The sequence below is a fragment of the Mobula hypostoma genome, chromosome 6 (genome assembly GCF_963921235.1).
Source record: "Mobula hypostoma chromosome 6, sMobHyp1.1, whole genome shotgun sequence".
NCBI classification, from domain to species: Eukaryota; Metazoa; Chordata; class Chondrichthyes; order Myliobatiformes; family Myliobatidae; genus Mobula; species Mobula hypostoma.
Genome location: NC_086102.1, coordinates 52,978,472 through 53,122,650, shown reverse-complemented (window position 1 = coordinate 53,122,650; position 144,179 = coordinate 52,978,472). Strand labels below are relative to the sequence as shown.

At 42.3% G+C, this 144,179-nt stretch overlaps 1 pseudogene; it reads right to left on the bottom strand.

Annotated features, from left to right (window-relative positions):
• Positions 1-55,839: 55,839 nt before the first annotated feature.
• Positions 55,840-132,375, bottom strand: LOC134348712 (eukaryotic translation initiation factor 4E transporter-like; annotated as a pseudogene).
• Positions 132,376-144,179: the final 11,804 nt, after the last annotated feature.

Genomic DNA, 144,179 nt, shown 5'->3' with positions numbered 1-144,179 from the left:
CACAAGACAGACCAAGACTAAAATTGACGAAAACCACATAATTATAACGTATAGTTACAACAGTGCAAAGCAATACTGTAATTTGATAAGAGCAGACCATGGGCACAGTAAAAAAAAAAGAATCGAAGTCCCAATAGCCCCATCATCTCACGCAGACTGTAGAAGGAAGAAACTCTCCCTGCCATGAACCTCCAGCGCTGCAAACTTGCCGATGCAGCACCCTGGAAGCACCCAACCACAGCCAACTCTGAGTCCGTCTGAAAACTTCGAGCCTCCGACCAGCCCCCCGGCACCGAGCACCACCTCTGCCGAGCGCTTCGCCCCTGGCCCTGGCCGCCAGTAACAGGCAAAGCCGAGGATTCGGGGCCTTCCCTTCTGGTGATTCTGGATCACACAGTAGCAGCGGCAGCGAAACAGGCATTTCAGAAGTTTCACCAGATATTCCTCCATGCTTCTCACGTCCGTTTCCATAAAATCAGGATTGTGCACGGCATCCTACTTAACAAATAACAGATATTCATTCCGGAGTGGCCGCTGCGCGCTGCGTCGTGCCGCCATCTTCCCTTGTGTATTATATTATATATATAAATTGCTTTTCTCTTCAGCAACTTTTTCTGTGACAAATGTTTAAACAGTCTTCATTATTTGATGATATAATAACTTTAGCATCAAATTTCTAACCTGCTGTATTGCTTGTGTTGGAGTAACAAAACTTAGCGAATCTGAGTTGGATTCTCTGCCACTCAGATTTACTGCCCAGGGATCACACCACTCCCCCCACCACCTATAATTAACTGCACTTGTCACAGTTAACAGATCAAGCTGGTCTGGGAGGTGGTCACTGAAGCAGAACACAGGCTCCATACAGAGACTTTGGACACTGTACTCCCAAGGTCCCTTAACTGGCACAACCTGACAGTGTTTGACAAGAGGCAAAACTGGATCAGAAGCTTCCCATTCTGTCAAAAGTGACAGACCTTCTTCAGAGTTTAAGTTTTGCAGCTATTCAAAGATAGTCACATCCCATTGAAATTGTTATAAATAATTTAAAATCTAAAAATCTTATTAAAAATGTACAAAGGTAATTAGGAAATAATTAAAATTAAAAAATGTTAAAAAACAGAATTGCTCAGCTTACCTATGTCCCCTAATTTCTAGGTTGGTATTCCCATTCAAATGAATTAGGTGCTGATCTTATACTTGAGACTGATGTTGAAGAATACCTCAACATAAAGGATAAAGCACCAGTTGCATTCTGAGACCAAGATCTGTTTTTATATTGTTCATGTTGTGATACCAACCCAATGGTGTAAACTTCATTTAGTCTGGATCATTGAGAGACAGAATAGATAACTTAATGGAGATAATAGTGGCTTAAAGGTAATACTGTGAATAAGGGATATGGAGATACATGTACAAACACATGCAGAAAAAATGTGCTCAAGTGTCTTTATTGAGCTGGAGGTATAGCTTGCTGTGAATTTTGAATCTCTACTGCCTGTAGTCATCATATAACACAACTTCTACCATCTTCGACAGGTTCCTACCACAAAACACATCTTCACCTCTCCCTTACACTCCAATTTCCACAGGGATCGTTCCTTCCGTGATTCCCTTGTCCACTCGACCATCCCTACTAACCTCCCTCCTGGCACATAGCCCTGCAAGCAATAAAAGTGCTACACCTGCCCTTTCAGAATGAGATTTATTATCACCGGCATGTGTCAGGAAATTTGTTAGCTCAGCAGCAGCAGGTCAATGCCAATGCATGATGATATAGAAGGAAAAGTAAATAAATAAATAACATTAATTATATATTATAGATTAAAAAATAGTGCAAAAACAGAAATAATATACGTATTAAAAAAGTGATGTAGTGTTCTTGGGTTCAATGTCCAATTAGGAATCGTATGGCAGAGGGCAAGAAGGTGTTCCTGAATCGCTGAGTGTGCCTTCGGGCTTCTGTACCTTCTTCACCACCCACCTTACCTCCATTCAGGGCCCCAAACAGTTCTTCCAGGTGAGGCAACCACTTCACCTATGAATCTGTTGGGGGTATCTATTATATCCAGTGCTCCCAAAGGTGTGTCAGTTTTGACAGAATGGGAAGCTTCTGAACCAGTTTTGCCTCTTGTCAAACACTGTCAGGTTGTTCCAGTTAAGGGACCTTAGGAGTACAATGTCCAAAGTCTCTGTATGGAGCCTGTGTTCTGCTTCAGTGACCACCTCCCAGACCAGCTTCTCTTTCACATCAATGAGATCCAATGTAACCTATGAGACTGCTTTGAGTAATTCCACTCCATACTACAAAGGGGAACTTACTGCTGGCCAACTATTTTAATTCAATCCCCATTAAGTAGGAGCCGTGCACAATTCTGATTTGATGGAGACAGATGTGAGAAGCACGGAGGAACATCTGGAGAATCTTCTGAAATGCCTGCTTTGCTGCCGCTGCTACTGTGCGATTGAGAATCTCCAGACGGGAAGACTCCAAATCCTCGGCTTTGCCTGTTGCGGGGGCTAGGGTCGAAGCGTTTGGCAGAGGTGGTGCTCGATGCTCGGTGTCGGAGGACTGGTCAGAGGCTCAAAGTTTTCGGAAGGACTCAAGAGTCGGCTGTGGTCGGGTGCTTCCAGGATGCTGCATCAGCAAGTTTGCAGTGCTGGAGGTTCATGGCAGGGAGAGTTTTCTTCCTTCTACTGTCTGCATGAGATGATGGGACTTTCGAGAGACTTTGAGACTTTTTTACCGTGCCCATGGTCTGTTCTTTATCAAATTACAGTATTGCTTTGCACTGTTGTAACTATATGTTATAATTATGTGTTTTTTGTCAGTTTTTCAGGCTTGGTCTGTCTTGTGTTTCTGTGATATCATACTGGAGGAACATTGTATCATTTCTTAATGCATGCATTACTAAATGACAATAAAAAAGGACTGCATGTCCTCATAATCTAATCTAATTTCCGTTCCGACATGTCTGTCCATGGCCTCCTCTTTTGCCATAATGAAGCCACCCTCAGGGAGGAGGAGCAATACCTCAGCTTCTGTCTGGGTAGCCTCTAACCTGATGACATGAACATCAATTTCTTCTTCTGATGATTTTTCTCCCTCCTCCTTCCTTTTTCCTCTACTTTCCACTATGGCTTCTTACCTCTTCTCCTCACTTGCCTCTCACCTTCCCCCAGTGCCTATCCTTCTTCCCTTTATCCCATGGTCCACTTCCATCTCCTATCAGATTCCTTCTTCTGCAGCCCATTACCTTTCCCACCCACCTGGCTTCACCTATCATCTTCTAGCTAACCTCCTTCCCCTCCCCCAACCTTCTTACTCTGGTATCTTCCCCCTTCCTTCCCAGTTCTGAAGAGGGGTCTCTGCCCAAAACATTAACATAATGCTGCCTGTCCTCTTGAGTCCTTCCAGCATTTTTTTGTGTGTTGCACTGGTTTTCCAGCATCTACAGAATCTCTTGTGTTTATATAATGTGATGAGAATACACATAAATTAAGATGTTTGCTGGCCTGGGCTTGCACCAGTGGCATCAGCAGTTGGTCTGCCACCTGTCCTCAGGGGAGGGAGAGATAAGGAACAATGAAGCAGCATTTGGAGATGTTAATGAAGGAGCCATCAGTCTGGGTATTGTCAAGATCGGCTCCCCCTTTGAGCCCTGAACTGTTTGAAGTGATGGACAGGCGATCTGGAGATGTGTAATGAAGGGACGGGAGAGAGAGCTGTCTAGAGCGGCTCCCCCTTTGAACCCTGAACTGTTTGAAGTGATGGACAGGCGATACCCCAGCAGGGGGATAAAAAGGGACAGGTTCGCTAAGGCAGGACACACACGGCACTTGAGGTAACGAGACCCTGGAAGCGGTGCGGCTCTCACGAGTCGGTGGGAAGTACTGGGCCACAAACGCACAGGGTGGAAAGATATGATCAGCGGGAACCCGGTGTGTGTCCGCCCTTGCTTGGGTGCCAGGTTCACTGCAGAGGATCGACCGCATCTGGAGGAGGGGTCACAGTCGGTGACCCCAGGTGACATCACCAAGGACTCGCCCGAAAGCTGCTTGTGAGCAATATCGCAGGTCTGTGAGTGGAAGCCGTTTTGAATGATCAGTCGTTCTCGTTCTCTCTCTCCCTCCCCCCACATTGTCCATCGCCATGGCAAGGATTACTGCGAACTGAACTAAATTGAACTGGACTTTGGGTCACTTTGAAATTGGTCATTTACCCCTAGACAACGATAGAGCTTGATTGGTCCTGTTATCTTAATTCTGTGCACATGTGTGTTTATCATTGCTGAACTGTTGCATTTATTATCCTTTTGATTACTGTGTTGCTTGTTTCTTGAATAAAACTTTCTTAGATCTAGTAATCCAGACTCCAACTGAGTGATCCATTTCTGCTGGTTTGGCAACCCAGTTACGGGGTACGTAAAAATAACACAAACTGATAGTCATTTAAGATTGAGTAATATTGGGCCCGTTCTTAATTCTAACAGCACAAGTTCTCCTAGCTGCTTGATAATAGCTGAAAATGAGATGCAATGGATGGGAGACCAAAGGACATTAATAATATTCTATTTTCTCTGTTGTTTAAATATCAGAGGTATAGTGCACTATTTATAATTTAATCTATTCATTAATAGTTTGAATCACTCAATAGTTTGAATTATGTAATGTGAGTGAAGCAAAAGGTGAGATTTTAATGCCAGAAAGTAATTTCAATTTGAATAATTTAAATTTGAAGTAAGCCACTATGAATTGTGACATGGATTGCGGTGTGCTGTTTAAAATCTTCTCATTGGCAAATAGCTTTCCATTGGGAGTAATGTGAAATACAACATCAGGACTTCATTGCTCCAGTGACCTTCTGAAATCACCTAATTTCACACCAAGGTTTATCTCACCGAGTTCACTTTTCCAATGAAGTTATTAAGTGATAATCATGACCACTGTGGATATTTATTTGAACAAATTTTGTAACTGCCCACCAGACACGTGACAAGGTTTGTTACTAAACAATTGCCATTTTTAATCATAAGAAGAATATATTCATTTAATTTAAGATGGAGTAATTAAGTGAGTGTTGATTTTTGTTCGGGTGATCATTAATACTGCTCCAGGAATCTGAGAATATAAATATTTCTGATAATCATGACTAATTCCCATACACTAAATGCAATTTCAAAGACTATTTACCAAATTTCTGAAGAAGCAGAGAAAAATGAAAGATTGTGATGAGTTAACAATAAAAAAAGGGAGATGAGATGTAATGGTAGAGGGAAACCCTAGACAAAACGTTTGCCGCTGATGGGCATTTTAAGGTGATCTAAAATAATGTTTAATGAACTACAGTTGACTCTGTTTAATTGGAACACATTGGGGTCAGTATATTTTGGCCCAATTCAGCTGTTGTCCCAAATAGCCCAAGTTTCATGGAAATAGTTTAACTGAGTAACCAATTATGTATTTTAATGAAATACAGGAACAAATTAGCTCACCATCAATACTACTGGCAGTTGTCTGTTGAATCTGACAATGACGTGAAACCTGTGCGGGAGAGTTTTTAAAATGGAAAAGCCATTGCACTGGTCAGGTCCACTCCCACGATTTCAGAAGCCCAGGTCTCGTGGATAAGTAGATGTCACAACTGGGGTCTTCCCTGATTGCAGTGGATGACCATGACTACTTCTGTGCCTTGTCTTGCCCTTTGCTCTCCACATACTGATGCAGAGCCACCTTCCTGGACATTGGATCTCACAGTAGATCCCTTCTGCCCAGTCTTCCGGAGTTGGTTTTACATGCTAGACAAGCATATCCCCATCTCTCCAGGGTATAAGATCTGCCTGCTACCCTCACCTGGCTTAGCGGTGTACTGGGGTGTGGCTGCTGTCACACGCAAACAACTACTTGGAGCCACAAATGAGAGCTGAGTGTCCGGTGGGGACCAAAAGTAACATTCAAGATGATTGTTAATAGTTTCAAGTTGTTCATAGTTTATAACTTGTTGAAGTAGTGAAGTAGTTTCATTTTCACTCCCCGCTGTTTCTGGCATCTCCAAGTCTAAATGTTTGAAATCCAAGTTTACCAAAACTGTTCTGAATTGTTTTACCTCTTATTTCTCACCAACAACCAGTGACAAAAATCACTTTTTTAACACAAACACGCAAATGATGCTATTTATAAACTGTTCATTCTAAACATGATGTGTCTAACGGCCACATGACTTGCACATAACTGACGCTAGTTAGAAAATATTCAGCAGGTCTCCTGCCCCAATTAAACCGCGTATTGTCCTAAATAAACAAAGGGAACCCTGGCTATTTTGTCAATTAGTTTCCGTTCTTAAGAGTTGTCCCAAATTAGCAGTGGCTCCGGTGAACGAATTGCCCCAGGAATCCACTGAAAATAAAAAAGAATTATCAATGCAATGAACTGAATCGATAGAGGGTAAATCTGTGATATGATAGAAAATTTAATTATTAGTAGTATAGGAAAAACTGTACGTAATTTATTGCACAAAAGTGCTTCTGCTCTGATAATCCCATTTGAAATGACATGGCTGTTTGAGGATATGATGGGAACCTGTAACCTGGCTGCTCTTGAGGGAGTATTAAATGTATTAAATATAAACCACTGGTGTGCAAAGTCCAGATGGTATCAATTTCAGATTGAATAACTGAGCCAGAGTAACCCTTCACCCATATCACAGAAGCAAACTGTGTGTGAAGCAGCTGCAAAGGTCAAGACTATTTTCCAGGCACTTTTCAATTGGCACTGACGAGAGAAATAGTATCACGCACCCTGACCACTGCCCAGAACACAGGTAGCTTCCAGTCTCATACCTTTAAATTAATGGCTTTGAAAGTCAATTGTGAAGCACATACTTTTTAATTTCTATGGAATTGAATTGTAGCATTCAACTGATCATAGATCACGGTTGTCAACTTAGTGTGCTTCAGTTTTTTCGTGAGAGTAGGAGTTCAGCACGGACTAGAAGGACCGAGATGGCCTGTTTCCGTGCTGTAATTGTTATATGGTTATATGTCATATGGTTAACCTTTACACATTGACACAAACATTCCCCAAGAATATGTAGTGTGCACGTGCGAGGCCAACACACACTTATTTGAGGATTCTTTGTGGAATTGACTGACTTGAACTAAACCAACATCTGATTCTGGCCATACAAAGGGAATTAGGTCCAGGGAGTAGAGACCTGAGGTTTTTGAAGCAATCACCAATTTCTGGTGAGCTTGTCGGAGAATCATTTCGAGCTGCAATAATTTTGGAATATACAATACAATGTATTTCGAATTCTGCTTGTTTGTAATTGTTATGGTCCCATTCCATCAGTGGCAGGAGGAGATGAGCCAAGGATTATTTAAGGGAACAATGGGTGGTTACAACTCATATTGTTGCATAGACATTTCCATAGAGGCTTGTTATTCAAAGAAAGAGAAAATAATCTGTCATCCTAGGGATCAGTGTCAAGCTGAAAGGGTGTCATTTCCTGAGTAGGCAGGGAGTGTGTGAGAGCACCACTGAAGGGATTTACATGATGCCACTAGGAACTTGTTAGGAGATGCTCTCAACCTCACCAGCTTCTGGGATTTAGACGCTCCCGCTTCCCGGAGTACGGATAGCTAGCACGGCCCCTTTCAGGGTTCTGGACTGTCCTGTTAATTGGTAATCATGTTTTGGGGACAAGAATTGAGTACTGTTCTCAATCACAAGCTCTACCAGTAATTTCGTCTAGGGTTTGTTTTGTGCTCAGGTCCAGTTTGACTCTGTGTTTTGATCCTTGCTTCGAATATGCCAGCATTTGAGTTCAAGCCATTCTCATCAAGGACTGTCATCACACTTGTTCCTTCCATTTCAAAAGCAGTTTACTGCGATTGAATCATTTCAGTACGGTGGCCAATCACTAGATGTCTTGGGGCAACAGCCATATCCCCTCTATCAACTGACACAAAATGCTGGGAGAACTCGGGCCTTCATCGTGCTGAAGGATATTGACTCGAAATGTCGACTGTACTCATTTCCATAGATGCTGCCGGGCCTGCCAAGTTCCTCCAGTATTTTGTGTGAGTTGCTTGGATTTCCAGCATCTGCAGAATTTCTCTTGTTTGTGATATCCCCTCTATCTCTGGCTCTATACTTCAGTCCTGGATCTTGGTACTGCTACAGAGCAGATTTACAGTTGCCACTGGGAGGATAAGAAGAGATTGCCCTCCAAAGGCATAATCAGACTTGCGAGACCAGTTTTCCACAGTTCCAAAGAATCTGAAGAGATTTGCCATCCCACTGCAGTCACAATATATGTATCATGGTGGAAATAAATGTTCAAGGAGACAATGGTGCCAGTTGATTGAACTGCTTTCCCTTTAAAACATTGAGCTTCTTGTGTGCTGGAGAGGCACTGATACAGTTTAGTAGAGAGTAATCCAACATAATCCAGACTTTTGCATTATAATGGTGAAAGGTTTTCAGAAATCAAAAGATGTGTTATCTACTTCTGAATGCTGTTGTAACCATAGTTCTTGGAACAGTTTCTTGATTGGACATGACATCAAAGGTTATGGAGAGAAGGCCAGGAACTGGGGTTGAGGTGGAGGGAAAAAAAGGATCAGCCATGATTGAATGGTGGAGCAGACTCGATGGGACAGATGGCCTAATTTTGCTCCTATATCTTATCGTCTTATGGGCAAAACAACTAGAATGTTGCATTTTCTTCCAAGTGGTTTGTTGATATTTTAGTAAATTTTATTTAAAAAAATCAGAGGCCCAAGTTGTCACCTCTGAGCTTTGCTGGCCATTTAAATCCATAGTTTTCATTGGTTACGGAAATAGAATATTGATCTCCTCATTCATCAATTTCCCAAGTGCCCCGTGGCCTCATTATCAATTCAATGTTCTTGGCAATTTGTGGTTCAAAAGTAATTAGAACTGAAGGAAAATAAAAAATATCCAGTTCAAATTCCTCACAGCAAGATGTCCAACTGCAGCAAAGTACCGCTCCTTTATAACTTCCCTCTTTCTTTCTGCTATAAAAGTAAAATTTGTCACAGTACCTCAAGACCAATATTACATCCATCCCAGTTATCTTTTCCACTAATGTCAAAACATATAATAAATTACTTTCGAACAGAACAAAACTCACGCATTCACTGTTTCTCACCAGTTCTCAATCTTCTCCCTGAAACTGTATTTTCATGTTTATCAGCCTTGAGTGATAAATGTCAACTGTTTGGATGGCACAGTGGTACAGCTGCTAGAGCTACTGCCTCACAACTCCACAAACTCAGGTTTGATCCTGATCTCTAAGGTTGGAATTAATTAATATATCAGTTCTGTGCAGAATTAACATATTCTCCCTATCTGGGTTTCTTCAGGGTGATCCAGTCTCCTCTCACATTTCAAAGATATACAAGTTGGTGGAGTAACTGATCACAGAAAATTATCCTTATTGCTGGTGATTGATAAAATCTAGAAGTTTGGGAAGAATAGTTTTGTTGGAGAACTTTTAGGGAACAGCATAGACTCAAAGGGTCGAAGTAGTCTTCTACCATCTCATTACTAAACATATCCATTACAGAAAACAGAGTCAAGATGAGTGAATCATTTTCAAATTAGGCAATCTGTGACTTTTGAAGTATGGCATAAATCAGTATCAGGTCAACCATTATTCATAATCTACAACAGAGCTGGGTCAATTGATCAAGACGACTACAACATAATGTTAGCTGACAATACAGTTTGGTAGGATAGGATATTCTGAGGAATATATAATTAGACTCACCAGTGTTGTTAATTAAGAGGGCAAAAAGATGGTAGGAGTATAATGCGGGAAAATAGTCATAGTCATACTTTATTGATCCCGGGGGAAATTGGTTTTCGTTACAGTTGCACCATAAATAATAGTAATAGAACCATAAATAGTTAAATAGTAATATGTAAATTATGCCAGTAAATTATGAAATAAGTCCAGGACCAGCCTATTGGCTCAGGGTGTCTGACCCTCCAAGGGAGGAGTTGTAAAGTTTGATGGCCACAGGCAGGAATGACTTCCTATGACGCTCTGTGTTGCATCTCGGTGGAATGAGTCTCTGGCTGAATGTACTCCTGTGCCCAACCAGTACATTAGGTAGTGGATGGGAGACATTGTCCTAGATGGCATGCAACTTCGACAGCATCCTCTTTTCAGACAGCACCGCCAGAGAGTCCAGTTAGTCCAGAGAGTCCATGTAAAGTTAGCCACTTTGGAAGGAAGAACGACCGGTAACAGATTCAATGGAGTGAAGCCATAAAACACTGTGATGAAAGGGTTCTTGTTCATGAAAGGCAAAAATATAACATGCAGTCACAGCAGGTAATTAGGAAGGCTAAAGGAATGAATCAGAATCAGGTTTAATATCACTGGTACATGTCATGAAATTTGTTGTTTTACAGCAGCAATACAGCACAATACATAATAAAAACATATATATATACACACACAAATATACATTTAAATAAATAGTGCAAAAAAAGAACAATGAACAGTGAGGTAGTGTTCACTATTTCATTGCCCATTCAGAAATCTGATGATGGAGGGGGAGAAGCTGTCCCTGAAACATTCATTGTATGTCTTCAGGCTCTTGGCTCTTGTTCCTTCTCCTCAGTGGTCATGTCCTGGATCATGGGGGTCATTAATGATGGGTGCCACCTTTTGAGCATCGCCTTTTGAAAGAGTCCTCGATACTTGGGAGGCTGGTACCACTGATGGAGCTTGCTGAGTTTACAAATTTCTGCAGCTTTTTCAGGAGGCCCCTGCATATCAGTTGGTGATGCAACCAGTTAGAATGCTCTCCATGGTACATCTATATACATTTGCAAGAGTCCTTGTTGACATACTCCTCAAGACTCCTCAAACTCCTAATGAAATATAGCTGCTGTCGTGCCTTTTTTGTAATTGCATCAATGTGTTGGGCCCAGGCTTACAGTGTCCTTCCAGGTACACCATCAGGACCTAATGACTTGTGCGGATTCAAGTTCTTGAAGGATGATCTGACGCTGTATTGCAGTGGGTACAGAGTATAAAAGTAGAGAAGTTTAGATGCAGCATTACAAGAAACTTGTGAAGTAGCCCTGGAATATGGTATATTATTTAAGTCTCAATAATTATACATAAAGGATGATATACAGTGGTTTCTGGTTAATTGAGATATCAGTTAGTTAGGTCAGCCACTTATTTGGGACAACTCTTAAAGAACACAAACTATTCAAAACAATATTTGGGACTCCGTGCCACTTAATTGGGACATGAAAGCGTTACCAAACAATTTCTCACTGGAGTTAGTCGCGTACCCTTGCGTGACCATTAGACACTATTCTGTGCTTAGAGTGAACAGTTTTAAGATAGCATTAGTTGCATGCGTTTGTGTTCAAAATGCATTGTTTTTTTTGTCACTGATAATTGACCTGAAATAAGCAACAAGACAATTCGGAATTGCTTTGCTCACTGTGGTTGCAAACGTTCAGGCACGGAGATGCCAAAACATCCAGGAGTGAAAGTAAAATTATTTCACTACTTCAAGAAGTTAGGAACTATGAAGAATTTGAAGTTATCAACAATCATCTTGAATGTTACAATAAAAATGAAGAAATGGAATATGCAATTGTCAAAAGGATCGTATGAAGGAATTCCATTATCTGCACTATGTGTCTGCATTGATTTTGTCATTTACAATATAGCCCAATTGCTCCATGCCATATTCACCACAGTGTACACTGGATGAATTCCTCCATCGATAACTATTAGGAATTAATGCACAGTGTCATAGTACTGTAGTGGTATTACAGTGTAGTGTTCCAATTTCATTTAAATACATTTTTTTTTACTCAATTTGTCTTTTTTATACCTTTTTAACTATTTCCATGAAACTTTAGCCAATTGGGGCAGCCACTTAATTAGGTCAAAGTGTACTGGTCCCAATGCGTCCCGAATAACCAGAATCCACAGTAATTAACATTGGTGGCAGTACAGAGTAATTCACTCGGGTGATTCTTGGACAACATAAGAGAAAGGGTTGAACAGATTGGGTCTATACTCATCAGTGAAGGGGTGACCTTACTGAAACATATTACAATCTGAGAGGGATTGATAAGGTAGCTACTGACAAGGCGTTTCCTCTGGAGGAATTATCTAAAATAGGGGGCAGTATTTTAGAATCAGGGGAAGCCCAATTCAGATGGAGGCAGGGAGGTATTCCTCCTCTCAGAATGTTGCAATTATTTGCAGGTCTGTACTCCAGCGAGTTTTGGATGGGGAATCATTGAACGTATTCTTGGCAGAGACTGACAAAGGGAGTCAAGGTGTATAGGAAGAGAACAGTAAAGTGGCATTGAAGTCAAGTTTGGATCAGCCATGATCTTAGTGAATGGAGGAGAGCTGCAGGGGATCAATTGGCCAGCTCTATCCCTATTCATTATATTCTTATTACTCCCATTATTAACTACATACAGCAAATATGGCAATGCTTGCATCTGAGATCTGAATTTGTTTTCTGATATTAAGAATTCTGTGTTTTTGATTTAAAAATCATCACCTTAATGACAGAGAAGTATATCACAGATCACAATTAATGCTACTTGTATGCATACCTTGACAGCGAGCTATTCAACAATGAACAATGAACAAGCCCATTCTATCTTCCAAGTACTACACACCTATAAAAAAGAAACTTGTCTGAACACCCAGAGGTCAAACATTAAGCATATTTGTTTTGCATGGCATGGTCTAGAAATTGCCCTATGCCACATTTTTTTGCATTAAACAGCATTGTGGAACAGGAATATCATTACCGTTACAGCTATCTAGGACCCTAGTCAGACCCCACTTGGAGTACTGTGCTCAGTTCTGGTCGCCACACTACAGGAAGGATGTGGAAACCATAGAAAGGGTGCAGAGGATATTTACAAGGATGTTTCCTGGATTGGGGAGTAGGCTTTCAGAGAATAGGTTGAGTGAACTCGGTCTTTTCTCCGTGGAGTGACGGAGGATGAGAGGTGACCTGATAGAGTTGTACAAGATAATGAGAGGCATTGATCGTGTGGATAGTCAGAGGCTTTTTCCCAGGGCTGAAATGGTTAGCACAAAAGAGCATATTTTAAGGTGCTTGGAAGTAGGTACAGAGGGGATGTCAGGGGTAAGTTTTTTTTTAACGCAGAGAGTGCTGTGTGTGTGGAATGGGCTGCTGGAGGCAGTGGTGGAGGTGGAAACAATAGGGTCTTTTAAGAGTCTACTGGATAGGTACATGGAGCTTAAAAAAATAGAGGGCTATGGGTAAGCCTAGGTAGTTCTAAGGCAAGGACGTGTTTGGTACAGCTTTGTGGGCCAAAGGACCTGTATTGTGCTGTAGGTTTTCTATGTTTGTAACAACCGCAACATCAATAGAGGAGCTCACAGAGCAGTACCATTGAGATCCCTTTGTAGCATTATGCTGAAGCTGACAGTTTAGGATTATATGAGTTGCTTCCTATTGATATTTTGGAGGTTCTCATGTGTAACATGTTCTCATGATTGAAAGGTTGAGTGAGCTAGGACTTTGCTCTTTGGAGTGAAGGAGGATGAGATCTGGCTTGACAGAGGCGTATAAGATAAGAGGCATAGATAGAGTGGACAGAGAACTCCATTTTACCAGGGTAGAAATGACTAGTACAAGAGGGCATAACTTAAGGTGACTAGAGGGAAGTATAGGGGTGATGTCAGGGGCAGTTTTTTGTGGTTGGTATGTGAAACGTGCTGCTGGGGAGGTGGTAGGGGACAGATACATTAGGGATACTTAAGAGACTCTTAGATAGACTCATGGAAGAAAGAGAAGTGTTGGGTTATGAGAGAGGGAAGGGTTAGATTGATCTTGGAATAAGTTAAAAAGTTGGCACAACATCATGAGCATCATGAATGGTATGAGTTATACAAAATTATGAGGGGTTTGGATCGTGTAAATGCAAGCAGCTTTTTCCACTGAGATTTGGTGGGACTACAACTAGATGTCATGGGTTAAGGGTGAAAGGTGAAAAGTTTTTTGTAGCGTGGCAAAAATACACACAGACAACAAATACTTCTTCGCATCTTTAATTCCTTGATCTGTTTTGGATGTTTTAATGCAGAAAGAGGGTATCAAAATAAAAACAAAATGAATTATAAAAAACACAGTTCCTGTTGTTACAATATCAGCTTAACTTTGGTCCATACACTTGTGTATCAGCTAGTTACATATCCAGTATGAAAATAAATAAAACAAAACATACAAAACCAATACAGTAGTGGCAATTGTTTAAAAAAAACAACATTAGAGTCCCACCAACCCTGTACCTTTTACACATCAAAAATATGAATAAGTACATCTCACCTTCACTAAGAGATATACTCACTTTGGCACACATCTGCTTAGCTTCCAAGTATGTATAGGCTAGACCTTGAAACAAATTCTCTTTGCTCACACTATGTGAACAGAGATTAACACATTCACGTTACATCTTGAAACAATAAAGTAAAACAAAAATAAACCTTTACAAAAACGTTTACAATATATTGCTTGTAGCTAAATTACTAGAAAGACTAGGTTGATAAGGAACTTTGTACAACCACGCTATTCAGTGTCAACACCTTACTTGTGAAAATCTAAAGCATCCACATGTAAAATATGTAAAATTACTAATAGTCTAGATTTATAAACAAGTATAAATGGAATTACATGGGTGTTATCAAATATTATTCACCTTTCCTCACCATACTTGGGAAGAGCAGCTCCCAATCTTTATTTATGTTCTTTCCAGAACATTGTAACTCTTCTTTCTGTTCCGCACATTCATAATGATGTCACTGTTTTCTTGTAAAGGCACAGGCAGCTATTTTAGCATTACCAGCATGAATATGCAAGTGCACTTTAGCAATAACAAATAATATTCAACGGTCACCTGGTTACAAGTTTAAGGGGAACATGAGGGGAACCTTCTTCACTCAGTGAGTGTGAAATGAACTGCCAAGTGGTGCATGCAAGCTCAATTTCAACATTAAGAGAAGTTTGGATAGTAGGGGTATGGAGGCCTATTGTCCCTGTGCAGATCAATGGGAGGAAGCAGTTTAAGTGGTTTGGCATGGACTAGATGGGCTAAAGAGGCTGTTTCTGTTTTGTATTTCTCTATGACTCTTTCAAGGGCTGAACAGCCTATAATGTGCTGTACTGTTTTATGTAACACAACTTAAAAGGACACAACTTAATGTATGTACCTTTCTTACAGCTACTGAACAAAAAAGGTTCTGTAACAATAAGAGATGTGAGAGAAAATGTTTCCAGGGGGTTGGGTCAGAGAAACTACAGCTGGCTGGGAAAGAACAGTGCCTGCAGGAGACATGTTCTTTGCACATGGAGAAACAGAAATCCTCTATAGTTATAGCCATTTGTTGCTGGCAGGTCACTGCTGCAGAAGCCCTAGTGAAGGCACAAATGCAAGCTCCGAATGCTGAGTTATTTAATACCGATGCCTATTTCAGCCAGCTGCAGTAGGTAAAAGGGAAATTACAGTAAATAAAGTTTCCCCTTTGAGTACTAAGTTTGAATAACCCCTGTAATGAAACAGTGATCAGTTACAGCTGGTATCAGGAGTGGTAGCCTGGAATGATCCTGAGATTGACTGCGACATTGACCTCTGTGGATAAAGTAGTACAAGTACGAGTGTGTATTTGAAATTGCAGAGTGCTATAAATGTCAGTGAGGATGAAGAATTCATTTTAAGCATCAGGTATTAGACAGCATGGTTTCAGAGGTAATAGGGATAGTGTGAACAGAGCAAATAAAAACTATGATTTGAAAGCCAATGAGGTTGAAAATCTCACAGGAGTTGAATGTTATTTGTTGTGCTGTTATTCATGTTATTGAGAAAGTGCTTCAGTGGAATGAGATTACAATAAATATCCTTCCAAAAAGTCAGGAGTCAAGCTTTCAGATTGTGTTCAGATGTTTGAAGATGAACACAGAATTGTACTACTCCAATTTGGCAAAGTTTAATTCTTTGTTTTGAGTTGTGTGGTCTAGGCTACAATGCTAGCTGCATCACTAAGCTGCACTGGGGAATCTTGTCCTCATATCATCTGTCAAAATACAATTTCCAATATGGACTCTACTTAGTTTCTATATTCAAACCCATTTGCCACTTGTGAAGCCCAAACAACAGTTAGCACACATACAGATTCTGCAGCCATTACCACAGGGCAAATGTAATTCTGGAACAATGGGTTCCTGTTAATCTTAACAAGAAGAATTATCTACTTTCCTGTTTTATTACCCTACCTTATTTCTCAAGAAAATTACATCAACAACACATAAACAAAGAAAGATCATAAGTAGTAAGATCAAGTTCAAGTTTAATTGTCATTTAACCATATTACTGCATGAATCACTTGTTTAAATTTGAACAAAGTAATGTAATGCACAGATTATAGGAACATAACTATAATTAGTTTTCTGGAATCATTTGATAAAATACTCCATTAAAATTTCATCCACGTTCTTGGACAATTTATTTTCCATCTTCACTTCTCTCTTTTTCTACAAATGATGTAAATTAAATGTTCATTTGTAACACAAGACAAAGACTGTTTTGCACCTGCTGTTTGAGGTGTGAGATGTGATAATTATCTCAGCGATCAGCAACTCAAGGAAGGAGAATTGAGATTCTGATATGTAGGATTGTATTTGTTCTCCTGAACAGAGGCAGTCAGCGTGTTCACTCCAAGCTCTTTAAGCAGGGCGGACAGTTGATGGGAACCACTTTGTGAACTCTGTGTCACTTAGGGCGGATGCCACATCATGGAATTAATGGTGTAGTGCTTGACCCCTTTAACGCTCCAGGACAAAGTACATCTTCGATGATCTCCCCTGGAGAACTAGACATGTGAGGTGAGTGCTGTGTTCCTGAAGCAGCTCTCACAAAAACAGCAGTCTCTAGCAAGCCTTCCTGTTGCAATGGTGAGAAGCCTCAGCCCTGCAATTAAAGATATTGTGACCCCATCAGAGAAGCCTTCCAGACAGTTGATTCAATGGACGGGTGACATAGAACACAGGACTCAGAACGTAGAACATACAACTGAATAGGGCAAGATCAGGCACTTTGGTGCACCCTGTCTGCAGTTGTCATGATGATCCTCTAAACTAATCCCATTTGCCTCCACATGGTCCATTCATATTCTGCTTATTCGTCTGCCTGCCTAAATACCACTTAATCATTTTTCTGCTTCTACTCATTCTCTAGCAGCACTTTCCAAGCATCTACCATTCTCTGTGTAAAAATATTGTCTCACAAATCTCCTTTAAACTCATGCCATCTCTCCTTGAAACCAATCTCTCTACCCTGGGATAAAGACTCAAAAAATACTCTTATGTCTCTCATAATTTAAACTACTTCTATCAATTTACCCCTCAGCTTCTGATATTCCAGAGCAAACAATCTATCTCTGTCCAACCTGTCCTTATAGTTAATACACCCCATGCCAGGCAACATCCTGATGAACATCTTCTGCACTTTTCCAAATCCTCCACATCTTACCACTATTATGGTGAATAGAATTGCACGTAACACCCCAAATGAGGCCTAACCAAATTATTATACAGCAGAAATATAACTTGCCAACTATTTTATTCAATAGCAGACTGATGAAGGCAAGCATGCCTTTGCCTTCTTTACCATCCTATCAATTTGAGTTGACACTTACAGGGATCTATAGACACACCCCAAGATCCTGCTGTATGTCAATTGTCCTTAGGGTCTTGCTATTTACTGTATACTTTTGTCTTGCATTTGGTCTCCCAAAATGCAATAACTCACTGTTGTCCGTATTAAACTCTATTTGCCATTGCTCTGCCCAGATTCCAATCGGTCTATTTCTTGTGACAACCTTTCTCATTATCCGCAGCTCCACCAAATTTCATGTCATCTGGAAACTTACTAATAAGACATCTAAGTATGTGAATTCCCAGTGCCAATCCAGCACTGACCAGCACTGGTCACAGACTTCAACCCTCAGAGAAACACCCCTCCACCACTTTGCTTTTCTCTTCCATGATCAAGCTGATTTTGTATCCAGTTTACCAGTTTATTATGATGTTAGGATCATAGTTGTTTCTGGAATGAAGGCAATACATCTTGAACAGTTTTTATGTGTTCATTGGGAAGCTAATTGAGGCCAAGATGTGGCATTACTGTGAGGAAGGAGGAGGAAAGGTGTCAAGCAATGATACAATCTGAGTTGATGCTAGTTTGAAAAGAGAATAGATATGTTCTTTAGGATTACAGATTGCATGCCTTCAGTAAAGAAATATTAGATGGAGGTCAAATTTGATATGGATGTTGCACTGTCCCTCTCAATTCTAAGGCTTAGTTTAGACAGACCGATACGGGTGCTGCTTGCTACTTCCATTTTTCCTGGAGCTAATGTTTGCTGAAGACTGTGTTCATTGTGCATATGGAAAGAATCCACATTACAATTCAGGGAGAGATTCTCTGTGTAATGGGATGAGGTGGGAGAGGAGCAGACCAGCAATGATTTTTGGTGTGTCAGACTGGTGAGTGACTCCTCTATAGCTGCTGCAGCTGGCTTTGTCTCCCTTCTTATTGTAGATGGATCTGCGAGGCAAGACAACCCTAGCATCATTCATGTTTCTTATGCAAGATGCATAAACAAGTTTAATTTATGTAACACTGAACCATGCATCAGTGGACAGTGTTGGCATGACATACCACTGATAAAAGATAGCTCATCTTTTTCTCACTGATTTGGAGCATATGTGCTGACATAATTTTAGATAAATTGTAATCAATTAACTTTAAATAAAATCATACTTTAGAACCAGCCACTGAGTGAAGCATGAGATTTATGTGCAATTTAAAACTTAGGAACAATCGCAGGATAAATAAAACTGCCTACTATTTTTTCCATTTGAGAAGCAATACCTTCAATGCTTACTCTGAAGTTTGTTATAATACTACTGATTCAATTTGTTGAAATTACTGAGAATTTCCATCTTTCTTTAGTACTTGTGTGGCATTTTAAGCTGTGTATAATTGCATTTATATAAGTGGTTTATTAGATCCAAACATATCAGTGCTTGGATATTATTCAGACAAATTATATTGTGTGTTTTTATCTGCTAATAATAAGCATGTAGACTATTATTTTGGCATGGCCCAATTAAGCTCCTTAAATAAACTCCTACAAAAGGTCTTTCTTCAAGGTTGCAAGCAGCATGAAAGGACACATACAGAATAGGTTCAGTTCACTAACAACCAATGGAACTAAGGATATGTATTTTTTTTACTTATTAAGATAACTGGTTGATTCCCTGTGGTGTTGATCAGGAATCAAAATTTGCATAGCATTTGCCTCTTGACAAATGAAGCTCTCCCTCATTTATTCTTATTTTTGGACCTTGCAGAGTGAAATTGCTAATTTAGTTCCAATTAGTATTGGATTGGAGGTAATTTTGGGATTTCATGCTATTCAGTTGAGCTGGATTGAAAACTAGGCACTAATCTGCCACACCATTCAATCATCTGAATAGAGAGTTTAACGTTTACTCCAGGCTGTCAGGAACTCAGAGCTTTATGACTTGAAACACAGATCAAACATCGACCTGAAAGCTATGTCTCTTTGTAACTTTTCGGATTCTGCTGCAGTTAATCCAAATTAATTTTGCATGTCAGAAGTCAGAACAACCATCAATAGTGTTGGCTGAAAGCGTAAGGAATCCATCAAAGAATACTCTACAGGATTCAGTGATACTTCATAGGATATTAATCACATTTGTATTGATTTTTACATTCACAGCCAGCTCTACGCTCAAGTCAGTGATTCTTGTGAGTGACCAGCTTTTTTTTAATTAAAATTTACAGTCAGAAAGGTTATGTGTGAAGAAAACATTAAGATTTTTAAAAATTCTACATGTAGATGTAACAAATATAAACATTTATATGTTCATTTTTTATAATAGATTAGATTGACATTTTCCTTGGAACTATCACACAAAGTAATTTAAAACACTGTGGCAACTTGCAAATTGGTGAAATATTTCCAAGGTAAGCTTTTTTGACAATTAATGGAAATGTAAGAGCTGTTTTGAATTGTGGAATCATACCCTTTGGGAAGTAAATGGAAATGGATAGAACTAATTTGTCTAGCATTCTTATCAGTCATCAAAGTGAAGAGCCTTTCATCCTGGATCAGAGGCCCAGAAGTAAATGAGCAGAGCACTTGCTCAGACACACTGAGGCACCCAGCCTCCATGTGGCCAGGATTTACACTGCACTTGAGCTATACAACTGCTCTGATTGTAAAAGATAGCATGCAAATCATTTCATTGATGCTGGAAATCCCAGCTGTGTCAGCAAAACATTTTTCCTTTAAGCATCAGTTATCTTGTCGAATGGCAGTTGTGATATTATTGGCCTGCTGAACATAAGTGCAAGACACCCACTGTAACAACTTAGCTTTCAAATTCTAACTTAAAGTATTCCCTTTTTTGGCTCAAGAGCTATATCTACTGTCAATATTCTTGACATTGAGAAGATCAAATATATCCCTGTAATTGGATCTCCCCCTCCCCCTCCCACTTTCAAATCTCTTACTAGCTCTTCCTTCAGTTAGTCCTGACGAAGGGTCTCGGCCCGAAATGTCGACTGTACCTCTTCCTAGAGATGCTGCCTGTCCTGCTGTGTTCACCAGCAACTTTGATGTGTGTTGCTTGAATTTCCAGCATCTGCAGAATTCCTCATGTTTACCCTGTAATTGGTTGTACACCGAAAATACTGCAGATGCTGAAAATCTGAAATAAAGGCAATAAATTTTGAAAATATTGAGTGGGAAGAAAACAAGAGTTAATGTTTCAGCTCAATGAATTTTCTTTTGAAGTGGGAAATGCTAATTATGAAAGAAGATTAAGGAGGTTTAGAGCCAGGGGAAGTACAAAAGGCAAGATAAAGCAAAATGAAAGATAGGAGTGATGAAACAACAAAATAGATGATAATGCTACTGAAAAGAAAGGAGAATGGGACAAGCAGCAAAGGCATAAATGTTGATTGTAGACAAGATAAAAGATGCGGAATTCAGCTATCTGAAAAATGGTGTAGTGCAAATTAGATGATACTCTAAAACGTGATGCTGAGTCCAAAGATTTACAAAATGGCTAATATTTGATGATCCTTAAGCTTCTATTAACCTTTGACAGAACTTGTGCAAAAGACCACAGTGAGGTCAACTTGAAAACAAGTTGCAAAATTAAAAGCAAGAGATTGGAAGCTTGGGTTTGGTTTCCAAATCTGCAATTGCTCTCCTAAAAGAGGAAGAATGCATATTGTGAGGAGTGGTTTCACCTGAAATGAGTAGTGGGGGCTCAGGATAATGAACAGGAAGGTCAAAGGATTATTCAGCCCAGAAACAGGCCTTTCTGCCCATTGAATTCACACTGACTCTCAAACACTCCTAGATACATTAATCTCAATTTTTCTTCGTCCTGCACTCCCCCCCACCCCCCCCCACACCCCTTGATTTTACTACCCGTACTAGGGACAATTTAGAGCAGCCAATTACCCACCAGCTTTCATGTCTTTGTGGTGTAGAACAGCGGTCCCCAACCACCGGGCCGCAAAGCATGTGCTACCGGGCCGCGAGGAAACGATATGATTTGGCGATAGGTGCAGCTGACTCATATCCTCATTCCCTGTCAACGCACGCGAGGTCATGACCCACACCGTCATCCCTGTCAGCACGGGAAGGAGATCAACTCCTCGAGCTTTCAAATGACGGTGGGCTGAAAAGTATGTTTGACATAACATCTCTGCTGGCATTCCGGATGAAAGTCAAGGCTGAATATCCTGAGATAGCCATGAAAGCACTGAAAACATTGCTTCCATTTCCAACATATCTCTGCAATGAACGAAACGGAAACTAAATTGGGGAATAGACTGGACATAAGGAACCCCCTTCTAGTATCACTGTCTCCCATCAGCCCTTGATATTGTTGCACGGAAACAAGCCCAGGGCTCCCACTGATTCAGCGATATTGGTGTGTTGAAATGATTTTATATGTTCATATGGGGAAAATATGTGCTGTGTGTTTAATATCCAAGCGTTACTTAAAATGTTACGATGCTATTGACTTATAAGTGACTTGTATAACCATATAACAATTACAGCACGGAAACAGGTGATCTCTGCCCTTCTAGTCCGTGCCGAATGCTACTCTCCCTAATCCCACCGACCCGCACTCAGCCCATAACCCTCCATTCCTTTCCTGTCCATATACCTATCCAATTTTTCTTTAAATGATAATATCGAACCTGCCTCTACCACTTCTACTGGAAGTTCGTTCAACACTTACTTCAAGCTCCACCTGATAATTGACTTATCACTATATTCATGTGAGGAAAATATGCGCTGTGTGTTTAATATTAAATTCGTTAGATAAACCCTTTTAGAAACAGAATTGAGTGTATTAGCCACTTATCACCTATATTCCGGTCGTGATTAACACTCCCCACTGAACAAAATCGCCAAAAACCATTTGTAGAAAAAAATCGGCTCATACACGCATGTGCACTGGTGCCCATGCAAGGCTTCATGGTCATTGTAGTCTTTCTCGGGATAACACAATGTATTTGACTGCTACTCTTGTCCGTTGGCAACACTACCCGCCCCCCCCCCCACCATCGGGTCAGCCAGTCCTCAAGAATATTGTCAATATTAAACCGGTCTACAGTGCAAAAAAGGTTGGGGACCCTTGGTGTAGAAGGAAACTAGAGGGCCAGAGGAAAGCTCCCATTTGGTCACATGAAGTTGTGCAAGCTCCACACAGAACAGCACCTGAGGGCAGAATTAAACCAAGGCCTCCAACTCCTTAAGACAGCATCTCTACTAGCCTTGTCACTGTGACAGAGAAGTTGCAATCTACATTGAATATTTTGGAGCTGACAAATGAAACGTGCCTGTGGATGTGGATGGTTGCAGGTATTTGACCAAACAGATGAAAATTAAAGGTGAATAAGGTAAAAGAAACTCTTCAGTTTGAGCATTCAGACAAAAGAAACAGCAGTAAATTAAGCCAATTTAAAAGCAAAGTGATGTGCGGACAGGAAATCTGAAATCAAACGTTGCAATTCTCAGTGGACCAGGCACCAGCTACAGAGAGGGCAACAGAGTTCATGCTTCAGTTCAGCAGTCTCTTATTGGAGCAGCAGAAAGGCTAGAGATGCAATAGATTTTGAGCAGTTAACTGAAATTGGCTAATTTATCTGTGAAGCACTAGAAGTTATCACATTATTTACTGTCTGGTGAGCCTTGTTAGCATTTTGAATGTTCGTCTCAGCTGCTCTAAATGATAAACCATGAGTAGCCTTGATAGGGAAAAATTTAATTCTGAATTTATGTTCTCCCAATACTATGTGCAGAATTTAACTTGTACTATCAAAAAAAATTCCTACCTGGTGCCAGATGAGCAGATGAAATGATCCAAATTATAAACAAGCCAGGAATGCCATCCAGAGTCCATCAGTTCCTCTGATACCTCATCTCTGTCCAGCTCTACCTTTCTGTCCCCAAACCTCCCTGCTTTCCTGCCTCCTTTAAAATACTCTTCAAATTGATAACTCTGACCATCTTCCCTTTTGCAGCAGCTTGCAATACGTTTTTTTTTACTACAGTGCCAATAAAACATATTCACCTATTTAAAAACGCAAACATGAGGAATTCTGCAGATGCTGGAAATTCAAACAACACACATCAAAGTTGCTGATGAACGCAGCAGGCCAGGCAGCATCTCCAGGAAGAGGTACAGTCAATGTTTCGGGCCGAGACCCCTCGTCAGGACTAACTGAAGGAAGATCTCTTACTAGCTCTTCCTTCAGTTAGTCCTGATGAGGGGTTTCGGGCCGAAACATCGACTGTACCTCTTTGTGTCAAAGTGAAAACAGATCTCTACAAAATGATCTAAATTAATTACAAGTGTAAAACACAAAATAATTGATTGCACTAGTATTCATCCCTTTCAAGTCAGTATTTAGTAGATGCACCTCTGCAGCAATTACAGCCTTGAGTCTGTGTGGATAAGTCTCTATCAGCTTTGAACATCTGGAAGCTACAATTTTTCCCCTAGCCTTCTTTGCAAAACTGCTCAAGCTCTGTCATATTGCTTGGGGATCATGAGTGAACGGCCCTTTTCAAGTCCAGCTACAAATTCTCAGTTGGATTGAGGTCTGGACTCTAATTTGGCCAATGCAGGACATTAATTTTGTTGTTTTTAAGCCTTACAGTGTAGCTTTGGCTTTATGCTTAGGGTGATTGTCTTGCTAGAAAATGAATCTTCTCCCAAGCTGCAGTTCTCTTGCAGACTGCATCAGGTTTTCAACGAGGATTTCCCTGTATTTTGCTGTATTCACGTTACCCCCTACCTTCACAAGCCTTCCAAGGGCATGCTACAGTGAAGCATCCCTACAGCATGATGCAGCTACATGGTTCATGGTAGGGATGGTGTGTTTTCGATGATGTGTGGTGTTTAGCTTACTCCAACATCGCACTTAGTCTGATGGCCAAAAAGTTCAGTTTTGGTTTCATTAGACCATAGAACCTTCTTCCAGCTGACTTCAAAGTCTCCCACGTGTCTTCTGGAAAACTCTAGCTGATATTTCATGTGAGTTTTTTTTTTCGATGGACTCTTTTTCTTTGCCACTCTCCCATAAAGTTGTGACTGGTGAAGCACCCGGGCAACAGTTGTTGTAAGCGCAGTCTCTCCCATCTCAGCCACTGAAACTTGTAACTCCTCCAGAGTTGTCACAGATCTCTTGGTGGCCTCCCACACTAGTCCCATTCTTGCACAGTCACTCAGTTTTGAGGACAGCCTGCTCTATGTGACTGTGCCTTATTCTTTCATTTCTTGATGAATGACTTAATTGTCCTCCAAGGGATATTCAGTGACTTGGAAATTTTCTTGTATCCATCTACTGACTTGTGCTTTTCAATAATCTTTATGAGGAGTTGCTTAGAGTGTTCTTTTGTCTTCATGGTGTAGTTTTTGCCAGGATACTGACTCACCAGCAGCTGGACCTTCCAGATACAGGTGTATTTTTACTACAATCAATTGAAACATCTTGGTTGCACACAGGTCTCCAAAAATGGATATTGTTGTAATGTGAGCATTATTAAAAGTAAGTTAATACTAATTAGGATAATGGGTGGGGGTTTTCACTTCCATTCTTTTAACTTCTGGTGTGCTCTGTATGTAGTGTCCCTGCCATGCCGTACGGGTTGTGAAAGCCTCTGTATATACGTAACGGTTTTGATGTTCGAGATAAAGTTGTTTCTTTGGGCATGAAGTTGTCGAGTGTGCCTTTTTCAAAGTAGAAGTTACCACATATTTTTGGCGATGAGGTAAACTGGTTTTGTGGATGTGTTGGCACATCTCAAACGGGAGCAGCAGCATCGATAAGGGGCCTCACATTCAGATGGCTACGTTTGGGACTATTGTTGAATTTGTGGAAGTAATGGAGGACTGGCCAGAGTATGAGGAAAGGTTGGGACACTTTTTCTGTGCTAATGGAATTACTGAGGGGGCTTAAGAAGTGCTCTATTCTCCTGAGTGTATGAAAGGCAAAGACTTACAAGCTAATAAGGAATTTAGCCACACTGCGGAAACCGGGGGACATTCCATATGACGAACTGGTCAAACTCGTGGGGAACCACCACAATCCGAAACCTTCTGTGATAGTCCATCAGTGTGAGTTTCACAGCCGTTTCAGGAAGCCAGGTCAGTCTGTGGCTAATTTTGTGGCCGAGCTTCGGCAGCTGTCAGAGCATTGTGATTTCGGAGCGGTGTTGGGTGACATGCTCCGTGATCGATTGGTATGCGGCATTAATAATGACGGCATACAATGCTGCCTGTTAGGGGAAATCCCACTGTTGACTTTTAAGAAAGCCTTAGAGATTGCCCAAGGCATGGAGATGGCTGCTAATAATGCCAGGGATATCCAGAAAAGACATGGGGGGGGGGGGTTGCAGTTGGCGGCAGTGCACCAAGTCAGGAGGGAGACTGGTAAACAGGCAAAGCGGGTGGAATGTTTCCGGTGTGGAGGGACGCACTATGCAAATGATTGAAAATTCAAAGACACTGTCTGCCATGCTTGTAGCCTAAGGGACTTTTAGCTAAAAAGTGCAGGAGTTCAAAGGGTAAGATTAAGCCTGGGCAGGGGAAAGCACAACAGGCTCAGGCAGCCACACACCATCTAGAAGATGCAGATGAAGAGGCAGCGTGTGCCTACAACATGTTTGCAGTGGAAACAGATGAGGAACCACCTGAACCATATTATGCCACAGTCACTGTCAGGGGAAAGGACATTAAGTTTGAGATTGATTCAGGGGCTACTGCATCGGTCATTAGTGAGGAGACCTACAGGAGGACATGGGGTCCAACCTGCCTCCCATTAGACCGTCAAAGCTCAAACTCAGGACCTCAACGGGACAGCACATACCTCATTTAGGGGTGTTATATGTGGGCATTTCAGCTGGGGGTCAGAAGGCTGAAGCCAGGCTGGTGATAGCTAAGGGCAGGGGGCCCAGTCCTTTGGGACACAATTGGCTTCACAAAATCCGGCTAAACTGGCATGAAATTAAGTATGCACTCACGATGGAGGACATTCTGCAGTGGTACAGTGACGTTTTCAGGGACGAGCTAGGAACTGAAGGGCGTGACAGTGAAATTCCATGTTGACCCTGAGGCTACACCGTGTTTTTTTAAGCCCAGGTCGGTGCCCTATGCCATGAAAGGCAAAGTCGAGGAGGAGCTGGAACATTTACAGAGGCTGGGCATTATTGAGCCCGTCCAGTTTTCAAGGTGGGTGGCTCCATCTTTCCAGTTTTGAAAGCAGACAAAATGGTGAGAATATGTGGGGATTATAAACTTACGGTGAATCAGGTCTCTAGGCTGGAGGAGTACCCATTGCTACGGGTGGATGACCTGTTTGTGACCCTGTCAGGGGGTAAGCTGTTCACAAAGCTGGACATGAGCCACGCCTACCAATAGCTGCTGCTCACTGAGGATTCAAAGGAGTGTCACAATTAATACACACAAGGGATTATTCAAGTACAATCACCTGGTGTTTGGAGTGGCGTCCAGCCCTGCCATTTTCCAAAGGACAATGGACACTTTGCTGCAGGGGATTCCACACATAGCAGTGTACCTTGATGATATTTTGATCATGGGGGCCACGGAGGTGGAGCATCTGGCTAATTTAGAACCGGTGCTGAAGAGGCTCTCAGATGCAGGGCCGCGGTTGAAACGTGGGAAATGTGTGTTCCTGGCATCGAGTGTGACTTACCTGAGACACAGGATCACAGCTGAAGGGCTTTTCCCTGCAGAGGACAAAGTGAGAGCTGTTAAGGAGGCCCCAAGCCCCAAGACCGTCACGGAACTCAGATCATTTTTAGGCATGGTGAATTATTATGGCAGGTTTCTTCCTGACCTCTCAAGGGTTTTGACCCCACTGTATAAGCTGCTTCACAATGACACTAAGTGGCAGTGGGGTGAGGAGCAGGAGAAAGCTTTCAAGGAAGTGAAAGAACTCCACTCAGCGAAGCTGTTTGTTCACTATGACCCAGACAAGGAGATCACCCTAGCATGCGATGCCTTGCCCTATGGAGTTGGGGCAGTTCTCTCGCATGTAATGAGGACCGTTCAGAGAAGCCTATTGGTTTTGTTTCACGTACCCTGACGGCTGCTGAGAAGGAATATTCACAGCTAGACAAAGAAGGTCTGGCCATTGTTTTTGCGGTCAAACGCTTTCATCAGTACCTTTATGGATGCCTATTTACAATTTATACGGACCATAAACCACTGATGAGCCTGTTCAGTGAGACGAGATGCATCCCACCGCTAGCCTCAGCCAGGATACAGCATTGGGCTCTCACATTGTCAGCCTACCAGTACACTATAGTGTACAGAGCGGGTAGGGATAATGCACTGAGTCGACTACCTTTACCTGAGACACCTGTTACTACATATGTGCCTCCAGAGACTGTGTTTTCATTGGAGAGGCTGTCAGAGACACCTGTAAAGGTGACCTAGATCAAGCAGTGGACAGAGAGGGACCCAGTCCTGTCCCAAATCAAGACTTTTCTTTTACAAGGTTGGCCCAGAGTCATGGAAGAGGAGGAACTGAGGCCATATGCCAGTCGCAAGACAGAACTCAGTCTGCAGGATGGCTGCATTTTCTGGGGGGTGAGAGTCATCGTGCCTCCCCCTGGCCGTTCACAGATTGTGGAGGAAATTCACGAGACTTACCCAGGAGTGTCTCGAATGAAAAGCCTTGTGAGATCCTATCTTTGGTGGCCAGGAATGGATCAGGATCTGGAGAGCAAGGTAAAATCATGCACACAATGCCAGACCAATCAGAACATGACACCACCAGCTCCTTTGCACCCATGGGAGTGGCCAGACCACCCCTGGTCTAAGCTACATTTGGACTTTGCTGGCCCCTTTATCGGGTAGATGTTTCTTGCAATGGTAGATGCACATTCAAAATAGATCGAAGCTCACATCATGAGCAACATCACAGCCCCCTCAACCATAGACAAACTCAGGCAAGTGTTTGCAGTGCATCAGTTGCCTGACACTTTGGTCACTGATAATGGTTCATCAGTGAGTTGTTCAGTGAGTTCATGCAGCAGAGTGGCATTCATCACATTCGGACAGCCCCTTTCCACCCAGCCTCAAATGGTTCGGCTGAGTGGGCTGTTCAGACAGTGAAGGAAGGCCTGAAGTGGATGACAGGGGACTCTCTCAGCATTTGGTTTTCACGTTTCCTGTTTAGATACCACCTCATGCCACAGACTATGACTGCCCACACTCCAGCAGAGATGCTGATGGGGCGTAGGCCCAAGTCAAGATTGGACCTGCTGCACCCAGACATGAAGGCAAAAGTGAGACAGACTATGGTGGAAGCATGTCCACCAGTGACTTTGCCAGAGGGCGAGACACTGGCAGAGGGGTCGAGGTCCCCTGAGGAGGATGGACATTCTCACACAGACACACAGACCCCTCTCATGCCCCCAACACCAGACCCACCCAAAACACCATCACCAGCGATGCCTGCTGGGTCACCGGGGGTAGTGCACAGATCACAGCGCACTCATAAACCTTTGACAGACTGAATCTTTGACGGGACAGTTTATTTTGTGTTGTTAGATTGAATGTTGAATCTGTCATGTTTTCCAGATGACTTGTATCGGTAAGCTGTTGTTGAGATACTAGTACAAGTTTTCAGGGGTACACAAGTTAATAACACCACTGTTTTTTATTTCCTAGTTATTTACTTTTGGGGAATGTTGGATTTTAAAGGGGGAGAAGTGTTGTAATGTGAGCATTATTAAAAATAAGTTAATACTAATTAGGATAATGGGTAGGGGTTTTACTTCCGTTCTTTTTACTTCCGGTGTGCTCTGTATATGGTATCCCTGCCATGCCATATGGGTTGTGAAAGCCTCTGCATATACGTAACGGTTTTGACGTTCGAGATGAAGTCATTTGTTAGGGCATGAAGTTGTCGAGTGAACCTTTTTCAATGTAGGTTACCCCAGATATCCATTTAACTAATTATGTGACTTCTAAAAGCAATTGGCTGCACCAGTGATGATTTGTTGTGTCGTATTAAGGGGGGGATACTTATGGAATCAATTATTTTGTGTTTTACATTTGAAATTAACTTAGATCACTTCGTAGAGATCTGTTTTCACTTTGACATGAAACAGTTTTTTTCTGTTGATCAGTGTCAAAAAAGCCAAATTAAAATCCATTAATCCATTGTGATTCAATGTTGTAAAACAATAAAACATGAAAACTTCTGGGGGGGGGTGAATACATTTTACAGGCACTATACTCGAGCTACTACACAAATGGAAGTAGTTGTAGTCAACTTTTCATTTTCAGATACAGTAAAAAGAAACTAATTCAAACACTCAAACATTTCCAGGATTATTTGGATTTCTAGTCCAATAACACGCATTATATTACCCTATCTATAGGATTTTGGTGGGACTTAACTGTACCGATTACGTGTGAAATTTCATTGTCACATTTTTAATTAAACCTGATCTATTATTAAACACTAAATTTCTTGTCCTCTTAAAATGATAAAGAATATGTATTCAGTACATCACTGAAAGGACACAAGTGAAAGGCATAACAAAGGAATAGTTGTTCTAAACGGAGAGAAGGAGGATATACTACAGAATGACCAGATTGTGAGTTTATGGCCCAAGTGCAGAGGGAGAGGCACAGAATTGGATGAACAGTTCACTGACTTTTAATAAGAACTGTGCAGAAGTTAATGAAAACAAAGCAATAAATGTTAGGCCACCAGGGCCGTTAACTCACACTCTCAAACTGAAAGTGAATGGCAACACTGCAACTCAGAGTCAGTAACTTCATAGTAAATAAATACCACTCCTTACAGCTTCACTCCCCGATGAATTCAATGCCTTCTTTGCTCACTTTGACCAACAAAACATGGAAGAATCTTCACAAATTCCCACAGATACTCCTATGATTTCAGTCTCTGAGGCTGAGGTGAGAGACTGGAGGGTGAACCCAGAAAAAGCAACCAGCCCAGACAGGGCTCCTGGCCGAGTACTAAAGATCTGTGCTGATCAATTGGCTGGAGTGTTCACCAATACCTGTAACCTCTCACTTCAGCAGTTTGAGGTACCCATCTGCCTAAGAAGAACCCAGTAACTTGCCTCAATGACTGTCACCCGGTAGCGCTTACATCCACTGTGATGGAGTGTTTTGAGAGGTTGGTGAAGAAACACATCAGCTCTGCCTGAAGGGCAACTTGCGCCTGCTCCAATTTACCTACTGGAGCAACAGGTCCACAGCAGATGCCATTTCATTGGCTCTTCACTCAACCATGGAACATCTGGACAGCAAAGATGCACACATCTGAATGCTCTTTATCAACTACAGCTCGGCATCATCATCATCTCAAAGCTAATAAATAAACTTCAAGACTTTGGTCTCAATACCTCCTTGTGCAAATGGATCCTTGATTTCCTCTCTTGCAAACCCCAGTCAGTTCGGATTGACAAGAAAACCTCCTGCACAATGTTCGTGAGCACAGGTGCACCACAAATCTGAGTGCCTAGCCCCCTCCTCTATACACTTTATAATTATGACTGTGTGACTAAGCACAGCTCCAACGCCATATTTAAGTTAGCTTACGACACTACTATTGTTGACAGAATCAAACATAGGTGGTGATGAATCAGTATATAGGTGGGAGGTTGAAAATCTGGCTGAGTGGTGCCATAACAACAATCTCTCTCTCAGTGTGAGCAAGACAAAGGAGCTGATTATTCACTTCAAGAGAAAACCTCAGGCCCATGAGTCAGTCCTCATTGGGGGATCAGAGGTGGAGGGGTGGGGGACAGCAATTTTGTTGGTATTATAAATTCAAAGGACCTGTCCTGGGCCCAGCACGCAAGAACAATTATGAAGAAAGCATGGCAGCACTCTACTTCCTTGGAAGTTTGTGAAAGTTTGTCATGATATCTAAAACTTTGAGAAACTTCTATTATGGCTGGTGGAGAGTACACTGACTGGCTGCATCGCAGCCTGGTACGGAAACACTAATGACCTTGATGGAATGTCCTACAAAAAGTAGTGGATATGGCTTAGTCCATCACAGTTGAAGCTCTCCCCACCATTGAGCACATCGACACGGAGTGCTGTCTCAGGAAAGCAGAATCCGTCACAGGGGTCCTCACCACCCAGGTCATATTCTCTCCTCACTACAGACATCAGGAAGCCTCAGGACTCTCACCACCAGGATCAGGAACAGTTATTAACCCTCAACCATCAGACTCCTGAACCAGAGGGGATAATTTCACTCAGCTTCACTTACCCCATCACTGAATTGTTCCCACAACCTATGGATTCACTTTCAAGAACTCTTCATTTCATGTTCTCGATACTTATTGCTTATTTATTATTATTTATATTTCTTTTTTCTTTTATATTTGCACAGATTGTTGTCTTCTGCACATTGGTTGTTGGGTGTGGTCTTTCATTGATTCTATTATGGTTCGTGGGTTTACTACAAATGCCCGCAAGAAAATGATTTCCATATATAGTGACATATATGAACTTTGATAATAAATCTACTGTGAATTTTGAATCTGAACAATAATTTTCCTTCCTGGAAGGAGGACAAATATAAGCAGGGAGTGTTGATGTTGCCATTCTCATGGTCAAGAATTGACAAGACTGAAGGGAGAGGAAGTGAGTTAAATACAACCACAATGAAACATTAATTGGCTGAAATGTGCACCCACACAAGTGTGATTTCCAACACCATTCCTCAGCCCACCTGTGAGGTCACACAGGCCCTGCTACAAAACCCATTGTTGTGACAGGGACCCCTTCCTAGGCACAGCTCCTTAGGTACAAGAGACCTGTGCCTGTTGGAAGTTCTGGATGAGAGACTTATCCAGGATGTCATAGGCCTGCCCAACAATGTTCGTCAAGACCATACCCCTCCTAATCCGTGAGATACAGGAGCCAGCCCTGCACCCAGTGAGATGCCAGGACTGGGGGTCCATCTAAGAGATGCACCATGTTACTGTTAAAGCAGAGGACGTGGGAGGTGCTGGAAGTGGGACTGACCTGGCCGCAGACTGCTACTGCTGAATTTAGGCAGTGAGAGCAGTAATCACTGCCACTCAATCCTGGCTGGATGTGGTGAGTTGCTGAACTGTTGCTGCAAAGGCTGATACCTGTCCTTCCTGCTTGGACTGAGCTTGCTGCTCTGAAAATGGCTGTCACACTGCACGAAACACTTTGGCCAACTCAGTTCCTCTTGATTTTAACTTCTCCTCCACGGATTTCGTTTTGGGCCGGGCTTGTCATTCTGCAAGTAGCTGTTGCACTGCATGAGTCACCTCTACCAGCGCAGACTCCACTGACTATAACTTCTCTCCAATCTGACCAATTGATGTCAGGGCCATGGTCAGCTGTTCTCTCTCCATGGTTTCATTTTCTTTGGTCAAGTGTTGTTGACAAAAGTGTACAGTTATGGCCCAAGCATAGAGGGAGCGACACTACTGTGGATGAATAGTTCACTGACTTTTAATAAGAATTGTGCAGAATTAAAGGAAAAAAATACAATAAACATGAGACCAACAGGGTCATTAACTAACAATCTCAAACTGAAAACTTACACTAACACTGTGGATTGAAAGCAGTAACTTAATACTAAATAAATACCACACCTTTACAGCGTCACTCTCAACAGTTAGTCTTCCTTCCCAGAACAACAATAAAGGCAAGCAGGGAGTGTTGACATTGTTGTGCTTCTGGAAAATATTTGACAAAGGTGAAATGAGAGGAATGGAGTTAAATACAATCTCAATGAAACACTAATTGGCTGGAATGTGCATACTGACGAGTGTGATTGACAACCCTATTCTGCAGCTCACCCGCAGGGACACCAAGACCCCATGGCAGAGTCTGTGGTTGTGACCCAGAGAGGGACAAAATAATAGATATGTTAAGAGAAAATAAGTAATTTGATACCTAAGGGAAAACCAACGAAAAAAGATGACTAGTGTTAGGCATGTACTTAAATTAGCCATCGAACAATATTGTTTTTCAATAGCTAATTTAAGTACAAGCAGAGCATTGGTCTACCCTCCTGGGGAGTCAAATTATAGACAGACAGGAGAAAGATATGACCTTGTGAAGCACTCTGTATAACCTTTGAGGGAAAACCATTGTAAATCATTCCATATGTTGTCTATTGAAGGGTTCAATTAGCGAAATCTATTTACACCAAGGAAAGATATCCCGTCTTCGCCTTATTGGCTCATTTCCCTTTCGACCAAATAAAAATCTATTAGCAAATAAAGAATTAAGTACAGTCAGAACCCAGTTCAAAGCAGCATGGAGTCTTTGCTGCTGTTGACGTGGAAGAAATCCTCTCCCATTTAACTAGGCAATGTTGATTTGTACTTTGATTGTTTTGATTCCCAGGTTAAGTTTATAATTTCACTTCCACTGTGTTTGGGAAGGGAAACTGGAAATAAATTATTATTCTCATATCAATTTCTACTTGCCTTTGTAAATATGCCTTTATCAAGAAAATTGAAAAAAGTTGGGGTTATTTTGGTCTACATTAATCAGACTTAAAGTAGACATTGATTAACAATGGAAGTGTGACACACAACACAATAAGATGTGGCAAATTAATGGAATATATTAAAGGACAAAAGGGGCATGGAAGTAGAAGAACTGAAGAAGATATTCCAAACTGTGGAATACCAGAGATTTTTGAATACTTGGCTGCTAACTTTAGGGTGGAGGAATTTTGGGATGAAAAAGATTTGAGATGGAGAAATTGAGAGTACAAAATTAGGGCTTATTTTCCCCGCAAGGAGGATGACTTGAACACAGATTTTATGTGGTTCTTAAAGAGAATCTCCTCTCCATTACGTTAGATTTTGAGTCTAATTATCAGGCGGCTAAGCTGCTTATTGTGTGAGGATTAGTAATAGTTTGAAGCAAATTAAATCATTGTTGGGAGGGAGAGCAAATGTTATTAGTTGCATAATCATTACAACTGTGGGTTTTCATGGAAGAGAATCACAGACCTAAGCAGCATGACAAGAAGGTGGGGTAATGAAGGAGTGTGTGTTGATGGGTGTGGGATTGTGAGCTGGGAGTCTACAAGAGACCCTTTGTCACAACACTCTTTAGTTAACCTGACAGGGAGTCAAAGGTGCATGGGCCTGTGAGACAAGCATGAGGCTGTGCCAACTGTACAGGAACTAATGCTGACATTTAATACCATTTTAAGAACAAAGTGCAGCAAATATTCAACAAGCCAAGCAGCATCTCTGCAGAGAGAATTAATGTTGTCCTGAAACACTGACTCTGTTTCTTTCTCCACAGATGATACCTGATCTGCTGAGTATTTTCAGCTATACTTGTTTTAGTTTCTGATTTCTAGAATTCATAGTATTTTACTTCAATAGTTTATGGTTAGGATATTTTAACCAGCTTGTCAATGTCACACACAATTATGGTGAGTTAATGGGCATGTTCTATCAGTTTAGAACTATGAAACTAGTTTATGCAATAGGTATTATACCATTTGAAACATGAACGTGGATTCTGTTGAGTGACAAGAAGACTAAACCACCTGCTGAATTACACACACTTACCTTATTTGCCTCTAAGAAAGTACTTTGGCTGAGGCATTGCTGAAACTGAGTGGTGAGCCTTGAGATCAAGCATGGCTTCACACACTATAACTGATGAAGACCAATCTGTCAATAGGGAAAATAATCCTGGACACAAAACTCCTCTTTAAAACATTTTCTAATTTGCCCCAATGTCTATAAGCATTTGAAAACTACTAAAACTTAAAATCAATTAAATTATTAATATAATAAATAATTAAATTTCAGAAATAAAATAAAACACATAAAACATAACAATTTTAAATAATTAAAAACATTACCGCAAACACAACATTTTGTAGAAGAACTATAACTATTCTGTTTCTTACAACTATCCTTTACTGTTATAAATTTTACTTTGAAGTAAGTGACTTTATGGATTCTCCTTGAGATCCACATTGGTGAAGGATTGGAGAGCTGATTCTGCATTGTAAACACCGGGAATTTTCAGCAAGCTCCTTTGCTACCTCCTTGGCCAGTGATATCTAATCTTCCACACTCCACAAGAACCTTGTGCAATGGCTGACAAATCCAGCAAAACCTGGCCATTCTGTTTCTGTTCCTCAAACACTCTTAGCTTACTTTTTTCCAGAACAGGTGATTTTTCAACGGATTGGCTGATAAGTTAAAACCAGAGTAAGATTTTGACTTTTGGACCGGTTCAGCAATGATTATGTCATACCATCCAAGAATGTGGTTGGTTTATTGTTTTTTCGCCATCTCTTCTTTTTCCTAATTTTTGAATATGCACCTCTATACATGTAACACTGAATACAAGTATCCAAACTGTCTTCATAGAGTAGCTGGAAATGTAAGATTTTAAATGGTCTTGTCATGCATCAACTATGACGCACTCAAGATTAATTTTTTTCGGGTTATTGGGAAGTTTAAAGTTTTCAAATGCCTTTCATAAATATTTGCATTCCAGTTTTAGCTACTGTGAATGCACAAGGCTTGATTGGTAAACTTATGAATGGTACAATATTAGGAAGTGTTGTTGATAGTGAAGAAGGTTATTGTAGATTATAGGGGGATCTTGATTAGTTAGAGAAGTGGGCCGAGAAATGGAAAATGGATTTCAATATAGTTAAGAGTAAGGTGATGCATCGTGAAAAATCAAACCAGAGTTGAACTTATACCATGAATGGAGACAAGGAAGTGTAATGGAATAGAGGGACCGAGGAGTGAAAGTTTAGAGTTTGTTGAAAGCAGTGCTACTGGTAGACAGGTAGGTGAAAAAGTCATTTAGCCCTCTGGCCCTCATCAGTTTGAACAATGAGTATCAGAGTTGGGACATTATGTTATAGCTGTATGTGAGGCCACACTTGGAGTACCTTGCATAGTTTATGCCACTCTGTTTTAGGAAAGGCATAGTTAAACTGGAAAGAGTGTAGGAAAGATTTATGACGATGTTGCCAGGAATATAGGGCCTGGGTTGTGGATTTGGGTTGACCAGCCTAGGTCTTTATTCCTCCTAATGTGGACAATTCTGATTTGATGGAGAATGGACGTGAAAGCTCAGAGGAATATCTGGAGAAATTTCTGAAATGCCCGTTTGCTGCTGTCGTTACTGTGTGGTCGTGAATCTTTTGGAGGGTAGGCCTCAAAATCCCCGGCCTTGCCTGCTTTTGGCGACCGAGAAGGAGGTCGAATCATTCGGACAGAGATGGCGCTCAGTACTCGATGTCGGAGAGCTGATCAGAGCTCGAAGTTTTCAGATGACTCAGAGTCGGATTGTGGTCTGCATGGCAGGGAGAGTTTTTCTTCCTTCTCCCGTCTGCGTGAGATGTGGGACATTTGCGAAACTTTGAACTTTACTGTGCTCACGGACTTCTTCATCAAGTTATGGTATTGTTACACTGTTGTAACTATATGTTATAATTATGTGGTTTTGTCAGTTTTTTCAGTCTTGGTCTGTCCTGTGTTTTGTGATAGCACACCAGAGGAGATAATGTATCATTTCTTAATGCATGCATTACTAAATGACAATAAAAGGGGACTACGTGTCTTCATAATCATCATGAGGATTGCCCTTACTGATGTGTTTAAAATTATGAGCAACATAGATAAGGTGGATGGTAACAGTCTTTTCCCCAGGGCAGGAGTGTAGTGGGTTATTGACTTTGGATGAGAGGGAAAAATTAAACGGGATTTGAAGGGCAACTTTGTCACACAGAGGATGGTGAATATATGGAATGAGCTGTCAGAGGGAGTGGTTGAGGCAACTAAGACAGTATCATTTAAGAAGCACTGGGATAGGTAGGGAAAGGAGGGGCCAGGAAGGATGTGGGTTGAACAAAGAAAATTGCTAGTTGCACAACTTGGTCAATATGGTGTCGTTGGGCTGCAGGGATTATGTCTGTGCTGAATTGCTTATGACTTTATAACTCTAAATCAATTTTCTGTCTCCAAGTTTATTCAGTCTTGAAATTTGACACCCTATGCTGGATGACCTGGAAATCTTAGAAAATAAGTGTTGGACAGACTGAAGTTAACACCTTTGTTCGATCCCATGTATTATATCCTCTTGCTTCTTTTTGATCTCTCTCCCTGACATCTGATCAAAACTTATCCAGACTATCCGCAACCTTAATGTCACATTTGATCCCAAGATAAACCTTAGGCCATGTATCCCAGGCAACACTAAGGCTTCCTGGTGTTGTGTCTTCGATATCAACCGTGCAACCATGTCTTCCCTCACCTTCGAAACAGAAAAGAACTGCAGATGCTGGAGCATCTGAAGTGAAAACAGAAGATAGCCAAATCAATCAGTCAACATCTGTAGAAAGAGAAAATGAGTTAATGTTCCAAGTATCAGACCCAGCATCAGAATTTCCTCACCTTACATATTTCTACTGAAACCAACACCCATGCTTTTGCTTTATCCCCTTAAAGTTGTTACAGTAAGTAAAAATGTCATGGAGCAAGCTGATATTCAAAAATGCAAAAAAGCTTTTGCCTCTTGTAATCACAATGCATTGTCTCATCTAGACATACTGTCCTTAAGTAGTGATAGTCACTTGTAATATCAGAGCTCCGTATCATGAGCAGTCATTGAACTGTGCAGAAAGTCCTGACTGCAAGCAGCAATGGAGACCTTGTACTGCAAGCTACCATCATTGTTTAAGGGCAGTAATTTAGAGCAGACAGAAATGCAATGGATGGGAGTGTGTTAATCATGTACTCAATCCCCTCATTCACTTTCACATGTTAGCAAATTTCTCATCGTTATCTTTTAAATGAGCCTGTATCTTTAATAATTAATCATTGCTGGATCAATGAAATTTTAAATTTTATATTATATTTTAAATTACCCATCCCTAAAATAATCTATTCCAAACTCAATGAATACCCGTCTTCTCAAGTAAAATGATTCCAAGATATCTGGACAAATATGAATTATTTTGTAGAGCCTAAAAAGCAGTTAAAATGCCCAAACCTTATTCCAATAATTTCAGTATATTTTAAACTTCTGTAGACTTAAATGAGCAAACATCGATAGCTTATGCATTTGATGAAGTGTTCAATAATTTCACAGGCAAAGGAAGAGAACTATGAATCAAATGCATTGTAAGCTTGGAACATGGAACAGTTCAGACTCCCGTTTTACCAGCATTGACCTCCTCCAGGTCTCCTTTTCTCTGAGTCCTGTGTTTATTTGTAGAGGGCTTCTTCCTCTCTCCTGTAGTGCGTCTCACTCTCTTAAGGAATTAACCAAAGGCTAATTGTTGAAAATAAATTCACCACCTGTTACAGCTATAATATACCTTATTTTAAAGAGATGCCAGCACTCTTTAGGTAACTTTATCCTCCTGCAATTTCATGGCCTCTGGTGTCCTGCCGTTGATTAGCAATTGTTGCTTGCAGTAAACATTGTGCAAATAGTACAAATTTTATTCTGCTGCCTGCAACTCAATGGACAGGCATGAGTTAATCACATGGTAAGATCTCAATGCATACTTTTAATGCTAGACAATTGTGTTTTAAATGAGACCGAATCTTTAAAATTTAAACAGAGTTGGAAGAAATGAAATTTTAAATTTTATATTACATTTTAAATTACTCTTACCCAAAATAATCTATTCCTACCTCAACCAATAACAGGTTTTTCAAATGAAGTGCATCACAAGTATTTCAACCAACTCAATTCATCAGCAAACCACTGACCAGGGTACATTCTTCACAAATGATTCAAATAATATTAAGTATTTTTTTTATTTTGATAAACTCAAGTAAGTTAGAATTAATTGTTTGCGTTTATTAAACGACCTCAGAAATACAATAACTCACGAAAGTCACACAGGATGCAATTTTCACAAAATTACTGGTGAAAATTAAGCTGCAGTAGAAGGATCTGGAGTCCATAGATTACTTTCTACAAATTGCTGACTGATTTGTACATTAATAATAATTGGTGGTGTGCGTCAAAATCTAGTCCAATGTGAATTAGTACAGCTCTGTCCACCAGTTTGAGATGCAATATGGTGACAGTCCCTTCCAGTCCAATGACCCCGTGCCACCCAATTACACCTATATTACTATGAACCTACTAATTTATACATCTTTGGGAGGAAACTGGAGCTCTCCAATGAAACCCATGTGGTCATGGGGAGAATGTATAAACTCCTTAGAGACAGCAGTGGAATTGAACCCAGATCACTGGTGCTGTAATAGCATTGCACTGACCATTACATGACCTTGCAAGACCATGTATTCCAATTCAAATCTTAATTAGGGTTAAAGTTAATTAGGGTTACCGTAGAAAGCATTCTTCTAGGGTGCATCACAACCTGGTATGGAAGTTGTCTTGTCCAAGACCGAAAGAAGCTGCAGAAGATCGTGAACACAGCGCAGCACATCACACAAACCAATCTTTCGTCCGTGGACTCACTTTACACTGCACGCTGTCGGAGCAGTGCTGCCAGGATAATCAAGGACACGACCCACCCAGCCAACACAATTTTTGTCTCTCTTCCCTCCGCGGAGAAGGCTCAGGAGCTTGAAGACTCGTACGGCCAGATTTGGGAACAGCTTTTTTCCAACTGTGATAAAACTGCTGAACGGATCCTGACCCGGATCTGGGCCGTACCCTCCAAATATCCGGACCTGCCTCTTGGTTTTTTTTGCACTGCCTTACTTCCCATTTTTCTATTTTCTATTTATGATATATAATTTAAATTTTTAATACTTACTAATTTTAACTATTTTTAACATTTTCAATATTTAATATTTGTAATCCAGGGAGTGTGAAGTGCAGAATTAAATATCGCTGTGATGATTGTACGTTCTAGAACCAATTGTTTGGTGACGATAAAGTATAAAGCATAAAGTTTAAATTCAGAGTATTGAAAAATTTCAATGGATCACACCTACTTTTGATGAGGCAGAAACTAAAAATATATTGAGACCAATTACTACAAAAGGGAGCAGTGGAGAGATGCAGAGAGGATTCACTAGGATGTTGCCTGAGATGGAGCAGTTCAGTTATAAGAAGAAACTGGAGAGGCTAGCGTCCCCAGAGCAGAGGAAGTAAAGAAGGAATATAATTAAAGTGTATAAAATTACAAGAGGTATAGGTAGGATACACTACAAAAAACTTTTCTTTTATCAGAGGTAGATAAAGGTAGAGGCATTGATTTAGAATAAGGGGTAGAAAATTTAAAAGGGATATAGGTTAGAATCTTTCTTGCCCAGACAGCTAAGAGTTCCTGGGAAGCTCTGTCAGAAATAGTGATGAAAGCAGAGTCACTGACAGATGTCTAACTGAGGGGAGGAGAAGATGGTGACGCGACGCAGCGTGCGTGGCTGCTCCAAATTGATATCGTAATTGTTAAATAGGGGCCATGCACAATCCTGATTTGATGGAGACAGATGTGAGAAGCATGGAGGAACATCTGGAGAAACTTCTGAAATGCCTGCTTCGCTGCCGCTGCTACTGTGCGATCAAGAATCTCCGGAGAGGAAGGCCCCAAATCCTCGGCTTTGCCTATTGCCTGTTGCCAGGGCTGGGGTCGAAGTGCTCAGCAAAGATGGTGCTCGGTGCTTCGTGTTGGAGGGCTGGTCGGAGGCTCGAAGTTTTCGGACGGACTCAGAGTTGGACTGTGGTGGGGTGCTTCCAGGATGCTGCATCGACAAGTTTGCGGCGCCGGAAGCTCATGGCAGGAAGAGTTTCTCCCTTCAACCATCTGCATGAGATGATGGGACTTCCGAGAGACTTTGAGACTTTTTTTTACTATCCCCATGGTCTGTTCTTCATCAAATTACGGTATTGCTTTGCACTGTTGTAACTATATGTTATAATTATGTGGTTAATAATTATGATTATAATTATGTCAGTTTTTTTAAAATCTTGGTTTGTCTTGTGTTTCTGTGATATCATTCTGGAGGAACAAATTGTGTCATTTCTTAATGCATGCATTACTAAATGACAATAAAAGAGAACTGCGTGTCCTCATAATCTAATCTAATCTAATCTAAATAAGTACTTGAACCAGCTAGGCATGGAATGGTAAGGGACAAGTGCTGGAAGATGGAATTAATAAGACTAAGTGTCCACTGATAAGTCAATGGTGGGTCAAATGGCCTATTTTCATGCTCTATGTATCTATGACTCAAAGTTCAAAGTAAATTTATTATTAAAGTTCATATATATCACCATATGCAACTCTGAGATTCATTTTCTTTTGTACATACTCAATAAATCTATAGAATAATAACCATAGCAAAATCAATGAAAGACCACCCATTGGGGGTTCAACCAGAGTGCAGAAAACAACAAACTGTGCAAATACACAAAAAAAATAAGTAATAAATATCGAGAACATGAGATAAAGAGTCCTTGAAAGTGACTCCATTGGCTGTGGGAGCATTTCAATGATGGGGCCTCTCAAGCCTCTCAAAACACTTCATCACTGTGGATGATAGTCATAGTGGCAGGTTACCTTGCTTTTCTTGACCGACTGTACAATTGAAGCCTGCTTGAAGCAGGTGGGTACAACACACTGCCAAAGGGAGAGGTTAAAGGTCTCAGTGAACATTCCAGCCAGTTGATCAACACAGGACTTTAGTACTTGACCAAGTACCCCATTTGGGTTGGATGCTTTTCATCGGTTCATCCTCCTGAAAGCTGCTCGCATGTTGGCCACAGTGAATGAAATCAGAGAATCATTGGGGGAAGTGGGAGTTTGTGATTGTTCCTGCATGTTGTGTTGGTACTGCATGTGCTACAGGGTAAATGCTGATGGTAATTGGGCAGGATTTTCTTCAACAAGCCTGGTTGAAGCCCCCAACTCTGATTTGAAATGTGTCGGATGGACTGTTTCTTGTTTGGAGAGGGCATTATGCAGTATCTCAAGCATTTGATTATAGTTGGCGGCTGGTTGTATGTAAACTGCAAACTAGATTATGGAGGAATACTTCCTAGGTAAATAGAACCAATGGCATTTGACCATTAGGTGTTCCCACTCGGGAGAACACGAGTTTGACAAAACTGTCACATCAGAGTACCACTGAGAGCTTATCATGAAACACATACCTCCACCTTTTGGCTTTTTCAAATCTGCAGTTCAGTCCATTTGGTAAATTGAGAAGTCTTCCAGTTTGACCACCATGGCACATGGCTGGCACTGCCAACACTTTAGTGATTGGCATATATCAGAGCCCAACAGTGTGGATTTAATATGTAGGGCTTGGAGCCTACTGGGTAATCAGCCAGCTGTGATGCTCTGCTAATTAATGGTATTAAACCCAAAATGGAAAAACTCCTGAAGGTCATGCAAAAGTCCTCTAAGGGTAAATTTACTCTTTGATGTGATGTCTCACCATCTTTCACATTGTGAAAAATCTCCTGGATATTACCATGGCCCTGAGAGCCTGCCACCAGCTTGATGATAAAGTGATAGTCTCCAAAAGGTGGCATCCATCATTAGAGATCCCCATCACCTACCTCCATTTTCTCATTGTTACCTTCAAGCAAGGAGAATGTGCAGGAGCCTGAAGACACACACTCAGTGTTCAGGAAGAGCTTCTTCCCCTCTGCCATCAGTTTTCTGAATGGTCAATAAACCCATGAACACTACCTCAGTGTTTTTGCCCCTTTCTTTTTGCACTATATATTTAATTTAATTTTCTTTTTTATATACCCCTGTTATTGTAATTTATAGTTTTTTTCTATTATGTAACTGTTGCTGCAAAACAACAGATTTCATGACACCTGCCAATTTAAACCTGATTTTGATTCTGATTCTGATTCTGATCGCTGGTGTGGGGACATACTGTGAGCTTCTCAAATTTATCTCAGTCTGTTAATCTACTATGACTCATCCGTTTATGTGAGCAATTTGACAGCATCTTTCAAATGCTGACTGGGACACAACTTGTGGGTGGAGTCAAGAAATTGCAAGGGTGAAAAAAACATTATAGGAATCACATACAGGCCTCCAAAGAGTAGTCAAGATGTGGGGTTGAGATTGTAAAGGGAGCTGGAAAATGCCTGTAATAAGGGTAATGACACAATTGTAACGGGGGGTGTCAGTATGCAAGGGGATTGGGAAAATCAAGTTGGTGTCAAATCACAAGAGAGGGAATTTGTTGAATACCTTTGAGATGGCTTTTTAGAGTAGCTTGTTCTAGAGCCTACTCAGGGAAAGGCAATCTTAGATTGGGTGTTGGGTAATAACCCAAATCTTATTAGGGAACTTAACATAAAGGAACCCTTAGGAGGCAGTGATCATAATGTGATTGAATTCATACTGCAATTTCAGAGGGAGAAGCATAAATTACATGTATCAGTATTGCAATGGAATAAAGGGAATTACAGAGGCATGAGAAAGGTGGATTGGAAGAGGATACTGGAGGGGATGACAGCAGCGCAGAGATGGCTGAAGTTTCTGGGAATAGTTCACAAGGAGCAGGATAGATAAGTCCCACAGAAGAAGTTGTTCTCAAATGGCAGAGATAGGCAACTGTGGCTGACAAGTGAAGTTAAGGACTGCATAAAAGCCAAGGAAAGGACATAAAAGGTAGAAAAATTGAGTGGGGTTGGATGACCGGGAAACTTTTAAAATCCAACAAAAGACAGCTAAAAAAGCTCTAAAAAGGTAAAAGATAAAATATGAGGGCAGGATACCAAAAATTTTTTCAGTTATATAAGGAGTAAAAGGGAGGTGAGAGTTGATATTGGACCACTGGAAGGTGATGCTGGTGAGATAGCAATGGGGGGACAAAGAAGTGGCAGATGAACTTCAAGGGTACTTTGCATCTGTCTTCACTGTGGAAGACACTAGCAGTGTTCCAGAGGTCCGTGAGTGTCAGGGAGCAGGAGTGAGTGCCATTGCTATTACAAAGCAAGAAGTGCTAGGCAAACTTAAAGGTCTTTCAGTGGTTGGGTCACCTGGGCCAGGTGGATGAGTTACCTGGGTCAGATGGATGACATCACAGGGTAAAATAACAAGATAAAATCCTATGACGTTACATGAAAGACACTGGCATGGAGGCAGTGAGTAGGAAAAAAAGGGGGACTTTTTTGCTTGGCTGCCAGTGTCTAGTTGTGTTTCTCAGGGGTCAGTATTTGAACTGTTGCTTTTCACATTGTTTGTCAGTGATTTAGGTAATGGAATTGATGGCTTAGTGGCAAAGTTTACAGATGATACAAAGATAGGTAGAGGACTAGGTTGTGCTGAGGAAGCAATGCGATTTCAGCCTGACTTAGACAATTGGAAGAATGGGCAAAGAAGTTGCAGATGGAATACAGTGTTGGGAAATATATGATAATGCATTTTGGTAAAAGGAACAATAGGGCAGATTATTATTTAAATGTGGAGAAGTTTCAATCATCAGAGGTGCAGAGGGACTTAGGAGTCCTCGTGAAAGACTCCCAGAAGGTTGAGTCTGTGGTAAAGAAGGCAAATGCAATGTTGGCATTCATTTCAGGAGGAATGGAATATAAAAGCAAGGAGATAATGCTGAGGCTTTATAAGACACTAGTCAGGCTGCACTTGAAGTATTGTCAACTGTTTTGGTCCCCATATCTCAGAAATGATGTATTGCCATTGGAGAGAGTCCAGAGGAGAATCACGAGAATGATTCTGGGAATGAAGGGGTTAACATTTGAGGAGCATTTGGCAGCTTTGGGCCTATACTCACTGGAACGTAGAAGAAAGCAAGCCCCCTGGGTCTAATTGAATCCTACCAAATGTTGAAAGAACTAGATAGGGTGGATGTGGAGAAGATGTTTCCTACAGTGGGGGTATCCCTAACTAAAGGGCACAGCCTCAAAATTGAGGGACAACTCTGAGGACAGAGATAAGGAGGAATTTTTTTTAGCCAGAAAGTAGTAGATCTGTGGAATGTTCTGTCACAGACTGTGGTGTAGGCCAAGTCTGTGCATATATTTAAGGTGGAAATTGATCGTTTCCTGATCGGTCAGGACATCAACAATTTGGTGAGGAGGCAAGTGTTTGGAGTTGAGTGGGATCCGGGTTCAGCCATGATGGAATAGTGGAGCAGACTCAATGGGCTGAATATCCTAATTCTGCTCCTATGTCTTATGGTCTAACTTGATTACCTGTCAGCAGATATTCATTAGTTAGATGTTAACCTTGAGTCTGCCAACCTAGTTCCCATGTTGAGTGTCCTGAAAATCTTCCCAAAATCTTTTATTCAATATTTCAAATGATGTTAACTAATTGCTCTCCAAGCTAAATAATGCAGCAGCTAGAAGTCTATCTCTAGACAACCATTTATGAAAAGATAGATTTTCATTCTATTTAAAATAGCCCAAAGGTCTGCCTGTACACTTCACCAGTATTTGCTCAGGAATTGTCAGTCCCTCTAAGGATTCCATGTCAGGTAAGTTCCAACATGGAATTTCAATCTCATGGTAGGCATCTTTAAGAACATAATTATAATTATATTCTACAATATATTGTTATCTTATTATTACTCATAACAAAATATATACAAATATTTACTACTGTGAAATTTAAACAAATTTTGCTACTTTGTTACAGCTGTTAATCCATTAGAGATAATTAGGTTAACATCTGTATAACTGGGACAAGATAATGACAGTAAGCTTTTGTACATTCTTATCTCACATGATGGCCTCTTGGTTGACAAAACAAGGTTAGAAAAATTTGTAAAATAATATCCCTTTTTAAATCATATTTTATGCATAAGAGTTATGATTTTTGAAAGTAACATTCAACCATAAAAATAGCAAATTATATAGTAATATTTCTAAAGAGTAAGGCATTTATAAATTACAAACATTTATAAAAGTTGGCTAACAGTTGCAGCTGTGTGTACTATCTACAAGATGCACTGCCACAACACACCAAAGCTTCTAAAGCAGCACCTTCCAGACCTACGACCACTACTATCTAGAAGGACGAGAACAGCAGATAGCTGGGAACACCACCAGTTGGAAATCCCCCTCCAAGTCACTCAGCATCCTGACTTGGAAACATATCGCTGTCCCTTCATTAACAAGAGAAAGTCTGCAGATGCTGGAAGTTACAAGCAACACACAAAAAATGCTGGAGGAACTCAGCAGGCTAGGCAGCACCTATGTACTTTTTCCACAGATGTTTCCTGGCCTGCTGAGTTCCTTCAGCATTTTGTGTGGTTTGCTTACTGTTCCTTCATTGTGGCTGGGTCAAAATCATGGAATTCCCTCCCTCACAGCACTGTGGGTGTACCTACACCTCAGGGACTGCAACGGTTCAAGAAGGCAGTTCATCACCACCTTCTCAAGGGCAACTGGGGATGGACAATAAATGCCGGCTTAGCTGGTAATGCCCACATCCCGTAAATGAATTTAAAACAAAATTACATTTCCTTTGAAAATAAAGGGGGTTGAATTGGTTTTGGCAGTACAAGGAACACTGGATGGAATGTAAAATTGATTGTCCACTTACTAGTTTTCATTGCCACTAAAGACCAACCTCACCCCTAATCTGTAAAATTTTTATTGGGTTCAAAACAAAGGATATTATCATAGTAGTTTAAAAAACTAGCTTTAAGTGTGAAAAGAGAAACATGTGTTGAAATGAGTGAAGGTTAATTCTTCATTTACTCTAAGTCATAAAGTTTGAAAATCAACAGAATATTCCAAATAATCTGTTAGCTTCACATGCATCTAACACATTTCTCATCCTGGCTCGTATGTGGTACATCATACCGTCAAAAAGAAAGCTTCTTGCATTTTGAACCATGATGTGTTCAGCCTGCATCTCCTAGTAATGACACTCAGGACCAAGGATTATGATCTATGTTCCACAGCTCCCAGCTTTAATTCTGTTTATTGCTTGTCAAAGAATATTTAGTTAGATAATTTGCATCTCTTATGTACTCTAACCTTCATTTTAGGATCAGAGATCTTACAGGCCATACTTTTTATCCACCACTAAACCAAAGGAAACAAACTTTATTTAAAATCTTGCCTTTTATTTCTGCCTTATTTCTCCTGTGATTGGCAATGGCTGCAGTTTGCAACTTCGAATACTTAATCAGGATTTTTAAATAGATTTGATTTTAGCAGCAATTTATGGGGTGTATAATATTTAATTTTTCCAGCAAGTTGTTTCTTTATTCCGGCTTCCAAACATCTGCCGTCTTTTGTTTCTCTATGATATATGACATACTGTAAATTCTGCTTATAACACATGCAAATTCCACACATGCCTGTTAAGCTGGAGTTTTAAAGGGAACCATTCCTGGAAATAATTAGGCAGTTTTGGGCAGCCTAATGGTAAAATTGCTGGAACGGACATGGTAGGAACCTTTCTGACTCCAGAGTGGATACTGTAGTAGTGCAGGGGGACAGAGGAGCAGTAAAAGAAATGGAATGTTTTACTGACAAAATGGAGAGAAATCCAATGTATCTAAATTGAATCAGTCCTTGTCCTCTTTGGCAAACTCCCAACAATGGTGAAGGGCAGTACGAGTGTGGTGTTTCCAGTTTGAAAATGTACTGTTTCCTAGTCACAAGTTTGCTTTTTAGTTTTGCAGTAATGACACAAGCATACTGTCTTTTACTCATGGACTGACAGCATTGATACTGCCCAGTGACTTTCTTCCAATAAGTCAAGTATTCATTGCCATTCTGATATTAATTAAGCAAATTGGAAGGTTACTTCCTCTGGTATCCCCACATAAATACAATTTATAAACTTAGGCCATATACTTGAGAGTATTCTTCAAACAAACAACAAGGATAACAGGTAATGGTTTTAAAAAGCCAGTGTTGATTTCTTTAGTTAAGGAAGCAGCAGATAAGGCAGTCAGTACCACCAAAAGGTATGATAGAAAGCAATGTGATCTTAAACAGAAGAGATTCTGCAGATGCTGGAAATTCAAAGAAATGCCCACAAAATGCTGGAGGCACTCAGTAGGTGAGACTGCATCCATGGAATGAACAAACAGTCGACATTTGGGACCGAGATTCTACTTCAGAACCAGACCAGGACTGGAAAGGAAGGGAGAAGATGCCAAAATAAAAAGGTGAGTGGAGGGGAAGAAAGATAGCTAGAAGCTGATAGGTAAAACCAGGTGGGTAGGGATGAATATCAATTTCTCCTTCTGATAAAAAATCCCTCCCCCCTCCCCTTTTCCTCTATTCCCCAATCTGGCCTCTTACCTCATCTCACCTACTTATCACCTCTGCCTAGTGTCCCTCCTCCTTCCCTTTCTCCTATGGTCCACTCTGCTCTGCTATCAGATTCCTTCATCTTTAGCCCTTTACCTTTTCATACCTCTTGTTTCATTTATCACCTTCTGTCTGCCCTTCTTCCACTCCTCCCACCTTTTTATTCTGGCATCATCCCCCTTCCTTCCCAGTCCTGAAAGACGGTCTCATTCTAAAGAAGGGATCATTCAATTGATTTTGAAGATGCAACCACGAGAAAATCTGTAGATGCTGGAAATTCAAGCAACACACACAAAATTCTGGTAGAACACAGCAGGCCAGACAGCATCTATAGGAAGAGGTACAGTCGACCTTTCGGACTGAGACCCTTCGTCAGTTAAGGATAACTTCTTCCATTCCAGTTCTCTGTGTTCCATTGCTGGCGAGGCCACTGTGGGATCCATAGGTGGTAAATGTGATTGAGCTGGTCGGTGGGTGGCTGGTTAGGGGTGATGGGCTCTCCCTTCATCTGCTTTAACCTGCTGCCTGTTCCTGACCAAGCACAAATGATGACCTGCTGGAGTGCAGGAAGTCCAGACTGCATGAAAACAATAGCATGTATAGACATTCTCATCACTGCCAAGGCCACCTCGGGTTCAAGTATCCAAGGCCTACTTTGCTGGAGGGTCAAGAAGAGAACAAACATGTCAAGCACAAGAGGGCACCCATGACATAGCACACTTCAAATAACTCATCAGCTGTGGCCCTGTCCTTGACAAGTGTCCATCGTTGTCTTACTCCAAACTACAAAATCTGACTATCTCTGACAAAAAAAAAGCACGTTTTTAGGAGCAGGCAATGCTCCAGCTAAAGTTCTACGATCCAGAAAAAGGGAACTTCAAGCATAAATTTATAGCTTCATCTCTCACATCTAGGTTAGTTAGGGCAACTCAGAGAAGTCATGGGTACTGTGTTGGTGCATCAGGGCTGAAAAAAACCCACAAACTTTAGGCATGTCAAAGTTTGTTCAGTTGCTATTTTTATGCAATATAATTTGTTGAGACCATAAGACCATGAGACATAGGAGCAGAATTAGGCAGGTTAGCCCATTGAGTCAGTTCTGCCATTCAGTCATGGCTGATCCTATTTTCCCTCCTCTGCTCCAATCCGCAGCCTTCTCTCTGTAACCTTTGATGTCATGTCCAATCAAGAACCTATCAAGCTCCACATTAAATATAAGCAAAGACCTGGCCTCCACAGATGCCTGTGGTAATAAATTCCACAAATTCACCACTCTCTGGCTAAAGAAATTTCTCTGCCTCTCTGTTTTAAATGGATGCCCTTCTATCCTGAGGCTGTGCCCTCTTGTCCTAGATTCCTTCACCATGGGAAACACCCTTTCCACGTTTACTCTGTCTAGGTCTTTCAGCTTTCGAAAGGTTTCAATCAGATCCGCTTTCATCCTTCTAAATTCCAGTGAGTATAGGCCCAGAGCTTTCAAATGTTCCACATCAGATAACTCTTTCATTCCTGGAATCATCCTTGTGAACCTCCACTGAAGCCTCTCCAATGTCAGCACATCTTTTCTTAGATGAAGAGCCCAAAACAGTTCTCAATATTCAAGGTGAGGCCTTACCAGTGCCTTATAAAGCCTCAGAACCACATCCCTGCTCTTGCATTCTAGACTTCTTGAAATGAATGCTAACATTGCATTTGCCTTCCTCACCGACTCAACATACAAGTTAACCTTTAGGGTGTTCTGCACAAGGACTTCCAAATTCCTTTGCAACTCAGAATTTTGGATTTTCTCCCCACTTAGAAAATAGTCTTCACATTTATTTCTTCTACCAAAGTGCATGACCATGCATTTTCCAACATTCTATTTCATTTGTCAATTTCTTGCTCATTCTCCTTATCTGTCTAAGTCTTTCTGCAGCCTACTTGTTTCCTCAACACTAGCTACCCCTGCGCCAATCTTCCTATCATCTGAAAACCTGGCATCAAAGCCAGCTATTCCATCATCAAAGTCATTGATATACTGCATAAAAAGAAGCCGTCCCAACACGGATCCTACAGAACACCACTAGTCACTGGCAGCCAACCAGAAAAGGATCCTTTTATTCCCACTCGGTGCCTCCTATCAATCAGCCAATACTCTAACCATGCCAGTAATTTTCCTGTAATGCCATGGGCTCTTAACTTGGTAAGCAGCCTCATGCGTGGCATCTTATCAAAGGCATTCTGAAAGTCCAAATATACAACATCCACTGCATCCCCTTCATCTATCCTATTTGTAATCTCCCCAACAGGTTCGTCAGGTAAGATTTTTCTATAAGCAAACCATGCTGCCTTTGTCCTATCTTGTGCTGTGTCACCAAGTACTCCATAACCTCATCCTTAACAATTGACACCAACATCTTCTCAACCACTGAGGTCAGGCTAAATGGTCTATAATTTCCTTTCTGCTGTCTTCCTTCTTTCTTAAAGAGTGGAGTGACATTCACAATTTTCCAGTCCTCTGGCACCATGCCAGAGTCCAATGATTTTTGAAAGATCATCTCTAATGCCAACACAATCTCTAATGTTACCTCTTTCAGAACCCTAGGGTGAAGTTCATCTGCTCAGAGTGACTAATGTACCTTTAGGTCTTTCAGCTTTTTAAGCACCTTCTCCCTTGTAGTAGTAACTGCACCCACTTCTCTTCCCTCACACCCTTCAACATCTGGCACACTGCTAGTGCCTTCCACTGCAAAGACTGAGATGCAAGATACTCATTTAGTCCATCTGCCATCTCCTTGTCCCCCATTATTATTTCTCCAGCCTCATTTTCTAGCAGTTCTATATCCACTCTCATCTCTCTTTTATTTTTTATATACTTGAAAAATCTTTTGCTGGTCACTTTGCTATTGTTTGCTGGCTTGCATTCATTTTATCTGTTCCCACCTAATGATTCTTTCAGTTGCGCTCTGTAGGTTTTTAGAAACTTCCTAAATCCCTGTCTTCCCACTAATTTTTGTTTTGTTGCATGGCCTCTCTTTTGCTTTTACAATAACTTTGACTGCCCTTGTCAACTACGGTTATACTATTTTGCCATTTGAGTGTTTTTTTGTTTTTGGAATACATCTACCCTGCACCTTCCTCATTTTTCTCAGAAATGCAAGCTGTGGTTGCTCTGCTGTTATCCCTGCCAGTGTCTCCTTCCAACTTACTTTGGCCAACTCCCCTCTCATACCACTGTCATTATTTCTTTACTACACTGAAATACTGCTATGTCAGACTTTACTTTCTCTCTATCAAATTTCAAGTTGAACTCAATCACATTGTGATCACTGGCTCCTAAGGTTTCTTTTGCGTTAAGCTCCCTAATCATCTCCGTTTCATTACATAACACCCACTCAAATACAGCTGTTCCCCTAGTAGGCTCAATGGCAAACTGCTGTAAAAAGCCATCTTGCAGGCATTCAACAAACTCACTCTCTTGAGATCCATTGCCAACCTGATTTCCCCAATCGACCTGCATGTTGAAATTTCCCATGACTATCATAACATTGCCCTTTTGACACACATTTTCTATTTCCCGTTTTAATCTGTGGTCCACATCCCAGCTACAGTTGGGAGGCCTGTATATAGCTGCCATCAGGGTCCTTCTACCCTTGCAGTTTCTTAACTCAACCCACAAGGATTCAACATCTTCCAATCCTATATCACATCTTTCTACTGATTTGATGCCATTCTTTACCAGCAGAGACACACCAGCCCCTCTGCCTCCCTTCCTATCCCTCCAAAATAATGTTTAACCTTGGACATTCAGTTCCCAACTACAGCCGTCCTTCAGTCACGATTCAGTGATACAGTTTGAATTGATACATTTATATTACAATGCCTAGTTTGTACCGTGGTTTAGAAATGTATTATGGGAGAATGGGGGAAGTAGGAAAAGCAAGATAATGATTGGAACTGTTAGGCTAGGACTTGCATTTTATTTTATTACCAGAAAAATATGCCTTTTTTTATAGATAGGAGCTGTGAAGTTTGCCTCTACCTATCATCTTCCTCCATATGGCTGTCACCCTCTTGTTGTTCAGTGGGTGCTGAGTCTATTGACCTTATGGTTGTGAGTGTGCACATTCTGAAGCAGACCACCGCACTCTGATAGCTGCACTGTTACTACTGGGCTTTCCCAGGGCAGTCCAGGCAAGAGAAACATTTGGTCAGCCCACTGTTGGTCAGCGCTAGCACATCCTGTGTATCAGCACGGCTTGTACTGTGCAAATATTCTTACGAGTTGAACACTGGAGTCATCAGTCACATCATCAGCAGAGAATGGGTAGGCTGGTAGAAACGCCTCTGCCTGGTCCATCAGCATGATTCCATACGTGTGTTGAGAAGTCATGGTGATTTACTCCTTCTCGACACTCAGCACCTGAACCCTGGGGGGATGAAACCTATTCAGTTGTGGGACAGCTCAGAGTTTGTCTGCAGTGCTCACAAAACAGCATGCATACCGTCTGTGGCACCATGCATTAATGGAACCCTATACCCTAGGTCAAGTCAGGCAAGAAGGAATCAAATGTCTTCTGACTGCTTTGAACGGTAAGTCACTGTGACCTTTTCTTATGCAACAGTGAAGAGAAAACTAAGAGATTCTGTTTGAAGCAGGCCACTCAATGCAACAAGTTCCTGTCAGAATCTTGTTCTTTCTTTCTTCACTTAAATCTATCAGCATAACCTTCAATTCTCTTTGCCTTCATTTGATTTTCCAGCTTCCTCTTAAGTGCATTTGCACTTCTTCCAAACAGACAATTCACTGCAGATGAGATTTATTATTTATCATTTTAAATGCTATAAAGCTATGAGAGGTAGAAATTTATTATTAATTACCTAAATATGCCGATCTTTCTGAACTGCCAATCAGTGAAGTTGAGGTCTTCTGTAATGGGTGAAAAGTGTGTAACAGAATGAGTTGGAAAGTGGTACCTGTGAAAATTGAATAAAACAGAACCACTTCAGCTTTCAAGTAATGTAATGGTATTTAGCAATTCAAAATTACGCCTAAAATTGCTTGGTGGTTGTTTTGTTAGTAGAGGAAGCCGGGTGGCTGTGAATAATACACATGAGAGATGGAGACATGAGGAAGAAATGTGCTGCTGTTTATTTTGCTTGTAAGTCACCTACACAGAATGCCCTCTCATATTACGTTCGGCACGTAACACAAAGGGAAGAATCAAAATATACATGAATATGTAACATACCCCCTTATATTTTAAAGGTTTCTCCCCCTTCCCATATACAGACTAGATGTTGAACTATTAACATTAAATGGAATAATCATCAAATTCAACCAACAACAAAAATCTTTTTCTAAACTAAGGAAAGAGGGTAGACTGCCTCTGTTCCCAGGCATAACCCTGGGGATTATTCTGTCCCATGTGCTGAGGGTGTCATGGTCCCATCTGTGAAGTCCGCATTCCGGTTCACGGTCCGGTCCATCGATCCATATTCCAGGTTTTCTGATTTTCCCTTGTCCTGTTGTGTACCTTAATTGAAGCGCATGATTCTGAGTTTGGGCTGGCTACGTAAATAGCTCCCAGGTTCAGCTTCATTTGCTGGACTGTTCCCTTCCCTTCCTCTTCACCTTCTTCTTCACCTTCCTCTTCACCTTCCTCCTCACCTTCCTCCTGAAGCCTCTGCCTGAAGCCTTGCCTGCAACCTGGTCAAGTTCAACCACCGGAGCGAGACTGGAGCCTTGCCGTGTCAAGATAAGGAACTGTCTATTGTTGAGTTGGAACTGTCTCTATGTCCATGCCTTTGCTAGGTAGGTCCAGCTGTTTGCCGCTACCTAATGTTGGGAATCATCTCATCGTGTTCAGCATTCTGTGTATGAGTCCTGGCCCTATGTCCTGTTCCCAAGGAGGGGTCCTGGCTCTGTGTTCCATGTTCCTGTCTCTCAAGTCCAAGGCTCCGTGTTCCTGTGCTCAAGACCAAGGCTCTGTGTTCTGCGTTCCTGTCGTCCCAAATCCAAGATTCTGAGGTTCCTGTCATCCCAAGTCCAAGGCTTGGCTGTTCCTGAGTACCAAGTCAAGGCTTTGTGTTCTCATCCTGTGCTGGAGTTCCCTCATCTTGCCCAGGAGTCTCTCATTCTGTCCTGTAGCCTCGCCTAGTCCTTTCTCCCAAGACCATGTCATGTTTTCGCCTAGTTCCGGAGTCCGAGCCTGAGTCAAGACCCAGGTTCTGGGTCCTTGTCCAGCCTCTGGCTCGGAGTCCGAACCCAAGCCTCATCATGTCCTCGCCTCAAGGAACCCAAGCCTCATCATGTCCTCGCCTCGAGGAACCCAAGCCTCGTCATGTCCTCGCCTCGAAGAACCCAGGCCATGTCCAGTCCTGTAGCCACGTCATGTCCCTGCCTAGTTTCAGGGTCCGAGCCCGAGTCAAGACCCAGGTTCTGGGTGCTTGTCCAGTCTCCGGCTCAGATTCCAAGCCCAGGCTCCTAGTTCCCAGTTCCTTGTCCTGGTCCCGCTTGCCTAGCCAATGTCCTAGCCCAAGTCTGTGTTCTTGTCCCACCTCTCTAGTCAAGTCCTGTTCCTAGTACTTCAGTGTCTGTGTCTTGCATTTGGGTCTGCTCCTAACGACCCCCTTATGACAGAGGATTAGTCACTAAACTAGAGATTCAATCAGTCTGGTGGCCAACTGTTACTGTTACGGTACCAACAAACTGGGAAACAATCCAAAGTCATTTTATCTCTGGGTAGTGTATATATAGATATTGGCTTGGATACTGCATTACCAGTAGGGGCACCTCAGAAAGCATAGGTGATGGGAGACAAATGACCTTGCTGATTAAGGACTGGCACGTGATGATTCTGACTGCCAAGCAGGTCACCAAGAATATCTAGGGCTGGAGGCCTCACTGCAGGGAGTGGTAGAATTTCAGGGGGGATTGATTGCAAGGCAAGGTTCCGCTTGCCTTTATACTGTTAATGAGTTTATTGAAATCAGCCATATATCAGAGTCTTTTTTTTGGCATTTGTTTGGAACCATATCATGCAGATTGTTCCAAATGTTCTGCCATGAATGGGGTGGCAAGCTTTCTCTCAGTTCCATTTTGATTCCTTACAGTTCTGCTTCCATCTCTCAAAGAAACAAAACCATTCCAGTCTGTGAACTCTCCCTCAGTTTCTCCTTCTTGGCCATGAGACTGAATAGCAGTGATTTCACAGTCACATTTCCTTCTCACGGTATCTCTAAAATATCAACCTTTTTATTGATCTCATTATCTTCTCGTGATGGAATGAGAACAAGTTGTGAAACAGGAGATGGAACCCTCTGCTCCAGACAAGCAAGTCTCTCAAGTTCTTCATGTTGGTTAGACTGCACAGTACTGGAGTGGCTACCTGGTCGAATTAAGTTACTCGAAAACCATTGATTGAACTGATTGGATGACACTGCTCCTTTACCAGGCATCTCTGCAAACATCAAAGTTAGTCCTGAAACACTTTTCTCCATGTTGAAGAACTCATTGAAGTTAGAGTTCCCCAATGACGGTTCAAGCAGGACTGTTTCCTGGGGAAGCTCTAGCTCAGCTTCTGATGCAAAAACAGTAGGTACCTCTGCTTCGACAGCGCCATGGCATCATGCACCTTCTTTAAGGGTTTCTGATTGCTTCCTCATCCTCTTTGCCTGCCTTGGATCCTCCATTATCACTTTTACATCACAGCCTGTCCGCTCTATTGTTTCTGATTGACTGACGGGCCCACCAGATAACCATTCTGGTTCCTCTTCAGTATGGGAATCACATCGCCTCCACTCACCAAAAATGGGTTTGCCACCACCAAACTCTCTCCTAAAGAGATTTTTCTTGTAGTCTCGCTTCCTGTCTTTTCTAGTTTCTTTGTCATATGTCTTTGTCTCTGCCATGCGGATCAAAGATTCTTGATGTTATCATGTGTCCACTTTCAATTCTCCACTGGCACACTAACCCAGAAATATTCACATTCTCTTTCATTTCCAATGGGCTTGCAAATAGTTAATCATTGAAGGTTTTGGCCACATGACAGCCACCGCCAGTGCTTCAGCACTGAGTTCTGAGTACAACATTAAGATCTTCTTCCTTTAGTCTCTCTCATGGACCTGCAATTCTTTGCATCCAAGCTGCTCTCTCCAAATCTGAAGTATATTCCTTCTTAATTCTATCCAGAGGCAAACTCCTGCCGAAACTGGGATACAAGATAAGATAAGATATAGGAGCATAATTAGGCCATTTGGCCTATCAAATTGGCTCTGCGTTTCACCATGGCTGATCCAATTTTTTCCTCAGCTCCAATCTCTTATCTCCTTCCCATATCCCTTCATGCCCTGACCAATCTTGAATCTATCAGCCTCAACCTTAAATATACATAAGGACTTAGCTTCCACAAATCCTAGTGGTGAACATGGTCAGCACAACATTGTGGGCCAAAGGACCTATAGTGTGCTATAGATTTTTCTATGTTCTAATTCCACAGAGTCATCACTTTCTAACTAAAGAAGTTTCTCCTCTTCTCCATTCTGTCATACTTTTCCAAAAGACATGCTAGTTTCTGCTTTGCATATGGGTACTCTGATTTCTTTTTGTTTTGGCGTTTGCGTGTGCGTCCGTGCGTGCGTCCGTCTGTGATGATGTCTTTTTCATGGCTTTTACAAGGCGCGGAGTGAGAGAGAGACTGCATGGCGCGCCACTCCTCACACAGACATTTTCGCAGTATTTTTCCCTTTATTTTACGAAGTCGAGTTGTGATCTTGACACTCAACCTGGCACGGATGGAAAGCGTACTCAGGAACGGACTCAACTGGTTTCGAACCCGGGAACCTCCGCTCCCGGGTCCGGCACCGATGTCATTGCGCCACCAGCCGGCCCGGGTACTCTGATTTCTCGCAGCGTTTCCATGGAATATCTGTGTAGTTTCTTCATGCCACACCTTTTTATTGTGTAATTTAATTGATCTTTTATCGTCAATCCATTTTTTTTTAATCCATGCCACCACCGAGGCTCAGCAGCTGCCTCCGGTACTCTGTGTAGAACCCGGGTTTAACAGCCAGCTTAATAGTGATTCCTTTCATACTGCCCAGCTCTTCATTGAACACTACTGTGCGTTTCTTCAATACTTCTTGTAGACCAGTGCTCCCACCAATCCAGTGCACTTCATGCCAGCTGAGTTTGAGCTGCTCCAACCACAAGCAGCCAGAAGCACTGGATAACTATCTTTAACGATGTTCGGTGGAAGTTTCTTTCTCTGTTCGTTAATCTCCACTGTAACATGTATTACTCCCCTCACTGAAACAACCTCACCAGTGCAAGTCTTTAAAGTCAACTTTTCACCTTCCGATTTTGTAAACTGACTCCAATGATTCGTGTCCATCTGCAACCTCACTGTGGCCCCATCCAACCATGGGGTCACCCAATAGTCATCTTTGTGTCCTGAAACAGATAAAACACACAAAGCTTCTTCAGCCACAGAGTGAGAGTCACTCAGTCCATCCTCAGCATGCTCCATCTTCAATTAAATTTTCCTTTGAACTTTGAACTTGTTCACGCTGCCCTCAAACGCACCTCTCCCATTTCACGCACATCTGCTCTCACCACATCCTCCCGCCACCCCACTAGGAATAGGGTTCCCCTTCTCCTCACCTACCACCCCACCAGTCTCCGGGTCCAACATATAATTCTCCGTAACTTCTGCCATCTCCAAAGGAATCCCACCACCAAGCACATTTTCCCTCCCCCCCCCCTTTCTGCTTTCCGCAGGGATCGCTCTCTACGTGACTCCCTTGTCCATTTGTTTCCCTCCCCCACCCTTTCCCACCGATCTCCCTCCTGGCACTTATCCTTGTAAGCGGAACAAGTACTACACATGCCCTTACACTTCCTCCCTTACCACCATTCAGGGCCCCAGACAGTCCTTCCAGGTGAGGCGACACTTCACCTGTGAGTCGGCTGGGGTGATATACTGTGTCTGGTGCTCTCAGTCTGGCTTTCTATATATTGGCGAGACCCGACGCAGATTGGGAGACCACTTCGCTGAACACCTATGCTCCGTCTGCCAGAGGAAACAGGATCTCCGAGTGGCCACACATTTTAATTCCACGTCCCATTCCCATTCTGATATGTCAATTCATGGCCTCCTCTACTGTTGAGGTGAAGCCACAGTCAGGTTGAAGGAACAACGCCTTATATTCCGTCTGGGTAGCCTCCAACCTAATGGCATGAACATTGATTTCTCTACTTCCGCTAATGCCCCTCCTCCCCTTCTTACCCCATCCCTAATTTTTAATTTTTTTTTCTCTCTTTCCCTCTCCCAATAACTCCTTGCCTGTTCTCCATCTTCCTCTGGTGCTCCCCTCTCCGTTTCTTTCTTCTGAGGCCTTCCATCCTATGATACTCCCCCTTCTCCAGCCTTGTATCTCTTTTGCCAATCAACTTCCCAGCTCTTAGCTTCATCCCTCCCCCTCCTGTCTTCTCCTATCATTTCAGGTCTCTCCCTACCACTTTCAAATCTCTTACTATCTCTTTTTTCCGTCAGTCCTGACGAAGGGTCTCGGCCCGAAATGTCGGCTGTACTTCCTATAGATGCTGCCTGGCCTGCTGCGTTCCAACAGCATTTTGTGTGTGTTGCTTGAAATTTCCAGCATCTGCAAATTTTCTCGTGTTCACGCTTCTTTTTTGTTTCTCCAATAGAAACATAGAAACATAGAAAATAGGTGCTGGAGTAGGCCATTCGGCCCTTCGAGCCTGCACCACCATTCAGTATGATCATGGCTGATCATCCAACTCAGAACCCTGTACCAGCCTTCCCCCCATACCCCCTGATCCCTTTAGCCACAAGGGCCATATCTAACTCCCTCTTAAATATAGCCAATGAACTGGCCTCAACTGTTACCTGTGGCAGAGAATTCCACAGATTCACCACTCTCTGTGTGAAGAATCTCGGTCATCTCGGTCCTAAAAGGCTTCCCCTTTATCCTTAAACTGTGACCCCTTTTCTGGACTTCCCCAACATCGCGAACAATCTTCCTGCATCTAGCCTGTCCAATCCCTTTAGGATTTTATATGTTTCAATAAGATCCCCCCTCAATCTTCTAAATTCCAACGAGTATAAGCCTAGTCGATCCAGTCTTTCATCATATGAAAGTCCTGCCATTCCAGGAATCAATCTGGTGAACCTTCTTTGTACTCCCTCTATGGCAAGGATGTCTTCCCTCAGATTAGGGGACCAAAACTGCACACAATACTCCAGGTGTGGTCTCACCAAGGACTTGTACAACTGCAGTAGTACCTCCCTGCTCCTGTACTTGAATCCTCTTGCTATGAATGCCAGCACACCATTCACCTTTTTCATTGCCTGCTGTACCTGCATGCCCACTTTCAATGACTGGTGTATAATGACACCCAGGTCTCATTGCACCTCCCCTTTTCCTAATCGGCCACCATTCAGATAATAATCTGTTTTCCTGTTTTTGCCACCAAAGTGGATAACCTCACATTTATCCACATTAAATTGCATCTGCCATGAATTTGCCCACTCACCTAACCTATCCAAGTCACCCTGCATCCTCTTAGCATCGTCCTCACAGCTAACACTGCCGCCCAGCTTCGTGTCATCCGCAAACTTGGAGATGCTGCATTTAATTCCCTCATCCAAGTCATTAATATATATTGGAAACAACTGGGGTCCCAGCACTGAGCCTTGCGGTACCCCACTTGTCACTGCCTGCCATTCTGAAAATGTCCCGTTTATTCCCACTCTTTGCTTCCTGTCTACCAACCAATTCTCTATCCACATCAATACCTTACCCCCAATACCGTGTGCATTAAGTTTGCACACTAATCTCCTGTGTGGGACCTTGTCAAAAGCCTTTTGAAAATCCAAATAGACCACATCCACTGGTTCTCCCCTATCCACTCTACTAGTTACATCCTCAAAAAATTCTATGAGATTCGTCAGACATGATTTTCCTTTCACAAATCCATGCTGACTTTGTCTGATGATTTCACCGCTTTCCAAATGTACTGTTATCACATCTTTGATAACTGACTCTAGCATTTTCCCCACCACCGTTGTCAGGCTAACAGGTCTATAATTCCCCGGTTTCTTTCTCCCTCATTTTTTAAAAAGTGGGGTTACATTAGCCACCCTCCAATCCTCAGGAACTAATCCAGAATCTAAAGAGTTTTGGAAAATTATCACTAATGCATCCACTATTTCTTGAGCTACTTCCTTAAGCACTCTGGGATGCAGACCACCTGGCCCTGGGGATTTATCTGCCTTTAATCCCTTCAATTTACCTAACACCACTTCCCTACTAACATGTCCTTCCCTCAGTTCCTCCATCTCACTGGACCCTCTGTCCCCTACTATTTCCGGAAGATTATTTATGTCCTCCCTAGTGAAGACAGAACCAAAGTAGTTATTCAATTGGTCTGCCATGTCCTTGCTCCCCATAATCAATCACCTGTTTCTGTCTGTAGGGGACCTACATTTGTCTTAACCAATCTCTTTCTTTTCACATATCTATAAAAGCTTTTACAGTCAGTTTTTATGTTCCCTGCCAGTTTTCTCTCATAATCTTTTTTCCCCTTCCTAATTAAGCCCTTTGTCCTCCTCTACTGGACTCTGAATTTCTCCCAGTTCTCAGGTGAGCCACTTTTTCTGCCTAATTTGTATGCTTCTTCTTTGGAATTGATACTATCCCTAATTTCCCTTGTCAGCCACGGGTGCACTATCTTCCTTGATTTATTCTTTTGCCAAACTGGGATGAACAATTGTTGTAGTTCATCCATGCGATCTTTAAACGCTTGCCATTGCATATCCACCGTCAACCCTTTAAGTGTCATTTGCCAGTCTACCTTAGCTAATTCACATCTCATACCTTCAAAGTTACCCTTCTTTAAGTTCAGGACCTTTGTTTCTGTATTAACTATGTCACTCTCCATCTTAATAAAGAATTCCACCATATTATGGTCACTCTTACCCAAGGGGCCTCTCACGACAAGATTGCTAATTAACCCTTCCTCATTGCTCAATACCCAGTCTAGAATAGCCTGCTCTCTATTTGGTTCCTCGACATGTTGGTTCAAAAAACCATCCCGCATGCATTCCAAGAAATCCTCTTCCTCAGCACCCTTACCAATCTGGTTCACCCAATCTATATGTAGATTGAAGTCACCCATTACAACTGCTGTTCCTTTATTGCACACATTTCTAATTTCCTGTTTAATACCATCCCCAACCTCACTACTACTGTTAGGTGGCCTGTACACAACTCCCACCAGCATCTTCTGCCCCTTAGTGTTATGCAGCTCTACCCATATCGATTCCACATCCTCCCGGCTAATGTCCTTCCTTTCTATTGCGTTAATCTCCTTTCTAAGCAGCAATGCTACCCCACCTCCTATTCTTTCATGTCTATCCCTCCTGAATACTGAATATCCCTGAATGTTGAGCTCCCATCCCTGGACACCCTGGAGCCATGTCTCTGTGATTCCAACTATATCATATTCATGAATAACAATCTGCACTTTTAATTCATCCACCTTGTTACGAATGCTCCTTGCATTGACGCACAAAGCCTTCAGGTTCGCTTTTACAGCACTCTTAGCCCTTACACAATTATGTTGAAAAGTGGCCCTTTTTGATTTTTGCCCTGGATTTGCCAGCCTGCCACTTTTACTTTTCACCTTACTACTTTTTACTTCTACCCTCATTTTACACCCCTCTGTCACTCTGCACTTGTTCCCATCCCCCTGTTGTGAACTAACCTCCTCTTTCCTAGTCTCTTTGATTTGATTCGCACCCCCCAACCATTCTAGTTTAAAGTCACCTCAGTAGCCCTCGCAAATCTCCCTGCCAGGATATTGGTCTCCCTAGGATTCAAGTGTAACCTGTCCTTTTTGTACAGGTCACACCTGCGCCAAAAGAGGTCCCAATGATCCAAAAACTTGAATCCCTGCCCCCTGCTCCAATCCCTCAGCCACGCATTTATCCTCCACCTCATCGCATTCCTACTCTCACTGTCGCGTGGCACAGGCAGTAATCCCAAGATTACTACCTTTGCGGTCCTTTTTCTCAACTCCCTTCTTAACTCCCTATATTCTCCTTTCAGGACCTCTTCCCTTTTCCTACCTATGTTATTGGTACCTATATGTACCACGACCTCTGGCTCCTCACCCTCCCACTTCAGGATATTTTGAACACGATCAGAAATATCCTGGACCCTGGCACCAGGGAGGCAAACTACCATCCGGGTCTCTGGACTGCGTCCACAGAATCGCCTATTTGACCCCCTTACTATTGAGTCCCCTATTACAACTGCCCTCCTCTTCCTTTCCCTACCCTTCTGAGCTACAGGGCCAGACTCTGTGCCGGAGGCAAGGCCACTGTCGCTTCCCCCTGGTAAACTGTCCCCCCAAACAGTACTCAACCAGGAGTACCTATTGTCAAGGGGCACAGCCACCGGGGTACTCTCTATTACCTGACTCTTCCCCTTCCCCCTCCTAACCGTGACCTACTTGTCTGCCTTCCGTGGCCCCGGTGTGACCACCTGCCTGTAACTTCTCTCTATCAACTCCTCACTCTCGCTGACTCATCGAGCTGCAGCTCCAGTTCCCTAATGCGGTCCCTTAGGTGCTGCATCTCGGCGCACCTGGCGCAGATGTAGACGTCTGGGAGGCTTGGAGACTCCAGGGCCTCCCTCATCCGGCACTGAGAACAACAAACTGCCCTCGCACTCATACTGCCCCTCTCCTCAAATAACAACAAAAAATGAATACCAAGCCTTCCTTGCCTCGCCCGTTTCTGCCTAAACCCGTTGAGCCAAAGCCCTTAAGCTTTTACTCTGCTCCCGGCTCACTCCGCAGCCCACAAACTATGCTGCCCGCTGTATGAGGCTCTGTTCCTTTTAAATCTTCTGCGCTTCACTGCCTGACATCACACGCCTGCGCAGTCCCGCCTCTCTGAATGCCGATGGGGAAAAAAACCTGAAAAATTCAAAAATAGCTTCCTCTGCACTCCCGCTCCGATTCTCAGACTTCCTTCTTCGAATTAAATCCGAAGCAGGATTTCTGTCCTTTTAAATCTTCCACGCTTCACTGCCCGACGTCACATGCCTGCGCAGTCCTGCCTCTCTGAATGCCGATGGAAAAAAACCCGAAAAATTCAAAAATGGCTTCCTCCGCACTCCCGCTCCAATTCTCAGACTTCCTTCTTCGAATAGTATTTTTTCCTTTTTTTGTGATTTTGCTTGACTGTGTCTATTTACTTTTAGAAACATAGAAACATAGAAAATAGGTGCAGGAGTAGGCCATTCGGCCCTTCGAGCCTGCACCGCCATTTATTATGATCATGGCTGATCATCCAACACAGAACCCAGCCTTCCCTCCATACCCCCTGACCCCTGTAGCCACAAGGGCCATATCTAACTTCCTTTTAAACATAGCTAATGAACTGGCCTCAACAGTTTGCTGTGGCAGAGAATTCCACAGATTCACCACTCTCTGTGTGAAGAAGTTTTTCCTAATCTCGGTCCTAAAAGGCTTCCCCTCTATCCTCAAACTGTGACCCCTCGTTCTGGACCTCCCCAACATCAGGAACAATCTTCCCACATCTAGCCTGTCCAATCCCTTTAGGATCTTATACGTTTCAATCAGATCCCCCCTCAATCTTCTAAATTCCAATGAGTACAAGCCCAGTTCATCCAGTCTTTCTTCATATGAAAGACCTGCCATCCCAGGAATCAATCTGGTGAACCTTCTTTGTACTCCCTCTATGGCAAAGATGTCTTTCCTCAGATTAGGGGACCAAAACTGCACACAATACTCCAGGTGTGGTCTCACCAAGGCCTTGTACAACTGCAGTAGTACCTCCCTGCTCCTGTACTCGAATCCTCTCGCTATAAATGCCAGCATACCGTTCGCCTTTTTCACCGCCTGCTGTACCTGCATGCCCACTTTCAATGACTGGTGTATAATGACACCCAGGTCTCGTTGCACCTCCCCTTTTCCTAATCGGCCACCATTCAGATAATAATCTGTTTTCCTATTTTTGCCACCAAAGTGGATAACTACACATTTATCCACATTAAATTGCATCTGCCATGAGTTTGCCCACTCACCCAACCTATCCAAGTCACCCTGCATCCTCTTTGCATCCTCCTCACTGCTAACACTGCCACCCAGCTTCGTGTCATCCGCAAACTTGGAGATGCTGCATTTAATTCCCTCATCCAAGTCATTAATATATATTGTAAACAACTGGGGTCCCAGCACTGAGCCTTGCGGTACCCCACTAGTCACCGCCTGCCATTCTGAAAAGGTCCCGTTTATTCCCACTCTTTGCTTCCTGTCTGCTAACCAATTCTCCACCCACACCAATACCTTACCCCCAATACCGTGTGCTTTAAGTTTGCACACTAATCTCCTGTGTGGGACCTTGTCAAAAGCCTTTTGAAAATCCAAATATACCACATCCACTGGTTCTCCCCTATCCACTCTACTAGTTACATCCTCAAAAAATTCTATGAGATTCGTCAGACATGATTTTCCTTTCACAAATCCATGCTGACTTTGTCCGATCATTTCACCGCTTTCCAAATGTGCTGTTATCACATCCTTGATAACTGACTCCAGCAGTTTCCCCACCACCGACGTTAGGCTAACCGGCCTATAATTCCCCGGTTTCTCTCTCCCTCCTTTTTTAAAAAGTGGGGTTACATTAGCCACCCTCCAATCCTCAGGAACTAGTCCAGAATCTAACGAGTTTTGAAAAATTATCACTAATGCATCCACTATTTCTTGGGCTACTTCCTTAAGCACTCTGGGATGCAGACCATCTGGCCCTGGGGATTTATCTGCCTTCAATCCCTTCAATTTACCTAACACCACTTCCCTACTAACATGTATTTCGCTCAGTTCCTCCATCTCACTGGACCCTCTGTCCCTTACTATTTCTGGAAGATTATTTATGTCCTCCTTAGTGAAGACAGAACCAAAGTAATTATTCAATTGGTCTGCCATGTCCTTGCTCCCCATAATCAATTCACCTGTTTCTGTTTGCAGGGGACCTACATTTGTCTTTATCAGTCTTTTCCTTTTTACATATCTATAAAAGCTTTTACAGTCCGTTTTTATGTTCTCTGCCAGTTTTCTCTCATAATCTTTTTTCCCCTTCCTAATTAAGCCCTTTGTCCTCCTCTGCTGAACTCTGAATTTCTCCCAGTCCTCAGGTGAGCCACTTTCTCTGGCTAATTTGTATGCTACTTCTTTGGAATTGATACTATCCCTAATTTCTCTTGTCAGCCACGGGTGCACTACCTTCCTTGATTTATTCTTTTGCCAAACTGGGATGAACAATTGTTGTAGTTCATCCATGCAACCTTTAAATGCCTGCCATTGCATATCCACCGTCAATCCTTTAATCCTTCAATCTTTTACAGACATGTTCAATACTTCCCTTTTTGCCACGGCTTTAGCAATCTAAATACTTATACCAGCATTCTTTTGCTGAGTGACCAGCTTTGCCACAGCAGTAACACTGATTGCCAAAAGCTGACTTATTCTTAAAGTCAATAGAAACTTTATGAACTCAGGAGATGTGTTTAATAGTTGTGCTTCTTTAGCTGCCACCTCCATAGATGTACTCCTGTCAATTGCCTTCTGAGATGTTATTCTGTCTTCTGTAAGCAAATGTTTCTGAATTGCCTCATTACACAGACCACATATGAGCCTATCATGTAATATGCCATTTGGCGATTGTCCAAAATCACAGAGTTCATCCAATTGCTTCAGCACTTCAACAGACCGTGAAATAAACTCGTTATCTTCCTATACTATTTTTCCATAGATGCTGCCTGGCCTGTTGAGTTCCTCCAGCATTTTGTGTGTGCTGCTTGGGATTTCCAGCATCTGCAGATTTTCTCTTGTCTGTGATTTGATTACTACTCTGCGAAGTCTCTTCCAGGGATGCCTACCCTGAAGAAGTTTAAATCTTTCCTTCGGGTGTTCAGTGAAACGCTCTCACTGCTCCCCCTCTGTGATCCCTGCTGCTCTCCAACTCTTTGACCACGTGCATTTTTTTTGACTGCACTTTTTCCCACAGATGCTGCCTGGCCTGCTGAGTTCCTCCAACATTTTGTGTGTATTGCTTGTATTTCCAGCATCTGCAGATTTTCCCTTGTTTGTTGATTTCCTCTTGATTCCTTTTATGGAATTTAAACCTCTCAACAATAATCAAAGGTTCAGATGAATAGATATCCTTTACGACTTTAACTATGCCTTCAAAAAGCTTATCACTAGGCTTAGCAGGTGGCAGTAGACTGTGTAATAAATTGAAGGTTTTTGCGCCCATCAGTCAGAGAAGTTGGAATACAAATATCATCTGAAATTTGACTTGCCAGTGTAAAATATTCAAATCTTTCAGTATATGAATCCATTGCTCTGTCATTTCACCATCGGGCCCCTTACTCCCAAACATTGTCACCATTTTCAAAGACAAAACGTTTCAGAAAAGTTAACTAGTCTTATCCATCTCTCTTTCTCTATCTCTTATTTACTTTATTTAACCATTCTGTTCTTAGTTTTCTTCCATCGGATTTTATCCTCACCATGCTTCCAACACCCGTTACCGCACGGTGTGCACGTCTTCCTTTCACTCACCCACATTACACACCTTTTTCTTGCCAAAGGAGCAAAACTTTAAATATTGAATGAGGTCTTGTCACATTATCGTCATTTGTTATGTTTGTGGCACTGGGAAGCTGTGTGGCCATGAATAACACACACGAGGGACAGAGAGGTGAGGAACAAAGTTGCTGCTGTTTATTTTACTTGTGAGTCATCTACCCAGAATACCCTCTCACGCTATGTAACACGCAGGGAAGCTCGACAGCAACCCGTAATGTTCAAAGTATGCATGAATACATAACAGTGCTATTGCAGAGGCACATGAGTCCTGGTATACATTCTGTAAGGTACTTCATCATCTTCATTCGTTAAATGAATTCTATATTTGTCAGAGTTCCATCAGGCATCCTTTAGGACAGGTACAAAAAATGAATAAATAATCTTTTACCTTAGTTTTTGGACAAAGGCAGTTCCAAGAATATTAGCATTATTTTTACTTATTATCATTTATCTCAGTACCACACTAAATTAAGGAACAATGTTTCATTGGTAAATTCATCCGAGGAGGTAATAAGCAAACGGAAAGGTTGGAGATGTTCTTTGGTCCCTGAGAAATGCAGGCCATTTATAAGATCTTGAATTTTGCAGTAACAAATTTTAAATTGAGAGCTGGAGTAATTTATGAACAAAATATCCTTTGAGATATTATGGTAAATAAATTATTCAAATGTTAATTTTTAGATGTCATCCAGAACTAAGATATTAATACCATAAGTATACGCTGCGGTAAAGGATTAAACGAATGAGAGCACCTGGCTGTAAAAGATTAGTTCTGTTAAATTTGTCATACACTGGGATATTGTGTAATATTTATGTCTAAAGTCATGCACCAACATGTCTGTAACAGCTAATAGAGGTAATAAACACAGTAAACCGTATCTTATGTAAGTAGTCTTCAGTGCAACATTTAGCCTTAAGCCTATTTCGTATTAAATAAGATAATACCATGGGCAAGTTCTGGGCAGCATACTGGGTCTTGGCATTTCTTTTTACAAGAATTAATGTTGGATGCCTGATTGAATTATATAACCACTGGAATAAATTAATAACATTCATTAATCAAAATGTATAATGCTCAGGCAATAAAGACCTCTACTGCATTGTACTCTTCTCATCAATGAGAGCATTTAATTTAAAGATGCTGCAATCCATTTTTTAAAGTAATAGGCATTTTTAAACATTTTGCTTCCTTATAATTATACGAAGCAAAAAAGGAATATTTTAATTTTTTTAGTATAGATGTTAAATTGGAAAACAGCTTTGTATTGTCAAGATTATTCAAAGATATTTTAAATGTCAGTCATGTGATTATCTACAAATGAAATCAAATGATAACTAAAGTTTTGTAATAACTAACATTGTACTTGACAGAATTGCTAATAATGCAGCTAAAAATACATCTGAGTATTGTTGGTATATTTGTACACTAAGAGACAACATCTGCCTCATGTATACCTTAAAGCTGATTTTTAATAGATTTCTAGATCTGATGCAGATGCATTGAGTTCAGGATGAGGAAGATAATTTTGTTTAATTGGCTTATGTAAATATAAGTGGGTAACATTTGTTGGGGTTGGAGGAGGAATAGATGATGGGGATGTGAGAAGGAAAGATGGAATTAGTGCGGAATAGTTGCTGTGGGTATTGTCATCTGAAGAATCTATTTCATGCTATATGGCCCTACAATTCCATAATATATATAAAAAAAACCCTTGTCAGACGTAATCTCTGACAGGTATCCCAAAGTTCTCAACTTAGCAAACTATAAGATTTTTTCCTTGAAATTTTACTTAGCTTGTGTGAAATCCCCAGTATTAACTTTGCCAAGGTAGAGAGTGCTACCTCCATCCATGAAAACTAGGCATGCACCTTGAAAACCTTATCTCTTGTGTTTTACTTCTGCACACAGCATCTAATATTCTTTCATATCCTATTTTGAACTTTAAAACAATCAGAAGTAAGGGTGGTACGGTAGAGCGGTGATTAGCATAGTGCTATTATAGAGCCAGCGACCCGGGTTCAATTCTGCCACTGTCCATAAGGAGTTTGTTCGTTCACCCATGACTGTGTGGGATTCCTTCAGGTGCTCCAGTGCCCTCCCACATTCCAAAGATGTACAGGTTAGTTGGTTCATTAGTCATATGGTGTTATCGGGTGCTGTAGGGCTGGAAGGGACAGCTAACATGTGGTATCCATTAAAAAAAATTGTACTTTGAAACATCAACATAAACTCCTTACGTTAAAATTAACAGCTGTGAATTATCTGAAAACCAAATGGGCCATTCCACTTGACTCTCAAAGGCAAGTTCCAAAACGTAAAATGATAGGTCCCCTTGAAATTCACCTTATTAGTGAGAAGATATCAAAAAAAAGCATATACTCAAACTGATGGGGAGAAACAAAAAACTAACTGTTCACACTTTGTAAATAAATAGTAACTTGTCTATATTCCTGGTGATTCCCACAACACATCAGGGATGCACTTCAAAAGCATTGTATCAACTGTTAAATGCATTGCCATGCCCTAATCTCATAGATGCTGTTTCATAATTGCGAGCTCCTGTTTTCTTTATCAGTAAGTCAATTCCTTTCACTTCTGTACTACTTAAACAGCAATGAAAATCAAATTACAGTACAGTGGGCAAGTAAACTGGACTTTTTCCCCCAAGAAAAGCTGAATTTGTACCAGATGCAGATAAACTTAGTTTATGGATCAAAGTATGTTTAAAATAATTGAGCCAAATTAAGAGTTTGATCCTTATCTAATCTGCAAAATGTATCACACCATTGTTTTTAATCTGCACATGCATCAACATACTGATAGGTAAAATGATGACCAAAATTTTGCTATGAGCAGTTGAGGAATAGCTTTTACTGTTAACAGAATACAGAACAGTACAGTGCAGGAAGAGACCCTTTGCCCCACAATGTTGTACTGAACTAATTAAATTAGTAATCAACTGCCCAACCAAACTAATCCCTTCTGTCTATATCCTTCAACTTCCTGCACATCCATTTGTCTATCTCAAAGCCTCTTGAATACTTCTATCATGTCCTCCTCCACTACCACCCTAGGGAGTGCATTCCAGGTACCCACCAGTCTTTGTGTGCTACAGGAAGAAGCAGGCCATTCAGCCCATCTAATCTGTGTCCAACTGTTATTCTGCCTAGTCCCATTGGCCCACACCTGAACCAGAGCCCTCCATACCCCTCCTATACAAACCTCTGAAATGTTGCAATCAAACAACATCCATCACTTCCTCTGGCAGCTCACTCCACAATCACACCACACCCTGAGGAAAGTAGGCCCCCCTTAGGTTCCCCTTAAACATTTCATTTTCACCCTTAACCCATGACCTCTAGTTCTGATCTCACCCAACCTCAGTGGAAAAAGTCTATTTGCATTTACCTGATTTATACTCCTCATAAATTTGAACACCTTTATCAAATCTTCTTCATTCTCCTATGCTCCAGGGAATAAAGTCTTAATCTATTCAATCTTTCCCTATTACACAGATCATCAAACCCAGGCAACATCCTTATAAATTTCTCTATACTATTTAATTCTTATTGATATCTTTTCTGTAGGTAGGTGACCAAATCTACACACAAAACAAAAAATTTAACTGCACCAACCTCTTATACAACTTCAACAAAACATCACAGCTCCTGTACTGAGTATATTGCCTTGTGAAGGGCAATGTGCCAAAAGCTCTCTTTGTGACCTTATCTACCTTTGATACCACATTAAAGGAGTTAAGGGTAAATTCCTTGGTGAAAGGGGCGAGCCGCTTTGGATAACCCTCGAGCAAGTGCACAGACCAGGGCTTTCTTGATATCCGTAAAAGACTTTTCCTCATCTGGCTTCCATTTTACTTCCTCCAGAGGGAGGTTTCCCTCCTTTCATTAAGGCCTGTATTGGTGCTGAGAACCCTGATACAAAATTATCATCAGTAATTACATTCCTCACTCCTCTTACAATGACTAGGTGGGGCATGGAGCTAATTGCAGAATGTCTGTCATCTAAAATGTCCTTCCTCCATTGTAGAATTGTGTATCCTAGGTACTGTATCATTTGCTTCCCCATCTGAGCTTTGTGTGGGCTGATATTAAACCTCTGTCTTACAGAATTTCCAAAACATGGGCAATCACTCCTAAGTGACCTGCTTCATCCTCTGAGGCAATTAGTAAGTCATCTACAATTGTAAGATGGTCCAGTGGTTAGGGTGCTAAACTGAGCTTTTCCAAAGTCTGTACCAAGACCTTATGAAAAATTGTTGGGCTATTGAGGAGTTCCTGGAGGAGTCTGGTCCATGTACACTGCTGCCCACCATGTGTGAAGCCAAACCGGTCTAGGGGCTCAGGTGCTAATGGGAACCCTCAAAATCTATTAGCACTGTCCTAGCCTGAGAAGCTCTTATGTTCTGGAGACAGGCCATTCAAGATGGTGGCAGGGCTGGCCACAATAGGATTCTATCTCAGTGTGGTCTTACTGAGGGTGGCATAGTCTATTGTTAACCAACATGATTCATCTGTTTCAATACAGGTCATATACCGTAGGTGAGTTAGTGGTTGATAAGATCTCTATTAGCACCCCCTGGTGTATTAGTTCCTTCACTACACTCTGGACAGCCGTCAGTACATCAGCTTTTGTGGGATACTGCTTATGGAGTTTATGCAGATCCCCCTGTAGGGTAATGCAATTGGTGGAAATGTACATAATTCACAGGCACTGACACTTTAAGAAGCTGATCTGACATAATTATGTAAAGGGTTTTCAGTGCACTTTGAGTTCAGTTTTTTGGAGTTCAATAAATGAGTTGCTATGGCTTTTCTGAAACATAAAGAGCCTCTGTCATTTTATGTGTGAAAACTTACATTGGTGTCCTCAATAATCAGGATGATTCCAGAGTTATTGAACATGTCAGCTGATGCATCAACTCAAAACTGCTAGAGTCTTGGGAGCAAAATGCCGTCGCTTGGTTTCTACAAGCCGAGGTTCAATTCGCACTTCAAGAAATCTCTGCTGATGACACCAAATATTTCAAAGTAGTAGCATCGCTCAGCAACTCCATGCTGTGAGAGTGGTGAGTCTACCAGAACATTGGCCTGAGCATGATAAATACCGATCACTGAAAACTCTGGAATATTTGGAGACTGAGTGTGTCAAGCAGTTGCTCTTCTTGCCAGGCCTCGGTGAAGGTAAGCCTTCAGAACTAGTAGACTACATGCTGTCTCTCTTGGGAAATCATCATCCTTGTCTTAGTTTTAAAGAACTCTTCATGCAATAAATGCCTGATCAATAAACTCTTCTTGGGTTTGCAGCCAGGTACAGGTATCGATTATAACTGACATTTTGATGACAAACTCTGCCATCTTCATCAGGGATGATGTCTGGGCAAGTCTTGTCCAGTGGTATTTATACCCCTGTTATCATCCATCCTGATTGGTAGGTCCTCATCCAATTATTTTTCCGATCTCCCATCTTGTTTACAATCAAATTTGAGTTTTTACTTAAAGTGAGACCTTCGTCTTTGTTAAAATCCTTTTCCTCTAGTTTTATTTCAATTGTTTTCTGCACCAGCTGGTCCCAAAAGCCATTGGCGCGGCACAGTAGCCTTGTGCTGTCAAAGTCAATCCTATGGCCATTGCAAATGCGGTGTCTTGCTACAACCAAACTCTCTGGGACACACCTCCTGTGCTCCTTGATGCTGGTTTCCACCAAGCGTCTTGTCCGCCCGATATACACTGCTCCACGTTCACTGGGAATCCTGTAAACACCAGCTGATCTGAGTTTCAGGTCATCTTTGACCCGCATAAGTTGTAACTTCAGCTTCTTTATGGGTTTGTGAAAGACATCAATCCGGTATTTCTTCAGGACCCTCGTGATCCTTCCAGAAACTGTGGAAATATAGGGAAGACAGGCAGTAGTGACAGGTTTCTCCTCATTGTTAGGTTTCCTAGTTTTCCTGTCAGCCCCTTTAATTCCTTCACCTTGTAGCCATTCTGTAGGAACATTGTGCATAATTGTCTTATTTCCTCAGGGAAAATCTCCAGGTCCAAATTAGTTCTCGCATGGTTAATGCCTGATCAAGTTGCATAGTCCTCACTAATACACCTGTGATGGACTATAGGGAGCTTACTAAAATGCCGATGGTCTACATTCAGCTATGCAGCTGTGCATCATTCCTGCTCCCTTCTCTACCTCAATAAGCCTGGTCAGCAAGGCCCTCAATATAGGGGCACCCACAGCTTGAAACAGACGAATCTGGGCCTGTGCTTTTACCACACTCACTTTGGTAGGAAGTGCCGACTGCCTTGCATTGCAGCCTTGACAATGCCACCTCATCGAGACATCAGAGATCTGTGAACACCATGGGTTCCGGCTGCCAGGGTTGTCTACTGTTCATAATGGACACCTCTTCTGGGTGATGATTCTTGTGTGGCACAGGTGCTCAGGTGAGTGTGTAGCCAACATTGCCTGCTGATGAGAAGGCAAAGAGCAACAAAACCTCACTGGAGGCTGCCAAAGGCAGGATCCAGACCTATGGGACACAACAGGTGACACACTTCCTCAGTGGGTGACATTACATGTGGGACTTTGTCCTGGCTAAGATGGCTAAACCTCTGCTTGGTGCTGAATTCCTGTGTGTCCCAGAACTGTTGATCGATCTTAAGAACTGCTGGCTCATGGATGCCAAGGACTTTGGGTCGTTAACCTGCTCCCCCAGTAAGTTCCCCACAGTGACTCTGTCAAGCTCATGCACCACCTCAAACGAGTTTACTCGACTGCTAGGTGAATTCCCAAACCCACATTCTCCACGACAGTCACATAACATGGGATCGAGCACACACCAGTCCATGCCCACACACATAGAATGGACCCAGAAAAGCTGGCCAATGTGAAGGGTGAGTTTGCCAATGTGGAAAGACTTGGCATTGTATGCCAGTCGAATAGACCCTTGGCTTTGCTCCTCCATGTGGTCCCTATGTCCAATGGTGGTTGCTGCTCATGTGGCGATTACTGACACCTCAGTGAGGGCATCACCACCCTCCCTCTCCCCCACCCTGCGCCGATTGTTACCCAGTACACACATCCACTGCCTTTAGCCGGAAAGTCAATTTTTTCCAAAGGTGATTCAGTTATGGGCTACCATCAGGTCCCTGTGTGCTCAGAGGACATTCCCAAAACAGCTATGATAACCCCATTTGGCTTCTTTGAATTTCTGCCCATGCCATTTGGGCTGAAAAAAGCAGCATGGACTTTCCAATGGCTGATGGACTTGTATTAAAAGATTTAGCTTTTCTTTTTGTTTACCTGGATGACATATTTGCCACCAGTGTATCTAAATCAGAACACGTATGTCATCTCTGCACACTTTTTGAGCACTGAATCCACCATGGGTTGATTATTAACCCTATTAAATGCTAGTTTGGGTTGTCATTGACTTTCTCGACCATCGCATCACTGCAGAAAGTGTGAAACCTCTCCCATCAAAAGTAGCCACTGTCATGAGTTTCACACCACTCCACACTGCAAAAAAACTACTGGAGTTTTTTTAGGCATGGTGAATTTCTATCTCCGCTTCATTCTGCGAGATGCTGAACTTGTGCTTCCCCTGAACAGTGTGCTTAAAGGCAGTACCCCTAATCACATGCTTGACTGATCAGCGGACATGACCAGGGCATTTGATGACACTAAATGAGCTCGTTCCAATGCAACCCTACCGGCGCACCCACTCCCCAATACACCCATCGCTATTACTACTGGCGCTGCGCACGAACGGCTAGTCAGAGTGTGTGGCGGCCACTTGCTGCCTTCAGCCAGCAGTGCCGTCTTCCCAAAATGAAGTACAGCACTTTTGACAGTGAGCTTCTCAGTCTCGATCTGCTGTCCGCCATTTTCGCCTTCTTCTAAAGGGTCACCATTTCACAGCGTTCGTTGACCACAATCCCCTCCGTGCACGTGATGTCCAAAACTCAGCAGCGACATCACCTGGCCTACATATCTGAGTTCACAACTGATATACAACATGCCAAAGGGAAAAGTATTGCCGTGGCAGCTGACCAAGCTGTAGGTTCAGGCTTACCAAACAGCAGTCATGGACCTGGGGTTGCCTGATGTTAAGTTCAGGGAAGCTGGGGTTTCTCTCCTGTGGGATGTCTTAACCAGCTGCCCCCGCCCCATCATGCCCGCAAACTAGAGGTGGTCTATTTTTGTCTCCATACATGGCCTCTCTCATCCGGCCCGAACAACCTCACAGAAACTGGATGCACTAAAGTTTGTGTGGAATGGCCTTCGTAAGGATGTGCGTGATTGGACTGCAACCTCTGGGCAAAAATTAACTGTCAGGTTCAGACACCTTTGGCACCTTTTGAGGTCCATAAGCGACGGTTTGACCATGTCAATGTGGACCTTGTTGGTCCTCTTCCCCTTCAACAACCTCCCCCCCCCGCGTGGTTTCACACATCTCCTTCCCATTACCAGGTGGCTAGAGGTCATTCCCCCTAGCATCAATGATGGCCGCAGAGTGGCTCAGATGTTCATCAGCACCTAGGTTTCTTGGTTTGTCACACAATCTGATATTTTCTCTGATCGTGTTCTCAAATTTATATCAGAGCTCTCGGTTGCGATGAGCGAGAACCTCAGCATTAGGCTATGTCACACCACGGTATATTGCCCACAGTCCAATGGCCTATGCGGGTGGTTTCACTGCTCCTTAATATCTGCTCTGAGGGCTTCCCTGACTGATGAGTGTTGGCATGATCATCTCCTGTGGGTCTTGCTGGGGCTCAGAATAGCTACAAAAGAAGACCTGTAGTTGAGTTGGTATATGGACAGCTATTATGAATGCCAGCTGATTTCATGGTTGATGCTACGACTGCCTGGTTGGCCTCTCAACAGCATTCCATCCTCTTCAGTAAATTCAATTCCTTTTAGCCCATTCTTATCTCCCATTATGGCGTACAGCACTCTTTGTCCAGCATGATGCACACCAACATCTCTTGGCCCCCTTATGTTGGCCTGTTCTGCATTTTGGAAAAGGAAGAAAAGACTTTAATCATAGATAAGAAGGTAGATCGCCTTAAACTAGCCCACCCAGCATGACATGACCATGAGCATGTCAACGCACCTCTGGACGAGCCAGAGGCACCTGCTGTTCCTCCACCTCGTGGAAAATAGGATTGAGCCGGGCAGCAGGCTGACTCACAAAGCCAGTTTTAGTGAATTCTGGAGGGGGGGAGGGGAAGAACGCCTGTGTAGAGTCACTTAATTGGTGGAAATTTTACATAATTCACAACCACCGACATTGAGTTGGGGTTCACTTTAAGAGGCTGGTTTGATGTGATGATGTAATTATGTAAAGGGATTTTAGCACACTTCGTGTTCAGTATTTTGGTGTTCAAGAAATGGCTTTTCTGAAACATAAAATGCCTCCAATATTTTATTTGCGAAAACCTACACTCTCTATTTTAGGCTTAGCTTCACTCAACCACAGTCTTGCTTGTGCCGAGCTCACACCACTGGGTCTGCTGACAAAGTAACCCATAGACACCATCCTGGCTCTAATTCCTGGTGATTAAAATGGCTGCGGCTATGCTGGATTCATTGTGTACTCATTAGTTGCATGTGTTGGCTATCCCTGACTTGTCCATGTTATTCCCTTTCCAGAGTCTACAGGAGCCCCTGCCTCTCTCAGTATGCCCATTCCGTGGTTCCAAGGATAGCATCCTCATTATTTGTACAGACCCAGAAATACACTGGAAGCTTCACTCCACCAATTTTGAGTATCAGCGACTCTCTTCTTTCTGCCTTTACTGTTCTTCCCCCTGCACCTGTAATATAAGCAGCCTCTCCAGTCACCGGCCATGGTAGATCACTGATGCTCCTGTGTCCACTAACATATCACACTGTCAGCCCCCTAGCAGTGCTGTTGTGTACTTCAGTGGCTCACCAGTGCTGACGATAGGGGTTGCTGCCAGCCACTTGTCTGATCTCAAACCTGTCTTCACTAGTTCTATAATCTGGTCAACACTCAGGTTGGAGGCAGAGGGTGCTGTCATGTTTGGGGACTTAGGTTCGGTTTTGATCTCTGTCTGTCTTCGTGGGTGACTCTGATGTCTCCTTCCCCTGTTAGGACACTGTCTCTAACTATGGCCTGCGACACTACAGTTGTCTTATTTTATCTCCTCTGCCCTTTTACGGCTAGCATGGCAGACCCTCTCTAAGCACCCTGGTTGGTGGCAATCAAAGCAAGATCACTGTGCCTTCACAGCAGCTACATCAGCTACAGCCACCTTATGACCCCCTCTTCCCTCTCTTTTGATCTATTTCACCAGCCCATGAAACTATTGTGGAGAAAGCGGATCCCACTATTGCTCCCTAGTCTAAAACCTCCTGGTGGGCTGAGCTCACTCCCTCCTTGAGCATTTTCAGGAAGACTGGATCATCTTTCACTGGATTGCTCAGCCCTGAGCACTCCTCTTGGTAGGGTCAACCAAGCCAAACATGTCAAAGGGTAAAGGCCAGACCCCACCAGGCATTCAACTATCGTTAGTTGGAGCAGAGCACTGGATCACAGTCATGTTCACTTGCTTTCCTTTCAGCCTGGCTCTCATCAGCCTACGGCTGATTGGTTTCCAATCCAGGAAGCACTTTTCAATGCTTTTTTTTTCAAAATGACAGCTACACCATCATGATGCTGACTATCTTCCTTGCCTGAGTATAAAACTGTCTCACCAGTTGCTGCTTTTAGTCTGCCAGACCCTGTCCATCTGTTTTCACTGACGTCCAGTATATGAAAGTTGCATTTCTGCAGTTACTTGCACTAGCTTGCCAGTGTAGATGGTTCATACACTCCAAAAAACAATTTTGGTCTTGATCTTGGTGGTGTTCAGGGCTTCCTTCATTGTGTAGTCATCAAGGATACTGGAAGTCTTGCTAGTGTGGATCAGTGGTGGGGAGAGGGTATTGCAGAGAGCAATATTCAGGGAACCTCATCTTATCATGCATTTGCAAGTGGCAGGATTTACACTTTTACTATGTCAAAATAGCCAGTATTCCCTACATTAATACAGCAACATTCAAGTACTAAGTCAGTCATCAATAGGCCATAACCCCATTTGGTTATCCCATGCCAACAGATCTTAAGCAAGTTATTTTTTATTGAACTGCTCATACATGTCTTGTACTTTTACTTCTAAATGGAGAACCTAAATACAAAAGCAAGTTTGTGGTCTGAATTCAACTTCTAATTCCATTGAGGATAATGATCCCAGAAAGCCTGAGACTGTTCATTGCTTTCAACTAAGCAAAAATAACCTTTAAGTTTATGAGGAATATCACCAGGAAAATATTTTAAAATCTCTTTTTCAATATGTGAAATTTGCTATACTTTTCAGTGTTTTACTAAATAAAATATAGTTAGACAGGAAACAGTCAGCAAATGCTGCATTTTTAATTAACCCATGTAGGAGTTTTTCAGTTTTCTAGGAGAATGACGTGAGGTGTGAGCAAAATGAACTTTCCTGTGTTTAAAGAGCCAGATACTTATAAAATCTATTCAAAAAGCAAGCAAGTTAGAAAAGTGCAGTCTGAAGATAAAACATATTTGAGTCTGACGTCTAGAGCTTGTTTACTATTTCACAATGACATCTGTTACTTCAGCTGCTCCATGTAACCATGGTCAAGAAACAAATGGTCAGGAGAAAAATCTCTTCCCTCACCAGAACGAAAAGGTCAAGTGTGACAATCATGTTATGTACTGTATAAAAATACAATATAACATATATTCATTAAGACGCCATTGGAAAACAATATCATGATTGAAGAACTGAGAACTCAGGCAACACGTGTGAGAAGAGCAGTTCTTGTATGTCTCGTGGCACCATGCTTCTGAGGGCTGCGTAGCTGAATTTCAATGAGAAATCAAAAATAAAGAAAAACTGGGTGATAATTGCATGGAATATGCATTTTTCCTTTAGAGTTATTTATGAGTCTGCAGTACCAATAAAAAATGGAGTTTGAACATAAGTGCCAAGCCATAACTTCTGGGGTTTTGTCTAAGCACACACGAGCTGCAGATATGTGTAAAAGCAGGCCCTTGCAATTTAGTTTCTGTTTCTGGATATCATGTTGAAGTAATGTGCTTGTCCATTCTTCTTTGGGTCCCCAGGCTTGTGACACCCACTTTCACTTGCTTAAAATCATTAACTAGTTCATAAATCCAAGTCTGTCCCCGTTACCACCAACCCTTCTCAATCACTGTCTGTTGGCCTAATGACACATCTGCCAATCACACTTCATGATAAGCCACCTATTAATTTTCCATTAATGATCCACTAATCTACACACATCTGCCAATATCTCAAGCCCCACCCTCACAGTATTAACGTCTTCTGATATACCCAGCATCCAACACTCACTCCATTCATTGTTAAATCATCTCACTATAAATTGATGATAAAACTTCAAATGATAAATGTTCGAGTCACTGAAAACCTCACTATCAAACTCTGGAAAGAAAAAAAGTACCTACTTGTACCGATGTTTAACTATATAACTTAATTACAGATTGATGAACCAGAGCATAACACATTTCTGCTCAGCTTTATGTTTAATCATTTTGTACCATCATATAATGTCACAGCACAGAATTAACGTTAAATTTGGTAGAATTATTCAACTTATCTCAGCTTCCATAGCTCTTCAGTTTGTATCTTTGAAAAATTACTTGTAGATCTGCTTTGACCACCTTCCCCGGCAGTATTTTTCTGATCTGTCAGTTCACTGTATGAATGAAGGTTTCTCCACAACAGCTTTTGCCAGACACTTCAAATGTTTGTTCTGTGGTTACAACTAGAAACATTTCCTTCATATTTACACTTTTGAAACTATACATAATTCTGACAACTTTTCTTAGCTTTCTATGATAGAAGAAGAATGTCTAGAGGTTCTCCATTTTTCCCATATAATCTACTTTTCATCTGTAACATCATTCTAGTAAATCTTTTTATGTGTGCTAAAGCCTTAATACTTTTTAGTTTGAATGAGCACAACATACAGTAAGATGTGATCTAGAAATCACTGTCTAAAAGCATTGTTGAAGTAGATTCAATAGCAATACCTAGAGTGAAAGAGGAGAACTGATAGGACATGGAAAAGCATTAAAAAAAGACAAAACATGCTAAATTAATTGGATGGCTCTACTGAAGAATTAATGACTTCATATGCTGTAAGCTTTTAACATGCAAAATAGCAGCCATTGTTATAGCAGAGTATGGTAGATGGTTTAAAGGCAAAATTCAAACACAAGTTAGAGGCTAGGCTAAAGGAATTGCAAAGATATCTCATAACAAAAATTACTTAATAATTAATAGACTAAAAATAGTCATACAAGGAGTTAGCTCACACATCTAATTGAACTGTTGTGCATCACTGAAAGAGTACTGTGACTGCCAGCTAGTCACTTAAAAGAGTCGTGGACCTATTGTCTTGATTTTCTGTATTTTTAAAGTTGAAAATATTTTAAGCATGTTTATCATGTTAGTTCCAGGATGGAAGTACGGTGTAATTAAATTACTTGGATTGGTTGATAAATAAATATTTTTTACTTTATTTACAGTGCTATAATTTTCCTTAGCTGAATTATGAACTTACAATTCCTTAGGTGCCATATATATTTTTGAAGAGAATGGGAACGTGGATATTTTATGAGACCACTTCTGTTTTTTCAGAAGAGAGAATAAAAAGTAGTTAGGCTTTTCTTCTTTTTGTTAGGAAACTGAGAATTTTCCTTAAGCCTCAGCAAAGAAAATTCCCAAGAGATTTGTTCAACTTTAACACTCACTAATAAAGCAGCTAGTTTATGCTTACATTTAAGATGAAGAAGGTGATTACAGCAACTTTCAGTGCCATAGGCATTTGTATGAATAGATTTGCATTCTTTGCTTAGGCTCTTTTGTCCCAGTATCATGTGCATATGGCTCATGACATATTCTCCTTTATCCTTCTAATTATATTGGACAATGCCATGATATATCACTGAAGTGTCAATTTAGCAGAATACAAGCTCTATGGTTGACAACATAAACTGCATTCTATTGATAAAAAGTAACTATTTACTTTTTCTTTGGATAATGCTTACATATTGTGGCACTTAACATTATTGAAATAAAGAGAAAATAGTTTCATTTTTCTTCCTTTTGTTGGAGCTTTTTGCCTGACATATACACCCAATAATTTTCCCCCAAGTAACAATGACTTGTCAATGGCATCTTAGGAATAAAGTTCACTTAATTCAATAGGCATGATGAAGGTTGAAAGTATTCGTCAACTGATGTTCAATAACATTTTGTAGGTCTTTGGTCTTGCAACCCTCAGTTCACTGATCTGGATTTGAAAGTCAGTCTTTGTTACACAAGAAAAAACAACTGTGCTTACATTTGAAGACCATTCACAGATTACCTTCATCGTTCTCCTGTGGTTTTTTAAACTGTCTTCACCAGCTTATCATTCATAACATCCTTGCACTTCTTATCATTTTTACTTGTTAATATACCTCTGGAACTACATTGTGGTACATATCATTTGTGGGTTATTTGACAATAATATCAACTTTTCTCCTCTTTTCTTCTTCTCCATCAGGTTAAAAAATTCTGAAAGGTTCTCAGGCATACTTTCTGCTTCAGGCAAGGAAGGAGCATTTGATTCTACCACTAATGAGGTGATGGCAATGTTAGGATCATGGTAGTATGTCTCTCACCTCATTCCTATTTAAATCTTGCTTCCTGCCATTTTACAAGTGGTGCCCTGGTGCCGGTGTGAAGCAGATGACAAGTGACTCATATATACAAATCTGAACAATTACATTTGGTTAGAATTTGGAAATACAAGTGGGCACAACTGGTCAAACAATGCCAAGAAAATTATTTATTTTGCCATGGTCTGTAATATGTTTAGATTGACACAATCAGTATAATATATCTGTTAGGCACAAGCTCAAAAGGGTCAGCAAGAAACGAAAGTACAGTATACAGTATCTCTCTGTTCTATGCCTCCCTCTTTCAGGAAAATCCCAAAGATAGAGTTGCTAAATTTGCCGATTGTACAAAAATAGATAAAAATAGAAATTGTGAAATGGATATAAAGCCCTCTGAAGGGATATAGATAGGCTGAGTAGGCAAAGAAATGGTAGATGGAGTATAATGTCAGAAAATGTGAAACTGTCTATTTTGAGAGACAAGACAAAGAGGTAACACTTCTCCTGCCCTTTATCTCTTTCACCGATCAACTTGCCAGCTCTTTATTTCGCCACTCCCCCATCCTGGTTTCACCTGTCACCTACTACCTTGTGTTTCTTCTTACCCTCGCCCCTTCTCACTCTGACTACTCACCTTTTTCCCTCCAGTGTTGATGATGGGTCTCAGCCTGAAACATCAACTATACTCTTTTCTGGCCTGCTGAGTTCCTCCAGCATTTTGTGTGTGTTGCTGAGATAACACTTTATTGAATAGAAGATTATTGCTGTTCTCTATAAAGTAGAGGGATCATAGTTGTAATCAGCTCTGAGCTTGTGTGGAGAGCCTGAGAGTTCAGGGCTCTGAGGTTTTTAAAGCACCTGAACTGGTTAATTGTTTTTATCGAGAGATGTTAATTGTTAGTTGTGTTTTCTTCGAGTTACTCACACTCGGTAATGCGGTCTCCCATTGCTTTCCGTTTCAACTTGATAAGTTTATTTTGATAGGCTCGAAGATTCCATATTACTTGTATTATTTAAGTGGATGCCCAATTAGCACTAACGACAAGGTTCTAGTTTTGATAATGTTACATCTTGCAGTGTCGCTCAGCTGAGCCACTGATATTCTGTTGGAAATATTATGAACAAACTCTGGTCGCTGTCTCTATGTTGAAGTCTATCTTTCCTCCATACTTGTTTTCTGACATTGCCAGTGCACATTGTGACAATAGTGTTCATCATTGGTGAGGCCACACTTTGAGGACAATGCATAGTAAAATGTGAATGTATTGGAATCAGTTCAGAGAAGGTTTACTAAGTTGTTACTCTAAATATATGGGTTATCTAAAGAGGAAAGTTTGGTTAGCCTGTGTTTGTATCTGTTAGAGTTTAGAAGAGTGAGAAAGGACAAGATTGAAACATATAAAATCCTCAGGGGTCCTTTCAGGGAAGATGTGATTAGGCTGCTTGCTCTCTAGGAGTAACCCAGAAATAAGGATCACTATCAAAAATAAGGTGTTAGACAATTAAATCTGAGATGATGCAAATCTATTTTGCTCAGAAGGTCATGAGTCTCTGGAATTCTCTTCTTCTAACGGCAGTCAAAACAGAAACTTTGAATATTTTAAGACAGAATTAGATAGATTCTTAATAGAAAGGTGGTGAAAGGTTACAAAGTGTAGCTGTGAATGTAGAGTTTAATTCACAGTGAGATTTCCCATGATCTCAATTTCCCATCATCTCAAATGCCTGAACAGGCTTGACAGGGCTGAGTATTTGACACCTGCTCTAAATTTGTGTGTTTGTTCTTTGCGTCCAATATGTGGAGTATCTGTATAAATCTGGATCTCCATTATCACATTAATTTATTAGTTTTCATGGACTGATCAGTCAACAAGTACAATCCTTTTGTTATGTTGTCTCTGCTTGCTTCATCTTTATAATGGAGTGAATATATTGTGGAATATATCTTAAGAACTTTGTGCAGGTGGAAAATGTAGACAGAAAATCAGTAACAAATTGCATCTGACAATTATACAGACTTGGAAATCTATAAGAAGTTCCATTCCTTGTGAATAGTAATCCCAGTGAGACTACTGGCTAATCAGCTGTTGAAAGTGCCATCATATTCCCGAACTGAAAACCATAAAAGTGTACTGACAGTATTGATCCTCTTCAGTTTTTCAGTCAGTTCAAGATTTAAAGAGTTTTAGGTTTTAATACAAAACCAAATCCAGGATTTTCTCTTGCATCTCAAGTGGTAAAATTTTGCTTTTTCTGAACTTCATTAGCAAAGGGCCCGATGATTGATGGAAATCTAATTTTGCTCCATATTAATCTTTCAATATTGTGCGCATCTGACAAGACCCTCACAAGTATTTAAAACTACAAATGAAAAGCTGCACATAACAAATTCTAAAATGTGGTCTCATTTGGTGAAGCTCCCTATAGGAAGAGCAAAATGGGAAATTATCCCATAAGAACCAACTTATATAAACAGAAAAAATGTGTCTTAAAATGAATCACAAAAAGCTGATTAGAAAGAATATTAAATATCCTTATCACCAAATTACCAATTATTTCTTAATGGTTATTACTGATTAATGTGGATTGCTATAAGTTTGAACCAAAAGTATATTTTTATATTTAAGAGTATAACTAATATGGTATCATCAATCATTCAGTTAATGTTAAGAACTCAAATAACAATTCAAACAAGGCCACCGTTGTTGGCTATTTGGCTATTTTCTAATATAGCATATCAAGTTGCTTTAACAGATTTTCAAGGAATGACCTCCCATTGAAATGGTTTCCAATGATTTAAAAGTATAGTGCAGTGATTCCCAACAGTGTCCTAAGGGGGTGTTAAGGGAAATAGAAGTCATCAGGGGATGTTTAAAGTTCTTGGGGGATGCAGTAAGTGGCACCCTAACTTGAGGCACGAGACCTGACTGACCATGTCAACTTGATGTTGTCATCAACATCCCATGAACATTCCCAGGTTGTGTTAATTTAGCCCCATTAATGATGTATAAATACGTACAGTGTGATCTCTATGAGTCTGAAAGCAGTGAAGCCTTGAATTCTAATCCTGCTAAGAAACAGAAACTACAGTAAGTGCATCAATAAAATGTTACAAACCTGAAGGATGTTTTTAATCTGTTCTTATCAGATCAGCGATGTCCCATGTGTCTTATTTATGAAGCTGTACTGTCAAGTGAAGCCATGAAACCCTCAAGATTGCAGGAATACTTCTGTAAAAGACACCCTGAAAAGGTTACTTATGGTATTACTCAGTTCCAGAAGATGAAAAAAGCATTTGAAAAGCAATGCACACTAGAGTCATTTGCCAAGAAAGCTAAAACTGACCTTGATAGTGGTCTTATTGCTTCTTATAACATTTCCAAAATGATAGCAAAGTGTGGAAAATCACAAACAATTGGTGAAAGATTAATGATGCCTGCTGTAACGGAAGTGCTCACCACTGTTCACAAAATGGATACCAGCATTTTAAAATCAATTCCTCTGAGTAATAACTCTGTAGCTTGTCATATTGATGAAATGAGTGAAGACATTGAGTATCAACCATACAGAGCTACAAGAAACAGAATTTGGGATACAACTGGATGAGTCAACTGTGCAAGACAATGAGGCATTGCTAACAGCATATGTACAGTCTATCAAAAATGGAAACGTTTATGAAGAGATTCTATTTTATAAAAAGTTAAAAGCAAATATAACTGGAGAATCAATGTTCCCATTAGGGGCATGATCTCTAGTGCAACAGGTCACCGTGCTGTTTAGTAGCATGTATGAAAAAAATCCAAATCTGTTTGCAATTAATTGTGTAATTCATCCTCAAACACATCGCAGCCAAAAGCCTCAGTTAGCGACTTTTTTTAAGAATGACTCTTATAATATCTGTTATTAATAAAATTAAAGCTCATCCATTAAATTGCTGAATGTTTCTCCAGTTATGCCAAGGTAACAATGAAGAGTTTGAATGCTTGCTTCTTCATACTGAAGAGTGCTGGCTGTCAAAAGGCTGCTGCTTAAATGTTTGTTTGATCTTTTTGACACTGTGGTTGAACTTTTGCTCAAAGTTGACAAGAGCTTGGGAAACAAGATTGAACTTCTGCATGGAGATGTAGCATACCCAGCCGACCTGTATGACAAAATGAACATTCTAAATATGAAACTGCAGGGTGAGAATTTCAATTTAATCCAGGCAAAAAGTGCAGTGTCAACATTTATCAGAACATTGGAAATATATAGGCAAATCACTGTAAGAATAATGTTCTCATAGTTTCTCTGCATGGAAAGTATGGCACTCTCTTTCACAGATGGCCATTTGGAAGAGTACTGCTTACACCTGTGGTCACAGAAGAAGGATTTTCAGAATTGATACAAGGATTTGAACAATCTGGAAATTGTAGACTAGGTAACTAGTTCGGACCAAGGTCCCGACCCTCTCTGGACTGGGACCGCTTTTATTGTCGCTGGGTCCCACCGCCCGTCTGATTGCCCCACTACCCTCTTTCCTCCCCGCGACTCCCAACCTTCCCTCTATCCCTCATCACCCCTCCATTCCTCTGATCCCTCATCCTCTCCTAACCCCACTCTCCCTGAACATCTCAACCCTCCTCTCCCTCCTGAGACCTCCCACTCTTCACCCTGCTCCGACCCCAGCCCCAACCCTTGCCATGTCTTCACCATCCCCTCTGACCTTCCCCTTTCTGAAGCAGAATGTTCTGTCCTTAGCAAGGGCTTCACTTTTGTCCCCCTCCTTCCACACCTCAGTGAGTTTCGTGCCCATCATGACGCTGAACTCCTCTTCCGTCGCCTACGTCTCCGAGCCTACTTCTTTGGCAAGGATTCCCCTCCCCCTACTGAGGACCCCTTCTCCCATCTTCAACCCTCCTCCTCCTCCTGGACACCCCGCCCGGGCCTTGTACCTGCACTCGAACTTCTTATCTCCAACTGTTGCCGAGACATCAACTGTCTCAACTTCACCACTCCTCTCTCCTGTTCCAACCTCACTCCCTCTGAACGCACTGCCCTCCACTCTCTCCACACTAATCCCAACCTCACCATCAAACCCGCTGACAAAGGTGGTGCTGTAGTAGTCTGGCAGACGGACCTCTACCTCACTGAGGCCAAACGGCAGCTCTCTGACACCTCCTCTTACTTACCCCTGGAGCAGAACCCCACCAAAAAACATCAAACCGTTGTCTCCCGTACCATCACCGCTCTTATCAACTCCGGAGACCTTCCATCCTCAGCCACTAAACTCATAATTCCCACACTCCATACCTCTCGGTTTTACCTCCTCCCCAAGATCCACAAGCCTGACTGTCCCAACAGACCCATAGTTTCTGCCTGCTCCTGTCTCACCAAACTTGTATTTGCCTTCCTGGACTCCATTTTATCACCCATAGTTCAGTCTCTCCCCACCTACATCCGGGATACATCCCATGCCCTCCACCTCTTCAATAACTTCCAGTTCCCCGGTCCCAACCGTTTCATTTTCACTATGGATGTCCAATCCCTATACACCTCCATTCTCCATGAAGAAGGCCTCAAAGCCCTCCGTTACTTTCTGGATAATAGACCTCACCAGTTCCCCACCACCACTACCCTCCTCCGGTTGGCGGAACTGGTTCTCACACTCAATAACTTCTCTTTTGGCTCTTCCCACTTTCCTCAGATCAAGGGTGTAGCTATGGGAACTTGCGTGGGCCCTAGCTATGCCTGCCTCTTTGTTGGTTATGTGGAACAGTCTGTGCTCCAAACCTATTCTGGTACCGCTCCCCAACTTTTCCTTCGGTACATTGATGACTACATTGGTGCTGCTTCCTGCACCCATGCTGAGCTCGTCAATTTCATCGACTTTACTTCTAACTTCCACCCAGCCCTCAAATTCACTTGGTCTATCTTGGACACTTCTCTCCCCTTTCACGATCTCTCGGTCTCCATCTCTGGAGACAGACTGTCCACTGACATCTTCTACAAGCCCACTGACTCTCATAACTACCTCAACTATACCTCTTCCCATCCTGCCACATGCAAAAATGCCATTCCCTATTCCCAGTTCCTCTGTCTCCGCCGCATCTGCTCCAAGGATGAGGTTTTCTGTTCCAGGACATCTCAGATGTCCTCTTTCTTTAAGGATCATGGTTTCCCTTCTGCTGTCATCAATGATGCCCTCACCTACATCTCCTCCATTTCCCACACTTCGGCTTTCACCCCATCCTCCCGCAACCACAACAGGGACAGAGTTCCCTTTGTCCTCACCTACGACCCCACCAGCCTCTGGATCCAGCACATTATCCTCCGCAACTTCCGCCACCTTCAACAGGACCCCACAACTAAGCACATCTTTCCCTCTCCACCCCTCTCCACCTTCCACAGGGATCGGTCCCTCCGCGACTCCCTGGTCCACATGTCCCTCCCCACAGATCTCCCACCTGGCACTTATCCCTGTTAGCGCAAGTGCTACACCTGTCCCTACACCTCCTCTCTTGCCACCATTCAAGGCCCCAAACGGTACTTCCAAGAGAGGCAACACTTCACTTGTGAGTCTGTTGGGGTCATCTATTGCATCTGGTGCTCCCGGTGCGGCCTCCTCTACATCGGTGAAACCTGACGCAGATTGGGGGACCGCTTCGTCGAGCACCTCTGCTCCGTCTGCCAAAACAGACAGGATCTCCCAGTAGCCACCCACTTCAACTCTGCTTCCCACTCCCATTCAGATATGTCCATACATGGCCTCCTCTACTGCCATGATGAGGCTAAACTCAGGTTGGAGGAGCAACACCTCATATACTGTCTAGGTAGTCTCCAGCCTCTTGGTATGAACATAGAATTCTCCAACTTCCGGTAATTCCCTCCCCCTCCCTTCCCCTATCCCTATGTCACTCTGCCCCCCTCTTCCAGCTGCCTACCACCTCCCTCATGGTCCCGCCTCCTTGTACTACCCATTGTGTTTTCCCCTATTCTTTCTTCACCTTTCCTGCCTAACACCTCCCTGCCTCCCTTCCCCCACCCCTTTATCTTTCCCCTTACTGGTTTTTCATCTGGAACCTACCAGCGTTCTCCTTCCCATCCTCCCCCCACCTTCTTTATAGGGCCTCTGCCCCTTCCCCCTACAGTCCTGACGAAGGGTTCCAGCTCGAAACGTCGAATCATCGTTTCCACGGATGCTGCCCGACCTGCTGAGTTCCTCCAGCGTGTTGTGAGTGTAACTAATCCATTTCTTTGCAAGGTGGAAGAACAGGAAGAGAGCTTGGAAGAAGAAATTATCGAAATTCAGAATGATGAAGAAGCTCAAAAATGCTTTTCAAAAATGTCAACTTTTGTGGTCTGTGGCTACACTGTCATATGAAGTTTCCTGGTCTTTGCAGAAGAGCCAAACTGCTCTTCATTGCATTTCCATTCTCCTGCCTTGTTGAAAGAGGCATCAGTGCAGTGAACCACATACTCACAAAAAACAGAAACTGCTTACATTGTTACACATGGGACTTAAGGATTTTGCTGTCACAACTTGAACCAGGTATTTCAACTCTTGCTTAACACCATCAAGCTCAAGGATCACATTGATACCAAAGCTGCTGTACAGAATCAGAATCAGGTTTATTCTCACTGGCATCTGACATGAAATTTGTTAACATAACAACAGCAGTTTAATGCAATACATAATATAGAAGAGAGAGAAAAAATAAAATTTAAATATGTAAGGGGGTTTCTTTTTTTTATGTCACTACGTAGTCTAATTAAAATGGCTTCTTTGTTATGTTATAATTGAAAGGGCTTCTTTGTTATGTTAACTGCTGAGAAAGTCCTTCCCGCTAGTAGTTTGTTTTGGATTATCTATTGATAAGAGGATGAATGAACAAGTTGCGATAGTTGTTATGCTTTGGTGTGTCTGTGAGATATTGTATGCGCAGGGTTTTGGGGGAGAAGGCGGGAGATAGAGACAGAAGATGGACCAGGTGCTGTGAGTCCACTTACGGGGTCGGACCCAGAGCGGGGCGTTTGGTGAGGAGAGGAGATGGAGACGGACTCGTGTGGAGCATCTGGTCGACCACCATTGTTGGTCCCAGGCGGCCGGTCGAGGTGGTCCGAGGGGTCGCAGGGTGAAGAAGAAGGGTCCTGAGCTCCAACTGTTTGTGCACGAAGAGATTGAACTTTGCTAAGTGTGGCGCCTTTTATTTTCCTTTTATATTTTATTTTCTATTAATTATATAGTTCCAGTAATATCTATAAACTGTAAAGCATTTAATCATATCTGGTGTATTGTCTGTTATTTGGGTGGGGTGGGGTACATCACACAGCATCCACACAAACTAATCACCCAGTTTGGCGGGGCCAAGGGCTGTCTCCCTAGATGACAGTGAGCCGAGCGACCCTGAGGCTGGCCAGGGGGGCTACAAATAAATAAAAAAAACTGGGAAAAAAAGCAATCAATCAATTACAGTATACATATATTGAATAGATTAAAAATGTGCAAAAAACAGAAATACTGTATATTAAAAAAAGTGAGGTAGTGTCCAAGGATTCAATGTCCATTTAGGAATTGGATGGCAGAGGGGAAGAAGCTGTTCCTGAATCACTGAATGTGTGCCTTCAAGCTTCCGTACCTCCTGCCTGATGGTAACAGTGAGAAAAGGGCATGCCCTGGGTTCTGGAAGTCCTTAATAATGGACACTGCCTTTCTGAGACACCGCTCCCTGAAGATGTATTTTGTAGGCTAGTACCAAAGATGGAGCTGACTAGATTTACAACCCTCTGCAGATTCTTTCGGTCCTGTGCAGTAGACCCCCCACACCAGGCAGTGATGCAGCCTGTCAGAATGCTCTCCATGGTACATCTACAGAAGTTTTTGACTATATTTGTTGACATGCCAAATCTCTTCAAACTCCTGATGAAGTATAGCTGCTGTCTTGTTTTCTTTATAGCTACATCGATATGTTGGGACCAGGTAGATACTCAGAGATCGTGATACCCAGGAACTTGAAACTGCTCACACTCTCCACTTTTCATCCCTCTATGAGGATTGGTATGTGTTCCTTCATCTTACACTTCCCAAAGTCCACAATCAGCACTTTTGTCTTACTGACGTTGAATGCCAAGTTGTTGCTGCAGCACCACTCCACTAGTGGGCATATCTCACTCCTGTATGTCTTTTTGTCACCACCTGAGATTCCACCAACAATGGTTGTATCATCAGCAAATTTATGGTTGGTATTTGAGCTATACCTAGCCACACAGTCATGTGTATATACAGAGTAGAGCGGTGGGCTAAGCACACATCCCTGAGGCGCACCAGTGTTGATAGTCAGCAAGGAGGATATGTTATTACCAATCTGCACAGATTGTGGTCTTCCGATTAGGAAGTCAAGGATCCAATTGCAGAGGGAGGTACAGAGGCCCAGATTCTGCAACTTCTCAATCAGGATTGTGGGAATGATGGTATTAAATGCTGAGCTATAGTTGATGAACAATATCCTGACATAGGTGTTTCTGTTGTCCAGGTGGTCTAAAGTCCTGTGGAGAGCCATTGAGATTGCGTCTGCCATTGACCTATTGTGGCGATAAGCAAATTGCAGTGTGTCCAGGTTCTTGCTGAGGCAGTTCAGTCTAGTCATGACCAACCTCTCAAAGCATTTCATCACTGTAGATGTGAGCGTTACCGGGCGATAGTCATTTAGGCAGCTCACATTATTCTTCTGAGGCATTGGTATAATTGTTGCCTTTTTGAAGCAAGAGGGAACTTCCACCTGTATCAATGAGAGTTTGAAAATGTCCTTGAATACTCCCGCTAGTTGGTTGGCACAGGTTTTCAGAGCCTTAGCAGATACTCCATCTGGACCTTCCACCTTGTGAGGGTTCACTCTCTATAAAGACAGCCTAACTTCGGCCTCTGAGACGGAGATCACAGAGTTATTAGGTACAGCACGGATCTTCACAGCTGTAGTTGTGTTCTCCCTTTCAAAGTGGGCATAGAAGGCACTGAGTTCATCTGGTAGTGAAGCATCGCTGCCATTCATGCTATTGGATTTCACTTTGTAGGAAGTTATGTCCTGCAAACCCTGCAAGAGTTTCCATGCATCGAATGTCGCCTCCAACTTCATTCAGAATTGTCCCTTTGCCCTTGAACTAGCCCTCCACAAATCATACCTGGTTTTCTGGTACAGGCCTGGGTCGCCAGACTTCAATATTACAGATCTAGCCTTCATCAGATGACTTACCTCCTGGTTCATCCATGGCTTTTGGTTTGGGAATGTACAGTAAGTCTTTGAAGGCACACATTCATTCACACAGTGCACAGGAACTGTGAGTAAGCTAGATTTAAAGACAAATAAAAATTTAAAGCAGAATCATTTTTCTTATGTTAGCACATGGTAGACCTGTTTTTACACTACGGGGGCACCAGAAAGAATATTGTGCCTATGAGGGGCATTGGCAAGTATTAAACTGCTTTACGGGGGTGTTGGGTTAAAAAAAGGTTGGCGAACACACGTATAGTGTTTAGTGATATTTTCAAATTCTCTAATAATGCCAATCAGGTTTTATTACCACAGTACAAAATGTATGTAAAACAAACTATTCAAAGGCCCAACATTCAAAGTGAGTGAGTGAATTCTGCTTCATTATGTTTACTGTCCACTGTTGTATTGAGGAGGTGAATTCTTAGACAGGAGTGTTTTTTCCATTTTGTAGATAACTTTCCATTCAGATTGCAGTCCAACATCCCAGAAAGGAAAAAAAATATTTTAAAGTCAAGTTGACGCAAGAGAAATCAAATCCAATGTAAAAGCCAAAGAGAGCGCATATAATAGAGCAACAATTAGTGGGAAGTTAGAGGATCATGAAGATTTTAAAAAAACAACAGTAGGCTACTAAAAAAGTCATTAAGGAGGTAAAGATAGAATATGAAAGTAAACTAGCCAATAATATTAAAGAGGATATCAAAAGTGTCTTCAGATACATTAAGTGTAAAACAGAGGTGAGAGTAGATATCAGACTGCTGAAAAATGATGTTGGAGAGGTAATAATGGGGACAAAGAAACGACAGATGAACTGAATAAGTCTTGTAACCCTCAGGCTCACCCGGCTTGCGTTTGTCTAGGGGAATCAGCCTTCGGCCCCGCCAAACTCGGTAATCACATTTGTGTGGATGCTGTGTAGTGTACCTCCAGTTACAAACCCACAATGCAAAATATCAGACAGTACACTATATGCAATTAAATGATAGAACTTTATGAATCTTATTCTGGATATAGGGTTAGTGATGAAAATAAACAAAAAAAGGGGGCCCAAAGTCAAGTCAAAATCACGTTGGAGCTCACGTAGTCATTCTTCCACCATCGGTCTCCTTCGAACATTGCCGACCTTCGAACCCTCAGATCCAAGTCCACTTCGTCCGGTGGCCTACCTGCTCTCTGCACACATGTGTTCCCTCTTCATCTCTCCTCGACAAAAGATCATGAAAAAAACTTCTTTCCGGACTCACAAGACAAAACAACAATCTCTTATTGGCTAACATGCATCCCATTATCTCCAGCCATAACCCAAACATTGCTGCTACAGAGAAACTGTTACCTCAGCAGTGACATTTACAAAGAAGCCATTACATTAGCAGTGAAACCTTACAGCACGTTACAGTATTTTGCATCAGTCTTCACTGTGGAAGACACTAGCAGTATGGTGGAATTTCGAGAGTGTTATGGGGAAGAAGTGTGTGAAGTTGTCATTACCAGGGAGAAGGTTCTTGGGAAACTGAAAGATCTGAATGTAGAGTTGTCACATGGACCAAATGATTTAAACCCCAGGTTTCTGAAGGAGGTGGCTGAAACGATTGTGGAGATATTAGTAGTGATCTAATGACTTTTCAAGAATCAATTGATTCTGGCATGGTTCTGGAGAAATGGAAAATTGAAAATGTCACTCCACTCTTCAAGAAGGGAGCGAGGCAGAAGAAGGGAAATTATAGGCCCGTTTGTCTGACCTCAGTAGTTGGGAAGATGTTGGAGTCGATTGTTAAGGATGTGGTTTTGGGGTACTTGGAAGCACATAATAAAATAGGCCATCGTCAGCATAGTCTTCTTAAGTTAAAATCTTGCCTGACAAATCTGTTGGAGCGCTTTGAAGAAATAACAAGCAGGATAGACAAAGGAGAATTGGTGGTTGTTATATAATTAGATTTTCAGAAGGCCCTTGACAAGGTGCTACACATGAGGAAGCTTAGCAAGTTAAGAACCCATGGTATTACAGGGAAGATACTGGTATCAATAGAGCATTGGCTGATTGGCAGGAGGCAAGGAGTGGAAATAAAGGAAGCCTTTTTTGGTTGGCTGCCAGTGACTAGTGGTGTTCCTCAGGGGTGTGTGTTGGAATGGCATATATTTACGTTATATGTCAATGATTTGGATGATGGCATTGATGGCTTTGTGGCCAGGTTTGCAGATGATATGAAAATAGGTGGAGGGGCAGGTAGTTTTGAGGAAGTAGAGAGACTACAAATGGACAGGTAGATTAACAGAAGGGGCAAATAAAGGGCCAATGGAATACAGTGTCGGGAAGTGTATGACCATGCATTTGATAGAAAAATTAAAAACATATACCCATTATTTTCTAAATGGAGATAAAATTCAAATAACTGAGGTGCAAAGGGACCTGGGAGTTCTTGTGCAGGATTCCCTAAAGGTTACTTTGCAGGTTGAGTTGGTGGTGAGGAAGGTAAATGTAATGTTAATATTCATTTCAAGAAGACTGGAGTATAAAAGTGAGGATTAACTTTGATGCTTCATAAAGCACTGGTGAAGCCTCACTTGAAGTATTGTGAGCAGTTTTGGGCAAATTATCTAAGAAAGGATGTGCTGACACTGGAGAAGGTTCAAAGGATGTTCACAAAAATAATTCCAGGATTGAAAGGTTTGACATATGAAGAGTGTTTGATTGCTCAGGGCAGTTACTTACTAGAATTCAGAATAATGAGGGGTGATACCTATTGAATGTTTAAAGACCTTGATGGAGTGGGTGTGGAGAGGATGTTTCCTGTGGTAGAGAAGCATAAGACTAGAGAACACAGCCTCAGAACAGAGAGGCGTCTTTTTAGAATGGTGACGAGGTGGAATATTTTTATCCAGAGAGTGGTGAATCTGTGGAATTCATTGTCACAGGTGGCTCTGGAGACTGTCAATGAGTATATTTAAGGCAGAGGTTGACAGATATCTTGATTATACAGGGCATGAAGGGATATGGGGAGAAGGCAGGAGACTGGGGCTGAGAGGGGAAATGGATAAGCCATGATGCAATGGCAAAACAGACTTGATGGACCAAATAGCCTAATTCTGCTCCTAGATCTTATGGTTTTATGGTCTAAGAGCAAGATATTGCTCAAGTTAAATTAACTATAAGATGTTCAATTAACAATACTTAGTTGGGAACAGAATGCCAAGAGCAGACAAAAAGGCATACCAGCAACAGCAGCAGTCATACAGGTGACATTATAGACAGAATATTATACTCTTTTCTCATCCTTCAGAATTTGGAAATAAATATTCATGTGGAAGGGATTTTTATAACATGGAAATACACAATGTTGAGGTCTTTTTGCATGTAAAACGCAAGCCTTAGTTTGTATATTACCCTCATTACCTTGCTGAGATCTTGTACCCTTCTTCAAGATCTCAGCTCGAAATCTGAACTGTTTATTCCTCTCCCTCGATGCTGCCTGGCCTGTTGAGTTCCTCCAGTGCTTTAGGTGTGTTGCTCTGGGAATCTGAGATCTCTTCCTGCTGCTCTCCATCCAAACCAAAGCATCAGCTCCTTTAAGCATTGCTGCATTTGATGCGATATTCTCTTTTTGGAGTACTTCCTTTTCTTTCATGATGGTTACTTAATACTGGCCGATTTTACATTCCTGCAGGAATAATGAGGGACCTTTGAAGCAAATGTTTATTTTGGGGTCCAGAAGGCAGCCAGTATTTAATTTGAACATTTTTGTGCAGTGATATTTAGGTTTGCAGATGAAGAATCAATACTCAAGCAATGCAATGAAATTAAATCTACTTGTGCACTATTCCTATCAGTAGAAAATAGTTGCAAATAAAGTTATAACATCTAGTGATCATCAAATTGTAAGATGTGAACACCAACGTCATTCTGGGTAATGTTAATTGTTCTATACCAGCAGAGCTTCCAGATGGAAAGGATACATTTTTTCTAGTTTTCTTATTGCTGCTTGTAGTATAGGAAAATAATACCTCTTAGGTTTAGCAATGACACTTCGGTTGACTGGCACCTATTAGGCAGCAGCTCAGGAGCTCTAGTGTGGTGGCTTCAGGGATCTACAAGAAGAGAAAGCAAATACTCCAAATTTAAGATAGATAATGAATGGGCACTGCAAAAATGGAAGAAAGGAGTGAACAAAAGGGGAGAAAATCTGAAGATGACAAGCAGTACCTCCACATACCAACTGCTATCATACAGATCTCCAGCTCCCCAAGCTCCCAGCCTCCGCTAACTCCCCAGTCATTATGGACTCACCTTCACTACCGAGCAGGTGAGAAGGGCTCTGGGAAAATTCAAACACAGCAGAGCACTGGGGCTGGACGGTGTGAACTCCAAAGTCCTGAAGGAGTGTGCTGAGCAGCTGAGTGGAGCTCTCCAGCACATTTTCAATCTGAGTCTCAGCCTGGAAAGGGTCCCGACTGTATGGAGAGCATCATGTGTGGATCCAATACCCAAAAAGGACCAACTAAAAGTCTTGAATGATTCCTGTCCAGTGGCACTGACCTCATACATCATGAAGACCCTAAAGAGACTTGTCCTGGCTCATCTCTGACCCATGGTCAGATCAATCCCCAAACCCCTGCAGTTTGCCTATCCGGAGCACATTGGAGTTGATGATGCTGTCATCTATCTGCTGAACAGAGCCTACGCTCATTTGGATAAGCAGGGCAGCTCTGTGAGGATCATGTTTTTTGGTTTCTCAAGTGCCTTAAATACCATATAGCCCTCAATGTTGGGGGGAAAACTCCGTACAGTGCGGGATGGCACTTCCATTGCATCCTGGTTAATGGGCTACCTGACCGGCAGACCACAGTTTGTGCAGCTTCAGAACTGTGTGTCATATATGGCTATAAGCAGCACTGGGGCCCCACAGGGGACAGTATTGTCTCCCTTCCTGTTCACCCTGTATACCTCGGACTTCAGATGCAACACTAAGTCATGTCATCAACAGAAATTCTCTGATGACTCAGCAACAGTTGGGTATATAGAGGATGAATACAGGGTCCTGGTGAAGGACTTTGTCAAATGGTTCAAGCTGAATTATCAGGAGCTCAATATCAGTAAGACAAAGGAGATGGTGATGGACATTAGGAAGATGAAGCCTGCACTGTTCCCTGTTACTATTGATGGCGAGGAGGTGGATATAGTAAGGACCCACAAGTACCTGGATGACAAACCTGAGGGAAGCACTATCACTGAGGCTGTGTACAAGAAAGACCAGAGCCACCTTTACTTCCTGAGAAAACTGATGTCCTTTTGTGTATGCAGGACTCTCCTTCACATGTTCTACCTGTCTGTTGTCGCTAGGCAATCTTCTATGCAATGGTGTGCTGGGGCAATGGCATCAACAATGGGCCTACAGAAAATCCTGGCAATTCTGGACAACGTTTATCACCCTCTGCGGGCTACTTTGACTGAACAGAGGAGCACTTTTAATAATAAACTAAGACAACAATGCTGCTGCAAAGGTCATTCCTGCCCTTGACCATTAGGCTCTATATTGAGTCAACCTTTAGATGGGGAAGTGATGATCCCCTCCTGCTAGACTGTTTGAAGTAACTTATTTTTATTCTTTCTTACTTTCTTTCTAATATTTGTATTTTTATATATCTGTGCACTTGTAATGCTACTGTGACACTGTAATTTCCTTTGGAATCAATAAAGTATCTATTTATCTCAGTAATATCTGAAAAATATAGAAAAGTCCAGATTCAAACAATCAAGTGCTTACAAGTGAAATTTATACATGTTCTCTTCACCCATGTTATTAACTGTGTTTTTAAATAATAAATTATTGAATTTTAATGATAGCCATATACTTGCATAGTTATTACTGTAACAAGATTGGACTCTTGGATCAAGTTGCTCCTATACTTTGGACGTAAAAGGTATTAGAGAGAATAGTATGAGTGGGTTTCAGATTGAGACTAGAATCCTAATAGTAGTGTAACTCAGAATCAGAATCAGAATCACGTTTAATATCACTGGTATATGGAATGAAATTCGTTGTTTTGCTGCAGTAGTATATTGCAATACATAATAATAAAAACAGTGAATTACAATAAGTATATATATACTATTTAATTAAGTCATCCAAAAAAATACTGAGGTAGTGTTCATCTGTTCAATGCCTATTCAGAAATATGATGGCAGAGTTGAAGAAGCTGTTACTGAGACACTGAGTGTGTACCTTCATGCTCCTGTACCTCCTCCCTGATGGTACAATCAGAAGATGGCATGTCCTGGGTGATGGGGGTCCTTAACTTATAATTGGTGCAAAATACCACCTCATCCAAGGTATTCTCAAACAGTACCAAATGGCTAGTGAGAACAATTAATTTGCGATTGTTAAGTACATTTTGCATTGTAGTGCAGGGCTATTTAATAAACAGGATTATTTTTAAATGGATGAAGAATTGCCATCCCTCATCTCTTCTGTCACCTTCTTTCTTTATGGATGAATGGAGAATGAGCAAAACTTGCTCCCTGTGTCTTCAGGAGAAGCCTTTATTTTAACTCACTAAGTGATAACTTTCGATATAAGTTGAAAAGATTTTCTGCCCACTGGTGACATTTATTTTTGAACTAACTCATTAATTTCCTGTAGATAAGGATTTTACAGCAGTAACAATCTTTTGAATGCTTCTGTCTAGTTTCAAATACATGATAGGAAATGCAGTCTAAAAACAAAGACGTATTTCAGTACAAAGATAGCTTGCTGAATACCAAAAGAGAAACAGAGACGGGATCTATGGTCCTCTGGGGATTGCTTGCATTTAGCTCCACTGCGAATGGAATTAGCAATCTAGGAAAAAATACAAATAGTGATTGAAGCAATAAGGTGATATCAACTGTTACGTACCCCGTAACTGGGTTGCCAAACCAGCAGAAATGGATCACTCAGTTGGAGTCTGGAGTACTAGAACTAAGAAAGTTTTATTAAAGAAACAAGCAACACAGTAATCGAAAGGATAATAAATGCAACAGTTCAGTGATGATAAACACACATGTGCACAGAATTAAGATAACAGCATCAATCAAGCTCTATCGTTGTCTAGGGGTAAATGACCAATTTCAAAATGACTCAAAGTTCAGTCCAGTTTAGTAGTTCAGTTCGCAGTAATCGTTGTCATGGCGATGGACAAGGTGGGGAAGAGAGACATAGAATAGGAACAACTCATCATTCAGCACAGCTTCACTCACAGACCAGCGAGATTGCTCACAAACAGCTTTTGGGCAGGTCCTTGGTGATGTCACCTGAGGTCACCGACTGTGACCCCTCCTCCAGATGCGGTCGATCCTCTGCAGTGAACCCGGCACCCAGGCAAGGGCGGACACACACCGGGTTCCCGCTGATCGTACCTTTCCACCCTGTGCGTTGTCCGGTTCTTCTCACCACTCGTGAGAGGCGCACCGCTTCCAGGGTCTCGTTACCTCGGGTGGCGTGTGTGTCTGTCTTAGCGAACCTGTCCCTTTTTATCCCCCTGCTGGGGTATCGCCTGTCCATCACTTCAAACAGTTCAGGGTTCAAAGGGGGGAGCCGCTCCAGACAGCTCTTCCTCCCACATCCCTTCATTACACATCTCCAGACGCTGCTCCATTGTTCCTTATCTCTCCTTCCCCTGAGGGCAGGTGGCAGACCAACTGCTGATGCCACTGATGCTAGCCCAGGCCAGCAAACATCTTAATTTTATGTGTATTCTCGTAACACTTCCCCCCTTTAAGGATTTTTACCGGGAGGTAAAAATTACAAACATGACTACATTATCTGATACATACACAATATACATCTTTAACAGTTCTTTAGCTAATACAGAGAATTTGAAGCTGTCAACACCTTGACAGACAGTCATCACATTTTCTGTTCCTTTTACACGTGTTATTAATAATCCCTTAGACCAGGCTCCAACTCAGCAAACTTCATAGTGGCCAAAGACACTGATGAATTGCGACCAATGTAACCTCTCATTTGGTTTTGTCCCGGACCACAATAACAAGGGTCGTCCCATTCCGACTCAATTTTCTCTCGCAAGGGCTTAGTAGGAGGGGGACGGGTATTGACCGCAGAGTTATTGCAAAACTTCCTGCAGTACCCCACCATCTCCAAAAGCCTTCTGAGGGCCCTCTTGTCTGTCGGGGTTGGGAGGTCAGCGATAGCCTGCACTGTAGCTTGCATCACTGCCAGCTGCCCCTGTGTCACCACAATTCCCAGGTAAGTGACTCTCGTGTGGCCGAATTCATTTTTTCCAAGGCTCACTATCACGCTGGCTTCAGACAGCCGTATTAAATTGCCAATACACACCTCTGTGTTCATCAGCCCTTTAGTCACTGAATTACTCGAAAAATATGGGTGTTGTTTGCTTGGCTGCCCTATTGTAACAGACATAAGCCAACGTCCCAGTTCTTTGCAGTTCCTCGGGACAATCAAACACATGGGTGCGAGTCGTTTAATTACTCCTTCGGGGATTAAGGGAGAGACCTTATCAGTGGACCTGGCCAAAACAATAGCCTTCTCCCATCTGACCGATCCCATCCTAATCTTTTCAAAATGGTTTTTTTCCTCTTATCAAGGGGCCCCTAGCTTCATTGATTTCCACGCTAACACCGACTAGGTTTGTTAGCATATCAAAAGCCGGTGACCGTCTCAGTTCGCGTCGGTCATGATCAATAACCTTTTTCCCCCTGGGCAGCCGGTAACTCTCTTTCATGATTCCACCAACTGTTTCCTCCAGCACCGCAAAATGTCCACCGGGGGGTACCTCGTGGGCCATGTTAAAAACCTCATCCCCATAACTCTTTTGCACCACCCCCCACTCCTCATCTGCGGATGCTGTACTTGATTTCCCTTTCTTCCTTAGCACTTCCTCATCCGCACAATAGCTTGTCAAGGCTGTGTCAGAGAGAGCGGTCTCGGCAAAAACCATCAGCCCCTCGTCTCGCTCCTGCGTCTGCACAAATTCTTTCCTGGCTACTGCTACGTCCGTCCCAGCTCCCTCACTACCTCTTATCTCACTACACCCTGTCTCATACAAGGTTGGCAGAAATGTTTCAGCCAAATTCACCATCGCGGGCGGGGCCTCCATGCTGGCAGGCTGACCCGTCAATCTCACGACTGGGAACACGATTCCTCCGGCGATGTCATTACCGAGCAAGACTTCCACGTCTTTCATCGGTAATTCGGACCTCACCCCGATCGTGACTAGTCCAGAGACCAGGTTGCTCTGTAAATGTATCTGGTGCAAAGGGACTGACTCTGTCCCTTCCCCAACACCTTTGACCTCTACCTCCCCAGTCTGGGTCTCTGAGCTAAACTCTAATACACTCTTCAGTATTAGTGACTGACACGCTCCCGTGTCTCTCCAGATCCGCACTGGAACTGGTTTTAACCTCTTTTTCACTGACACCAGTCCGGCCGAGATAAACCTCTCGCGCCCTTCCTGGACTTTTTCAGACCTGTCCTTCCCTAGCGGTTCGCTTAACAGCTCAATACAGCCATTCAAAATTTCCGCTTTTCCTTTCCCCGTCTCCTTCCTTGGGGCAAAGCACCTGGACGCAAAGTGTCCGACTTTCCCACAATTATAACAGACGACCCCAGGAGACTTCCTACCAGGCTGCTCCCGGTCTACCTTATCCTTTTCACTAGTCCCCGGCTTACTTTCTGACTTTTCCGGCGGACTCTCCCCACCGTCCTGACTACCCTTCTGGTAGCCTTTACTCGGGGCAACCTTCATTTTATGCGTCAACGCATACTCATCCGCTAACTTAGCAGTTGCGGCTAACGTGGCTGCCTCTTTCTCATCGAGGTAGGGTCTCATACCCTCAGGGACACAACCTTTAAACTGCTCAATCAGAACCAGTTGCAGCAGTCTGTCATAATCCCCCTCTACCCCTTTCGAGGCGCACCAACGCTCACAATATGTTTGCATCTCGCGAGCAAACTCCAAATACGTGCGGTCCCACCGCTTCCTCGCATTCCGGAACCTCTGCCGGTATGCCTCCGGGACCAACTCATAAATCCTGAGGATGGCCTCCTTCACCACCTCATACTTCTGGGCATCTTCCGCGGATAAAGCGGAGTAAGCTTGTTGGGCTTTCCCTTTCAGTACACTCTGAAGTAAGACAACCCACTTATCCCTCGGCCATTCCTGACTTATGGCCACTTTTTCGAAATGGAGAAAGTACCGATCCACATCGGTATCGTCAAATGGGGGAACCAGCCTAACCTCCTGGGTCGCCCGGAACCCTCCACCTTGGTTCGGCACGAGCCCCTGCTCGGCCCTTATCTTTAACTTCTCCAGCTCAAATTCCCTTTCCCTCTGTTTCTCCTCTCTCTCCAACTGTCTGTCCCTCTCTCTCTCTTCTCTCTCCAACTGTCTGTCCCTCTCTCTCTCTTCTCTCTCCAACTGTCTTTCTCTCTCTTGCCTTTCTAACTCTCTCTCTTTCTCCTGCCTTTCTAACTCTCTCTCTTTCTCCTGCCTTTCTAACTGCCGTACCCGGAACTCGTGCTCGAGTCTCAGTTTTTCAAGCTGTACCTGTACCGCGTCTCCAGCAGGTTTTTCAATAGACACTTCCCCCAGCTCACCTTGGGGAAACACACCTTTAGATACATAGTGCTTTACAATAGCTCTGTGTATCTCCTCTCTCCTCATTGTCGACTTCACCTTAGCAAGATTCACCCGTTTTGCCACAGCTATCAATTCCGATTTCCTGGCATCCTCTAATGCCTCCAAGGTCGGCGCCTTTATAAATTCCTCAACCTCCATTTCTGCTGTTTGTCTTTTCTTTCTTTCGGGAATTTTAACCCAATCAATTTACTCCGTCCCAAATTTAGCGTTCAAAATCGCGGACGAGAACCCCACTTATGTTACGTACCCCGTAACTGGGTTGCCAAACCAGCAGAAATGGATCACTCAGTTGGAGTCTGGAGTACTAGAACTAAGAAAGTTTTATTAAAGAAACAAGCAACACAGTAATCGAAAGGATAATAAATGCAACAGTTCAGTGATGATAAGCACACATGTGCACAGAATTAAGATAACAGCATCAATCAAGCTCTATCGTTGTCTAGGGGTAAATGACCAATTTCAAAATGACTCAAAGTTCAGTCCAGTTTAGTAGTTCAGTTCGCAGTAATCGTTGTCATGGCGATGGACAAGGTGGGGAAGAGAGACATAGAATAGGAACAACTCATCATTCAGCACAGCTTCACTCACAGACCAGCGAGATGGCTCACAAACAGCATTTGGGCGGGTCCTTGGTGATGTCACCTGAGGTCACCAACTGTGACCCCTCCTCCAGATGCGGTCGATCCTCTGCAGTGAACCCGGCACCCAGGCAAGGGCGGACACACACCGGGTTCCCGCTGATCGTACCTTTCCACCCTGTGCGTTGTCCGGTTCTTCTCACCACTCGTGAGAGGCGCACCGCTTCCAGGGTCTCGTTACCTCGGGTGGCGTGTGTGTCTGTCTTAGCGAACCTGTCCCTTTTTATCCCCCTGCTGGGGTATCGCCTGTCCATCACTTCAAACAGTTCAGGGTTCAAAGGGGGGAGCCGCTCCAGACAGCTCTTCCTCCCACATCCCTTCATTACACATCTCCAGACGCTGCTCCATTGTTCCTTATCTCTCCTTCCCCTGAGGGCAGGTGGCAGACCAACTGCTGATGCCACTGATGCTAGCCCAGGCCAGCAAACATCTTAATTTTATGTGTATTCTCGTAACACAACATATTACAGCCATTCTGATATTCCCTTATAGCCTGCACGGTTTTTCTAGAGGCATCAAATTTGAGGAATTTCAAATTATGAATGACACAGAGGCAATGGGAAAAATATTATGATGAAGAAGCATTTCAGTTCTATACTTCTGAGCAACGTTCCATTTAAGGTGTGTGCGCGTACATATCTTTTGCCACTAGTGCACAAAGGAGTTTAAACTGCACACAGAAGGTTGTCACCCTCTACCTCAATAGAATGGTAAGTATATTTCACTGTCGTACACAATCACATTTCCTTTTCTGGTTTCTGATGCAGTTGGTGTTGACAACATGGAGTTTGTGATGATATGTCTGCAGATTTTAGAACTGGTTTATTTATACCATTTTTATTGAAGAAATTATTGATTCATGATGTCAAATTGCAAAGAAACAAAAGGCTTGAAGTGCAAAAGAACTGCTAGTTCATTTAAAGTGGAATGGCTTAATGAAACATTAGAAACCTCTACTCTAAAAGCTCATGAGGTCAGGAACGTGCAGCTATGAGAAATATTTATGCACAGTACAGGAACTGGTGCGACCTGTGTGTATTGTCGTGATGCAGAGATTGCTGGAAAATTTGCAAATGGGAAGAAGTGGAGGTATATTTGAAAACTTGACTTTTTAAAGTATCATTTTGCAAGCATATCACATATGGATGGTGTGCGAAAGGTCCAGGGAGAAAATCCTTCATTACCCGCTACAGGCCTGCTATGTATGCTTTGTGAGAGTGCAGATGAATGAGTCACAGTCAAACCCAGAGGAGATCAAAGTTCTTATTAACAGGGTTTTGCTAGCTGTTAAAATGAATACCTCTCGATATAACTTCAGTGTGAACATGTTGTGAAACTGGGCAAAAATTGCACAGTACAAGATTTCTGCACACACTGGTCATTACAAATTAGAGGAAACATTGCTTCTGAGTCATCAAGCCAAAATCTACATTTTACTTGTGCAAGATTAAAGTGTGAGTGTGTAGATGTGTACTTCCGCGTGAATAACCACACGGCAAAAGGGAGCATCACTGTTTTGCAGCAGACAATGCTCAAACATGCAGAAGTCAGGCAGTGGTTGTGGATGCAGAAACGAAGTTAACATTTCAAGTCAAAAATACCTAATTTCCAACATTTTATGTTTTTATTTCAGATTTCCAGCATGTCCAGTGCTTTTGTATTTTTTTCTTTTTTTGAGATGTAGGCTGAAGTAATCTATTGGGACAGCACAGACAAATCAATGCTCACTCCATAGTGCACTATAATTGACTGAGAAAGGCTAAGTACTAATACTGGAGCCAATGTTGTGCGCTCAGACATAGTTGGGTTATTTTACAGTTAGAAGCAAGAGCTAAAATGGAACTTATTAATTACTGAAAGGCCATCACTCAGTTTGCACCTCTCATACAGTCATAGAATAATACAGCAAGAAAATGGGTCCTCCAGCCCAACAGGTCAATGCTAACCACAGCACCCCCCGATAGTCCAGTTGTCATGTTCGGCCCATAACCCTCCAGGCCCTTCCCCTCCGTGTACCTTTCCAAATGCCTCTTAGTGTTGCAATTGTACCCACATCGACCACTTCTTCCAGCAGCATGTTCCAGGTACTCACGTCCTTCTGTGTAAAGAAGTTACCTCTCAGGCCTCTTTTAGATCACTCTGCTTATATCCTGTATCTTGCGTTGGGATTCTGCAAAGCTGGGGAAAGGACCATGACTGTCCACCATATCTACACACCTCATGATTTTATAAACTTCGATGAGGTCATCACTCATTTTCCTGCGCTCCAAGGAATAAAGATCCAGCATGGGGATCCTCTCCCTGTAACTTAAACTTTCTAGTCCAGACAGCATTCCTCATAAATCTCTTCTGCACCATCTCCAGCTGGAGAAAGTCCAAGTTGTCACAGAGAGAGCATGCAAGCTCTACACAGATGATGGTGGAGGTCAGGATTGAAGGTCATTGGATTGGCAACTTTACCAGCTCTGCAATACACTGTGACACCCTAACCCTTCAAATTTTCATGCCAAACATAATAAAATGAAATTAAGAGTTCTTCTCGGAATTAACCAGATTTTAAAAAGTAAACCATCAAATTGAGGTCTAAGTAAATTTAAGAACGTGCTAAGAAAACTGAAGAATTTCCCTCTAATTAGCAAGAGATCAGATAGGTTTAAAATAATTTTACCCTGTGTTTATATTATTCACATAATTTATGAAAGCTAAATTCTTCAGACTTTACAGTTCAAAATAGTAAACTTTTATTAAGTTGAATAAAGATTGATTTTTTTGTTTATCACATTCCAGTATAGCTTTTGCTCTTTGCTTTAAACTGACTAAATGACAATTTCAATAGTCGGTGTTCATTGATTCTTTGGAAATTGATCCTGCTTCTTTTTTCAAATCCAGTTTTCTTGTTTTTTTCATGTTCTTTGAGATAATATTTACACAGATCAATCTTTTTATAGCAGTCCTATTTACCAGCATCACAAGTCCTTGTTGCAGAATTTCATACTACAATAGAATTGGGGCAATTTAACACCACTGACTGACAGTTTGATGAAACAAAGAAAGCAATGAGTCAAGAACAGTAAACAACTCATAAGCTGCAACCTCAATACTGATTCAAAGGACAACTCAGGATGGTTCAGAACGTCTCAACATAACCAATCTGTGGCATTGTCTGTTTTCCAAATCAAATATACAACTTGTAACCGATTGCTTTCTTTGCATAACTGTTTATGATCATCAGATTTATCTTCTAAATGCCAAATAGAAGTCTTAAAATGTGGAAATCAGTCTTCACACTCTTAGTGCTTTACATTGATCCGTATGTAATATTCCATCGTCATTTATATGTTTAACAATGGAAGATTAGACTTCAGATTCACACAGTAAGCAAGTAGTCAATACTCTACAGCAGGACTACTGTTTCTTCAGTTATAGCAATTTGAGATACTTAATTATTTTCAGAACACAGGTAATGAACAAGTTCTGCCTCTACAAACATCCTTAAGTTGATTTTGCTCTTAAGTAAGAAGAGTTACAAAATTCAGTCAACTGTATCTCCAGGGTATTTTAATGAATGATATCAAAAGCATATTAGACTGTTATGAAAGAACAATTACTTGAAATGAAGGGAGAGAGGAACTTCAACAATTATGATTTTATGGGAACTCATTGGCATGTAGGGTGGATAAGCATTCTTAACCCTGGAATGTCCCGTAAATACATTTTGTGGTATGAAAGAACGTTAAATGTCAACTCATCATTCTGATTTAAAAAAGAATGCTAGGTTAACATATTCCTTAAAATAATGCAATTTTGGAGATGCATGGTGGAAGTGAGCAGTAGGTCAGCACTGGCTGTCAAGCAGGTCAGTAAGTGGGCTGAGGAATGTTACAAGGAGTTTAATTTGGATAAGTGGAGGCTTTGTATTTTGGGAAGACAAATGAGGGTAGGACTTTCACAGTGAATGGAAGGTCCCTGGCGAATGTTGTAGAACATAGTGACCAATGATTTCAAGAGCATGTTTCCTTGGAAGGAGCACACCAGGCTAAAGTATCAAAGTGCGTATATGTTTCATTTACAGGCATTCACAAGAACATAAAGAAATACAATAGAATTTATGAAAAACTATACATAAACAAACTCCGACAAATAGCCAATGTTCAAAAGAAGACAAATTGCACTTATATAACAGACTGAGATCATGAGTTGCAAAGGGTCCTTGAAAGTGAGTCCACAGTTTGTAGAATCAGTTCAGAGTTTGTCGTGAGTGAAGTTATTCACATCAACTCAGGAGCCTGATGGATGTAGGACGATAACTGTTCCTGAACCTGGTGGCATGGGACATAAGGTGAGAATCAGGGGCAAAGAGACAATTTCGAATGAGTTTGGAGATGACATCAGATGCACAACAATTCTGGCAGGGCTTGCAAGACATAACATCCTACAAAGCGAAACCCAATATCATGAATGGCAGCAATGCTTCACTATCAGAATCAGAATCAGAGGCAGGTTTGGAGGTGAAATTTGTTAACTTTATAGCCGCAGTTCAATGCAATACATAATGTAGAAGAAATAAATAAAATAATAATAATAAATAAGTAAATCTTATTCAGTCTACTTTATACAGAATACGTATATTGAATAGATTAAAAATCGTGCAAAAAAAAGAACGATATATTAAAAAAAAGTGAGGTAATATCCAAGGGTTCAATGTCCATTGAGGAATCAGGTGGCAGAGGGGAAAAAGCTGCACTACCAGATGAACTCAACGCCTTCTATGCCCGCTTTGAAAGGGAGAATGCAACTCCACCTGTGAAGATCCCTGCTGCACCTGATGACCCTGTTATCTCCGGCTCTGAGGCTGATGTAAAGTTGTCCTTAAAGAGAGTGAACCCTCGCAAGGAGAAAGGTCCTGATGGAGTATCTGGTAGCGCTCTGAAAAACTGTGTCAACCAGCTGGCGGGAGTATTCAAGGACATTTTCAACGTCTCATTGCTATGGGCGGAAGTTCCCACTTGCTTCAACAAGGCAATAATTATACCACTGCCCAAGAAGAATAAGGTGAGCTGCCTTAATGACTATTGCCAAGTAGCACTCACATCGACAGTGATGAAATGCTTTGAGAGGTTGTCATGACTAAACTGAACTCCTGCCTCAGCAAGGACCTGGACCCATTGCAATTTTCCTATCGCCACAATAGGTCAACAGCAGACGCAATCTCAATGGCTCTCCACACAGCTTTAGACCACCTGGACAACGCAAACACCTACGTCAGGATACTGTTCATTGACTATAGTTCAGCACTTAATACCATCATTCCCACAATCCTGATTGAGGAGTTGCAGAACTTCTGCAACTGGGCCTCTGTACCTCCTTCTGCAATTGGATCCTCGACTTCCCAACTGGAAGACCACAATCTGTGTGGATTGGTGATAACATATCCTCCTCGCTGACGATCAACACTAGTGCACCTCAGGGGTGTGTGCTTAGCCCATTGCTCTACTCTCTATACACCCATGAATGTGTGGCTAGGCATAGCTCAAATACCAACCATCAATTTGCTGATGATACAACCATTATTGGTAGAACCTTAGGTGGTGACGAGAGGGCGTACAGGAGTGAGATATGCCAACTAGTGGAGTGGTGCCACAGCAACAACCTGGCACTCAATGTCAGTAAGACAAAAGAGCTGATCATGGACTTCCAGAAGGGTAACACATACCAATCCTTATAGAGGGATCAGAAGTGGAGAGAGTGAGCAGCTTCAAGTTCCTGGGTGTCAAGATCTCTGAGGATCTAACCTGGTCCCAACATATCGATGTAGTTATAAAGAAGGCAAGGCAGCGACTATACTTTATTAGGATTTTGAAGAGATTTGGTATGTCAACAAATACACTCAAAAATTTTTATAGATGTACCATGAAGACGATTCTGACAGGCTGCATCACTGTCTGGTACAGGGAGAGAGGCTACTGCACAGGGCCGAAAGAAGCTGCAGAGGATTGTAAATCTAGTCAGCTCCATCTTGAGTACTAGCCTACAAAGTACCCAGGACATCTTTAGGGAGCGATGACTCAAAAAAGGCAGCGTCCATTATTAAGGACCTCCAGCACCAGGGCATGCCCTTTTCTCACTGTTACCATCAGGTAGGAGATACAGCAGCCGGAAGGCACACACTCAGTGATTCAGGAACAGCTTCTGCCCCTCTGCCATCCAATTCCTGAATGGACTTTGAACCCTTAGACACTACCTCACTTTTTTAATATACAGTATTTCTGTTTTTTGCAGGATTTTTAATCTATTCAATGTACGTATTCTGTATAAAATTTACTGAATAAGATTTACTTATTTATTATTATTATTATTTTCTCTTCTAGATTATGTATTGCATTGAACTGCTGCTGCTATGTTAACAAATTTCACGTCACATGCTGGTGATAATAAACCTGATTCTGATGCTGATTCTGATATTCTGAAGACCAACGCTCACAAAAATGATGACTATACGTCTGAAATGTGGAGATTACATCAGGATTGAGAGGAATGCCTGGCAAATGTAGGCTCCTTTTCCCGCAATTTCTATTCTTTGACTGTTGATGGAGGGTCAGGGAAACATAGTGAGCGTGCTCACAGGTAGCTAGTTCACATGCTTGTTAATTGCACCAATAAGAGTATTTGCCAGTTAATACAGATTCTCTCTGTGTGTAACTGATCATTATTGTTGACAGTTAATACCTGTAACAGAATTAAGCACGAAGCAATGGCTTGGACAAGGATGGAGGGTGGAGGGGTTGGGTCGGGGTGTTGGGGTTAGTCTGTAAAATGATAATGATCTGTGTTATGAATGAATGCTTCAAAGTGTATAGAGTGTTCTGATAGTTTGATGGTGTTAAATTGATTAAAATGGATTTAAGTTGCCAGTAAATTCAATGCATAAATATTACATTACAATAAGAGAAATATAAAAATTAATTCCAAGATGACATTTCAGTAGGAGAATAAATGTAAACAATAGGAATCTTGTTTCCTCAACTTACATTGGTTTTGGAGTCAGTTTACTACTTTGAAATCATTGACACAAATTGATTATAATTTGAGATGCAATAATTACACTGTATCAATGATCACAGAACTTATTTTAATTGTATTCTTGTGAGAAATTAAATAGTAAGGTACCCCTGCCAAAAGTGATATATTTGCCTTTGAGGTGTCACAGTATTGGTTTCTTACTAATCATCCCTGGTGAACCAGAGAGAAAAGGGACATGTTTGTTGACAATCTGGGAGATGGCTTATTCTATTGTACACAAGCCCAGAATTTACTTTGTTTCAGGGCCCAAGTGAAGAGAGAGGCTCTTTGGTTTAAATATAAGCAAATATGGGTTTTGTTTGATAGAGAATTTTTAACAGGCTCACTTCCATAGTTCTTTCTTCTGACTTCTCTGTATTTTTCAGCTTGACTTGCCTATGAGATGCATGTGAGAGGGAGGTTAAGGGAGGTAAGAGAATCTGTGGACAGCAAACTATCGTGTCAAGGTTAATATTAAGAGAGCCCGTGCTGCTTCAGTTCACATTCCAGTGTAATGCAACTGATGCAGCTCTGATTTTCTATCTGCTGACCAGCGATTTTTAAGATGTAACTACTGGAAATCTGCAGTGTGTCATTGCTTCTGTTCACTTATCCATTTACTGCTTGAAGAATCTGGTGGTTTATAGCCTGAGGTAAACTCTAGCAATTTCATTTCACCATCTTCCGAAGTTGAGGAAGAGCCTGCAAAGAAATGTGATATAACCAGTAAACCAAGATACTGTAATAACTTTTTCACTTCAATTTCCAGACACGCTCCAAATTAGCTAGATTTTGTCAGTCAAAGAACACTGTGCCCAGGGCAGCAATAGTTGTGGCCTGAGATGAGATGCCAAGAGAGATATCTGAGGCATAAATCAGAAAGCATTCCAGCAGCACAGAGAATAAAGCCACCGTCTCACTGCTCCAGCAACAAGAGGTTGATCTTAACCTGCGGCCTCAAACACAAGACAATCTGCAGATGCTGGAAATCCAAAGCAACACACACAAAATGCTGGAGGAGCTTGGCAGGCCAGGCGGCATCTATGGAAAAGAGCAAGCAGTCGACATTTCGGGCTGAGACCCTTCATCAAGTCCCGATGAGGGGTCTTGATCGGAAACATCGACTGTTTTCTCCTTTCCAAGGATGCTGCCTGGCCTGCTGAGTTTATCTAGCGTTTTGTGTGGGTGCTGTCTGTGTGAACTCTGCCTATTCCCTTGGTTATAAGTATAGGCAGAACCATAATTTCAACTGGAATTGCTATTTTAGAAGAGACTAAGTTATGGAATATGCATTAGTCCTTGGAAATAGAAATACAGCTTCCTTGAATTATACAACATAATGGGTGCAAAAAATGGACCACATTTCAACATCTGTTGAAATGCAGATGTTTATGATAAATACTTAACAAAAGTGTCCCATATATTCATTGGGCTTAATTCAAGGTTATTCTTTTAAACCATTGATGTTTACTCTTGGCATTGTAATTATGTGTGTGGCTTCATAAGCTCCACTGAAGATAGAAGAACATGATAAACCTCACAGCAGTGTAATTATTAAAAACATGCATTTCATTTCTCATAATTTGGGAATGACATCAATCATCTTGAATGTCATGAAAAATGATTTGACAATTACCTTGACACTTACATGTCCTCAACCTCAAAATGATGCCAGAGAAAAATGTGACTTGAGTTTTATCATTATCGTTTGGATTGTGACTCCTGCACTACTTTGACAATGTATCACCAAGAGTTAAAGTTTGGGATATACTGAGCTTTTATGAATAAAGAATGGTATACTGAAGTTATGAACGCCACATTATGCTTTCATTCATCATAGTCAATATGTGCAAGTAATTTGCTAACAAAATTAAAATAATTACAGGGATGCTAATCAGGTGATCGAGATTTCAGGCATAATTATGTGTTCTTCCTTTACAGTGAGGTAGCAATTAGAGACCAGATCAGGTAAATTTCAAAAATTTCAAAAGCATAACTTTTGATAACAGGCAAGGTCTAGAGTTAATGAGAAGTGGTGAAGTTGCCTCATGGCAGAATCATCTTACAGATGTAGCCTCAAACAATTGTCAGGCTCATTATTGTCATTTGAAATATTTTATAATTTCAGCAATATGCTGAGCATATTATTGAATCCATAGGCCTCAATGGCTGAAAGTGGGTGCAACACTGCTGAATTTATGTGGCATGTCGTTACATAAAGTCAAGCTGTCACTAGCAATTTATCCAGTATTTATCAAGCCTCAATTTAAACAGCAGAACTGGAGTGATTCCATGGGTGAACAGAAACTGAATTATTAGTCAGAAAAACTTGGGCTAAACAGCCATGTATAGCTGCCAACTTCCAGCTTTGCAACTTCGGGATCAGATTGAGTGTGGCTGAGGAACAAAACGCTGAACTTCCACGCAGCTGATGGCTGCTGTCAAGTCCACTGCAGTCTAGCAGCAGAACACCAAATGCCAGACTGGGAAATCTGCCAGAGTAAATTGCTATAGGTAAGACCTGGCACAGGTTCAGTGACCGCTCTCATTTCAGTGAGCAGAGTGGCTGGAAGGGCAAAGGAAATGTCAAAGTTAATTAGTATTTTGTGACTTTATTGAGTTAGTTTAAAGGCAGTTAATTGTTTGGAGTGTTTTTCTTTCTTTAGTATAAATTATGTTTTAAAGAAATGCCCATTTTACTTTTTCTGATAGTATACAGTATTTAATTCTTAGTAGCCCCTGAATGTTTGTGAATGTCACAGATGTCCAAGTTATCTGAGAGCTTTAATACCTGACTCAGACTGAAAGTATTATTTACTTGGTTGCCAGGACATTTTTGTGGGATTTATCATCAGAAGGACTGGAGTTGCTCAGGGCCAGTTTTTCATTATCAGAACCAGCTTCTTTGTGGAAGTTTCCACTGGGAGACCTACTCTAGTGAAGAATAAGTTGACGACCCACAACGTGTGCAGTGAACCGCTATGCAGGCATTTCAGGCCATCCATTAAGCCACATGGTTTAGCAAAGCTCTGTTTAATTATACACCCATTGGCAGTTGACATTAAGCGGGCAGCAAAGGGAGTCAAATCTTTCAGAATCAGAGAGATTTCCAAACAGTTTGCTGGCACATATTGTAGTCATATTTACGAAAAATGTATAGGACATAGCAGAAAATTATAGACCTTTAATTACAGACTGTCAGTTGTAACTGATAATTTCTGATAGCAGGTCCACTATAGCAGGTAAATTTTGGCAAATATTTTGAAATCACAATCTACTGAGCAGGTCAGTAAAAATTTTTAAGTTTTACGTGGAAATTTCCAAATTTAAAAATTTTCAAAGGAGATCAGAATTTAAGTAAATGGGTTGTTGTAGATGTCGTATAAGTACATTTGTAGAAATCAATTGATTAATTATCACAAGCGATTGGCTATGAAAATGAACATAGATTAAGGCCAGAGGTGTATCGTTGAACCAAGGACTCCATGCAAAAATTTGAATGGATTTATTTTAGCTTAGTTGATAATGTATCCCAGGGAATCTACTGGAGAGCATTTTCATTCATTTAATTTGATGGAAAAAAGAATGGTATTAAAGTTTATGGATGCCACTAAATCAGGGGTCACTTCAGTGGAAAATGAGCAAGGAGGCTTAGGAGGTAAGCAGGGAGGGTAGGTAATAGTTCCAGATTAACAGTTATGTTCAAAGTAGCCTACTATAAAATGTGACAGTGAAAGGAGTTCCTGTATATCCTCAAAGGCATTTTATTTTAAGAAGCTAAACACAGAGAAACTTAAGCTACAGTGCTTTAAAGGGGAAGTGCTCGTATAAAGGTTTCTCAAATGGAATAGGGATTTAAATGTTGAACTGTTGTAGCTGAAAGGACATCTACTAAATTTGGACAAAGATATTACACCAAAGTTCCAGTATAATGGTATTGGATTTGCTAACTAGGAAGTTCTAAACTCAAATGAAGATCAAATGAAGACTTTAAGCCCGTTCGGATATAATTACCAATGAGTACTCTCACTAAAGGGAGATTATACTGTAACTATCCAATCTCCAAAGACTAGTTCACTTTCCTGTTTATTCTCCACCAGGAGTTCAGCTGCCAATACCCACTTTTCAAGTGGTGGATCCCCTCTCCCTACCAAAAAAGAAGATACTTGTAGCTAACAAAGTAGCTTAAAACACAGTTCATTTATTTCCAACGATACACATTTAAATCCACACAACACCCTCAAACACACAACACATTTAAAACTCAGAGGCTTTCTGTCTTGTCTTGAATTATTGAATTATTATCTTTAATCTTGAAACACTATGAAACATTTCCAAATTACAAACTATTTCCAATACATAAACCATAAAGCATTTCTTAAATTCAAAGGATTTCCAAAACATGGGCACAATTCCTATATATTGAAAAGGCATTCCAACAAGTTGCAGACAAACAAATCATCTGTCACTAAAACCAAAATTAGAGGAATGGATTCTCGTTCACCCCATGTTTCTTTCATGGCTTCTTGATGTTCTTTACCCCATTTCGCGGCCGGCTGGTGGCACAATAGCATCAGCGCTGGACTCTGGAGCGAAGGATCCCGAGTTCAGATCCAAATCAGGCCACCCCCTGAGCACGATTTCCATCCGTGCCGGGTTGAGCGTCGAGCTAGCCACTCGGCCTCGTAAAAAAAAGGGTCATGTCAGGAACGTTCATATCATGACCCAGTTAATCCAAAAGGAGACCAATCTTGACACCACACGCCAGACAAGAATGGCTGACTGTCTGGTGCGAGATGCTAAAAAAAATATTAAAAATTTCGAATACATTTTTCTATATTCAGACCCTTTGTCCCCACCTGGATGACTTCACACTCATATGATATTTCTTCAGACATCCTTTTATCACAAAAGGTTTAAAAGTTTTTTCAAAAACACAAACCTCAACTAAGGCTGTAAATATTGTGAAGTTAATTTTCTTGAGCAAATTAGTTATTGATATGGCAAGTTATATTATCCATCTGTTCTGCAAGCTTCCTTGAACTGAGCAACTTGTCTGTTTGAAGCAACACAAATTAAGAAACCCATTGTCTTATACTACATGTCCAAAAGCAGTAAAGCAGATGCAGTGACTAGTATCTGCCACAACACAGAGTGTTTGCAAAATAGCAAAATACAGAGCTTGTTTGCAAAGATGTGTTTTAACTTCAAGTTGATTACTGCTTTCCAATTACATTTAGGAACTGAAAACTGACTTCCATTTATGACCAGAAAGCAATATAGTTGGAAGTTTTCTTACATCTATTTTTAATCTTACAAATGGCAGACATTATTTGGAAAACAAGTTTAGCAAACATGAGAAAGAAGCAAATATCTAGAATATCCAACACACTAGTATTAAATTAATTGCATACACTTTACTACAGGATGATGGTGGGAACATGGAAAGTGTAAATAAAATTATGGGCATTGTGAAGCTTTCTTAAGAAGAAAGGTTTAAAATTATTGATGCTTTTGTCACTGAAATGGAGAAAGTCTAATAAAGATGTTTCAGGATGAATGCCTTTTGGAGTAAATGCAAAAAGATTGTCAAATTGGTAAAAAGGAAGATTAAATTATGGATTAACACTAAAATAAATGTAACATTAAATCGAAAGATATCCTATTATACAGAGATTAGTTTGGATATGGACTGTTTTTCAATTAGTAAGCTGAGATAAATATCTCTAGAGATGTCTTCTCTGTAGATTGAGCTGTGAAGTAACTTAAAGACTGACTCTTGATCTCTGGCTCTCCCTCATGTCTTGCATTCTCTTCTTTTGTAAGGTGTAAAAAATTAGACACATGAATAAGGGTAATAATATGTGTTACACACAAGAATGGAGAATCTTTGTCTATGAGGGATTTGACATTTCATAGGACTGAAGTTCAATGCCAATGGTGGCCGAATGAATACAAATGTAAGAAGTGCACAGGTAGAGAGGAGTAGTGCACTGCAAGGTGAGACAAATGACATCTAATGTTGAAGTAGAATTAAGTGAGGCTAGAGCAGGTCAGAATGTTGGTGAATGTACCATTGTCATAACTTATCCACATCTAATGGAGTAGTTAAACAGCTTCCAGCATATGGATTCCAGGATACATTTCCAGTTACATGTAATTTAAGTCACCAGTCACTCTTTATCTCCTTTTAGTAGATTTAATAGCTCCTGTGTAACTTTGAGCAATGACTCACTGAATCTTGGGAAGCTTTGAAATAATGTGCACACAGCCAGCTCCAGAATTCATCTCCTTTAATTGGTTGTTCTGAAATCGTGTTTGCACTGTTATGATGACTGCTTAGGCTGATTAATTGTGAAATCCTAAAATAATACAGTCATAGCATGACTGAGTGTAAATAGACTCTGGAAAACAGTGAGGCTTTGTTTATTTAAATGAACAGTCCAACACTCCCACTTGGCACTTCACATTCTAATATCCAAAACTCCAGCTCCCGGCATCACTTAGCCCGAGAATAAAATTTGTATGAAAAGCATAAATTATTAGTAACAAAACTTTTAAAAGGATACAAGGAAAATGAAGCAACATGAATGGCTTGCACTGTTCTATAATTATTATCTGGAATTAATACTTCCAACCTTTCTGCCAAACTTTCACTAAGACGACATAATGTGCTGAGATCTCAACTAGAGTTTTCCATATGTACCAATAAGATACAATCTCCTAAGGGTATATTATAAGCTACAAGAAAAAGAATGAGGTCTGTTCCACTCAATGCCTTTGGGGTGCTGGTTCTACTTTGTTAAATTATTTTAGTATCCAGGAAAGGAGGAACATATCTTCAGACAAGGCTAATTATTATGCTTTCTTTTATCCTTACATCATTTAATTTTATGTACACTTTTTTTCATTGCAGAGACAGAAGATAAAATTTTTTAAATTCCTGCGTAATTATCTCGTAAATCATATTTTCTATACAGAAGACAATAACTCTTTTGGAACAATAATTAAAATCTTTGATACTACTAAAACAAACATAGTCATAGACAGGTACATCATAGAAATAGGCCCATCGAATCCATGACAACAACATTTAAACAACCTGCTCCTATCAGCATGCACCAGGACCATTGCCCTCCCATTCCCCTACTATCCATGTACACATTCAAACTTCTCTTAAATGTTGACATAGAGATTGCATGCACCACTTGTGCTGGCAGCTTTTCCCACATTCTCATGACCATCTGAGTGAAGAAGTTTCCCTTCATGTTCTCATTAAACTTCTCACCTTTCACTCTTAATCTATGACCTCTGATTGTAGTCGCACACAATGTCAGTGGAAAAAGCCTGCTTGCATTTGCCTTATCTATACCCCTCATAATTTTGTATACCTTTATCAAATATCTTCTAAATCTTTTATGTTCTAAAGATAATGATCCTAACCTATTTAATCTTTCCTTGTAACTCAGATCCTCCAGACCTGGCAACATCCTTGTAAATCTTCTTTGTACTCTTTCAAATTTGTTTACAACTGCACACAATACTCCAAATTAGGCATCAACAATGTCTTATTCAACTTCAAAATAATATCTCATCTCCTGTACTCAATGCATTGATTTGTGAAGGCCAATGTGCCAAAACCTTTCTTTACGACCTTATTTACTTGTGAAGCCACTTTTAACAAATTATGGACCTGTATTCCCAGATCCTTTTCTTTTACTACATTCCTCACAGCCCTGCCATTCACTGTGTAAGACCTACTCTGGTTGGTCCTACCGAAGTGCAAAACCTCACATTTCTCTGCATTAAATTCCATCTGCCATTTTTAAGCCCATTTTTCCAGCTGATGCAAAACCCTCTGCAAGCCATGATAGCTGTCCTCACTGTCCACTATACCTCCAAACTTGGTGTCAACCACAAATTTGCTGATCCAGTTAACCACATTATCATCTATATCCTTAATACAGATGACAAACAACAATGGACCCAGCATCATTCCCTGTGACACACCATTAGTCACAGGCTTCCAGTCAGATGGGCAACTACCTAGTACCACTCTCTGGCTTCTCTCATGAAGCCAATGCCTAATCCAATTTACTACCTCATCTTGAATGCTGAGCAACTGAACCTTCTTGACCAACCTCCTCCCATGCAGAACCTTGTCAAATGCCTCACTAAAGTCCATGTAGACAACATCCATTGTCTTGTCTTCATCTACATTCCTGGTAACTTCCTTGAAAACTCTATAAGATTAGTTAGACATGACCTACCATGCACAAAGCCATGTTGATTATTCTTAAGCAGTCCATGTCTATCCAAATACTTATATACACAGGCCCTTACAATATCTTTCAACAACTCTCCCACAACTGATTTCAGACTTACCAGCCTATAGTTGAACTGGAGCGGGACTAATATCCTAGCAGGAAGATTTGTTAATGCTGTACAGTGAGGTTTAAACTAGAGTTGTAGGGAGATGGGAACCAGAGTGTCAGAACAGTTAGTGGAGAGGTTGTGGAAGCAGATGTTGGTAAGACCTCAGACAAAGTTAAGAACCAGAAGTATGAGCATGGTGCACCTAGTGTTCTGTGCTGCATCTATTTCAATTCAAGAAGTATAGTAAGAAAGGCAGATGTTAGTGATGGAGATGAGGTAGCTGGTTTACAAACAGAGGCAGTGTGTAGTCAGGAGAGGCTGTCGACAGCAAAATTGCAGTTAACAGGATGAGGTGCAACTTGAAAAGCAGAGAAAATTGAAAAGGGTGAATACAGGATTGAAGGTGTTATACTTGAAAGTGTGCAGTAAACAGTATAAGGTAGAGGAACTTGTAGTAAAGTTGTAGATTGGCATGTATGATGTTGAAGGCATCACTGAATCATTGCTGAAAGAAGGTTATAACTGGGAGCTTAACAGCCAAATATCAAGCAGGAAAGCAGAAGGGTGTGGTTGCTCTGTTGGGAACAAATGAAATCATTAGAAAGAGGTGATATAAGGAGTTGAATGATTGTGGATAGAATTGAATTGAATTGCCTTTATTACTTTCATCCTTCACATATATGAGGAGTAAAAACCTTTACTTAGGACACAGCCCTGGGGGGGCTCCTGTGTTGAGGGTCTGAATGTGCAATGTGCAAATTATAGTAATTTGTAATAAATAGTATGTACAGTAAGATATAGAACAGGAAGTCAATATAGCTAAGAAATACAATTGTGTCAGTGGGAATTAATCAGTCTGATGACCTGGTGGAAGAAGTTGTCCCGGAGACTATTGGTCTTGGCTTTAATGCTGGTGGTATCATTTTCCGAATGGTAGCAGCTGGAACAGTTTGTGGTTGGGATGACTCAGGTGTCCAATGATCCTTTGGGCCCTTTTTACACACCTGTCTCTATAAATGTCCTGAATAGTGGGAAGTTCACATCTACAGATGTGCTGGCTGTCCGCACCACTCTCTGCAGAGTCCTGTGATTGAGGGAGGTACAGTTCCCATACCAGGCAGTGATACAGCCAGTCAGGATGCTCTCAATTGTGCCCCTGTAGGAAGTCCTTAGGATTTAGGAACTCATGCTGAACTTCTTCAACCATCTGAGGTGGAAGAAGTGCTGTTGTGCTTTTCTCACCACACAACTGGTATGTATAGACCAAGTTAGATCCTCGGTGATGTGTATGCCAAGGAACTTAAAGCTGTTCACCCTCTCAACCCCAGATCCATTAATGTCAATAGGGGTGAGCCTGTCTCCATTCCTCCTGTAGTCCACAACCAGCTCTTTTGTTTTTGTGATATTGAGGAAGAGGTTGTTTGCTTGACTCCGCTGTGTCAGGGTGATGACTTCTTCTCTGTAGGTTGCCTCATTGTTATTTGAGATTAGGCCAATCAATGTAGCAAATTTAATTAGCAGATTGGAGCTGTGTGTGGCGACACAGTCATGGGAGTAAAGGAGGGTCTTAAGACACAGCCATGGGGGGCTCCTGTGTTGAGGGTCAGAGATGAGGGAGCCAACTCTTACCACCTGCTGGCAATCTGAAAGGAAGTCTAGGATCCAGCTGCAGAAGGCAGGGTGAAGGCCAAGGTCTCTGACCTTCTTCTCAAGCCTGGAAGGGATTATGGTGCTGAAGGCTGAACAACTTTCTCACATAAGCATCCCTCCTCTCCAGATGTGTAAGGACGGTGTGTAGAGCTGTGGCTGTTGTGTCATCTGTCAATTGGTTGTGTCGGTAGGCAAATTGAGGGAGTCCAGCATCGGTGGTAGCCTGCTGCAGATGTAGTCCTTGACCAGCCTCTCAAAACATTTGCTTATTATTGAGGTGAGTGTGACAGGACACCAGTCATTCAGACATGTTTCCTTGGTCTTTTTAGGTACAGGAACAATGGTGGATGTTTTGAAGCGGGGGGCACTCTACACTGGGAGAGTGAGAGATTAAAAATGTCTGCAAATGCACCTGCCAGTTGAGTCATGCACACACAGCCTCAGAGATGGCCAAGGCGTGGGTCTTAGATAGAGCTAAGAAACTGCAAGTGTTAAACGACCCTGACTGGAGTTGTATACAGAACCCATACAGTAGTAAGGATGTCTACAAATTACAACTCTTGAAAATGCATGCTATAAGGGGCAATGTTACAATAGTCATAGGGGATTTCAATATGCAGGTAGATTGGAAAAATCAGGTTGGTTTTGGATTCTAAGTGGGGCCATGAGGTGACTTTTTGGACCTGCTGATGTTTGAGCCCACCAGAGGATCAGCTATTGCAGATTGGGTGCTGTGCAATGAACCAAAATTGATTAGGGAGCTTAAGGTAAAACAACCCTTCGGGGAAGTGATCATAATAGGATCAAATTCACCCTGAAATTTAAACTATATAATCTTCCTAGTTCTGGCCTCACTAGCATGTGGCAAGGGTAGCAGTCTTGAGATCACAACCCTGAAGGTCCTGCACTTTAACTTTGCACCTAACACCCTGAACTTCCAATGCTGAACTTGTCCTACCCCTGTCAGTCCTGATGAGGGGTTTCAGCCTGAAACAGTGACTGTTTACTCTTTTCTACAAATTCTACCTGGCCTGCTGAGTTCCTTCAGCATATTGTGTGTGTTGCTTGGATTTCCAGCATCTGCAGATTTTCTCTTTTTGTGCTATAGTATCTGACAATATCATTCTCACCCAAAGAACCTCCTGTCCATTCTCCTAACTAATGAATCCTCTATAGAACATAGTACATAGAATAGTACAGCACAGTACAGGCCCTTCGGCCCACAATGTTGTGCCAACCCTCAAACCCTGCCTCCCATATAAGCCCCACCTTAGATTCCTCCATATACCTGTCTAGTAGTCTCTTAAACTTCACTAGTGTATCTGCCTCCACCACTGACTCAGGCAGTGCATTCCATGCACCAACCACTCTCTGAGTAAAAAACCTTCCTCTAATATCTCATTTGAACTTCTCACCCCTTACCTTAAAGCCATGTCCTCTTGTATTGAGCAGTGGTGCCCTGGGGAAGAGGCGCTGGCTATCCACTCTATCTATTCTTCTTATTATCTTGTACACCTCTATCATGTCTCCTCTCGTCCTCCTTCTCTCCAAAGAGTAAAGCCCTAGCTCCCTTAATCTCTGATCATAATGCATACTTTCTAAACCAGGCAGCATTCTGGTAAATCTCCTCTGTACCCTTTCCAATGCTTCCACATCCTTCCTATAGTGAGGTGACCAGAACTGGACACAGTACTCCAAGTGTGGCCTAACCAGAGTTTTATAGAGCTGCATCATTACATCGCGACTCTTAAACTCTATCCCTCGACTTATGAAAGCTAACACCCCATAAGCTTTCTTAACTACCCTATCCACCTGTGAGGCAACTTTCAGGGATCTGTGGACATGTACCCTGAGATCCCTCTGCTCCTTCACACTATCAAGTATCCTGCCATTTACTTTGTACTCTGCCTTGGAGTTTGTCCTTCCAAAGTGTACCACCTCACACTTCTCTGGGTTGAACTTCATCTGCCACTTCTCAGCCCACTCTGCATCCTATCAATGTCTCTCTGCAATCTTTGACAATCCTCTACACTATCTACAACACCACCAACCTTTGTGTCGTCTGCAAACTTGCTAACCCACCCTTCTACCCCCACATCCAGGTTGTTAATAAAAATCACGAAAAGTAGAGGTCCCAGAACAGATCCTTGTGGGACACCACTAGTCACAATCCTCCAATCTGAATGTACTCCCTCCACCACCACCCTCTGCCTTCTGCAGGCAAGCCAATTCTGAATCCACCTGGCCAAAATTCCCTGGATCCCATGCCTTCTAACTTTCTGAATAAGCCTACCATGTGGAACCTTGTCAAATGCCTTACTGAAATCCATATAGATCATATCCACTGCACTACCCTCATCTATATGCCTGGTCACCTCCTCAAAGGACTCTATCAGGCTTGTTAGACACAATCTGCCCTTCACAAAGACATGCTGACTGTCCCTGATCAGACCATGTTTCTCTAAATGCCTATATATCCTATCTCTAAGAATCTTTTCCAATAGATTTCCCACCAAAGACATAAGGCTCACTGGTCGATAATTACCCGGACTATCCCTACTACCTTTTCTGAACAAGGGAACAACATTCACCTCCCTCCAATCCTCCGGTACCATTCCCGTGGACAACGAGGACATAAAGATCCTAGCCAGAGGCTCAGCAATCTCTTCTCTCGCTTCGTGGAGCAGCCTGGGGAATATTCCGTCAGGCCCCGGGGACTTATCTGTCCTAATGTATTTTAACAACTCCAACACCTCCTCTCCCTTAATATCAACATGCTCCAGAACATTAACCTCACTCATATTGTCCTCACCATCATCAAGTTCCCTCTCATTGGTGAATACCGAAGAGAAGTATTCATTGAGGACCTCGCTCACTTCCACAGCCTCCAGGCACATCTTCCCACTTTTATCTCTAATCGGTCCTACCTTCACTCCTGTCATCCTTTTTTTCTTCACATAATTGAAGAATGCCTTGGGGTTTTCCTTTACCCTACTTGCCAAGGCCTTCTCATGCCCCCTTCTTGCTCTTCTCAGCCCTTTCTTAAGCTCCTTTCTTGCTTCCCTATATTCCTCAATAGACCCATCTGATTCTTGCTTCCTAAACCTCATGTATGCTGCCTTCTTCCACCTGACTAGATTTTCCACCTCACTTGTCACCCATGGTTCCTTCACCCTACCATTCTTTATCTTCCTCACCGGGACAAATTTATCCCTAACATCCTGCAAGAGATCTCTAAACATCGACCACATGTCCATGGTACATTTCCCTGCAAAAACATCATCCCAATTCACACCCGCAAGTTCTAGCCTTATAGCCTCATAATTTGCCTTTCCCCAATTAAAAATTTTCCTGTCCTCTTTGATTCTATCCTTTTCCATGATAATTATAAAGGCCAGGGAGCGGTGGTCACTGTCCCCTAGATGCTCACCCACTGAGAGATCTGTGACCTGACCCGGTTCATTACCTAGTACTAGATCTAGTATGGCATTCCCCTGATCGGCCTGTCCACATACTGTGACAGGAATCCATCCTGGTCACACTTAACAAACTCTGTCCCATCTAAACCCTTGGATCTAATCAGGTGCCAATCAATATTAGGGAAGTTAAAGTCACCCATGATAACAACCCTGTTATTTTTGCACCTTTCCAAAATCTGCCTCCCAATCTGCTCCTCTGTATCTCTGCTGCTACCAGGGGGCCTATAGAATACCCCCAGTAGAGTAACTGCTCCCTTCCTGTTCCTGACTTCCACCCATATTGACTCAAAAGAGGATCCTGCTACATTACCCACCCTTTCTGTAGCTGTAATAGTGTCCCTGACCAGTAATGCCACCCCTCCTCCCCTTTTCCACCCTCTCTATCCCTTTTAAAGCACTGAAAACCAGGAATATTGAGAATTCATTCCTGCCCTGGTGCCAGCCAAGTCTCTGTAATGGCCACTACATCATAATTCCATGTATGTATGAAGCTCTCAGTTCATCACCTGTGACCCTGATGCTTCTTGCATTGAGGTACACATATTTCAGCCCTTCTACCTTACTGTCTTTACACCGTTTATTCTGCTTCTCTTTCCTCAAAGCCTCTCTGTATGTTAGATCTGGCTTTACTCCATGCACTTTTTTCACTGCTCTATCGCTCTGGGTCCCATCCCCCTTGCAAATTAGTTTAAACCTTCCCGAACCATGCTAGCAAACCTACCTGCAAGGATATTTCTCCCCCTCGAGTTCAGGTGCAACCCATCCAATCTGTACAGGTCCCACCTTCCCCAGAAGAGATCCTAATGATCTAAAAATCTAAAACCCTGCTCCCTGCACCAACTCCTCAGCCATGCATTCAACTGCCATCTCCTCCAATTCTTACCATCACTATCACGTAGCACTGGCAGCAATCCTGGGAACGTCACCCTTGAGGTCCTGTTCTTCAGCCTTCTGCCTAATTCCCGAAACTCACACTTCAGGACCTCATCCCTCTTCCTGCCTATGTCGTTGGTCCCAACATGTATCACGACTTCTGGTTGCTTTCCCTCTCGTACCAAGATGTCGTGCACCTGGTCAGAGACATCCCGGACCCTGGCACCCGGGAGGCAACAAACCATGCGGGTGTCCTTCTCACGTCCACAAAATCTCCTGTCTGCTCCCCTGACTATAGAGTCTCCAATGACGACAGCTCTCCTCTTCTCTGTCCCACCCTTCTGCACCACATGGTCAGACTCAGTGCCGGAGGCCCTGCCACCGTGGCTCACACCTGGTCAGTCGTCCCCGCCAACAGTATCCAGGATAGTAAACTTATTATTCAGGGGAATGGCTACAGGGGTGCTCTGCACTACCTGTCTGTTCACCTTCACTTTCCCCCCTCTGACTGTCACCCAACGACCTGCTTCCGACAGCCTAGGTGTGACTACCTCCCTGTAGCTCTCATCTATGACTGCCTCATTCTCCCTTATGAGTCGAAGGTCATCCAGCTGCTGCTCCAGATTCCTTACATGGTCTTCCAGATCACCCAGCTGTATGCATTTCTGGCAGATGTGATTCTGCGGGAGAGGGGTGTTCCCCCAAGACTGCCACATCTCACATGAGAGGCACATCACCGTCTCAGGAGACATTGTAAAAATTAATTGCGAGCTAGCTTGTCCTCCGCCTCTTCTCGTCGAAGCCTCTCGAGTCAAAGCCTCAAAGCTCCACTCCTTCACTGGCCCACTCACTCACAGGCCGCTTTCCATATCACCATAGCAAGTGTCTCCTCCCCTATTCCCTTCTGAATCACAGAGGCAGACTCAGTGCCAGAGACCCAAACGCTGTGACTTTCTTCTGTTAGGCCATCAACCTCCCCCCACCCCCAACAGTATCCAAAGTGGCATACCTGTTGTTGAGGAGGGCGGTCACAGGGTACGCTGCATTGGCTGTTAACCCCTTTCCCCTTCCTGACTGTCACCCAGTTTCCTGTGTCCTGCACCTTAGGTGTAACTCCCTCTCTATATGTCCTATAACCCCTTCAGCCTCTTGAATGTTCCAGAGTTTATTCAGTTCCAGCTCCAGCTCCTTATCATGGAATGTTAGAAGCTGCAGCTGGATGCACTTCTCGCAGTTGTGGTTATCAGGGACACTGGAGATCTCCCTGCCTTCCCACATCCCACAAGAGGAGCATTCAGCTATGTTGCCTGGCATCTCTCCTGTCCTAACTGAGCAGACGTAAAGAAGGGAAAGGAAAAATGCTTTACCTCAAGCTTTTTTTTAATGCTTTCAACTGAAGCCTCTCTTCGCTGAAGCCTCGAAGAGCTAAAGCCTCACTACACAAGCAAGCATTTACAAAATTGTACCCAAACTCTCATCAGACTTATCACTGAATGGTACTTTTTATGTTAAATCTACACATTCTGCCTAATATGCAGAGATCTGGAAACATAAAAGCATGAGTTCAGAAACATATTTCTCCAGCCAATTCAACCAGAGTTGATCTGTATTATAACTCCATTTTCCTGCCTCGACTCATCTTCTTTTATACACTTATGCAACAAAATGTTATTGGTGTTAGTTTGTAAATGTTTTATTGATCTGGCCTCAATAGAAATCTGGAGGAAGCATTTCCTGACTTTTGCTGTTCCCGATGTGAGAGTTGGTATTAAATGGTGTTGTTAAGTTTATTCCCCTTTACTCTGAACTCTCTCACCAGAGGCAATTGTAATCTCTGCCAAAGGAAAACGAGGACTGCCCACAGCACAAAGAAGCTATTGAGTACAGTGTGGGTTGGTAAAAATATTGCAGCCTATTTAGAATCTCTCATAACAGGAAACCTAAGAGACTTGCAGGACAAGTGAGTTTTGCCTTAAATTCTAAAATCCCACTTTAGCTTTGAAATTCTCTTATCTGATTGAATTTAAGCTAGTTCTTATTCGCATTCTTTTCTGAGTGTATTTCCTGAGAAATAGGTCAAGTTGCTCAGTGTATCTCATTCCGTTACGTGGGGAGGTGCCCAGCCATATGCCACATTCAACACAGTTTTGGATAGCATTCACCTCTGGGCTGTGTAGATGCAAAGAGTTTTAAGGAAGTTTGCTGCCTTACTTGTTCCTTGTCCTTCAATGCCTGGATCCACTTGCAGGTGTGTGTGTTTTCTTAAGGTTTTAAATTGCCAGCACACCCTCAAGGTCCCAATCTATATACCTCAATTCTTACACTCCCCACTTTCCACCCTACCCCTCCACTTGAAGCTTCAATCTTCTTGAGACTTTAGTCCAAAGAGACTATGAACCATGATCTACAACCTGCCTGGATTCAGAGTGTGTCTTTTTGTTCACAAAATGAGCAAAACTAGCTCTAATGCACACAGTGCCTTGGATCTTGTATGCAATACAATTACAGGTCGACCTTCACTAATCCGGCACCATTGGGACCTGAGGAGTGCCAGATTAGTGAAAATGCCGAATTACAGAAGGATCACATTAAGCATAATCAGTGCCGGACTATTGAAGGAACCGGATTACAGGTAGTTGGATTAGTGAAGGTCGACCTGTATTTATTTTGTTAGTTTATTTATTTATAGGTATAGCATAGTAACAGGCCCCTCCAGCCCAACGAGCCTGCACCACCTAATGACACCGATGTGACTAATTAACCTACTAACCTGTACGTGGTAGGAACGCAGGAAGAAACCGGAGCACACAGAGGAAACCCTCATTGTCACAGGCAGAATGAATAAACCCTTCACCAACAGTGTCGGAATTGAACCTGGGTCACCTGCACTGTAATAGCATTTATTAACTATTATGCTTCTGTGTCACCCATCTGTTAGCCTCCTGCATGGCATTGCCCTGCTGAGCTGGAGAACAATTTGCAAGCCCTATCTTTAACTAAGGAGAATGGGTGAAAATGTGAGATTGAGTGGAATTAGATTAAATGGAAGTAAGTCAGCTCAGTGACTGCTGACCTCTGTGGCATTGAAAATCTTCTTCAGCGTGGGGCTTGAAAGATGTTTCTCTAACCACTTTAAGTGTGTCATCTGGAGTATGAACACAGATAGATTGAGTTTCTTTTTGGGATAGATCCTATCATGGGGGAAGAGTGACAGGCTGCCACACATAGTTCCATTTAGCAGCCCAATGATTAATGGAAGACATGACGTTATACCATATTCTGGTGCAGTGAGCTACAGAGCATCCAACAACAAATCCACCTCCAGCTTATCAAATATATATAAAATACTTTAAGGGCAAACACGCTTAACTAGCCTGAAATTAAATGCAAGTATTGTTACAATTTTGCAGTAAAACTTACAACACATTAAAGCAACTTATGTACTAGAATATCAGGAAGGTCTTGAAATTCATTTACGTCTAAAACAGTCACGTAAAGGCCTGGGGACTAGGTTTTGAGTGGAGGGGTGGGGAAGGTGACTGCATGTTCAGGTTATATATCATAAGTCAGCTGCTTACCCATTATCATGACTCAACTGTACAGATAAATTTATTCTTAGGGTGGACATCCGAAGGTCATATATCAAGTGCTCTCTCATATTACTTAAAGGCATTTAGGGCCTCTTAAGGGACAGTGAAACCTAAAGCTTCAAAGGTTCGAAGGTTCATTTATCATCAAAGTATTTATGCATTATACAACTCTGAGATTTGTCTTCTCCAGATAGCCAGAAAACAAAGTAAACCATGGAAGTCATTGAAAGAAAGACCTCAACCCCCCCCACCCACACTCAAAAAAAAGGGACAAAAACTCACAAACCCCAAATCCCCAACCCCTTCCCTCGCACACAAAAAACTAACAGATTGCATAGACAATGGCAACAAGGACATCAAACCCTAAATCCCCAACCCTCAACTTGCCAATTGGCAACAAGAAAGAAAGGGCAAAAATACAGAAAACTAAAGGATTCCAATATGAACTACAGACCACAGTCCAACACATAAACCTCAGAATTCTGATAACATCCTCTGACAGCATCAAGGAGAGCAACCACTCGAACACTACAGCCTTCCAAGGAGAACAACCTCTCCAATACAGTAACCTTCTGAGGAAACAACCACTCCAATACAGTGACCTTCTGAGGAAACAACCACTCCAATACAGTGACCTTCTGAGGAAACAACCACTCCAATACAGCGACCTTCTGAGAAAAGTGACCCGTCCAATACCTCTCGAGGGGAGTGACCACTCCAATACAGTGACCTTCTGAGGAAACAACCACTCCAATACAGTGACCTTCTGAGGAAACAACCACTCCAATACAGCGATCTTCTGAGGAGAGCAACCTCTCCAATACAGTGACCTTCTGAGGAAACAATCACTCCAATACAGCGACCTTCTGAGGAAACAACCACTCCAATACAGTGACCTTCTGAGGAAACAACCACTCCAATACAGCGACCTTCTGAGAAAAGTGACCCGTCCAATACCTCTCGAGGGGAGTGACCACTCCAATATAGTGACTTTCTGAGGGGAGTGACCACTCCAATACAGTGACCTTCTGAGGGGAGAGACCACTCCAATACAGTGACCTTCTGAGGAAACAACCACCCCAATACAGTGACCTTCTGAGGAAACAACCACTCCAATACAGCGACCTTCTGAGGGGAGTGACCACTCCAATACAACGTCCTTCTAAGGGGAGTGACCACTCCAATACAGCGACCTTCTACGACCTTCTGAGGGGGGTGACCACTCCAATACAGCGACCTTCTGAGGGGAGTGACCACTCCAATACAGTGACCTTCTGAGGGGCGTGACCACTCCAATACAGCGACCTTCTGAGGGGAGTGACCACTCCAATACAGTGACCTTCTGAGGGGAGTGACCACTGCAACACAGCGGCCTTCCGACGAAAACAACCACTCCAACACAGCGACCACACCAATATGCTGACCTTCTGAGGAGAGCGACCACTTGATTTCCTCCACATTTGCCTTGATGTTTCAACCTTCCCTGCTCCCCGTCTCTGAGCTTCCCCTCATGGAGGAACTCACTTCCTGGAATTATTGCAGAGGCAGCAGAGCACTAGATCACTCAATTGATCTCCAAAGTGTAAGTCACAGGCTCCAACAGTTACAAAAACAACTTTAAGATAAATAGAAGATGTAGAAAAAGTGAAATAGCTGTAAGCAAATAGGAAATCCTCACAACACTCTCAAGGTACTATGTTACTACCTTGGATTACATGCTGAGAGGTCATGGGCAGAGGATGGAGATCTCCTTCATTCACTTCAAGAAACCTGTTAGATCACAGTTCTGATGCCAGTGGAATGAGTTTGCTGAAGAGGTCCATGCCAGGAACTTACCTCCAAATATGTTTCCATAATGCTAAAAGAATTCACTCCTAACTTGAATTACCTGACTAATTTACACCATCCATCTCACATGATTTTCCAAACCCTCGCTTTCATCCTGCAGGAGAGGTCTGCCAAAGAAATTAGACAGCTTGTAGATAAAACTTGCTAATCCACTAATAAAATAATTTTCTTATTGTAGATATGGATAGGTTATGACAATGCTATGATGTCACATGACCTCTTCATACCTTAATTATTATCTCCTTAATCACATACATCTAACTGCACACAATAAAATTAAACTAGCTGACACCTTCACTAGATAATGCTATCCATTTTCACCACTTTAAACGCTATTCCACATCCCACCCCATTAAACTTAGCCGTTGAAAACACAAACTTTTCTCTTCCAATAATGGAGTCACTTCTGCCAGGTTTTCTGATGGTGCACAGCCAAACATTTTGACTTTCAGCATTTGTACTATGTATACTCCAGAGATATGGCAGGCGAAAGGGTCTTCTCTTGTAGAGAAACAAGAGAAAGAAGAACAGATATTCGGAGTTGATGGTAAAACACTATGTTTGCCAATGTACCATAGGTCAATATCCAAACCAGCCCAGATGACTCAGGTGTTGACCTGAGAGGAACAGCTGACTGAACAAGGCTGATGGATATACAGCAAGGTGCACTGGGCAGTCTGTTGGTGAAGTTGCACACAAATATACAGAGAATAGATGAGTCCAGCTTTATTTGCTTAAAGGTTCACGCAGAGTATAGAGATTAATCTGCCCAACATGAGCTCAGTGATCATCCCCATCATTATGATAATTCACCAGCATTATGTGCCCCTGCTAATAGCTGTCATTTCAGGCAGATGTGTCAGTCAGAATTTGAGGATTTCATATCAGTTCGATGGTTTGAAGTACTATAGGGTGCTAAGGCGCACTGTCAGGAAACCTTGACTCTGGTGAGGGCAAGTAATGCATCAGTTGCTCCATTACTCACTCATCCATTGCCGTCCTCTCTACCACTCCATCAGAACATTGTGTTCCTCATGACTAGTAGCTGCAAACATTCTCAATGGAAATTCAACCAACTCCCAAATTGTCCTGGGAGTAATCATAACTCTCGATGATAAGAAGTGGGGAGCTATACAAAAGTCACATATAATTATTTCTGTTTTCCCTTAAATATGGAATTGAGTTAACATATTCCTCAGAGAGGAAACATTGGAGTAGATCACCCAAACTATAATTTTCACTGTTAGTACTGTTGGTGAGGCCCTTGTTTGTTTGTAAAAGGTTGCCTTGATGATCTGAGGAAATAAAATGATGCAAATGCACTGGATAATATACTGACTGCATGGTTCCTGCCAGGCAGCCAGTATTGCCATATTTTCAAATGCATTTCAGAATGCAAAGAACTTACCAGAAATTTATGTTAATTACAACCATCACCATCTACGATAGATTTTATCCAGGGTGACTTCTTGAGGATGTGAAAGGTGATTACCTTCCAAGTAGATTAGATACTTCACAATGTCATTTGTAAGATTTGCTTTAACCTCAGTCGTCATCGTCATTAGGTCGCATCTGGAATTTCCAGTTGGCGGACGATTTCCCTCCACGCCGCTCTGCCCCGACACTTGTCCACAACATCCCTAGTCTTGTCCAGCTTGGTCCAATCCTTAATATTATCCAAACACATTGTTTCTTTACCTTCCTCTTCCTTTCTTTCCCTCCAACTTTCCATATAGCAAGTCCGACAAGATGTTATCTCTCCGCGTAACATGTCCACAATAAGTAACTTTTAACTTCATAATCTTCTCCAGCAATATCCGTGGTCTATCAACTTCATACAAAACCCTCTCATTTGAAACTTTCTCTACCCAGGTGATCTTCAACATTCGTCGATAGCACCACATTTCAAAAGCATTAATTCGTTTCATGTCATCCTTCTTCAGGGTCCATGTTTCTGATCCATACCTCAGCACTGACCATACGTAACACCGAGGAAGCTGATTCTATTTTGGATGTCTACTTTCCGATTGCATAGTAAATCTTTTAGCTTCATGAACTGGGTTTTAGCCGTACCTATTCTCCTTCTGATCTCAAATTCACATCTCCCGTCATCTGTCAGGCAACTCCCAAGATATTCAAACTTTCGCACCTATTCAACATCTTGTCCATTCACTTGTAATGATACCATCATGAATGAGTCTTTAGTGTTTATTTTGCTTACTGCCATCGAATTTGTTTTCTTAGGGTTGGTTTTTAGTCTGTAGTCAAGGCTTTTCTCATTCACTTTATTCAGCATAATTTGCAGTTCGCATTCGCTGTCAGCTAACAAAGCGATGTCATCCGCATACCTGATATTATCCATCTTCTGGCCTCCGACTGGAATACCTGTCTCCTGATGGTCGCATTCCCGAAAAATCCATTCTCTGCAGAGGTTGAACAAAATCAGTGAGCCAACACAGCCTTGCCATACGCCTCGTTTAATACATGCCCATGGTGATAGCTCATTTTCTACCCAGACCGCCACTTACTTTTTCCAATACAAGTTCCTTATTATCTGCACATTCTCCCATCCCAGATCATACTTGTTCAGCACCTCTATTACTTTCTTGTGTTTTACTTTATCTAAAGCCTTGTCATAGTTAATATAGCATAAGTAGATGGACTGGCAAACGACACTTAAAGGATTGGCGGTGGATATGCAATGGCAAGCATTTAAGGATTGCATGGATGAACTACAACAATTGTTCATCCCAGTCTGGCAAAAGAATAAATCAAGGAAGGTAGTGCACCCGTGGCTGACAAGAGAAATTAGGGATAGTATCAATTCCAAAGAAGAAGCATACAAATTAGGCAGAAAAAGTGGCTCACCTGAGGACTGGGAGAAATTCAGAGTTCAGCAGAGGAGGACAAAGGGCTTAATTAGGAAGGGGAAAAAAGATTATGAGAGAAAACTGGCGGGGAACATAAAAACTGACTGTAAAAGCTTTTATAGCTATGTAAAAGGGAAAAGACTGGTAAAGACAAATGTAGGTCCCCTACAGACAGAAACAGGTGAATTGATTATGGGGAGCAAGGACATGGCAGACCAATTGAATAATTACTTTGGTTCTGTCTTCACTAAGGAGGACATAAATAATCTTCCAGAAATAGTAGGGGACAGAGGGTCCAGTGAGATGGAGGAACTGAGTGAAATACATGTTAGTAGGGAAGTGGTGTTGGATAAATTGAAAGGATTAAAGGCAGATAAATCCCCAGAGGCAGATGGTCTGCATCCCAGAGTGCTTAAGGAAGTAGCCCAAGAAATAGTGGATGCATTAGTGATAATTTTTCAAAACTCGTTAGATTCTGGACTAGTTCCTGAGGATTGGAGGGTGGCTAATGTAACCCCACTTTTTAAAAAAGAAGGGAGAGAGAAACCGGGGAATTATAGACCGGTTAGCCTAATGTCAGTGGTGGGGAAACTGCTGGAGTCAGTTATCAAAGATGTGATAACAGCACATTTGGAAAGCGGTGAAATCATCGAACAAAGTCAGCATGGATTTGTGAAAGGAAAATCATGTCTGATGAATCTCATAGAATTTTTTGAGGATGTAACTAGTAGAGTGGATAGGGGAGAACCAGTGGATGTGGTATATTTGGATTTTCAAAAGGCTTTTGACAAGGTCCCACACAGGAGATTAGTGTGCAAACTTAAAGCACACGGTATTGGGGGTAAGGTATTAATGTGGATAGAGAATTGGTTAGCAGACAGGAAGCAAAGAGTGGGAATTAACGGGACCTTTTCAGAATGGCAGGCAGTGACTAGTGGGGTACCGCAAGGCTCAGTGCTGGGACCCCAGTTGTTTACAATATATATTAATGACTTGGATGAGGGAATTAAATGCAGCATCTCCAAGTTTGCGGATGACACGAAGCTGGGCGGCAGTGTTAGCTGTGAGGAGGATGCTAAGAGGATGCAGGGTGACTTGGATAGGTTGGGTGAGTGGGCAAATTCATGGCAGATGCAATTTAATGTGGATAAATGTGAAGTTATCCACTTTGGTGGCAAAAACAGGAAAACAGATTATTATCTGAATGGTGGCCGATTAGGAAAAGGGGAGGTGCAACGAGACCTGGGTGTCATTATACACCAGTCATTGAAAGTGGACATGCAGGTATAGCAGGCGGTGAAAAAGGCGAATGGTATGCTGGCACTTATAGCGAGAGGATTCGAGTACAGGAGCAGGGAGGTACTACTGCAGTTGTACAAGGCCTTGGTGAGACCACACCTGGAGTATTGTGTGCAGTTTTGGTCCCCTAATCTGAGGAAAGACATCCTTGCCATAGAGGGATTACAAAGAAGGTTCACCAGATTGATTCCTGGGATGGCAGGACTTTCATATGAAGAAAAACTGGATGAACTGGGCTTGTACTCGTTGGAATTTAGAAGATTGAGGGGGGATCTTATTGAAACATATAAAATCCTAAAGGGATTGGACAGGCTAGATGCAGGAAGATTGTTTCTGATGTTGGGGAAGTCCAGAACGAGGGGTCACAGTTTGAGGATAAAGGGGAAGCCTTTTAGGACCGAGAATAGGAAAAACTTCTTCACACAGAGAGTGGTGAATCTGTGGAATTCTCTGCCACAGGAAACTGTTGAGGCCAGTTCATTGACTATATTTAAGAGGGAGTTAGATATGGCCCTTGTGGCTACGGGGATCAGGGGGTATGGAGGGAAGGCTCGTGCAGGGTTCTGAGTTGGATGATCAGCCATGATCATAATAAATGGCGGTGCAGGCTCGAAGGGCCGAATGGCCTACTCCTGCACCTATTTTCTATGTTTCTATGTTTCTATGTCTTTTGTGCCTCAATGCATCTCTCCATGATGTCTCTCATCGCAAATATTCCTTCCCTTGTTCCTGAACCTTTACGAAAACCAAACCTCAGTAACAACGACAATAACTCAAGAAAGGTGCAATTGCTGTTGCAGTGATAATTAGTCAAATGGTGAAAAAAACTCCTCTTGCCTAAATCTCCCCTGAGCTCTTGAATACAGCAACTGAGGCACAGGGCAGATTTTATTCATGTTGCAGTGTTACAAACCAACATTGGTGACATGATTTAATTGAAATTTATCTGTTCCTATTAGAAACAAGGCAAATAACATACTATCTCTGATCAGGGCAATTGCTGCATAACAGCACCATTGACATGAAACAAATCAGGTAGAGTCTTAACACCTTGTAAAAAGGAAGGAGAAAAGGAAAAGGAAGCACAGAGGAAAGTAAGGAAGGTTGAAATGCTCCAATGAATTTTATGACCTGAGGATATCCTAAGACCATCTCCCACGCCCCCATCCTCACCACACTCTACAGAGGTTGTATTGAGAGCATCCTGAGCAGCTGCATCACCGCCTGGTTCGGAAATTGCACCATCTCGGATCGCAAGACCCTGCAGCGGATAGTGAGGTCAGCTGAGAAGATCATCGGGATCTGTCTTCCCGCCGTTACAGACATTTACGCCACACGCTGCATCCACAAAATAAACAGCATTATGAAGGACCCCACGCACCCCTCATACAAACTCTTCTCCCTCCTGCCATCTGGCAAAAGGCACCGAAGCATTCGGGCTCTCACGACCAGGCTATGTAACAGTTTCTTCCCCCAAGCCATCAGACTCCTCAATACCCAGAGCCTGGACTGACACCAACCTACTGCCCTCTACTGTGCCTAAACACAAAATAATCTGCAGATGCTGGGGTCAAAGCAATACTCACAACACGCTGGAGGAGCTCAGCAGGTCGGGCAGCATCCGTGGAAAAGATCTGTCGACGTTTCGGGCCGGAACCCTTCATCAGGTCCTGTGTATTAATGTGAGTATTACTCTACTGTGCCTATTGTCTTGTTTATTATTTATTGTAATGCCTGCACTGTTTTGTGCACTTTATACAGTCCTGGGTAGGTCTGTAGCCTAGTGTAGTTTTTGTGTTGTTTTACATAGTTCAGTGTAGTTTTTGTATTGTTTTATGTAGCACCATGGTCCTGAAAAACATTGTCTCATTTTTACTGTTTACTGTACCAGCAGTTATGGTCAAAATGACAATAAAAAGTGACTTGACTTGACTTGACTTGACACTTTGTAGTCATTTATATGTATTATAAGTGATTTATAGCAGAAAGCTTGTGTGTACGAATCCGATAAACTACTAACTTCAATTTTTCAGTGTGTTGTTGAATGAGGGGAAAATATTGATCAAGAATATGAAAATACTTCCCAGATTGTCACCTAGTACTTTGGGCAGATCTATGAGGTAGGCGATATTGCAGTTTCAAATCGATTCCAAAAGACAGTGGGGAGTAACATGATAAGCGCTAGAAAATGTATGTGTGAATCACGATACACGAAGAACAGTGTGAGTGTTGCTTTTTGCATTTCTACATATTCATGGGGTGCAATTCTGTGAATGGCAGGCATGAGCAGAAGCTGGCTGGTGCTAACTGGAACCATTCCTGCTTCCTTTAAAGGAGAGTGCTCATTGTGTGTTATCTTCTCTCGCAAGTGGCATAATGAATATTTATCACCAAGTCTGGGTGATGTTCCTGCCATAGGTGAATACTGGGCAAAGTATGTGTAGCCCCCTGGCCACTCTCAGGGTCGCTGGGCTCGCTGTCGTCTAGGGAAACAGCCTCGGCCCTGCCAAACTGGATAACTTGTTTGTGTGGATGCTGTGTGAGGTATCACACCCCGCCCAAATAACAGACAATACACCAGATGCAATTAAATGATTTACAGTTGATAGATATTACTGGAACTATATAATTAAAAGAGAATAAAATATAAAAGGAAAATAAAAGACGCCACACTTATCAAAGTTCAATCTCTTCGTGCACAAACAGTTGGAGCTCAAGGACCTTCTTCTTCACCCTGCGACCCCTCGGACCACCTCGACCAGCCGCCTGGGACCAACAACGGTGGTTCTCCGTTCTCCGTCTCCTCGCCGAACGTCCCGCTCGGGGTCCGACCCCGTTAGCGGACTCACAGCACCTCGTCCATCCTCTGTCTCGATCTCCCACCTTCTCCTCCAAAACCCCGCGCATACAGTATCTTCAAATACACCAAAACCACAACAACTATCCCAATTGGTTAATATCACTCTCTTATCACACACTAAACCAAAAACAAACTGTTGGCGCAAACTTTCTCAGCGTTTAACACAACAAAGCCGCGTTCCCCAGATTAACATAACAAAGACGCCATTTTAATTAGCCTCCGCAGTAACATAAAAGTCGAAACCCCCTTACATATTGTTACGAGAATACACATAAAATTAAGATGTTTGCTGGCCTGGGCTAGCATCAGTGGCATCAGCAGTTGGTCTGCCACCTGCCCTCAGGGGAAGGAGAGATAAGGAACAATGGAGCAGCGTCTGGAGATGTGTAATGAAGGGATGTGGGAGAGGGAGCTGTCTGGAGCGGCTCCCCCCTTTGAACCCTGAACTGTTTGAAGTGATGGACAGGCGATACCCCAGCAGGGGGATAAAAAGGGACAGGTTCGCTAAGACAGACACACACGCCACCCGAGGTAACGAGACCCTGGAAGCGGTGCGCTTCTCACGAGTGGGTGAGAAGTACCGGACAACGACAAGGGTGGAAAGGTACGATCAGCGGGAACCCGGTGTGTGTCCGCCCTTGCCTGGGTGCCGGGTTCACTGCAGAGGATCGACCGCACCTGGAGGAGGGGTCACAGTCGGTGACCTCAGGTGACATCACCAAGGACCTGCCCAAAAGCTGTTTGTGAGCCATCTCGCTGGTCTGTGAGCCATCCCGCTTGTCTGTGAGTGAAGCAGTGTTCTGAATGATCAGTTGTTCCTATTCTGTCTCTCTTCCCCCACCTTGTCCATCGCCATGGCAACGATTACTGCGAACTGAACTACAAACTGGACTGAACTTTGAGTCATTTTGAAATTGGTCATTTACCCCTAGACAACGATAGAGCTTGATTGATGCTGTTATCTTAATTCTGTGCACATGTGTGGTTATCATTGTTGAATTGTTGCATTTATTATCCTTTCGATTACTGTGTTGCTTGTTTCTTTAATAAAACTTTCTTAGTTCTAGTACTCCAGACTCCAACTGAGTGATTCATTTCTGCTGGTTTGGCAACCCAGTTACGGGGTACGTAACATAAGTGGGGTTCTCGTCCGCGATTTTGAACGCTAAATTTGGGACGGAGTAAATTGATTGGGTTAAAATTCCCGAAAGAAAGAAAAGACAAACAGCAGAAATGGAGGTTGAGGAATTTATAAAGGCGCCGACCTTGGAGGCATTAGAGGATGCCAGGAAATCGGAATTGATAGCTGTGGCAAAACGGGTGAATCTTGCTAAGGTGAAGTCGACAATGAGGAGAGAGGAGATACACAGAGCTATTGTAGAGCACTATGTATCTAAAGGTGTGTTTTCCCAAGGTGAGCTGGGGGAGGTGTCTGTTGAAAAACCTGCTGGAGACGCAGTACAGGTACAGCTTGAAAAACTGAGACTCGAGCACGAGTTCCGGGTACGGCAGTTAGAACACGAAGAGAGAGAGAGGGACAGACAGTTGGAGAGAGAGGAGAAACAGAGGGAAAGGGAATTTGAGCTGGAGAAGTTAAAGATAAGGGCCGAGCAGGGGCTCGTGCCGAACCAAGGTGGAGGGTTCCGGGCGACCCAGGAGGTTAGGCTGGTTCCCCCATTTGACGATACCGATGTGGATCGGTACTTTCTCCACTTCGAAAAAGTAGCTATAAGTCAGGACTGGCCGAGGGATAAGTGGGTTGTTTTACTTCAGAGTGTACTGAAAGGGAAAGCCCAACAAGCTTACTCAGCTTTATCCGCGGAAGATGCCCAGAAGTATGAGGTGGTGAAGGAGGCCATCCTCAGGATTTATGAGTTGGTCCCGGAGGCATACCGGCAGAGGTTCCGGAATGCGAGGAAGCGGTGGGACCGCACGTATTTGGAGTTTGCTCGCGAGATGCAAACATATTGTGAGCGTTGGTGCGCCTCGAAAGGGGTAGAGGGGGATTATGACAGACTGCTGCAACTGATTCTGATTGAGCAGTTTAAAGGTTGTGTCCCTGAAGGTATGAGACCCTACCTCGATGAGAAAGAGGCAGCCACGTTAGCCGCAACTGCCAAGTTAGCGGATGAGTATGCGTTGACGCATAAAATGAAGTTTGCCCCGAGTAAAGGCTACCAGAAGGGTAGTCAGGACGGCGGGGAGAGTCCGCCGGAAAAGTCAGAAAGTAAGCCGGGGACTAGTGAAAAGGATAAGGTAGACCGGGAGCAGTCTGGTAGGAAGTCTCCTGGAGTCGTCTGTTATAATTGTGGGAAAGCCGGACACTTTGCGTCCAGGTGCTTTGCCCCAAGGAAGGAGACGGGAAAGGAAAAGCGGAAATTTTGAATGGCTGTATTGAGCTGTTAAGCGAACCGCGTGGGAAGGACAGGTCTGAAAAAGTCCAGGAAGGGCGCGAGAGGTTTATCTCGGCCGGACTGGTGTCAGTGAAAAAGAGGTTAAAACCAGTTCCAGTGCGGATCTGGAGAGACACGGGAGCGTGTCAGTCACTAATACTGAAGAGTGTATTAGAGTTTAGCTCAGAGACCCAGACTGGGGAGGTAGAGGTCAAAGGTGTTGGGGAAGGAACAGAGTCGGTCCCTTTGCACCAGATACATTTACAGAGCAACCTGGTCTCTGGACTAGTCACGATCGGGGTGAGGTCCGAATTACCGATGAAAGACGTGGAAGTCTTGCTCGGTAATGACATCGCCGGAGGAATCGTGTTCCCAGTCGTGAGATTGACGGGTCAGCCTGCCAGCATGGAGGCCCCGCCCGCGATGGTGAATTTGGCTGAAACATTTCTGCCAACCTTGTATGAGACAGGGTGTAGTGAGATAAGAGGTAGTGAGGGAGCTGGGACGGACGTAGCAGTAGCCAGGAAAGAATTTGTGCAGACGCAGGAGCGAGGCGAGGGGCTGATGGGTTTTGCAGAGACAGCTCTCTCTGACACAGCCTTGACAAGGGAACTAGTAGGCTATTGTGCGGATAAGGAAGTGCTAAGGAAGAAAGGGAATTCAAGGACAGTATCCGCAGATGAGGAGTGGGGGGTGGTGCAAGAGAGTTATGGGGATGAGGTTTTTAACATAGCCCACGAGGTACCCCCCGGTGGACATTTTGCGGTGCTGGAGGAAACAGTTGGTGGAATCATGAAAGAGATTTACCGGCTGCCCAGGGGGAAGAATGTTATTGATCATGACCGACGCGAACTGAGACGGTCACCGGCTTTTGATATGCTAACAAACCTAGTCGGTGTTAGCGTGGAAATCAATGAAGCTAGGGGCCCCTTGATAAGAGGAAAAAACCATTTTGAAAAGATTAGGATGGGATCGGTCAGAGGGGAGAAGGCTATTGTTTTGGCCAGGTCTACTGATAAGGTCTCTCCCTTAATCCCCGAAGGAGTAATTAAACGACTCGCACCCATGTGTTTGATTGTCCCGAGGAAATGCAAAGAACTGGGACGTTGGGTTATGTCTGTTACAATAGGGCAGCCAAGTAAACAACACCCATATTTTTCGAGTAATTCAGTGACTAAAGGGCTGATGAACACAGAGGTGTGTATTGGCAATTTAACACGGCTGTCTGAAGCCAGTTTGATAGTGAACCTTGAAAAAAATGAATTCGGCCACACGAGAGTCACTTACCTGGGAATTGTGGTGACACAGGGGCAGCTGGCAGTGATGCAAGCTACAGTGCAGGCTATCGCTGACCTCCCAACCCCGACAGACAAGAGGGCCCTCAGAAGGCTTTTGGAGATGGTGGGGTACTGCAGGAAGTTTTGCAATAACTCTGCGGTCAATACCCGTCCCCCTCCTACTAAGCCCTTGCGAGAGAAAATTGAGTCGGAATGGGACGACCCTTGTTGTTGTGGTCCGGGACAAAACCAAATGAGAGGTTACATTGGTCGCAATTCATCAGTGTTTTTGGCCACTATGAAGTTTGCTGAGTTGGAGCCTGGTCTAAGGGATTATTAATAACACGTGTAAAAGGAACAGAAAATGTGATGACTGTCTGTCAAGGTGTTGACAGCTTCAAATTCTCTGTATTAGCTAAATAACTGTTAAAGATGTATATTGTGTATGTATCAGATAATGTAGTCATGTTTGTAATTTTTACCTCCCGGTAAAAATCCTTAAAGGGGGGAAGTGTTACGAGAATACACATAAAATTAAGATGTTTGCTGGCCTGGGCTAGCATCAGTGGCATCAGCAGTTGGTCTGCCACCTGCCCTCAGGGGAAGGAGAGATAAGGAACAATGGAGCAGCGTCTGGAGATGTGTAATGAAGGGATGTGGGAGGGAGAGCTGTCTGGAGCGGCTCCCCCCTTTGAACCCTGAACTGTTTGAAGTGATGGACAGGCGATACCCCAGCAGGGGGATAAAAAGGGACAGGTTCGCTAAGACAGACACACACGCCACCTGAGGTAACGAGACCCTGGAAGCGGTGCGCTTCTCACGAGTGGGTGAGAAGTACCGGACAACGACAAGGGTGGAAAGGTACGATCAGCGGGAACCCGGTGTGTGTCCGCCCTTGCCTGGGTGCCGGGTTCACTGCAGAGGATCGACCGCACCTGGAGGAGGGGTCACAGTCGGTGACCTCAGGTGACATCACCAAGGACCTGCCCAAAAGCTGTTTGTGAGCCATCTCGCTGGTCTGTGAGTGAAGCAGTGTTCTGAATGATCAGTTGTTCCTATTCTGTCTCTCTTCCCCCACCTTGTCCATCGCCATGGCAACGATTACTGCGAACTGAACTACAAACTGGACTGAACTTTGAGTCATTTTGAAATTGGTCATTTACCCCTAGACAACGATAGAGCTTGATTGATGCTGTTATCTTAATTCTGTGCACATGTGTGGTTATCATTGTTGAATTGTTGCATTTATTATCCTTTCGATTACTGTGTTGCTTGTTTCTTTAATAAAACTTTCTTAGTTCTAGTACTCCAGACTCCAACTGAGTGATTCATTTCTGCTGGTTTGGCAACCCAGTTACGGGGTACGTAACAATATGTATACAGTGAGATAGGACAATGAGGGATAGACGGCTACCACAAATACACTTATGGCAGAGCTGTTTTCCAGACTTATAGCAAAACATTCATTAAGCCAGTTGCATAAGAACATAACATACAAATCCCTCTTGCAATAGCTGATGCTAAGAGGCAAGGCCATGACTTTCAGGGTCTGCAGAATTATTTGGATATGCAGTTTAAGGTCCAAGGCTTGGGCCATATGCCAGGGGTGGAGGTCCAAGTATTCAATCTTTGCTTGAACTCCATTATTTCAACTATTAAGGTGGCCAGTGAATGGCTGTTGTGCCAAAGGTTGCACAAGTGCTGGAAAGGATATCCACAGTGAGAGACACAACAGTAGAGATTTGAGCTGATGATCATTTAGGTGTTGCTCAAGAATGCACAATAGAGAAAGACCCATCATTCAACATCAACTAACACACATCAAAGTTGCTGGTGAACGCAGCAGGCCAGGCAGCATCTCTAGGAAGAGGTACAGTCGAAGTTTCAGGCCGAAACCGGATGAACGGTTTCGGCCCAAAACGTCGACTGTACCTCTTCCTAGAGATGCTGCCTGGCCTGCTGTGTTCACCAGCAACTTTGATGTGTGTTGCTTGAACTTCCAGCATGTGCAGAATTCCTCGTGTTTGCGCATTCAACATCAACTGCTGTCTTGTCCACGCTTTGCCAAAATGAGAGTCAAATCAATGCGCTGTGTCCAACAGCAGTCAGAAACAGAGGAGAGGAGGGGGAAAAGAAACAGGAAGAGCAAAGTTATCCCCCACAATGGTTAGAGACACTTTGAGGATATGTTGTCAATTCTCTTATCATTCAGCTCTGAACCCCACTTCACTCATTAAAGACGTAGATAAGGAGACAGCCTAAGCTCATATATAATTAGACGAAATATAAGTGGCAAGTTTTCATTGCGCCATTAATTGACCAAACTCTAACATTTTGCCCCTGACAATTAACATTGGGCTCACTAACTAGACCCTGATTTTCAACATCTTGTGGACTAGTACTGAGTAGAAATTAACCAGGTAAAATAACTCAGCTACTGGAGTCTGTCAGAGTCTGCACATTCTCCCATGAGGTACTCAGGTCATGACTTATCAAAATATTTCCAATATCAGTTAAAAATCAGTACTTGTAAGGAACATTCTCAATTTGCTTCCACTATGTAAGGGTTACAGTGAGGTTGCAAACAAAAGGGCAGCTTTTTCTCAAATGAACTGAATCTTTACAGCACGTTTGGAGCTATACACATTGAGACAAATGAAC